Source organism: Tenrec ecaudatus, chromosome 4 (genome assembly GCF_050624435.1).
Source record: "Tenrec ecaudatus isolate mTenEca1 chromosome 4, mTenEca1.hap1, whole genome shotgun sequence".
NCBI classification, from domain to species: Eukaryota; Metazoa; Chordata; class Mammalia; order Afrosoricida; family Tenrecidae; genus Tenrec; species Tenrec ecaudatus.
This window is the reverse complement of record NC_134533.1, coordinates 8036705-8171240: the sequence shown is the minus strand read 5'-3', so window position 1 is coordinate 8171240 and position 134536 is coordinate 8036705. Positions and strand designations below refer to the sequence as shown.

The 134536-nt window shown below is 54.2% G+C and overlaps 12 protein-coding genes and 1 long non-coding RNA gene across 19 annotated transcripts; 8 read left to right on the top strand and 5 right to left on the bottom strand.

The window, feature by feature from the left end:
- The first annotated feature begins 901 nt into the window (after positions 1–901).
- On the top strand, positions 902–7817 carry ARL2 (ARF like GTPase 2). Its single transcript, XM_075545456.1, has 5 exons — positions 902–1059; positions 3891–4001; positions 4130–4292; positions 6237–6317; positions 7395–7817. The coding sequence occupies exons 1-5, from the start codon at positions 995–997 to the stop codon at positions 7527–7529; spliced, it is 555 nt and encodes a 184-aa protein (XP_075401571.1). The 5' UTR covers positions 902–994; the 3' UTR covers positions 7530–7817.
- Positions 7818–15103: 7286 nt separating this feature from the next.
- On the top strand, positions 15104–25661 carry SNX15 (sorting nexin 15). The gene is made up of 8 exons (XM_075545455.1): positions 15104–15295; positions 20610–20645; positions 20790–20910; positions 22724–22839; positions 22934–23102; positions 23589–23732; positions 24648–24905; positions 25147–25661. The coding sequence occupies exons 1-8, from the start codon at positions 15197–15199 to the stop codon at positions 25257–25259; spliced, it is 1056 nt and encodes a 351-aa protein (XP_075401570.1). The 5' UTR covers positions 15104–15196; the 3' UTR covers positions 25260–25661.
- An 868-nt stretch (positions 25662–26529) lies between these two features.
- SAC3D1 (SAC3 domain containing 1) lies at positions 26530–29255 on the top strand. The gene is made up of 2 exons (XM_075545454.1): positions 26530–27414; positions 28142–29255. Exons 1-2 carry the CDS (start codon positions 26733–26735, stop codon positions 28642–28644), a joined length of 1185 nt encoding a protein of 394 aa, XP_075401569.1. The 5' UTR covers positions 26530–26732; the 3' UTR covers positions 28645–29255.
- A 6553-nt stretch (positions 29256–35808) lies between these two features.
- Positions 35809–42101, bottom strand: CDCA5 (cell division cycle associated 5). Its single transcript, XM_075545452.1, has 6 exons — positions 41927–42101; positions 41599–41693; positions 41452–41517; positions 41332–41367; positions 38104–38532; positions 35809–37985 (listed from the first exon to the last, which is right to left on the bottom strand). The coding sequence occupies exons 1-6, from the start codon at positions 41970–41972 to the stop codon at positions 37905–37907; spliced, it is 753 nt and encodes a 250-aa protein (XP_075401567.1). The 5' UTR covers positions 41973–42101; the 3' UTR covers positions 35809–37904.
- Positions 42102–42179: 78 nt separating this feature from the next.
- ZFPL1 (zinc finger protein like 1) lies at positions 42180–46336 on the top strand. 4 transcript variants are annotated; one of them, XM_075545447.1, is made up of 8 exons: positions 42180–42335; positions 42659–42768; positions 43050–43161; positions 44549–44742; positions 44830–44902; positions 44978–45124; positions 45352–45475; positions 45896–46336. In XM_075545447.1, exons 2-8 carry the CDS (start codon positions 42667–42669, stop codon positions 46080–46082), a joined length of 939 nt encoding a protein of 312 aa, XP_075401562.1. In that variant the 5' UTR covers positions 42180–42335; positions 42659–42666; the 3' UTR covers positions 46083–46336. The 4 variants fall into 4 exon arrangements, with proteins under 4 accessions (XP_075401562.1, XP_075401566.1, XP_075401563.1 ...); XM_075545451.1 differs by having other exon boundaries at positions 42203–42268; XM_075545448.1 differs by having other exon boundaries at positions 42203–42343.
- A 49-nt stretch (positions 46337–46385) lies between these two features.
- Positions 46386–46971, bottom strand: CATSPERH (catsper channel auxiliary subunit eta). Its single transcript, XM_075545453.1, has 3 exons — positions 46798–46971; positions 46570–46669; positions 46386–46462 (listed from the first exon to the last, which is right to left on the bottom strand). The coding sequence occupies exons 1-3, from the start codon at positions 46969–46971 to the stop codon at positions 46386–46388; spliced, it is 351 nt and encodes a 116-aa protein (XP_075401568.1).
- Positions 46972–55652: 8681 nt separating this feature from the next.
- VPS51 (VPS51 subunit of GARP complex) lies at positions 55653–76349 on the top strand. The gene is made up of 10 exons (XM_075545446.1): positions 55653–55913; positions 56461–56590; positions 72527–72673; positions 72776–72995; positions 73093–73810; positions 74130–74345; positions 74442–74660; positions 74980–75101; positions 75195–75282; positions 76040–76349. Exons 1-10 carry the CDS (start codon positions 55692–55694, stop codon positions 76298–76300), a joined length of 2343 nt encoding a protein of 780 aa, XP_075401561.1. The 5' UTR covers positions 55653–55691; the 3' UTR covers positions 76301–76349.
- Positions 76350–76601: 252 nt separating this feature from the next.
- On the top strand, positions 76602–81009 carry TM7SF2 (transmembrane 7 superfamily member 2). The gene is made up of 10 exons (XM_075547537.1): positions 76602–76659; positions 76933–77129; positions 77213–77267; positions 77558–77752; positions 77834–77937; positions 79629–79748; positions 79841–80009; positions 80205–80285; positions 80369–80491; positions 80725–81009. Exons 1-10 carry the CDS (start codon positions 76602–76604, stop codon positions 80883–80885), a joined length of 1263 nt encoding a protein of 420 aa, XP_075403652.1. The 3' UTR covers positions 80886–81009.
- A 169-nt stretch (positions 81010–81178) lies between these two features.
- Positions 81179–82582, bottom strand: ZNHIT2 (zinc finger HIT-type containing 2). The gene has a single exon (XM_075548012.1). The coding sequence runs from the start codon at positions 82436–82438 to the stop codon at positions 81221–81223; it is 1218 nt and encodes a 405-aa protein (XP_075404127.1). The 5' UTR covers positions 82439–82582; the 3' UTR covers positions 81179–81220.
- Positions 82583–86779: 4197 nt separating this feature from the next.
- FAU (FAU ubiquitin like and ribosomal protein S30 fusion) lies at positions 86780–88240 on the bottom strand. The gene is made up of 5 exons (XM_075548011.1): positions 88094–88240; positions 87748–87830; positions 87510–87654; positions 87076–87131; positions 86780–86972 (listed from the first exon to the last, which is right to left on the bottom strand). Exons 2-5 carry the CDS (start codon positions 87820–87822, stop codon positions 86847–86849), a joined length of 402 nt encoding a protein of 133 aa, XP_075404126.1. The 5' UTR covers positions 87823–87830; positions 88094–88240; the 3' UTR covers positions 86780–86846.
- Positions 88241–88314: 74 nt separating this feature from the next.
- On the top strand, positions 88315–91738 carry MRPL49 (mitochondrial ribosomal protein L49). Of its 2 annotated transcripts, XM_075545445.1 has the most exons (5): positions 88315–88435; positions 89940–90090; positions 90517–90641; positions 90774–90954; positions 91366–91738. In XM_075545445.1, exons 1-4 carry the CDS (start codon positions 88358–88360, stop codon positions 90918–90920), a joined length of 501 nt encoding a protein of 166 aa, XP_075401560.1. In that variant the 5' UTR covers positions 88315–88357; the 3' UTR covers positions 90921–90954; positions 91366–91738. The 2 variants fall into 2 exon arrangements, with proteins under 2 accessions (XP_075401560.1, XP_075401559.1); XM_075545444.1 differs by having other exon boundaries at positions 90774–91738.
- Positions 91647–97847, bottom strand: SYVN1 (synoviolin 1). Of its 3 annotated transcripts, none has more exons than XM_075545443.1 (16): positions 97717–97847; positions 96890–97038; positions 96615–96707; positions 96372–96524; positions 96202–96250; positions 95681–95784; positions 95149–95275; positions 94958–95057; positions 94817–94882; positions 94629–94745; positions 94376–94539; positions 94051–94179; positions 93809–93967; positions 93540–93726; positions 92735–92907; positions 91647–92650 (listed from the first exon to the last, which is right to left on the bottom strand). In XM_075545443.1, the coding sequence occupies exons 2-16, from the start codon at positions 97019–97021 to the stop codon at positions 92544–92546; spliced, it is 1860 nt and encodes a 619-aa protein (XP_075401558.1). In that variant the 5' UTR covers positions 97022–97038; positions 97717–97847; the 3' UTR covers positions 91647–92543. The 3 variants fall into 3 exon arrangements, with proteins under 3 accessions (XP_075401558.1, XP_075401557.1, XP_075401556.1); XM_075545442.1 differs by having other exon boundaries at positions 93809–93964; positions 97534–97812; XM_075545441.1 differs by having other exon boundaries at positions 97534–97810.
- Positions 97848–98170: 323 nt separating this feature from the next.
- On the top strand, positions 98171–123767 carry LOC142446239 (uncharacterized). Its single transcript, XR_012784038.1, has 3 exons — positions 98171–98392; positions 117129–117337; positions 123644–123767. It is a non-coding gene; the product is annotated as an uncharacterized LOC142446239 (long non-coding RNA).
- The last annotated feature ends 10769 nt before the right edge of the window (positions 123768–134536 follow it).

Here is a 134536-nt window from a genome sequence, read left to right as displayed (position 1 = left end):
GAAGAAAGGGCTAGGAATTGATTTTGAAAGAAAAAAATCAGCCTTTAAAACCCTGCAAGGAGTACGGTTCTACAGGGACATACCCGGGGCTACCACCAGTCAGCTGGGTTCTCTGGGCTGGGTACTGGCATGAGACAAGGGCTCACCCTCCTGAGCTGACAATCTGCCAGGCTCCTGGCCTCTGTTTGAATACAAAACTTAAGGCAAGAACCAAACGTCTGGACAAAGTCATCTTTTCAACAACAATCGTTTATTGAGCATCTATCTGCCGGTCGCCGGGGGCCTCGATTTTCCCACCAGCCAAGGGAAGGGCGGTTTTTCTCAAAAGGGAAACCAGCTATAGGCATCTCGGGCTGGGCGATGCTTGTGAGGGTGACCCAGCACTACAGAATGCTGACGTCCCTGCTTCCCGCCTTTATATCCACGGGGAGCTCTTCCGAGTCATTTGGTGAACCCCCAAATGCACGTTCCCCCCAGATCCCCCCATTTCGAAACGGCCCTGCCTAGAGGGCAACATTCAAGAGCCTAGCAGATGGGGGGCGCAATCCCGCTCCATCGCTGGTCAGTCGATAACGCGGCCGAAGCCCAAGCCGCGCGGGATCTGGGGCTGGACCCGGTTGACGGGACACAGGCTCTTCCAGCGGCTCCAGGGTCCCCTGTTGGCCACTCCTCTTGGCAGGTTCTCCTTAGCCGGCTAAGATCCAGCCCAGGAACTCCAGCTTCCCGATCCTGGTGCCGTTTGGGGGTCCCGGGAAACTGCCCCGGTCCCCCGACTCCCGGCCCCGGGCCGCGAAGGGTTAAGGCAGGTGGCCGCGCAGAAGCAGCAACCGCAGCCGCCCAGCCGGCGGCCCGGGAGGTCACGTGGGCGAGGGCGGGCCCGAGCGGGGAGCCGGCCAATGGGCTGGGCCGTCGGCGGGCGCGATAGCCAATAGGAGCAGGGAGCGGGGGTCCCGGACTAGAAAAGAAACGGCGGCCGAGAGGGGGCCCTGGGACTATGGGACTTCTGACCATTCTCAAGAAGATGAAGCAGAAGGAGCGGGAGCTGCGGCTGCTCATGCTGTATCCTTCCGGCCGCCGGGCCCGCGCGGGTGCCGGGGTGCCCGCCGGGGGCGGTGCCGGGGTGCCCTCCGGGGGCGGTGCCAGGCGCCCCCTGCCGGGCGGGCGGCCCCGACGGCCCCTCGTGCGTCACGCACGTGGGCGCTACCATCGCTGCGGCCGGGGGCCCGCGGAGGCCGGACCATCGGGCGGCGGGGGGCTCCGTCCACGTGCCGCGGGGGCGGCCTAAGGGCGCAGTCGGGGCGATCGGGGTCACCGGTGCGGAGGGAAGGTAGGGCCCGGGGGTGAGTTACCGAGACGTCAGGGCCGGCATCCTGGCCGGCGCGTGGGGTCCGTGTCTTCCTGGTCTCTGGAGGCGAGCCCGGCCCCTCCCCCGAGCTCCTGGGGGATGCCCTGGGGGACGGGGAGTGGCGAACGAGGCTTGGCGGGGTGCCTGCAGGTCCAGGCTTCCTGTGTCTGCGCAGCCCCTGGGCCCTTGGGCACCCCCACCGCGGAGGACCTGGAGCCTTGGGCCCCTGCATCCGTTGTGAGGCATCTGCGACTCCCCCGCAAGCTGGGCTGGCCACCCAGAGATCTTGGGGGGCAACAAGCCAATGCCCCACACGCTTGTTGCAGAGAGTCTGGGAGAAGGGCGCAGAAAAGTGACTCAGGCCGTATCTATGGAGCACCTTCTATGTGCTAGGCCCCGGCCAGGGGCTGCAGGAGACAGCAGAGCAGGGCCCAGACCGTGAACAGAGAAGCAAATGTGGCAAACGGCTAAACCAGGGAAAGGCCAGAAAGCCAGGGGAGGTGACAGTTGAGTCAAGTGAAGCACCAGCTAGGTAGCTGCCTGGTGCAGCTGGTCCAAGCAAAGGCTTCTTTCCGCAAGTGCCAAGGTCCCAAAGGAGCCCCACAGGGCAGGGCCGCCCAGGAGGGTGATCTAGGAAGAGAGCACTCAGTTAGGGTTTGCAGACAGCCCAGGCCAGAGAGGTAGGGGCTGGTTTTCTCTGTGTTCTAGGCTGCCAGTAGGTGCCACGAGGTTAATTAGGGATCAGTTGCAGTACTGTGGAAGAGATGGGCTAGGACCAGGATGGGCAGTGAGGTGACCGGAAACTGGAGGCCAGCAGTGTGGGCAAGTCTCACTCGGGCGGGGGGGGGGGTACCTTCCCCCGAGCCACCAGAAGAAGGAAGGGTCACTTGCTGAGTTGATGGATAGAGACCTGTGCAGATCAGCTTGGGGCAGGATGGGAAGATGGGCGCCCACTGAGCCTGAGGAGACTTGTGGCCTGGGGAGGGACTGGGTGGAAGGCATCCATTTGGGGTCAGAAGCTTAAAGATGAGCTCGCGGGGCAGGGTGAGGTGGGCTCCGGTCTGTACAAGGAGACCCTGGTGTGGGAGGGCAGGACCAGGTAGAGGGAGATGGGGCACTCTGGTGGGGCCTGCTGGGGAGACCTGGCTCTGAGCAGCTATTGGGGGTCGCCAAGGACTGACCGCGGCAAGAGCTGGGTTAGGGATTCGGAGGAAGCAAGGCTGATGGGAGTACATTCTAGAAAGAACAAGAGGGCAGCATCGGAGGGGCTGTTAAGGGGAGCTTTGTTCAAAGGAAACAGCTGTGGGGCAGGGAAGAGAGAATAAAAGAGGGTTCTATTGACCCTCTCTCGGAGGGGGTGGGCAGCAGCAGCTGGTGGGGATGGTGCTGTGGGGGAGGAGGGCAGGAGAGAGGTCAGCTGCCCATTACCAAGGGCTGTTGTGGCCGGATCTCCACGGGCTGGGGGTGGGGTCTCTTTCCACCCTACTTCATGGTTTAAGTCACCTGCCACAGGTCAGGGGAGCGATAAGCAGTTGAGCACCCAGAACTTGAGCCACCCCACACACACGCATATATACATACCCCACCTACAGCCCCCCACTCCGGCAAATCCCCTGAAGTGTGTGAAGCCAGGGTCCTTGGCTCATCTCTCCTTTGCACACTCGCGCAGCAGACAAGAGTGGGGCATCTTCCAGAAACAAGAAGAAGCAAGAGCAGCTGCCCCTCCATTTCCAGGTGCCGTTTCTCGACCCCCCTCCCCCCACTCAAGGCCCTTCAGAAAATCGGTTCCTTGCCGTTTGGGCCTCAGCTCAAGACGACCCCTCCCAGGAAGGCACTCTGTGTGAAGTCTGCTAAGGAAATAAAGCCAGGCACAGTCATAGACCGGTCAGAAGGAACTTTAGTCAAGAAATCGTGTGTCCAGGAGGTGGCCCGTCCCAGTCCAGCTCAAAGGTGAGCGTCCCGTGCTGGCTGAGCCCCTGCAGACTCACGCAGTTGCCCACTGATGCAGCAGGGAGATCACAGGCTGCTGGGTGCAGAGTCGTGTGGGGCCAAGGTCTACAGGCACCTGGCAGGGTGCAGACAGCCCCCAGGCTCCACAGGCTGTGTGGACCTCCAGCCCCAGTCAGGCAGGAAGACAAAGAGAGGAGTTCTCAGTGTTGCTCATGAAACCTTACCCTCCAGGAGGCTCATCAGGCTATGACCTGATTGGCAGGTTAGACTCCACCCGTACCTCCACACAGGTACCATGGAGTTGACATAAAACCGAACTGTCCCACGCTCCTTGGAGCCCGTAAAATGAAACCACACACACACACAAAAGCGAGGGCCTGGACATGTAGAAGGGGTTCAGGGAAGGCATGTGGAGTGAATTGGGGGATCAGGAGGCCACCTCGTGGGTCAGGTAGAGCCCATGTTCACATCTTGACCCTTCATGCCAGTGCGGGAGCCTGGCAGGAGCTCCGCTGCCTTTGACTCAGGTGTGTGGCAATGCCACCCAGCAGCAGGGGGCACCCTGGGCTTTGCTCCTTAACCCTGCATGCCCCAGCGGCCTGGATAACGCTGGCAAAACAACGATCCTCAAGAAGTTCAACGGGGAGGACATCGACACCATCTCCCCGACTCTGGGCTTCAACATCAAGACTCTGGAGCACCGAGGGTGAGTCGGAGGTAGGGGGAGCGTGTTCCTCCACCGCTGGGAGGACCGGCCCAAGCGGAGCAGGGAGCGAAGAGGGGGACAGGCTGGCCCAACAGATTCTGACCAGCAGCTGCCCCTCCCCTGCCCAGATTCAAGTTGAACATCTGGGATGTGGGCGGCCAGAAGTCGCTGCGGTCCTACTGGCGGAACTACTTTGAGAGCACCGACGGGCTGATCTGGGTGGTGGACAGCGCCGACCGGCAGCGCCTAGAGGACTGCCAGCAGGAGCTCCAGAGCCTGCTGGTGGAAGAGGTGAGCCGGCCTGCTGTCAGCGCCCCACAGGGCACCGGGACCCCAGGGAGAAACTGGGCTCCCAGCCCCGTGGTCTCGGGTCAGCCAGGAGCCTCTCAGAGCCTCCAGTTCTTGCTCTCTGTCTGTGGGGATTGGAACTGGGGCGATCGAATAACGTGCTGTCCAAAGCTGATGATCTTTGTTAAAATCCTAAAAAGAAACACGTAAGACCTGCAGAAATGGCCAAGAGCGTGCAGAGGGTCCCCAGGTGAGTACCCTTGGTCCCCGCCTGCCAGAGCTTGTCTAAACTAGGAAAGCCCCCGGGGGCCCTGACAGCCACACAGACAACCACCACCATGCTGTCGGCTCAGCCGCAGGCTTTGTCTGCGCTCCTCCGCTTTCCCCACCACGACCCTGGGGACAAAACCTGCAGCAGCCCACCCTATCCCGACTCAGGACCACGACGAAAACCAAAGGGTCGCCACCGGGCCGATGCCGACTCAGGCAGCCCGCAGCTCGCAGCACAGGCAGGAACCATGGACGTGTCCAGGCCGTGGCCTTTGACCTTTTGCCAGCAGCATGTCAGGCCTTGCCCCCAAAGTGCCCGGGCATGCGTTTGCACCGCCAGCCGGCGCGGAGCTAGTGGTGCCGCTCAGGAACTCCCCAGCCGGGCATTCCCGGGAGGGAGAGGGCAAGGGTGGCGGCACGGGGGGCCCCTTCTTACTGGGAGCCGAGGGAGTGACGGGGAGGGAAGGAGGGTGTCATTAAGGAACTGCCTCGGGCTCAGGAGGCCTGGTGGCGCAGCGATTATGCTCACTGATTGGGGGGTGGGGTGGCTGGTGGGAACTTCCAGCTAGCTCCTCTAGGAGAGCGACGGCTTTCTCCTCCCAGGATGACCATTTATCAGTTATCACAGGGGCCGGGGAGGGAGGGGAGGAAATGAGGAGCTGATCCCAAGGGCTCAAATAGAGAGCAAATGCGTTGAGGATGAGGAGGGAAACAAATGTACAAATGGAAGGACACGGCGGCGGATGGATGGATTGTGAGAGGAGCTGTACGAGCCCTGAACAAAATGAGTTGTTGTTTTTTTGTTAAGAAAAAAGTGACAAAAAAAAAAGAGGACCTGATGCAGAGGGCTTAAGTGCAGAGCAAATGCTTTGCGAGTGATTAGGGCAAAGAATGTACAGATGTGCTTTATACAATTGATGTATGTATATGTGTGGATTGTGATAAGAGTTGTATGAGCCCCTAATAAAGTGTAAAAAAAGAAGAAAAAAAGAAAAGAGTGACAGGCTCGGGAAGCCCTGCTCTGTAGGGTCGCTGGGTGGCAGGAGCCCCTCCTGGGGCCTGAGAGTGGCTGTGAGGGCCTGGGCCCAGGCCGGGCTTCGATTGCTGCCCGGACCCTGGTGCAAACTCAGGGGGAAAGGCCTGGAGCCCGAAGCAGAGCAGCCTGGAGCCGGGAGTGAAGCAACTGAAGGGTGCGGACGCTTGCAAGCCAGCACAGTCACGGACCCTGCCCTGTCCACTCATCAGGACCCAGCAGGCTAGAACCTCAGCGGGGCCGACTTGCCCCTCTCCCCAGCCCCCCTCCAGCTTAGGCCTCCCTCTGCCCCACACAGGGCCAGCCCCGATGGTCAGCTCTGCCTTTCCCACTACTCGGGACCTCACCTGAGCTCTGGCCCCAGACACTCTCCTAGGCTGCCCAACACACACACACACACATCTCTGTCTTCTCTCCATAGCACTTGGCCAGGACAGACAGACACACACACACCTCTCTTTCCATAGTGTTTGGCTGGCAACATACACACACACACACACACACACATACACATCTCTGTCTTCTCTCCATAGCACTTGGCCAGAGACAGACAGGCAGACACACACCTCTCTTTCCATAGTGCTTGGCTGGTGACACACATAACACACATAACACACACACACATCTCTGTCTTCTCTCCATAGCGCCTGGCCGGAGCCACCCTCCTCATCTTCGCCAATAAGCAGGACCTGCCCGGGGCCTTGTCGTCAAACGCCATTCGCGAGGTGAGTCCAGGGACCCTGGTCCCCACTGCGGCGGGATCTGTGAGGGCACTGGGAGTCCTCATCCTGAAGCCAGTGAGGCCCCCACCATGCTCAGCCGCTAACCACAGGGGCGGAGGCCAGCACTTGCTGGTGACTCCTGCCGGAGCGAAGGCCTCCCCCAGGGTGGCGGCCAGGAGAGCACAGTCCTGCAGGCTGGCGGGTCAGGACTCACTGGCAGCAACAGCCCTGCGCGCACACGGCTCCAGATCCCAAACAGGGCAAGAGCCCATGTGCACCCAGTGTTCTCAACGCACTGGGTTCTCGGCAGGGGTCTGGGGGAGGCTGGGGATCAGGTGCTGGACTGCCAACCATAAGGTCAGTGGTTCTAACCTTCTAGTCGCAACTTAGGAGGAAGAGGAGGCTGCCTGCTCCTCCTGGAAAGGCTTGACAGGCTTAGAACCGTCTGCAGGGTGAGCCGCTCGCTGGCGGTGGGGCTGTCTTTGGCTTTGCAGGTTGGAAATCATTTAAGCCTCTCCACCTCATGTGGTGGAAGGAGAATCACTTTCCAGCTGGGCTAGCGGGTTAAGTGAGGGATCCCAAATCTCTCAGCTGGCAGGGAGACAAGCCAGGCTTGGAACCCAGGTTGAACAGGGCCCGAGCCGGTCCCTTAACTACAGTTGTAGCTGGAGCCCCAGGATACCGGGATAGGGTTCGAGTCCTGGTGCTGCCACTGACTGGCTGTGTGACGTTAGGCAGGTGCCTCACCTCTGAGCCTTAGTTGCCTCCCCAACAAGACAGCTGACTGGCACACTGCGTGTCCCGTGGGGCCTTGGAGCCACGGCTGAGAGGGCATCTGTAGGGCTGCAGTGCCGGGACCCTAGCGGACGACCGGGACTCGGGAGCCCCGGTCACTGTTACATTCTGAAGGGGCGGTGCGGGCCGTGGTGGCGTACAGAGAGCCCCGGTGCCCCAGGGCGGCTGGCAAACCCTCCCTCCGGGCCAGGCCTTGAGGGAGACTCAGGTGTCTCCTGCCCTGGGCAGGGCGGGGAGGGGGCAGGTGGGTGGGGCCCCGAGGTCACGGCCCCCTCTCCCACGCAGGCGCTGGAGCTGGACTCCATCCGCAGCCACCACTGGTGCATCCAGAGCTGCAGCGCTGTCACCGGGGAGAACCTGCTTCTGGGCGTCGACTGGCTGCTCGATGACATCTCCAGCCGCATCTTCACCGCCGACTGAGCCGCTGCGGTGCCCGCCCACCCCCGCCCGGCCCTTCGCCAAGCACCACCCTGGGGGGCATGGGAGCCAGGCAGCCGGACTAACAGTTCGCACCCCCTCCATAACCTGCTGCTGCTACTGCCCCTGCTGCTGCCCCGCCAGCTCCCGGCCCAGTCCTCCCCCACCCCCCGCTGTGGCTGACACACTGAGGAGGAGGCTGGAGTGGGGAGGGGTCTGCCTCTGCTGCTACTGAGGCCCAGGGCCGGGGCCCTTGCCCAGCCATGAGAATAAACCATCCTGCTCCCCGCTCCAGGCTGTCGTTTGTTGGTCCCACAGCTTCCGGGAGAGCTGGTATGGGGGGTGGGGGTGGCAACCATCCCAAGTGGGCAGGAGGAGCAGAGGGCCTGGTGCTCCCTGGACATGCAAGTGCGATGGGAGAACAGGCTCCCGGGAAACCACTACACGCTGGCTGTGTCTGGAGGAGGCTGGCTGGCCCCTCCTGGCCGGGCCTGGAGTGGCTCACTGAGCCCGGTGGGCAGGGCTGCATGTTTATTATAGTGCGTTTGCTGCAAGTCACAGCTGACTGGGTGCAGATGCTTCAACCTGTAGGAGCTTCGGACTGAAAGGGCCCTAAGGGAGGCAGCTCCAGGTGGGTGGACAGCCGCTCGCCGGCCTCATCAAGGGCCCAGTTCTTTCTGTGCTCCCTCAGACTCGGCCCTCCTCCGTGTGGCTGGCGTATCCTCCCTAGTCTCTTCAGCCTCCAACCCTACATCCTGGGGCAGCAGGCAGGACAGCCGTGATGTCCCCATCTGCCCACCTTGTCAGGCACCCTGAGCCAGTGGCTGACCTTGAGTACCACAGTGGGGGTAGAAAATTCGAGCTTTACTCCCAGACGGGCCCTCGGACTCTGCCCCCACATCTCCTTGGGGTCGTGTGAGGTGGGAGTTGGGGGAGCTGGAAATGGATGTCGAGGGTCCAAGAGTGACGTCACCTTGGAATAGGTCCAGCCCATCCTCCGATGTACTGAGCTAGAGGCCCTGCCCCAGGGCTGAGGCGGGCAGTGTGGTCTAAGCTGCCACACCTGGGGTTAGCGACGCGCCAAGCCCCAACTCTCCTCTTTATTAACTAAAATATGACTTGATTAATAATTGCCACACCAGCAGGGCAGAAACACGGTCTCGATGGTCAAGGAGCAGAAGTAACTTTGGATTGTAAGCGTTTCAGTGTTTCCTTCTGGAGACCCATGATGATATCTGGGTTTGTGGGGTTTTTGTAGTTTTATTTGAGTGTGGTTTCGATGTGAAGCAGTTGAACTCCGTCCCTTGGGCCCTCTATCAACCCCTGCAGCTTGGCTTTTGGCTCCTGCTTTCAGCGCAGCTTGACCCGAGATGCCAACGAACGGCTGCAACAAGCCGAGGAAGCACTGGCGTGCTGTCCGTGCCGGGGAGCCTGGAACACTGCCACTTGACCAACCGACGGGAAGACACCCGTATTTGTGCTCATTCCAAGGAAAGGAGACCCAACAGAAGGTTCATCCAATGGGGTAGGCTCCCTGGTGACACATGCAAGCCACCTTCTGCTGAAGATCACCCAGCCACGGTTGCGCAGGGCACCAACAGGGCACTGCCCCCAATTCAGGCCAGATTCAGAAGGCATGGAACGGGGATGCCGTGGCTGACGTCAGACGAACCTTGGCTGAAAGCAAAGGCCACCAGGAAAATGCCTGTGTTTGGTTGCCTAGGCCAAGACCTTGTGTGGGTCCCAACAAACGACGGGTGTCTTTGAGGGGAATGGGAATTCCGTGACACTTCATTAGACATGGAGCAAGAGGCACTGCATGGGTTAAAGTCAGGGAAAGGTGTGTGTCAGGGCTGTATCCTCTCACCCTGCTTCCTCAGGCTACGTGCTGAGCACATCCTCAGAGAAGATGGGCGGGAGGGGGGGGTGTGTGGCATCAGGATTGGAGGATGGCTTATCACCTGCGGGCCACAGGTGACAGTCCTCGCTTTCAGGACCTGCTGACGGACATCAAGGACCGCAGCCTTCCATACGGATTGCCATGCAACGTAAAGAAATCCTCACAGCGAGACCACCAGGGCACACGATTCATTGGAAGCATGATTGAACTGGTCACGGATGTTGTCGTGCACGGAGACACAACCACTGCTCCTGGAAGCAGCAGTCAAGAAAGCAAGGGGTGTGTTGCTCTGGGTCAATCTGCCGCCCGAGACCTGGAGAGTGTTGAAGAGCAGGGATGTGACTCGGAGGGCTCGGGTGCACTTGACCCGAGCCCCCCGTGCCTGGGAAAGTAGACATGGAAGAATCGGTGCATCTGCATGACGGTGCTGGTGAAGAATCTTGACCGCGCGTGTGCCACGGCCTGCAAAAAGGACAGCCTGATCTGTGTCGGAAGAAAGAGGCCAGAGTGACCCTTAGAGGCCAGGCTGGCAAGGCTCCGTCCCAAATTGTGTGGACGTGTTGTTGGGAGAGACTCCTCCCTGGAGGAGGGCATCATGCTTGGTAAGGTGGAGAGGCAGTGAACAAGACAAGGCCCTGAAGGAGAGGCCCCGTGGCTCTCGGGCACGTGGCTGCAACCGTGGGCTCAAGCAGGACCGGGCAGCATTTCATTGTTAGGCGTAGGGCCACTATGGGTCGAAATCATCTCGATGGCATTTAATAACTATTTGATAGTTCAATCGGATGAAGACAAATGCCATCATCACGACTTCAGAGCACCGGCTTCTTTCTTGACTCGTCGTGAGCTCCCCCCACCCCCCGTGTCCCCCAGTCATTAAAAAATAATGATTTTATTGGCATATAGTTCCCATCCGACCATCTAACCATTCGATCACATTGAGCAGTGCTGGGCAATCACCACCACAATCAGGGCCAGAAGGGTTTCTTCCTGTGCCCCTGCCTGGCACCCACTCGCCCTCCTCCTCCCCGGCCCCGGGCTCTCACCAATCCAGTTACCGTCTCTGGAGATCTACCTCTCCTGGGCCGCACATCCCGAAAATCACACCAAACACAAGACAGGAAGCCAAGAAACCAACAACGATGCCTTAGAAAAACTCACGTCAGAAAGAAAGAGGACGTTTACAATGGAAGGGACTTTGGAATCAGTCAAAAGGGAGATCAAAGACGTGACGTTTTAGCCTACCTACATCTGCCATCACCGACGGGACAGTGCCCTCTGACAGCAAAGCTAATCATGTGCTCTCTCTCTCTCTCTCTCTCTCTCGGACGGCCGGGACTGAGCCCCAGCGGGCGAGCTCCCTGGTTGATGCCCAGCCCCCCTGCTGTCCAACTGCCTGGGCCTGTCTTCTACAGGTGGCAGGAGGGCCCAGCGGGCTGCTGGGTGGCACCCAGCGGGGAGTGTCATTGCATAGCCAGCTTCAACAGCAGGAGCCCTGGAAAGTTGTCCTGGTGACCTTCTGCCACTGGCCCACGAAGACCACAAGTGGATGCTTTTAAGATACAGGATTTTAATTTTCTCCCAGTTCCCGCAGGCTGGAAGTCCAAACTAGGATCTCAGCCCTGTGGGTGCCTTGTTAGCAGCCCTGGGTGTGGCTGGGATGGTGGAGGACCCCCACGTGGCCTCTGCCCTCCACACGTGGCCTCTGCCTTCCTCTTGGAACTCAGAAGAGGAGGCGGTGTCAGGCTGGCTCTCTCCTGGCACCTGCCCTCTGCCGCCCTGTCCTCATTCGCATAAGGAGAGCCCACAGGTACAGGGACCAGGAATTGGACACATATTTGGAGGGGACACAGTTCGGTCCACGACATGCATTCAAGGTGACCCCGGCCATCTGCTCACTCCTCCACAGGAAGCCTGGTGGCGTGGTGGTTACTCACTGGACCACGAGCTATAGGGTCAGCAGTTGAAAACCACCATCCGCTCCACCGGAGAAAGACGGGACTTTCTACGCCTGTCAAGCCCACAGGGGCAGTTTCCCCTGTCCTGTTGGGTGGCCACAGGTCGGCATGGACCGGCTGGCGGTGAGTCTGCTGGCCATGTGCTGATCCCAGGAGTCACACCACCACTCAGCCTCCCTGAGACCCCTTAGGCAACAGCACCCTGCTTCCAGAGAGCGTCCACCTGGCTGCAGACAGAAGAAAACAATGGTCTCAAAACTCAGGCTCACGGCCATTGAGTCCACGCTGACTCACAGCCACCTTCCAGGACAGGGCAGAGCTGCCCCGGTGGGTTTCCGAGGCTGTAGCTCTTCTCTCAAGTAGAAAGCTTCGTCTTGCTCCTCTAAGAAGGGTACACTCATCCCCAAAAGACAGCCACCTCGTGGGAGCGTGGGAGTGTGGAAGCAGGCCCCTGCCCTGTGAGCCTTCAGCTCCCCGTCCCTCCCCTCCCCCATCTTCTAAAGAGGCTCTCCTTGTGACCAGGGCTCCTGGTGTGATGGACCAGGCCTCCTTGAGACCTGGAGAAGGCCAGGAGCCAAGTGGGTCTTGGAGGAAAGGGCTTGGAGAAGATGGAGCGAAGCAAAGGGAAAGGGCGGGGAGTGGGCACTCTGGGCTGGGGAGCAGAACAGGAGGAGATGGAAGGCAGGACCTCCCAAGGACTGGAGAGCGGGAACCAGTTCTAAAGGGTCTTCTGAGAAGTCCTGGGCGGGGGGGGGGGGGGGGGGGGAACGACACACGGTCTCTTCTTGACCCCCTCCCAGGTGGCCAGTCAGGTCAGAGCTCCGGAGTCTGATTTCAGGATCGGCTTCGTGTCCTCCTGGAGATGGCCCTCCAGTTTCCTGCGCAGGAGCACGTCCCCCACACTGAGGCATCAGGCCTCCCAAGACTGGGTGGGTGGTCTACCTGCAGACACACACACACACACACACACACACACGAAGCCATGTTGGCAGAAAGGACATTTCTTAGGCTACTGGCCCTTTGCAGCATCCTCCAGCAGGTCAGCCCGATCCAGAGAAAATCAGTGCTAGAAAAAGAACACAATTTAAGATCCAGTTTGTCAACAAAACCCAAGAATAACAGTAAGAATGCTTTCATGCCTAATCAGCAGGGATATTCCACATTGGCCAAGAGGCTAACCAGGTCGACACGAAACTGCACCCCAATCTGGATAACCCAGGGGGCACGTGAAGCTTCTGGGGACGCTGGTCCAAAGGCCCCGGGAGAAACGGGGAGCGTTTCCTGATGGCCCTTGTAGACCCTGCCTTCTGAAGCGGATCAGTGGCATCTCGTGATGTTGTAAACACTTGCCCATCTCCTTCTAGAATTGTTGTAAAAAATATGTTCCTTGTATATTAAATGGCGGGGTGAGGGCAGAACTCTGGAACAGCCCAGAGGGGCAACCTGGCCGTTCTCCTTCAGCACGCGCCTGCAGGAACCAACTCAATGTCTCGGATCAGCCTGCTCTGGTTTTGGCTACTGAGGCGGGGTCTCCCAGACCCCTTGCCGTCTGACCACCCAGTCAGACCCAGAAACAAGTGTGGGGCAGCTGACCCATGGTCACAACTGCTCCCCAGGCATGAGTGAGTCCCCTCACCAGGGCTCTCTGCCCTCTGTGACTGAGATTTAGGGCTCTGAAACTCTCTGCCCATAGTGTGGCCTTTGGGGCTCTGGGGTGAAGGGTTGGAGAGGTCACCCGGCCAGCTGTCTGGGTGCTATTGTACTTTCAGGACTGATCTTAGCGGCCAGTCTAGGACTGTAGGCTCCATCGTGAGCATCCTCCTAATCAGAGACACACGGAGGCTCAAATGCTGGCGCCAGACCACTGCACAGAGCTAGGACAGAGTGTGCCTTCAGAGCCCAGGACTGCATCTGGCTCCTCCCAGGCTCTGCATTTGGCTTCCCCCATCCTTCCAGAAAAGGTGAAGTAGCCCATCTGGTGGAGGAAGACGGAGGGCGGTGCACCTGGTCCCAGCTCTGCTGCTCACCCAAAGGGGCCCGCAGAACAGGCCTGGTGGTCTGCACCCCAAGGCGAGCCACGGCACCACAACTGTTAGGTGTCTGGGATGGATTTCCTCGGCTCTTGCTTCTCAACGCTGAAAGAATAATCCAAGGAACTTTTATGAGGGGAAGGGAAGCTTGGGGTGGTGCAGTCTGAGGAGGTACATGCCATCTCTGGAAGGTGTGCAAGGCCGATGGCGGGGGCCACAGTAAAGTGTCTTACTGAAAATGGCCACTTCAGGGGCGCTAAACACCCCTGGAAAGGAGAGCGACTGCCCTTGATCCCTGCTTTTTATCCCCTCCTACCCTACTTGAGGGGACATGGTTGAGGGTGTTGGCTTTCATGGTGGCTAAGTTCAGGTGCATTTGTGACGTCATGTGTCCAGGTTGACCTTCAGCTGCCCCCAGGGGACCTTAGTCTGTGCATACCCAGGTTTGGATTTTCCCCATAGGTGTCCAATGTGCGCCTGATGTCTTTGAAACCTCCTTTATTGTGGCAAGGCCAGCTCATTTTTGTTTAGCCAGGGCATGGTGAGGGGGCATCCCCTGCCTGCATCCCTAATTTTAGCTTCCTCCCTGTCAGGAACACGGAAGCACGCGGCTACTCTGACATGAGTTGGTGCCTGAGAACGAAGGCACCCTGACAGAGCCCACGCTCTGACCTCACTGTCAAGGTGAAGTCCAAGGAGACGGGAAAGGGAGGCAGAGAGGAGCAGGCCACTTAGTGGAAAGGTAGGGGGAGGAACACTCGTTGAATAGACAGGGGGACATACGTAGTCAAAGAACAGGAGGTGAAGGAGGAACGTAGACCAAGGGTAAGGGCAGACCTCGGGAAGTTCCCGTCAAGACCAAGCTGCACAAATAGGAGAGCCGCCTCCTTGTCCTTCCCAATTCTGAGGGAGCCACCAAAGACCCCTCCTGCCTGCCTGTACCGTGAAGTCTCGGACCAAGGTTTTGCAGAAGTTCCTGGCGATGTTTATGTACAAAGAGCAAACCGGGGAGTGGGGAGAGGGGAGGGAGGGAGCGGGGGAAAAAAAAGAGGACCTGATGCAGAGGGCTTAAGTGGAGAGCAAATGCTTTGAGAGTGATTGGGGCAAAGAATGTGCGGATGTGCTTTATACAACTGATGTATGTATATGTATGGATTGTGATAAGAGTTGTCTGAGCCCCTAATAAAATGTTAAAAAAGGGAAAAAAAGAGCAAACCGTTTCGGATTCGAACAGACACAGCCTGGCTGGTGCGTCCGTCCGTCCGTCCCCATCTCTCCTTTCTCTTGGATAAAGTTGGTTTTCGCCCACTGCTGTAATCTTGCGATGATCTGCCCCTAGCGCGCGCGCGCAAGGAGTCTTTGGGTTTTGCAGGCTGCTTGCCTTTTGGTTTTGGGCGGGGAGACCGGGAAGTAACTTGAATGTCTCTGACGCCATCGGGGGCTTGGACGGATGCAGGCGAACTGGGAGCCGGGCGAGCAAGCCGGTGGGGGGGGGAGGGGGAGGTGAAGGCGTGCGCTCTGATTGGATGGCCGGTCACTGGGCAGAGAAGTTCCGCCCGCGCTTCCGAATCCCGGCTCCGCTTTACCGCCGAGAGGGAACTTTTCAGACGCTCCCTGGCTGCGCACCGGGAAAGGGCGGGGCTGTCACTTGCGACCGCTCCCTAGGTCTGAGCATGAAGGGCGCAGGCCCGGGCCGGGCGGCGACTGGAGGAGGCCCGCCTGGAGGGGAGGGGGCGGCGGGGAGCGGGCGGAGGCCGGCCGTCAGCTCGGCTCCGGGCCGCTGCCATGTCCCGCCAGGCCAAGGACGAGTTCGTGCGGCGCTACACGGTCTCGGACCCGCGGACGCACGCCAAGGGCTACACCGAGTACAAAGTGACTGCGCAGGTGAGGTGGGGCCCAGCCGGAACCTTTACCCTTTTAACAAGCGTCGGGGGCCGGGTGGTGCCTTAAGGCACAACGCGGAAGGAAGCTTCCATTTGGGACGACTGAAATGGATTTCCCCTTTAAGGGGAGTCTGCGGAAGAACCTCCTCTTAGGCTTTCGACCACGAGGGGGCGGGGCCTTACTGCGACGCTGCCCCTTTTAAAAGGGCGTGGGTTGCAGCTCGGCGCCCGTGCGGTGGGGCTGCCCACGCCTAGGTGATGTGTGGCTGCCAGGTTGTACGCTTGTCAAAATCAGCGTGAAAGCTCAGGCTTCGCCCAGAGACTAGCTAGCTCTCCAGTCTCTTGGTGGGTTTTTGGTGTGTTTTTTTTGGTAACGGTGTATTACTTACGTTAAAAAACAAAACCAAAAAAATCTTTGTAGAATTTTTTTTTTTAATAAGAGATTTTTGGTGGTTTTTTCTGGTTAAGAAAACTGTACAGCCCCAAAGTATTGAACTCTCTTCAGCCATCACCAGAAGTTGATCAGGGCAACCTCAAGTCGGGATTGCAAGCAGTGACAACATAAGGCGTTGTGGAGAGGCACGGAAGAGATCATGGAGTTTAGAATCGAAACAGGATCACAAAATGATACTGTTTACAAAATGTTGAACCATATGAGGGAAACTAGTAGCAATTCAGCCGCCTGAGAGGGGCCTAGTGGGTAGGAGCAGGGGGCAAGGAAAGATTTGGGGGGGCTTTCTGAGCTTTGAACTAGGTGACTCTTAAACCAGCCCTTGCCCATTCCCCATACTTAACCTGCATGCCAAAGGAGCCCTGGTAACGTAGTGAGTATGCATTGGGCTGCTGACCACAAGGTCAGCAGTTTGAAACCACCAACGGCTCCCTGGGAGAGAGACCTTAAAGTTACAGCCGTGGAAACCCATGGGGCAGTTCTCGTCAGCCCAGTACGGTTGCTATGAGTCCGCACCAAGTCGATGCAGAGTTTGTTTTTTTCATATGCCAAGCGAACAGTCCCCAGAATCTACATAAAGAGGAACAAAGCTTCCGATGAGAGGGAGGCTTACTAGCAACTGCGCTGGCCCAAAACAAAGCGCTTGCCTGCTCTTGCACCGCACATGGATGCTGATGAAAATCCGATCGCCTCCTTCAAGGCCAGACTGCAGTTCAGCATCAGGAAAGCCACAGAATCTTCACAACTGGACAGACAGACAACATCATGGCACCCAGGGAGAGCTTGAACTTGTCGACGATGTTTGTTTTACTCGGGTTCACGGTCAAGAAGTGAAACGTGAACATCGGGCAGTTCTGCGGCACAAGGCCTCTTGAAAGCGTTGGCGATCAGAAGTGTCCCCTGCAGACTCAGGTGCGTCTGAACCAAGCCATGTCATCTTTCCGCTGTCTCGTGTGTACGGGAACGCTGGGCCATCGATAAGGAATACAGAAGAACTGATACCAAGGGCTCAATAGAAAGTAAATGTCTAGAAAATAATGAAGGCAACATCTGTGCAAATTCGCCTGCTGCAGGCGATGTATGGATTGTGACAAGAGTTGTAAGAGTCCCCAACAAAATAATCTTTTCATTAAAAAAAAGAAGAATTGATGCATTCCGATGATGGTATTGGTGAAGAATCTCGGCAGTCCCATGGACTGCCTGCCAGAGGAACAATTCATCTTAGAGGAAGGATGGCCAGTGTGCTTCTCAGAAGCAAGGACGACGAGCCCTCCCCCCTTGGGCTTTGGACTTCTTCTCAGGAGATACCAGTCCCTGCAAAAGGACAGGGAGCTTGGTCAAGTGGGGGTCAGTGGAGAAGAGGCCGGCCCTCAGGGTTGACCCTGTGGCCGAGACAACATGAAGCTGGAGCTTCACGATGGTGAGGATGGTACAGAGGCGGCCGCGGTTCCCTCTTTGGCACGCAGCGTTGCCACGAGCTGGAACCGACCCGATTGGGCCGTAACCACAGCATGAGGCACTGTGAGAGTGGAGCCAAACGTCAAGACCCATCAAAAGCAGTTCAAGCCCAGAGCCCTACAGTATTTAAAAGGTGCTGCCCCCCCCCGACACACACACACACACACACACACCGCTAGTTTGCTTTGTTGGCTTTTCCCCAGATCACTTACCGTGCTTTTCCCATGCTTAAGACATGGGAAATGTAAATACGACACGGAGAGCGCGAGACAGCTGGAGTAGGGACACATTGACTCCTGTGAGCATTTCTATTGTTTTTACCCGAGTAGCATTCCCTATATGCTAGAGTATACTAAAAGCCGACTCGCGTATCAGCCGAGGCACCGAATTTTACCGCAAAAGCTGCATTAAAAATGTGCTGAAAACTAAGCTTCCACATGAGTGTATAAGGTACATGAGTTTGATAGAATGTTATCATCTTTAAAGGTAAATAATTCACCCTTCCTTCGTGTCTCTGTACTTCCTCTTCCCAGGAGCCAGTGTTGGAGGCTGCTTGCTTATTCTTGCAGATAAACTCCATCGACAGGCAAATGCAGGTCCCCTGTGCTCTCCACAAGTAGAGCTTGCCTAAGAAACCTTTCGGGGGGGGGGGGGGGAGGCAGAAAGTGAAGGAGTGGTTACCATTCAGCATTCAGTTCAAGGGGAAAATTTTATGAGTGCTCCCAGAACCTACAAATTAGAACGAAAACACCCAAAACCTAAAATAACATTGAGGTGAAATACACACCAGACTGCCATCGGGTCGATTCCAGCCCTTAGAGACCTTGTGAGGCTGCACTGCCCCGTGGGCTTCCCAGACTGCAGGTCATGACAGGAGTGGAAAGCAAAAACAAACCAACAGAAAGAGTAGAAAGCCTCTTCTTTCTCCCGCAGAGTGTCTGTTGTCTTCACACTGCTGATATTCTGGCTGGCAGCAGCCTACAGCAACCAGGGAGACCCAGGGAAGGAGCTGCTTGCACTGCGCTGGGCGTAAGCTGCCTCCCCACCCTGCTCGCTGCAAAACCAAGGCTGACCTCTAGTTTGGCTTTTCACACCCAAGCAAGAATCGGGTCCCAGTGTGGGTCTCAGCAGAGCACAGTGGTGAACAGAGAGCGTTGGTCAAGCGGGGGTGCCTGTGTCTATCTGCGCTTCCCTCCCGCTTTCACTAGTCAACACCATTGTTATGTGCACCCAAGTGTCCTCTGTAGCTTGCACACTCCCACTGCTGGAATTCCGCAAGGCTGTTTTTGTTTTGTTCCTACATTTAGTTGTGTTGCTTGCCTGCTACGTTTGCCTGGAAGCGCACCTTCGTTTCCAGGCAGGAATGGGCACAGCTCTCAACTGGGCAGCGTGATGGAGGTGCACACGTGGGTCTGCGTCCGTGCAGTAACGAGATGAAGCAACACAGTGCACGGAGTAAACCCGCTGCTCACGGCCGCTTCAAATTGTGGGAAAGCAAGGAGGTTTAATTGAAGACCAAGGTGCCTGAGCCAAGTCAAGGCATTTTCAAGGGCCTCATAGGCGCATGAGAGGTGGAAGACCAAAAAAAAATCGATGCATTTGAATTCTGGTGCTGGCAAAGACTATTGAAAGTACCACGGACTGCCAGAAGGACAAACAGATCTGTCTGGAAGAAATAAGCCAGGGTGCTCCTTAGAGTCAAGGATGCCAAGATTCCATCTCATGCACTTTGGACATGTTATCAGGAGACACCAGTCCTCAGCGCAGGCCAGCATGCTCGATAAGGTAGAGAGGCAGGGAAAAAGAGGAAGACCTTCAGCAAGATGGACGGACACGGCGGTTGCAGCATGGCCTCCGACATACGAACAGTTGTGAAACTGGCGTGGGACCGGGCAGTGCTAGGGCGCTGTGAGTCAGGCCCGACTCGGCACCTGGCAACAGCACCCGTCTGTCTGTGCAAACCCCACTCGGGTCAGACACCGATCCACTTCACACGAGAAAGGCCATTTGTCAGTGTGGCCAGTCACCCCTTCCCACGGAAGTAACCGACCCCCTTCCTGAGGACGGTCACCGTGGGTTAGTTTGGCCTCTTCTTGAGTCTCCTGTGAAGGGAATTCATGTGACACATGCCATCCTGTGCCTGCCCCCCTCCCCTTTTTTTTTAACCCAGTACAAGGTTTGGGGAGTTTTTTCAAAATGTTCTTGTGTGAATAAATAGTCTTACTCTTTTTCTATTGCTATTTCTATTGCTTTCTATTAAAGTCTGTTTCTTTAATCCTTCTGTTGTGGGACGTTGGGACTGCTCCCAGAACGTAGGTAGTCCTCCTGAATAAAGCTGAACAAGTCCTTTCTTGGATATGTGCATTGCCCCTTGGTCTATACCTGGGAGTTAAATTGCCAGCCCATGGGACGGGTAATGTGTAACTTTATTAGAAACTGTCAAGCAGTCTTTTCCTGGGAAGTTGTGCCTTTGCATGCACCTGTTCCCGTCAACACTTAGTAATATCGGTCTCTAATTTTAGCCATTACTGGTGGGTCTGTAGCATCACATGGGGATGTTAATTTGCATTTTCTCAGTGGCAAATAACAGGGACGGCACTTTCCTGATCCAATTGACCTCTGACCTTCAAACATCTTCTGTGGGAGATGCCTATTCAATAGTTGGCCCGTTTTTAGAGGTTGGATGGTTTGTCGTCTTAATGCTGTTTTGGAGATGCTCTTGCTATATTATGGATCTGAGTTCTTTAGGAAGGGTGGATCCTTCGATGATCTTCCAACGCAGTTTGTTGTAACTGCCGTGCTTCAGACCAGTCTCTGTGGTAAAAAGCAAAAGCCCAGGGTTTCATTCTAGCAAGGAGGCGTGTGATCTTGTGCGTTTCAGTTCCCTCTCTGCTCCTCCACTTCCTCTTTTCTCTGGCTGCCTGCTGAGTGTTCTGGAAACTGACAGGTGCTCCCAGCTGCAGGCTGTTATTTTTCAGTGATTATGAACATAGCGTAATGAAAAAGAAGCCTTTTCCCACCCCAGACCCAAGCCCGCCCTCCGGGGTCGCCAGCCCCGGTGACAGTGCCACTTGTGTCCCCACTGATCACACAGAGGGGAGTCCTTTGGTCTTCCAAGAACTTGGGGCACTTTGGTTGCAGGAGACGCAGGGGCTGGGCCCTTGGAAGGAACTGGGACAGGAGTTCCCAGGCACTGGCCTGTGGAGAGACACACACAAGCCTCCCCATTTGACAGATGAGGATACTGAGGTGGGAATGGAATCATTGCTCAAAGTTGCATTCAGAGTCTTGAAGGCAGGACATGGATCCCAGTGGGCAAAGGACACTGCCCTTCAGGAGGGGCTAGACCCCGGGCTTTCACAACAGGACCGGGTCTGCGCTCATGGTTCTTGCCTTTCTTCCCCAGTTCATCTCAAAGAAGGACCCAGAAGACGTCAAAGAGGTGAGGTTTCTGGGAGCACATGCTCTTTCCCAGCCCCCACTCCAAACAGCCCCTCTTCCTCCCGCCCTGGCCAGGGGGCTTGTCCTCTGGCTTCAGGGGGCAGGCTGGGGCAGGGTCCAGGTCATTGCCTCCCGCCCCTCGCAGGTGGTGGTCTGGAAGCGGTACAGTGACTTCCGCAAGCTCCATGGAGACCTGGCCTACACCCACCGGAACCTCTTCCGCCGCCTGGAGGAGTTCCCCTCCTTCCCCCGGGCCCAGGTGTTTGGTGAGTGTTCAGACCAGAGATGGAGTAGCCGGGTTGGGGGATCGCTGGTGATGGGGGCTGGTGAGACGGGAGTGGAGACATCGGATGGATGGATGGATGGATGGATGGATGGATAGATGGATGGATGGATGATAGATGGGTGATGGATGGATAGATAATGGATAGATGAATGGTGGATGGATGGTAGATAGATGAATGATGGATGGATGGATGATGACAGATGAATGATGGATAGATGATGGATGATTGATGGATGGATGGATAGATGATGATGGATAGATGGATAATGGATGGATGATGATGGATGGATAGATGATGATGGATAATGAATGGATGATGATAGATGAATGATGATGGATGGATAATGGATGGATGGATGGTGGATAGATGGATGATGATGATGGATACATAATGATAGATGGATGATGGATGGATGATGGATGAATGATGATGATGGATGGAGGATGGATGGATGGATGGAGCTTTGGAGTTGGGCACATTTCACAGACATGACAAGCAAGGCTCAGAGCTTCAGAGCCCTCGCTGTGTCTCAGCCACTCACGCCCTCGGTCGCCCCAAGATGAGGTCACTGCGGCTCACAGGCTGAGCCTGGAAGGGGCAGAACGAGGGTTGTTCGTTGGCCAGGCACAGGGCATCTTACCTGCACTGCTGTGCACGGCAGCCACGCCACACGTGACCGGGACACACTGCAGTGTGGCGAGTCCAGGGCTTACGAAGCACTGTGGGTGCAGAGGGAAGTGGAAACAACAGCAAATGCCCCCTCAATAGCTCCCTACCACGCGTTGATGGTGTTAGGTGCCTCAAGTCGGTTCCCATCCACAGTGACCTTGTGCAAGACAGGTCACTGCCAGTCCCACGCCTTCCTCAGTCGTTGCTCTGCATGAGCCTGTGGCTGCGGCCCCTGTGTCCATCTTCTTGTCGAGGGCCTTCCTCGTATTCACTGCCCCTTGACTGTACCAAGCAGGACGTCCTCCTCCAGGCACTGGCCTCTCCTGACAACTCGTCCTAGTCCACGAGACAAAGCCTCGCCATCCTTGCCTCTACGGAGCGCTCTGCTCTACTTCTTCCAAGACGGACTTGTTTGCTCTCTGGGCAAGCGCTGGCAGTTTCCATATTCTTCTGCGGTACCGTGAACGCATTGATTCCTCGTTAGCTTTCTTTACTCAGTGTCCAACGTTAACATGTGTAGGAGACGATGGGAAATGCCGCGGCTTGAGTCAGAGGCGTCTCACGGGGGAGTAGACAGCCTCATCTTTCTTCCTCGGAGCGGCGGGTGGTTTCGAACTGCTGACCTTGACTGTTTGAAGCCCAGCGCATAAGCACTATGTCACCAGGGCTCCCTGAGACACAATAGAAAGCCCAAACAGACAGACTCACTGCTGTGAGTCAACTCTGACTCTCAGTGGCCCTATAGGACAGTAGAGACTGGCCCCTGAGTTTCTGACGAGCAGCTACTGGTTTCAAACTGATGACAGGTCAATAACCATCAGTCACCTGATGACCCACAGAAGCAGCTCAACGCATGACAATACACCCCAGCGCTCACTTAAATTGGAAGTCTAGAGTCCCGAGGCCCAGGACCGGCAGGGTCTGGTCCTGTGGTGCACTGGGTGCTGGGTGTCGGAGCCGACTTGACTGCCCCTGACAACACAAGGCTTCCATGTGGAGGGGGGTTGGGGTGGGGGCTGTAGGAGACCACTGAGGAGGCTGTGCTGAGGCTCCAGGCAGTGAGGTGGAGTCAAGAAGCCCCCTGAGGCTCACGGTGCCCCCTCTTCTCCCTCTGGGGCTGCAGGCCGCTTTGAAGCGTCTGTGATCGAGGAGCGACGGAAGGGGGCGGAGGACCTGCTGCGGTTCACTGTGCACATCCCCGCTCTCAGCAACAGCCCCCAGCTCAAGGAGTTCTTCCGGGTACGCCTGCTGCCACCTCCCAGGGCCCGGGACGCTCCGCCTCGCCACCAGGCAGACCTGGGCCTTACCCACCGCTGGACATTCCCCCCTGTAGGGCGGGGAGGTGACTCGGCTCTCTGAAGTATCCAGGGACCAACACATCCTGCCACCCCCCTTGATCCCCACACCGCCCCCCGAGGAGGCCAGGCTGCCCCCCGAGGAGTCCCGACTACTCAGACCGCTCCCTGCAGAGAGGAGGGGCCTCGAGGAGTTGGAGGTACCAGGTGCGTTGGGTGGGGATAGGGAGCCAGGGCTGGGGCCTTGAGGGCTGGGCTGCCCCCCTATCCGTGAGCTGTTTCCTTCTCTGGACTCCAGGTTCCTAATCTGTAAAACGGGTGCCAATGTTGCTGCAAGGAATTCATGACAGGGTCACACCTGTCTTTCCTTTTGCTCCCTGTCTTGTGCACTGGGGGACAATGTAGTGAGCAAACCAGCTCTCTGTTCAACACGTCCTGCTCATTGATTGGCACCCTTCCCCCACAGTGCACCACCCAGGATCCCACCTTCCCTGGTGTTTCCTGTCTCCATTCCTCCTCCTTGGCCGGTCCTCTTGACCTCAGATGCTTGGTCAATTTGAGGAGTGCGCGGGGACCTCCCTCGTAGGCCCGAACGTGGCACCGAGGGGGCGATGTCCGGTAGTTCCTTTCTGGACCAACGTTGGCAAGAAGAGGAAGGGCCCGTATTAATGGCCTGACCACTCTGATCCGCAGCGGACCTCCCACCATCCAGCCCTGCCCAGGATGCCCTGGACCTACTCTTTCCCTGTGGGAGCATGGAGGAGGCCCCTGGCTCCCCGGGCCGTGGGCCGCTCACCGAGGCTGAGCTGGCCCTCTTTGACCCCTTCTCCAAGGAAGGTGAGGGGGACAGACTGGGTGGTTAGGGTAGCCTGGGAGTCTACCCTGTTTCAATGGGCAGCCATGAGTCAGAATCGACTCAATTGCAGTGCGTTTGGTTTTGGTTTGGGGTCCCTCAGGGCCCTGCAGGGAGATGTCAGCCTCTGTGATAAGGTGAACTGGGTGTCCCTCCCCTAAGGGCCTCCCCAGAGAGAACAGAGTCCTCGAGGGACTGGAGGCGCCAGGTATGGGGCTGGGTTAAGGAGCTCAAGCCAGCTCCCTGTGGAGGTGGCACGTCTTACATTCGGAGTTTCAGCGGACCTTCAGCTACCTCTCCCCAAAAGTCCCTAAGCTTCTCAGAATCTCTGACGTTTCTCTAAGACTTCAAAGTTTGGGGCATGTCTGCCCTTGGGCTGGTGCCGTCCATCCAGCCTCCCTAGGTTCCAGTTTATGGAGGAAAGGGTTTGGTTTGTGGATCGGCAGGAAAATGGGCACAGACACAGAGAGCCTGCTACAGTCCCCTGGGCGTCGTCCAGAGTGAGAATTAGGAAGGTACAGCAGCTTTTTCAAAAGTGTGGACCCCGCCCACTGGCTAGCTGGTGGCTGGCTAGCTCTACAAGGCACCTGGGTGGCACACGGTTGGGGATCAGCTGCTGGACAAAAGGTGGGAGGGCTGAGGCCCCAGCGGCCCGGCCGGCGGAAGAAAAGTCCTGGTGCTCTGCAGCCGAGGAAACTCATGGGCTGCAATGTGAAGCCGACTCACCCCAGTGTGCTGTGTACAGGGGGCTTTTGGACTCCCCAGCTGCTGCACCCTCTACTGGGGCAGCTAACACCATGGTCGTCACCCGCTGGGCACGAGGGGTCTGGGGGTGGACAGCAGGCCCTTGTCGGGGAGGGAGGGCCAGCCTGTCCGGAGCCCTCCATATCTGGTTACAGAAGACGCAGGCCCCAGCCCCACACACGTGAGTGAGCTGGCAGAGATGGAGGCAGAGCTGGAGAGGCCGGACCCGAATGCCTGGGAGCCAGGAGTGCCGCAGGAGGAAGAGGATGAGGAAGGAGGGCCCACCCCTGCCTATCTCAGCCAGGCCACCGTGCTCATCACCCAGGCTTTGCGGGACGAGAAGGCGGGCGCCTATCCTGAGGCGCTGCAGGGCTACCGTGACGGCGTGCATGTTTTGCTGCAGGGGGTCGCAGGTGAGTGGGTGCTGGGGGTGGGGCCAGACTGGGAGCTTAGGGGTGGAGACTCTTGGGTGGCTGTTTTCATCCGGTGGTCTCGGTACCCTCATCTATGGAATGGTAAGAGTAGACACAGACCCTCCTCTGGGGGTGGGGGAAGGAGAGGCACACGGAGGTGTCTGCGAGCTGTGAGGGGCCAGGCCAGGGGTCCCAAAGGGGACCAAGCCCAGGTACCACTGCAGAGCCACACTCTCCACAGGTGACCCGTCCCCTGCCCGCCGGGAAGGTGTGAAGAAGAAGGCAGCTGTGTACCTGAAGCGGGCAGAAGAGATCTTGAGCCAGCACCTGACCCTTTCCCAACTCTCGCCCTGAGGGGGTGGACCTTTCCCACAACTCTAGCTCCAGCACTGCCAGCCCCTCTTCGCCCCTTCTGCTCCGGGGCCAAACCCTGCCCCTGGTCTTGTTAACTCCCAGGGCCATTTCTCCAGGTAATGGACCAAAAATGAGAAAAAGAATGGACTCAGCTTCCCGGCTGTGTCTGCCATGGGGAAAGCAGGGTGTATCCATCCATGTGACACCGCCTGTCTGTCTCCCGTGGGAGAGCTACTTGGTCATTAAATGGTCAGTGTATACACCTGGAAGCTGGGTCTGCAAACCACCGTCTGAGGCCAAATCTGACCATTCCCTGGGTTTCTCAGATGGCCCGGGAGTGAAGAATGCTTTGTCGCATCTGTTAATGGTTCAGAACACTCGAGGAAGACGATTTCATGACAGGTGAACATGACCCGGGATTCACATGTACAACACACTTGTTTCATGTGCTGTTAGCTGCCAGGGCGTCCCAAGGGCAGAGTAGGAGGACTTAGTTGGGCAGATGCCACAGGCTGCAGAAGGCACAAACCTAGAATACTTATTATCTGGTCTTTTCCAGAGGAAGTTTGCTGACAGCTGTGCCCATGCCATCGGGTCGATGCCGACTCCTAAGCTCACTGGCATGGAGTCAGTTTTGATGGTAGAAGTGTCCCCGGGGAGCCGGCATCTCTTTAGGGGACTAGAAAGCCGCCTCTTCTCTCCAAGGTTTGGCCCTTAGGGTTAACAGTCAACCTGGGAACCCACCACACCAGGAGGCCCCCCTTTCCAACTCATGACGTCAGAGGGTTGGTTTCCAATCTTTAGAGGGGCAGAGAGCCCCATCTTTCTCCCTCTGCCTGGCTGGTGGGCTTGAAGCCCTAACCCTACAGTAATGAGTAGTCCAGCGCCTGCCCGGCTGCGCCACCAGGAAGCGTGGGACCTGGCAGAGACTGGCACCGGCGGAGCCGGCCCGCTCCTGTGTCAGAACTGCCCCGCGGCACCCCGGGCTGTCCCCACACCGGGAGCCCCGGCCTCCTCTCATGGCGCTGCTCGGTGGGTGGGTGCAAACTGCCAGCCTTCGGGTTAGTGGTCTGGAGCAATCCATCTGCATCACCGGGGACTAAGGGGGAGCAACTCGGAGAGGGGGCTACCACTTGAGATGAAATTGGACAGTTCAAAGGGTAGGGACCCAAGAAAGCCTTGGGGGCGTGGTCCCACCCTTGGCCCGCCCACGCCCCACCCCCAGCCTGCAAAGCGATTGGCTTAGCGGGAGAAACTACAAGCCGATGCATCATGGGCGTGCCGCCCGCCCGTTAACGGAAACGGGGTAATCGCGAGGCCGCGCGCGGTGCATCCTGGGGAGCGTTTCCAGGGCCGCGCGCGCAGAACCACTCAGGACTACAACGCGGTGCATTTCGGGAGGCCGCTCGCGCGCGCAGAACCACTCAGGACTACAACGCGGTGCATTTCGGGAGGCCGGCCGCTGGCGTGCGCATGCGCAGACCCGGTGAGTCTCAAGGAGGCGGGTGGCCAGCGTGGGAGGCGGGCCGCCGGCCTCCGCGGGTCGCTGATCACCGCCTCTCGCCCCGCAGCCCACCCATGACAGACAGCGAGCTGCCCGTGGGCACGTGTCCGGACATGTGTCCGGCCGCCGAGCGCGCCCGGCGAGAGAAGGAGCGCCGCCTGCACCGCTTCGAGGTGGCTCCCGAGCACTTGGGGGGGGGCCCGCCCCGCGCCGACCCGCGGCGCACCGTGAAGGAGTACTGCCGGCCGGCCGCCGGCAAGCCCCGGCCCCCGCCCAGCCACCTGCGGCCGCCGCGCGTGCTGCTGACCGCCGTGCGCTACCTGGCCGGCGACGTGGCCGAGCGCGCCGACGCGTCCCGCGCCGAGGTGGCCAGCTTCGTGGCGGACCGGCTGCGCGCCGTGCGCCTGGACCTGGCCTTGCAGAGCGCGGGCGACGCCGAGGCGGCCGTGGTGCTGGAGGCGGCGCTGGCCACGCTGCTGGCCGTGGTGGCGCGGCTCCGGACCGACCCGGCGCACGGGCGGGTAGACGGGGGCCTGCTGCAAACCCAGGTGCAAGAGGGCTTCGGCTCGCTGCGCCGCTGCTACGCGCGGGGCGCCGGGCCGCACCCCCGCCAGGCCGCCTTCCATGGCCTCTTTCTGCTCTATAACCTGGGTGAGTCGGGGGCCGCCGTTGGAGCAGCGTGAGGCCCGCGATGCCAAGGCAGGTTGGAGGAGCCTTTAGCTCTCCCCCAGGGGACATCAGATCCCTAGAAACGGAGGAGGAGAAAGTGGAACTGGAATGGGCGGGGCAGGTGGCCTGTTTTTTAAACGTATCCCCCCCCCAATAACTTTTCCGCGGCCGACATTGCATAGCGGCCGTGAGCATGCATACGTGGGATAGGAGCTTCTAGACCCTCAGAGCCGTATTGTGGGTGGTGCGTTTTGGTTGTGATAAAACGCTGCTGGCTTCAAAGTTCTCGTTACGTGATTGATCCTAAATCCCAGTGATTCAACCTCTGGGCGGCAGAGCCAGTGTGAGGAAGGGGCTTCCCAGGTGGTCAGGGCAGTGGGTTAGGGTCTCCATCAGAAACCTGGATGTGGGGGATCAGCCACCCCACGCCCCTTCATCAACAGTCAAGAGCAAGGCTTTTCGATGATCTGGGCCTTAGCATCCCCGCCTGTAAACACTACTGGCTGCTTCCAGACTGTGTGGACCGAGTTTGTCTGAGGAGCTCAGCTATCCCATAAGGATCTATGTGGGCAAGGGGCTGTTGGCTGAATTGGTCAGGGTAAAATGTGAGCAGGATCAGGCTAGAAAACACCCAGGGCTGGGAGGGCAAGGAGATGGGCTTGGCTCAGGAAAGCCCCCAGCACCCTCATGCTGGCTCCCACCTCCCCAGGCTCCCTGGAGGCCCTGCACGAGGTTCTACAGCTGCCTGCCGCCCTGCGTGCCTGCCCGCCCCTGCATACAGCCTTGGCCGTGGACGCCGCCTTTCGAGAGGGCAATGCTGCCCGTCTATTCCGCCTGCTCCGGACCCTGACCTATCTGCCTAGCTGTGCTGTGCAGGGGCACGTGGCCCATGCTCGCCGTGGAGCCCTGGCCCGCCTTGCCCGTGCCCTCAGCACCCCCAAGGGCCAGGCCTTGCCCCTGGACTTCCTGGTGCACCTGCTGGCCTTGGACGGACCCGAGGAGGCCCGCGACCTGTGCCAGGCACATGGGCTACCCCTGGCTGGGGAGGAGCAAGTGGTGTTCCTTAGGGGTCACTACCGGGAGGAGGGGCAGCCAAGTGCAGGGGCCTGCAACCTGTTGGTGGACAGCAAGCTGCGAGGGCGGACCCTGGAGGAGGTGGTCATGGCCGAGGAGGAAGAGGAGAGCTCCATCAGAGCCCAGTCCCCAGCCTGAGGACTGGCCACGCTGGCCCCAGAGACCTGTATGGGAAACCAAGCTCCAGGAAGGGCGTGCACACAGATTCTTTGCGCTCATATTTTAAGGAGTCTGAGGGGCCGAGACGCTCATGGAGTGGAGATGCCGTTCAGTCACATCCTCCTATCGAAAACCGTTCCCTGAGTAAAGCCAGTTTGAAAGTGCTACTTGCAAGCACGTGGTTACTACTGCACTTATGAAGGTTGACTGCCATCAAAAGGGATCAGACACACCCCCCCTAGGTAGGTCCCACTCCCTTTTGATATGGATCGATTGTTCCCCTGGTGAGGAGCTCAGGGACACTTAAGGTCAAGCCAGCTTCCAACACGTCCCCCCTCCTGCTCCACGTTTGCCTCTAATGCCACCACTTGCATGGTACACCGAGGGACTGGATGAGAATACAGCACAGCTAAGTCCTCCGTGCTCATCAGGACGGGCCTGGAAAGCCGACGGGTGGGAGAAGACTCTCACGGTTACAAGATATAAAGAAGTCTTAATATACATTCTCATGACTGGGCACTGTCCAATTACCCCCCATAAAGGGACTGTCTTAAAGGAGCCACCATATAAATCATTTCTGTGTCTGGCTACGTCACTGTGCCGAAAAGTTCTCTCTAGATAAAAGCAATCCGGTTCTGAAGCCTACCCACCGAGGCCAACTAGCACTAGGTCAAGATGGTGACCTATTTCATTGCTTGTCTAATGTGTTACTCGTTTATAACACCGCCCATTAACTTTGTAACACATTAGCTGTATAACATGCATGCCTTATGTAAGTCCCATTGCGTTGGACAGGGTTCTCTAGAGAGACAAACCAGATTGCTAGTAATTATATATCAATATAAAGATAGATATGTAATTCAAGAAATAAACTGTTAAATTATATACAGATAGATAATACAAGAAATTAACAGTTAAATTATAAAGCAGTGAGATACTAGCAGTCCTTCAAGTTTTGAGAGCTGCCAGGTGCCAGTCCCCTTCTATAGAGAGAGCTGGGCTATATATCCCCAGGCAGCAAACAGCAAGGCAGGTCCCCAACTGTCATCAACTGTCAGTCCCCAGCTCCAGAGATGAACATTCCAATCGTGTGGGATTAAAGGGACCTCAACTTACAGAGACACAGTCCACAGGCTAGGCATCCCACAGGTAGTGTACCCCTTTAAACGGAGGCACAGAACCACCAAGGCGAGGCTCACCGAGCCATTTATCCCTTTGCCCTTCAGTTAATCCTACTTGTGTTTATCAGCCAGGCTGGCACAATCAACTATAGCACCCATTAAGTATACCCATTAGAGAAATACGTTCTGTCAGTCCTGATGCGGGAAGAAGAGCCCATGTGCCCCACTGTCTGTCTGTCTTTAATATTTTCCACAATCACGAAGTTGCTCCTGAGGACCATTCAAGTGTTGGGGACCCCACACCCCTCCTAGCTCGCCGGAGATTGAGACTGTTAAGGGAATACATTGTTCACTCTCTGGCTCACGGAAGAGATGAGCCCTGCAGGCCTTGTCTGATGTTTCCTTAATTTACCCCTCAAGTACACAGCCCCTAGGGCCCATGTGGTTGTCAGGGCTGGGCCCCCACACTTCTTGCCCTTTGGTGTGGGACCGGAGGCTTTGACCCCTGGGGAGCCAGTGCCTCCCTCAGCCCTACTCAGCACCTAGCTTATCAGGAGACGATGCCTGGGAATCTCATCTGGTGGTGGTGGAGGAGGGGGGCTAACAGGGGTGGCAATGCCGAGCACATGGGGCTCGCAGGATGAACTGGGGGGAGGAGTGGGAGAAGACTTCCCCGCTGACCTTGGGGCTCACAGACGCATGGTGAAGTGGCTCAGCAGCGGAATTTATTGGGGGAATCTGGAGAGCAGGTGGGGTGCCAGATTGCCAAAGAGGTGCCCTCAGCCGGGCTCAGACTCTGTAGCTTCTGTGGTCTCGGTGGGGGTTGGGCAGCAGGACCCACAGTGTTCCTTCTGTCTCCTGGGAACGGGTTCTTTTGAGGGAAGCCATCCTTGGTGACACCCCACCCCACCCCACCCTGTGCTGCCCTGGCACCTGCAGAAACACCGCCTCCTGGTCGTCCTGGGTCCCCTCCTGACCCATTTGGGCCTCCTCTCAGTTGGCTGACTCTTCCTCCAGCTTCAGGATCATGTGGAGTGCGTCGGGCTGGCACCAAACATTGCAGCAGTCAGGTGGGGAGGGACCCTGGGCAGTCCCGAGGCCCCGCTAGTGCTTAACTGGGCTGGGAGGTCACGAAGGAAGGACCCCCAGGGCAGGGGGCTCACCAGCTTCTGCAGCTTCTCCCCCAGGGCCAGGTTGTCCACTTGGATCTTGCTCAGGGACTGCCAAACACTAGGGTAGAAAGGGAGCCCCCTCAGCCCCGGTCTGGACCCAGGAGCCCCAACACACAACTCGTGCATGTGTGTAACCTTCCACGGCCACTGGGTCTAAGAACCCTGGCTGTGGCAGTTACATAATCAACCGTCAACTTGTAGAAGGGGTGGAGTCGAGCCTGTCTTATCAGATCGTAGCTTGACCTCATTTGGAGGTACACCGGAGATAAATAAGGCTTGCTGTAGGCCAGACATACTCCCTGTAAGACATTCCTGTTGACAAGCCACACGGGGCTGTGCTGATAGAGCCAGCTGGAGACCCCTGTCAGCGCTAAGATGCTTACAATGCTACTGGATCCACAAGACTTTCCACCCACTGGCCTGTGATCTTCCTATGTTTGCTGTCATTGCATGTGTTGTGTGAGTCTGAAGAGACCGGTAGGGGCCATATGGGCTAATATTGGACTTAAGGACTTGATCTGGGCAGGGCTGGGGTGTTTTCTCAATATACAATTATTCTTTTCTATAAAGCTCTTTCTTACACGAATCTCCCTGGATCTGTTTCTCTAGTCAACCCAGACAAATATACCGTTATGAGGTGGCCATCAGACCAGGACGGGATGGCCACAGAGGCCCCCAGGCAGAGAAGAAAGGCGCCTTTCCCTTCTTCAGTAAGAGGGAGTGGGCAGTTCCTCAGGAGGCTGGGATTCGCCTGGAGACCCAGTGGGCTGGGAGTGTACTGTGAGAATTCCGCGTGGCCCCCAGTTGGGGACAGTGTGGAAGTACCCACTACTTGGGCCCAGGGCTGTGGGAGCCCCGGGAGCAACTTCCTCCGGACACAGGACCCAGGATATGGTCACAGGTGCCCACAGCCCTGAGAGGGTGCTGACGTCAGCTCCAGAGCCTGGCATCTGAGGACGGGCCCCTCAAAAGTGCTTGAACAAGGAAAGGGGGGGAAGGGTCCCCAGTGGCCATCACTAGGCTAATGTGCTAAAGTAGGTGCTGATGGGGAGCTGGGGCTGGGCACGGCGGGCAGTTGATGGGTGAGAGGAGCCAGGTCCTGAGGGAGCTGCTGGCCTCTTGGCACCCCCTCCAGCCCAGCTCACCTCCTGCAGTCCGTCTGCAAAAGTCTCATCTCCATCGAGGTCCTCTGGGGGTCCCAGTCCTCCTTATCCAAGAACGGGCACTCCTGGATCTTGTCGTTCCTGATGGGGGGTGGAGGGGGGATGGACCAGAGTGTCGGAAGCTAGGGTTGGGGACCAGCCTGAGGCCCAGCTTCTTGACAGCCTGGAGCCGAGTCCTGGTCCAGGACTGAATGATGGTGGAGGAAGCAGCCCCATCCCATCCTCCCCTCGCAATACACACACACACTGACAAGGGGAACCACTCCCCCTGCCCCCCCCCCAAGAAGCAGTGCCTCCAAACACACACATACTCGCCCAGGTATACTCTTCAAAGGGAAGCAGCCCCCCTATACACACACATACAAACTGACAGGTGTACTCTTCGGGGGACTCAGCACCCCCCCAACACACACACGTCCCACGTGCACAGGCCTACTCGTGGGGGTCTTCGGCCTTAGTGGGCTCCATGGTGCTCAGGAGTGTGGACAGGAACTTGCCCATGGGCTCCTGCTGAAGGTTCTGCTCTGGCCCTGAAAAGCCCGCCTTAGGCAGAGGAATGGGGGTGGGGTGGTTGAGGGGCCCAAAGCAGCTGGCTGGAAGCCTGCCCTCCCCTCGCCCAGTGTCCCTGCCCACATCTCTGCTTTTAGGGTCCCACCTTCAGGCCCCCCACCCCGATGGAGAAAAGCCACAGTTGAGCAGGAGTTAGCCTGGAGCCCCTCCAGGGAGGGCGGGGGGGACTGGCTGGACCTCAGGGTCTGAGAATTCCTCCAGGTCCTGCCTCCTTGCCTCTGCCCTTGCCCGTGGGAGGTCTTGGCGCTTGCTGTCACCTCCTGCACTTCCGACTCCTTGGAGACCCGCGGGTCTCGGGGCTTCTGCTCGGTCTCAGAACATGCCACTGAGTCCACTGTCAGCCTGGGCAGGGCTCTGTGTCTGTGCCTGGACTGAAGGGAACAGAAGGACAGATAGTTGAACCGCTGGGCCACACTCTCAGCCTCGGTGGGTTTTCTGGGGCAGCTTCCAGCCCACAGCTCCTTGCTGTGACCAGCCGTCCTTTAGTAAACCTGCGTCTCCCTGGCTATCGTACGTATCGCTCACTGAATGCGGACAATGCCCTGAGCTCGCCACTACCCTTCAGGGCACTGAGAGGCAAGGACCGGAGTGCCCGCTCCACGCCATGGAGTTTCTCATCTGCCTGTGAGAGCTGTATGTTGTGCAAGGAAGACCCAGGAGAACTGGTGCACTGAATGGCCGGAAGTGCACGGCCTGCCAAAGGGACGTCTTGGAAGAGGCGCCAGCAGAGTGCTCCTTCCTTCGAGGCAAGGGTGGCGAGACGTCGTGTCCCGTACTTTGGGCATGTTGTCCAGAGAGCGGGCCCCGGGAAGGACATCGTGTTTGGAGCAGTGGAGGGGCAGTGAGGGAGAGGAGGGCCTCGAGGAGATGGGCTGACCCCATGGCTGCAGGCATGGGAACAAACGGGAGGCTGGCGCAGGCCCGGGCAGGGTTTCCTCATGTGGGTCAGAGCCGACTCTGGCAACCCAGCAACAAGCACTTGTAACATTTCCTTGCACTGTCACCGAAATGACAAGGCAGGTCCAGCAGTGAAAGATGGGAGAGCCAGGGCTCAACTACGCTGCCTGGTGCCCTGTGTCCCCCAGCGCCCCACCTTGAACTGCGTGCAGTCCCGCCCATCTTGGCTCTATGGCCACTATTTTGCCCGGTTTCCACCTTGCCTAGGTGCCCGCTCTCCCAGACTTGACTGGACTGCTGTTCCCCTTTAACAGAAGAGGAACCTGAGGCCCCAGGGTGAACTAACCTGCCCAGGGCCACACAGCTAGGAACTGGCAGGGCCAGGAGTCAGACCACGGTGCACGTGGGCCCTGTGCTGTCACGCGGAGGGGACTGGCAGGACCTGGGCAGACGTGGTGCCGAGTCAGATTTTTCTGAACAGGACTCACCGGGCAAGGTGAGCACTGGAGGCAGAGAGCAGGGTCCAGGAGGCCTGGCAGGTGTGGGCTTGGCTGTAGCCTGAGGCCTGTGGTGCTGGGTCGGTGGGCCAGCAGGCCGGAGGGGCTGCTCCCAGTCTTGGTCTGCAGTCCATGGGGGCCCTGCCGAGGGAGTCACGGTTCTTGGTCTACACCAGCGACCAGAAGTCAGCAAACTGCGGCTTGCAGGCCATCTGAGGCCCTTCTGGTACGCATGTGTGGCTCTGAAGTCAAATGCAAACATTTTCAAAGGTATTCAGATGACAGTGATTTTATAGTACCGTGGCAGAGGGGCTGGACGCTGAAGGGGCAGCCCTGAGAGGCCTCAGGCTGATGGAGCCTGGGAACCAGGTTCTTGGATTATGATGCTGTGCAGAAGGCAAACCGTTGAGTGATCAGTTTGAGACAGCTTGAGACCTGGAAGACGGCTGGCGGTGTGGGTTGACGCTCAAGAGTGGAAGGCTGACCCGTCTGCAACCCAGCCCTTGTCCAGGGAGAGCAAGCAGGTTGGAAGGAAGGTCTAGGTAGGAGTTAACCTGGGAGCCCTGCTTAAGGGTAAGCCTTGGAAGGGAGAAGGTCATGCCTGGAGGGATACCCCAGAAAGGTGGTCCCCACCCAGCTAGAGGCCATGCATCTGTAGCACAGGACGGGGTCTCCCGTCACTTCCACCCAGCTAGTTCGAGAGGAGCTCACCAGGAACAGGAAAGGCAGAACTGCCCTAAAACACTGTCCCAGAGCAGCAGCTGATGCCCCTGCTGGCCAAGGCTTGTTGGGGGTCATTTATTGACCATAAATGCAAATTAGAGCTTGAAGGAAAGAGACAAGCAGGGTGTCCGAGAAAGTTTGGACAGGAAACAGGGCCATCACAGGCCGGTGGGTGCAGTCATGTGGGTCCAAGACAGTCAGACACGGAGACCCAGTGAGAAGTTCCCAATGTCTTCTAAAAAGGCCACACCCCCAAGCAGACCTCCTCCATCAGTGACCTGATAGGCTGGACTCCAAGGGAGCCACCTGCTGCTGTGCAGAGGGCTAGACAGTGGGGGGGTCGGCCTGGAGCAGCTGCAGGAGACCACCCGCCTGTTGACCCCGAGTCAAGTTCAGGACCACTGAAAGGAGGGGGCGCTGCCTGGCCTTAGAGGGAATTGGGTAAACCCTGGGGCAAGGCTTTTTAAAAAAAGTTTTTATCTTTTTATTAGGGACTCAAACGACTCTTATCACAATCCATATATACATCAATTGTAATAAAGCAGTTGTAACCCTCATCATTCTCAAAATATTTGCTCTCCACGTAAACCCCTGGCATCAGCTCATGTCCTCCCCTCCTTCATGAACCCTTGACAATTTGTAAGTTTTGTCATCTTACACTGTCCGTCATCTTACTTCACCCACTTTTCTGTTGTCCGTCCCCCAGGGAGGTTATATGTAGATCCTTATAATAGATTCCCCCTCTATCCTCCCCTCCCAGTATTGCCACTCTCAGCACTGGTCCTGAAGGGATCATCTGTCCTGGATTCTGTTTCCAGTTCCTATCTGTACCAGTGTACATCCTCTGGTCTAGCCAGATTTGCAAGGTAGAATTGGGATCATGATAGTGGGTGGAAAGGAAGCATTTAGGAACTAGAGGAAAGTGGTGTTTCATAGTTGCCACATCCCTGCCTGGCTTGTCCCCCCCCCCCACCCCCCTTCTGTAAGATGTCCAGTAGCTTAGATGGGCGTTGGGTCCCCTATCTGCATTCCCCCTCATTCACAATGTGATTTGTTCTTTAATGCCTGATCCCTTGACACCTCGTGACCGCACAGGCTGGTGTGCTTCTTCCATGCGGGCTTTGTTGCTTCTCAGCTAGATGGCCGATTGTTTACCCTCAAGCCTTTAAGCCCCCAGACACTGTATCTTTTGATAGCCGGGCACCATCAGCTTTCTTCACATTTGCTTATGCACCCATTTGTCTTCAGCAATTGTCAGGAAGGTGAGCATCATGGAATGTGTTTAGAACAGTGTTCTTGCATTGAGGGAGTACTTGAGTGGGGACCCAATGCCCATCTGCTACCTTAATACTAAACCTATAAATATATGCACATAAATCTATTTTCCCATCCTCATATATATTTGCATATGTACATGTCTTTATCTAGACCTCTATAAATGCCCTTTGCCTCCTAGCTCTCTCCTCTATTTCCTTTGACTTGTCTTTTGTTGCACTACCATGCTCAGCCTTCATTTGGGTTTCAGTAATTCCTGTTACATTACCCTTGATCACACCCTACCAGGCCTCCTACACCCTCCTCACCACCGATTTGGATCCCTCCTTGTTCCTGAGTTTGTTAACACCACTTCCTTTCCCCTCTCCTGGGCACATCTGATGCTAATAAGGAAGGACAGCCCTCCACTCCCAGCTGTCCTGACTTGGGGTCAGATGAGTGATGGCAGGGACACAGACATGGGGGTGTGGGGTTCAGTGACCTTTCACAGGCTGTAGAAAGCTGACAACCCTGGTGACCGCTTACTCTAGGCTCGCTGCCTGGGCCTCACCTCCACCTTTGACCTGGCGAAACCAAGTCTACGACAGCCAGATACTTTCCAGTCAGGTTTGTGTGCGCGGCATTTATTATTTTTTAAGTCCCAGCTCTACCGTACGCCCCATATTCTCAGTTCCTCAGCCACAGAGAAAGGTCTGCAGTGCTGCCCCCGCAGGACAAGGTGGCCCCGAAGCACGTGTGTTCCCAAGAACTCGATCAGCCAGGACAAGGAGGTCCCGGAAGTTTGACTCAGAGGGCGCCTGGCAGGCCGATGTCCCCTGGTGATCCCCAGGTCTTATGATGAATTTCACAGGTGCCCACCAAGCTTTTTGCCGAATCTCAGCACCCCACCCAGATGCACCCACCTTCCCTCCACACGCCCCCTCACTTCTAAGAGAACACGGTGAGCTCAGAATGGCGGGGCTGGGGCACCTGGGCGGTCAGCCTTTGAAGCCACACCTTTGGCCAGCACTGATTAAAGGGGTGGGAGTCGGGGGAACCCCCACAGGAAGAAGACAGGCACCCTTACATAGAGCTCTCATCCGAGAGGGATGTTTGCCAGGTGCTGCCTCTGGTTCCGTGAGACAAACTGCCCACAGCGTCCTGGGGGGCGGGGACCTCTGACCCATTCTTCCTATCGCCTAGAACTGAGGTGGCGGTATAAAGAAGCTGGGGCAGCGGATGAACAAGTGGGAGGACCTCCTGGCCAGGTGAGTTCCAAGCAGACCTGGAGCGCCAAGCCGGCGCTCCTGGCGTCTATACTACATCGTGGGGCAGAAAACACAACTACAAAACACAGCTTCCAGACGAAATGGCTTACAGGCCAAAGAGCTGAGCAAGGCCTCTTCCGTCCCTCATTCAAAAAAGACTCCTCAAAGACAACCCGGAAACCTGCAGACCCGGAGAGGGCTTCCCAGGGGCCCAAAGTCTCTTCACATCACCCTGCTTTCCAGGGGAACAAGCCCTGACGGAAGACCACAGGAGAGTCCACGCCAGGGAAGCCACGTTCCCATGGCGTCTCAGAGCAGCTGGCAGCCAGCCCTTCCTCACCCTCCTCCTGCTGGAGCCTCCAGGGCAGAGGGGAGAACCAGCGCTCCTGTTAGACAGACGACCACCTCCATGAGTAGCTAGGCCAGACAGGCCCCACTCCCCTATCCAGATGGCTGCTGTCACCCAAGCCCCCTGGCTGGACCCCAAGTATCTTTTCTAGGCTCTGGCAGGGGGAGGGGGAGGAGCTATGTACAGGGAGGAGGGAGCGTCTGGTCTGGTGCCCCCCATGTCATCTCATTCAACCAGGAGATCAAACTGCTCAGCAGCTTCGAACTCTGCATTCATGGTCGCGGCCCACTCATCCAGCTCCGATTTCTGGGGGAAGAAAAAGGGAGGTCGGGGGTGGCGGTGAGCAAGGGCCTAGTGCGTCTCCACCCAGGCCTTGTGGCTCCGGCGCCTCCAGCCCCCCACCCCCCCCATCCCGGCTGCTCACCAGGATCTCCGGCATTTTCTTCTTCTTTCTCTTCTCTTTCGCGGCCGGAGGCGAGATGCCTGGGAGGGTAGTGTCAGGAGCCCAGGGCTTCATGGAGATGCCGGTGACCTCGAAGGGCTTGGAGGCCACCACCGGAGAGACTGTGGCCAGACTGTCTTCCGCCAGCAGCCTCTCAAAGCCGAAGCAGGAGCGGCGGCCGGGGGTGGAGGTGGTAGCGGCGGCGGCCTCCAGGCGGCTGTAGGAGCGCCGGACTTTCTTGGACATCTCCAAGTCCCTGGTGTCCAGCTCCGCCCTTCTGGGGCTGGATTGGCCGTTCAGCGAGAGCAGCACAGGCGTGCAGGTCGGGGTGAGGGGCACCTGGTCCGCCTGGAGGTCTTCCTCCGTGGGCTTCCTCGGGGGGTTGTTCTCCTTCTCCAGGTAAATGGCGATCTGCAGCAGGGGAGGGAGAGGGCCTCTGTGACCTGGCGGGGACAAGGGCAGGACAAGGGCGCAAGGGCTCTCCGATGGGAAGGGGAAAGGGTCCACTCCTGCCTGCAATGACTCACGAATGGCACCATCAACTGGTACCAGCTAGCTCACTGGGCCTCGAGTTGTTCCTCCTGCCCTCTGCTCTACCCACCTCACCCCACTTGCTGCCAGAAAGCTTTCCCTGAAGTGGCCATCCAGCCAAGTCAGTGGTCATCCACTGGCTCGGGCTGTGTGAGGCCCTGGGAGGACCAGTAAGAATGATAAGCGATAAGCAAATCCTGCCTTACCCCAAGAGGAGACTGGATGGGGAGGGGGCGGAACAGAGAATGACAGGGAGACCCAGAAGTGGAGGGGGAGCGCAAGGGTTGGGTCCAGTGTAGGCAACATGGAGGCGACAGTTAAGATGGGACTTCAAGGTCAGTAGGTGAGTTGTGTGGGCATATGAGATGAAGCATCCCAGGCAGGGGAGGAGACCAGAGGAGCAGCATTGAATAACCCATAGGGCTGACAAGGTGGAGTGGGAGAGGCAAGTGGGGCCCGTAGGCCCCCTGAGAGCCCAGGGGCAGCTAGTAGGCCTAACTACCAAGCATACTGAGATCCACTGGCTGGTCCCCCATGGTTGCCAGCTCAGCTCAGAGGCCATGTCCTCTGGGAAGCCCTTCTGACCACCGAGCCTAGGCCAGCTCCCCTCCAGCACAATGACCACCTCCGCTCCTGTACAGTAACTCCAGCTCTGGTGAGCTCAGTCCCCCCACCCCCCCTCGCCACTAGAATGGGGGCAGAGCCTTTGTCAGACAGGCCCGGCCCCTCAGTGGGTGCTCAGTGAGCACCCACAGAATTAACAACATACATAGATCACACGGTGGGGGGGGGGGAGGGAAGATGGTCAGGATAAATCCCATTGTCTTAAAGCAAGCATACTGATCAAGAGAATTCCTGGCTGTAACCTGGTGGGGGACGTGGAGACACGGGGATGGACACTGGCAGCTCTATCTGTCCAATGTCTCCTGACTATGGGGCAACCAGGGACACTGCGTGGCTGGGGGAGTGGTGGGTACAGGCAGTCCAGCATCAAGGAACTCCTGTTCTTAATGGGGGAGAAGCCAGGCCAGCAAACAGCTTGTTGCTGCTGAGGGGCGAGCTGCAGCCTCAAAGGTCAGCGGCTGAACCCATCAGGACCAATAGGAGGCTGCCTGCTCCCGGGGAAACCCTATGCAGGGACCCAGCTCGGAGGGCGGTACTTTTTGTAAGACTTGCAGAAAAAAGTGGGGCGGGGCCAGGGAAGGGGTTGGAAAACACTGCATTTAAGCTGCGTTCCTGAGGGGGGGCAGTCACCTGGGAGGGCGGGGCCAATACGCCACCTTCCTAATGCCTCAATCCTTTCATACAGTTTCCTAAAGTTGTGGTGACACCACCCCCTACCCCACTGCCATCCATAAAATTATTTTCTTGGCTACTTCATCGCTGTAATTTTGCTACTGTTATGAATCGGGTGACCCCTGTGAATGGGTTGTTCGATGACCACCTCTCCTCCTTCCCCCCCCCCAAAGTGTGGCAACTGAGGTTGTGAACCACTGGTTTAGGCTTCTGTCTCTGATTCTTGAAAACCATCTTCTATTCAAATGCAGCGGGCGCACTAAGACCCTACAGACCGAAGGAAACACTGCCAAAGGCCCTACCAGGAAGGGAAGGAATGGGGTACAGCTGGAACCTGTCCCGGATGTCCAACTAGCCAACCATGATCTCTACTGGTTGAGGCTCCCTTCTCTTTGGATAAGGATGACCTGCATAGACAAGTCTCCCTGGACGATGGTAGTCCCCAAGCAGGGGCACTGAGCTTCCGCCTCAGCTTGGGGATGGGGCAGATTCAGACAGGCTCATGGGGATGTTGACGAAGGGAGAGCCTGGGGGTAACTAGAGTCACACTGACCCTTGCCCCTCTCACAATGTTATTACCTGGCCACTGCCCCAGGGCAGACTCCACTAGCTCACTGTCCGACCCCATAACCGGTCTTGGGGACCCAATGCAGCTATTCTTCCACCCACTCACCACACTGCCCCCCCCCCACAGGATTTCTACAACACCCAAGGATGAAGTCCAAGAGTCCGCTTTGGTCTCTCAGCCTGCTGGAGACCCCCAAACAAGTTGCTATTCTCCCAACCTTGTGAGTGGCTTTGGACCTGGTCTTTGCAGACATAGCTTCCTTAGACCAGGGCACCCTACTTGTTGCTTTAGCTGTTTCTTCTGCTGCAGAACGTCTGCTGAATGACCTGGTCTGAGTTCGATGATGGGACCACACGTAGCTCCTAGTCCTTTATCCCCCTGCATGCTGTGGTCATCCTGCATTCATCTGTCTTTCTCTCCGAGTGACTACAAGAAGCTTCATAAGCTCCTCAGAGGCAGTCAGCCCTCTCACCCATCTCACCTGCAGGCATCTGCTTTTCAAAGGACCATATGGCTTCCATTTAACTTATAGTACTTGAAGCCATCTAACCACACAGTTCATAGTAAACAGAAGCCAAGAGAGTAGGGGCTGGGAAGCAAGAGTAGCTTCGGCATAGCTTAGATTCAAAAGCAGGTCTACAAAACCACCACAATCAAAGGTAGAAGTGCGGAAGCCACCAGGAGCTAAATGTGCCAGGTCCACAGGGAGTATGCATGCAAACCCAAGTGTCAAAACAGCCAAACAGCCTGCCCCGCCTCCAGAATGTCTTCCATCCCACTCAACCCCGAAGATGCAAACAAACACACCCACTCACCCGAGGGCTCCTGCGAGGTGAGCTGATGGCCGGGATCTGTGGAGACAACACCATTTGGTCGCACCAGCGGTCTCCGACTTGGGTTCCCCATCCCACAAGTCCCCTCGCTGCCCTCCTCACCTCCACAGTATGAGCCACGATCTTCTTCAAGACGATGGGCTTTCGGACTGGGGCCGCATGGGGTGTCTGGACAGAAGGAAGAAGGGAGAGTGAGCCCTACATCCGTCCCGGTGCCTCGAGGCAAGAACGGAGAAAGCCCGGACTCACCTTCGGCCAGATTTCGGGGACGGTGTTCTGGAGATCGGAGCCAGATTTCCGCTGGGATCTCCGCAGAGATTTGTCAGGAGATGACGGCTGGGACCCTGGAAAGGAGGGGAAAGAAAGGAGGTGGGGCGGAAGAGCTCGAGGCGCTAGTCTAAAGATTAAGTTGGAGAGAGCGCGAGAACAGCTTCCCAAGTAGACTCTTTGGAGCCCCTTCGCAGGGCTGACCAGCCTGCTCCGCCCGCGGGGTTTCTCCGGGAGGAGGGGCCCCTCTAGCCGAAGACGAAGAGCCCCAAACGGCCCGGCCCCGCCGCCCCCGCGCGCCTCCACTCACCAGAACGTTGGGCGGCCCCTCCAGACCGCGTCTGCCTCCGAGACATAGCTGCTTTGGGGCTCGATGTCCTCCGCCACCGTGCCAGCCCCGGCTCGCGCCAAGCAGAGAGGCCGCCCGCTACAGGAAATGTTCGAATTACCCGCCCTCCCGGGCGGAAGCGGAAGTGATGTCAGGCGAACGCGCCGCCTCTCCCTGCGCCACCCACTTCCCCCACGAGCGTCGGCCGCGGTGTGGCGCACGGGCGCCATGACGTCATCGGCGCGCGCCGCACCCGGAAGAGACGTGGCAGCGGAGGGTTTACTCCGAGGGGCCGGAGCTGTAGGGCGCGGAGCGGGGTCTCTGGTGAGCACAGTTCCCGCCGTTCCGCACCTCGAGCCACCCAACGCGCCCGTCGGGACCGGGCCGATCGGTAACTAGGTCCGGAGAGGGGTCTGGGGAGACGGCGGGGGCGGGGCACAAAGGGGGTGGTGCTTGGGAGGGGCTCCTGGGGGCGGGACCTGTGGTGTGGAAGAGCCTGTGGTGGGTAGGGGGGCCAGAATTCTGGAGCAGTGAGGGGTCGCTAGAGGCGGAGCTTATGCAAGGGGCGTGGCCCGCCGGGATAACAAGTGGGGGTGGGCCGGAATGTGGGAGGTGTCTGGGGGCGTTGGGAATGGAAAGGTACTGACCTGGTGAGAGAGCCCAGCGGCGGTCCCCAGAGCCTGGCTCCCTTCCAACCCCGGGCCCCTTCCCCAGGGTCGACCATGGGACTTTGCAAGTGTCCCAAGAGGAAGGTGACCAACCTGTTCTGCTTCGAACACCGGGTCAACGTCTGCGAGCACTGCCTGGTGGCCAACCACTCCAAGGTGGGACCTTCAGGGGAGCGGCCTCTTAGGACGGGCTTGTGTGCGCGCTTCCTCCCGACCTGTGTCTGAGAGGCCTCCAACTAGACTGGAAGCGCCGCGCCAGGAGAGCCAAGCCTGGGGTCCTTTTGTTCACTAAAGTAGGATCGGGCACAGGCGGGCGCGCCCTAGTTAACTGGTTGTGGATCAAACACATGGAAGGCTGTCTATCCTGTGTGAGGAGAGGAGCAGTGATCTGGGCTGTGGGGAGAGGGCTCCATCAGGGCTTCTCTCTCCTGTTACAGTGCATCATCCAGTCGTACCTGCAGTGGCTCCAAGACAGTGACTACAACCCCAATTGCCGCCTGTGCAGCTTGCCCCTGACCAGCCGGGAGACAGTCCGCCTCATTTGCTACGGTGAGGTCTGGGCACCTTGGGAGGACCGGAGCAGCTGCAGGGTCCCCTGGGGGACTGGTTTTCAGGCCCTCCCTGAATAGCAGCTCCACGAGACTCCCCAGCCCTCCAGGTCGAAGCCCCAGATTCAAGTCCTCCAGCTAGGAACTCAGGCAAGTCGGCTGCCCAATGTAGACCAGTGTGCCGAAATGGAAGTGCCTAGTTCCTGCTCGCCACCCTTAGAGGGTGAAGGGAGAGCCCCAGTTTAGCTTACAGGTATGGCTGTGAGCACTAGCTGGCCAGACCAGTATGGGGCTTTCAGACACTCAGGCTCCCTGATTGTTTCCTACATTGAAAAAGAGGAGTTAATGTTGCCCAAGTTCATGTGAGATCCTAAAGAGTCAGCAGACACCTGGGTCATGACCTTGATCAGATTGACTCCTAAGAGCCTTCCGTGAAGGGTTGAAAAATTGCCAGCTCAGCACAGGTGTGTTTCTGAACTGTGTGTAGACGCAGGGATGCAGCGAATGTTGCGCGGTTGATACTGCACTCATTCTCAGTTGCGGGTGGTGAATGAGTACGCGCCTGATTTGTAACAGAGGAGCCAGTTAAGCTGGGGGGTGGGGAGAGACAGTGTGGTGGTGAGCAAGCTTGTGTGTTTCCAGACGTTTGGGTCCACGTGAGGGGCCTTCTCAAAGATAAGTACATGTACAGGGAAGTGTGCTGCTCAGCACAGCTGGAAGAAGTGGCATGTACGTATGTGTTGGCATGTATGTATTTGAGCACATGGATATGCGTCTGTTTTCTTGTGCTTGTATGTCAAGGGGTCTTGGTCATGTAGAGGTTACGTGTTGGGCTGCCATCCTCTAGGTCATCCGTTCAAAGCTACTCCTCAGGAGAAAGATGAGACTTTCCTCTCTCCAGAGAGAGTGACAGTCTTGGAAATCCGCAAGGGCCCTTCTCAGCTGGGCAGAGCCCCCCAGAATGGTGGGAAGGGATCTCCAGTGTGCTGGAGCAGGGCCCTGCCCTGGAGGGTGGCTATGAGTCAGCATCGACTTCATGGAGCGAGTCTGGTAGTTTGGTGTTTGTGTCTAGGAACCTGTCCCGGAACTGTTCTTGATGAGCTGTTAGCCTGAGCAATGATGAGCGCAGGCCCAGAGGGGACTCTCTATAAGGCTAGCTGGCACCATCTTCCGTCCACCACCACCCCTGGGGAGCTTGGTTGCATCTGCCTTGTCTCAGTCAGAGGGTGGAAGGCACAAAGCCTTGGGGGACACTGGTGAGATGAAGCTGGGGGCAGGCTGGGGCAGAAAGGTTTAGGGAGGCATATTTGTGCATCCAGTGTTCGTGCACTAGGTAAACAGCCACGGCGCTCTCTGAATGCCTTCCTCCTCATTTTGTGGGTCCTAAGACCTCTTCCACTGGGCCTGCCTCAATGAGTGTGCCTCCCAGCTACCCCAAAACACAGCCCCCGCCGGCTACCAGTGCCCCAACTGCAATGGGCCCATCTTCCCTCCCTCCAACCTGGCTGGCCCCGTTGCCTCTGCCCTGAGAGAGAAGCTGACCATGGTCAACTGGGCCCGCGCCGGACTGGGCCTTCCTCTGGTAAGAGGGACTCTGCCTGCTCTGGGGCAGGGTGGGGGATGGCAGTGCATCCCTGGCCCAGCTGCTGACCCAGCTTCCTTCCTCCAGATTGACGAAGTATCGAGCCCAGAGCCTGAGCCCCTCAATGCCTCTGACTACTCCGACTGGTCCAGCTTCAGCGGTAAGTGGGGGTCCAGGCCATGTACTGTTGAGGCTCTGGTTGCCCTGCCATGCTGACACTTCTCCTGCCCCCCAGCCAGCGGGACCCCTGCACAAGAGGACACAGCCAGTGCCTCCGCCACCCCAGCCTTCTACAGCCAGGCCCCCAGGCGCCCGGCCACCCCCGGCCAGTCAGAGCAGCACACGGTGATCCACGTGGGCGGGCCTGAGCCCATGACCCACGGTAAGCCAGGGGCCTGCGCACTGGAGGAGGATAAGAGGGCAGGCCGTGGATCCAGAAGCCCCCGAGGAGGGACCCCCCCCCTTCCCACCATTCCAGTGGGGCTCTGCCCAGCTGAGAAGGGCCAAGATCACCTGCCTCTCCTCTCCCTGACCCCTGCCCTGCTGCCCGGAGCCAGTTGTCTCCTTCATGTTGCTGCTTCCACTCACCCCTTTCCCCATCCCCACCAGCCTCCGCCCCGAGAAAGGTGTATGACACAAGGGAGGACAGCCTGGGCCCCAGCCTCCACGGGGACTGTGACAGTGACAAGTACCGCCGGCGGCCTGCTCTGGGCTGGCTGGCGCAGCTGCTCAGGTACACCAGTGATCGGGAGGGGGGCGGGGTGGGAGAAGAGCCAGTGGGGCCACAGGCTTTGTCCGGCCAACGCCCACGTCAGGGTGTTGGGCGTTGCTTTGCATTGAGACCTGGCTGGGCAGCAGGAACCTGGGGCGGCCGGCTCTCCAGGGTGCGGTCTCCTTCCGCATCTGCGGCATGTCACCTCACTTGTCCCCAGACTCCCCAAGGGCCCCCCCCCAGGTGGCGGACCCGGGCAGGCTGGGCTGACCCAGCAGTTGGCTTTCTCAGCAGAGCCCACACAGCTAGCGGGTGTCCCCCAGGTCATTCCCAAGGCATAGATGAGGAAACCGAGGCTGGGGCTAACAGACCGAGTGTTGAGAGTGTTGGGGCTCACCTCCAGGAGGGGAAGGCCCTGACGGGACTCTTCCCACCCCCCAGGAGCCGGGCTGGGCCTCGCAAGCGGCCGCTAACCCTACTACAGCGGGCGGGGCTGCTGCTCCTGTTGGGGCTGCTGGGCTTCCTGGCCCTCCTGGCCCTCCTGTCGCGCCTGGGCCGGGCTGCAGCTGACAGCGACCCAAACCTGGACCCACTCATGAACCCCCACATCCGGGTGGGGCCCTCCTGAGCTCGCAGTGGCAGCCTGAGACCTCGGGGCCTCAGATGGGGAGGCCTGGGGCCCACTCTGCCCTCCCACAGCCCAAGACACTAAGAACCCAGGCCCCAAACCGAGTCCACAGCCACAGAGGGGCTGCAGGCGGCGCCTGGGGACCTCGCAGCTGAAGGCCTTGTCGTGACCCGCTTCCCCTGGGCCCCCTCCAGCTTCCCGTCCGCCTATGAAGGAGCTGACAGGTGGAAATAAATGACAGACTTTATTATTAAGATACTCGAGCTGCATCTTCCTTCCCCGCCAGCCCCGGGCCTCCAGGCCTCAGTGGTACTCCCTTCGGTACTTGAGGGCCAGGAAGTCCAGGGCCAGGCGGCTGAAGAACATGATTCCATTGAGTGCTGAGTGTGGGCGAGAGCTCCTTCAGGCTGGTGCCCAGTGCCCTGTCCCTGCCCTGCCCCGCCCTGCCCCCCATCCATCCCAAGGCCCCGGCCTGGCCCCCGCTCACCCAGGATGATGAGGCCAAAGATGCGAAGGCCCTTGTCATCTGCCATCTCGGCTTGGAGTGTCCCCACAGCAGCCCAGGAGATGCCGATGACCTGGGAAAACTGCAGGTCCGCCCAGGGCGTGGGGGTGGTTGGGAGGCCGGGGGAGCCCTCCTGCCAACAGGGCTCTGCCAGCCCCTCCTGCCTTCTCCCTCCCCCCACTGCCAACCAGCCCTGGCCCTCAGACCTACTACGAGGAAGGTTGTGTATTTGAAGCTCATGAGGTCATAGCGGTAGGAGACATAGAAGTTGTGCAAGTCATTAGCAAAGATGCCAAGGTGGATGAGGAAGAGCAACATGGCCGCCAAGGTGGGTATCAGGCCTTGTGGGAAGAAGAGGATGGCCAGGCGTTCCCGCCACTGCATCCTGGCATGCGCAGACGTGAGAGCCGGGCACTAGAGGCTGTGTGGGCTTGGCTCCCTGGCAGAGATTCCCCTCCCCCCCTCCGCCCACCTCCAGCGCAGAGCCCACGTTTTCCCGAGCCCACGAGTTGGGAGAACTGCTGCGTTCTAGAACCAGGAGGATGTCAGGAGGTGAGATTCCAGAACACGGGCCGAGTGCCTGCTCATACAGGGATCCAGGATGCCATGAAAGGTAACTCCACCAGTGGGGGCCTGACCCTTGGTGAAGGGCCAGCATCTCTGGGTCCATCCTCCCACCTCCCACTTGTCCAGCATTCCTCCCGTGCCTGGCCACGCAAGAGTGGTGGGCACCTTGTGCCAGCGACGAAGGGCTCCGAAGAGCCAAGGGTTGGCTCGCGGGCCCACAGCAAGTCTAAGGGATCACTGGGAACCAGGAGTCCAGCAGGTGGCGCCCCAGGTGTGCAGCAGAGCCCCAGGTTCCAGGTGTTTGCTCCAGCTCCTGAGGAGGAGGACCCAGGGAAGAGACCATAGTGTCTGTCCCTTGGCAGTTAGTCCCAGTAGCTTCTCCAGGCCATCCCCAGGGAACAACTGGCTCGATCGTCCCAGAGACTTCTTGAAGACCCCATGCTGGCCCTGTTCTCTTGGCCACCCTCAGGTGCTCCAAGCATTTTCACACCTGTCGCCTCCAACCCAGCAGCTGGGGCTGGCGGCATCAACATCGTTGTGCACCGCAGTGGGGCCGCAGAAGGGGATTCTTTGGCTTATCCTTCCGCATCCAGTGCGTGAGGGAGCCCGCCCGCCCTGAGAGAGAGACGGAGTCGAGCCTAGACTGGTGTACAGGCAGGGGAACAATGTTTCCTGCCCTGGTGGAGAGGCGAACATTCCAAACTATCAACCAAGTAAGCGCCAAATTACAGCCTGTGGCGGTGTGGCGGCACATAATAGGAAGGACAGGTTCCCAGGAATGGAAGTAGCGAAAGTAAGAAGAAGGGGGCTTGGCACGAAACTCAGCTACCTTTATCGCCTGGTTACCTGGCCTGCCGACTGCTTCCGAGGTCAGGCCAATCCCAGAAGCCGGTGAGTGGTCTTGCGTCCACCATCTGTGCTTGCTGTCCAGTCTTCATATGAGTCACAGCAGTCCCTGAGGACCCCCTTCACTACATGAAGTGATGCCCTCAACGGACACCCTCACTCTCGTTGAAACCGTGGCCCCTCATCTACACCAAGCCGCTTGGAAGCCAGCTACCCGGTCAACCGACTGGAAAAGATCTGTTTGGGCCCGTTTCAGAGCAAGGTGACCCGGTGAAATACAGAAATGATCGAGCCATCTTTTTTTTTCACACCTAATAAAACTTTGCACCGACAGTGGGCTAGCTGTCAGATTGTCAGGGGACCAGGAAGGAGGGGTATCTGAGGACGCCCGACTGACTTAGCCCAAAGCTGGGGCTGTCAGACAGTTACTCACTTGGGTTTTATTGACTCTGAAAAGGCTTTCAGCTGTGGGTCTTAAAGCATGCATAACACTGCAAGGAACGGTGTTCTAGAAGACTTGCCTGTGCTTGCGAAGAGCCTGTGCATAGACCAAGGCAATCTTTGGACAGAATAAGGAGATGCATTACGCTCAGGCAAACTGCGAGTCAGATTGGTGCCTTTGTACCGTACTTACTTAATCTGTATGCAGAGCCAATGACCTGAGAAACGGGTTTGCAAAGAGGAGTCCAGAACGGAGGAAGCATGATGGCCATGCGCGTACAAATGTGCCGGACACACGGGGGTGGGGCTTGTTGAAGACGCCCCCATAAAAGGATTTATGAGAAAAGGAAAATAAAATCCTAATGTACACATGTTCAAAGACAAAAAGGTACAACTTGTGAGTGACCATGTAAGACAGAGTTACAAAACAACCAAAAAGATTGGAGTCTGGTTGATGATATGCAGACGACACCCTTGCTGGAGGACTTGACAGGCGTGTGGGGATGCACCAAGATCCAAGACCACAGCGTTCAGTGTGGCTGATCCCTCAACCTGAAAATACAGCGAGACGGCTAAGCAACACTGCCGCCACGTGCCGGAAGAGCGGACTTGCCAGCGATGGCACTATCCCTGGATCCAGTCAGGGCTCAGACAGCCGTCAAGGAATCAAACACCTGATTGCACTGGGCAAATCTGCAAAAACAAAACCAGAACCTCTTGAAAGAGCTCAGGAGCAAAGATGCCACTTTGGGGACTCCTGTGTTTCCGGACCGATGGTATTTTCAGTTGCCTCCTGTAGGTCAGAACAGAACAAGGAATAAGGTGGAACAGAGGAGACTTGATGTCTGCATGTGCCCCAGGCTGCCAGATGAACAGACAAATTGAGACGGGGGTGGGGGGTGGGGGGTGGGGGAGGGGAAGGGGGTGGCAGGGAGACTTGAGACTGCTTCTGTGCTGTGCCACAGCACGGGGTAGGAGGGAACCAGCCCGAGGGCATCAATCTTGGTAACATGAAGGACGGTGAAAGGAGGAAGGTCCTCAAGGAGCCAGCTTCACACAGTAAGGCTGCAACTCATGACAGTGGTAGGGAACCAGGCGGCGGCTCATAACTTTGCCCACAAGGTGGCCGGAGCAGGGGGGACCACAACCACACGTACATCCGCGGGCATCATTTTAAGAACCCTTTAAACCACTCCACTTGGTTAAGTATTTTCAAAACCGTAAACCAGAACTTAAGACAGACAGAAACGCACATGTAGGGGCTCGACGTCGACCAGGGAGGGGACTCCCTTGCAGGGCACAGAGATAGGCAGGTTCATCGAAGTCAGGAAAAGGTCACAAGGGGAGCTTGGAAATTGCTTGGTGCCCCCAGTAAAATGATGACTGTTGAGTTTCTCTTTACTGGGTGTAATTTTTTTTCATCTCATGAACAGTATCAAGATGTTACCATGTTCCATAGTCCTTTAGTAATAACACAACGATAGTGAATGAACCCCTGAATGAGCGTGTGAAAGTAGTGCCTTGTTTAATGGTATTGAAAAGGTGTACTACACACACTACACACACACACTCTTAAATTTGGGATCATTTTTCTTAATGGCATCAAGTTGATAGAATTCTTTGAGTAGCCCCAAGCCTTAAAGTCTTCATTTTCTTGAGATGATAGAAGGTAAGTGTATTGTCTTGATTAATGTGCACTATTTCACCTTTCTAGTGCTTTTTTACATTTTTATTGGCACCTAATCCACATAGCATACAATTCAATACTTCAATCATTCAGTCATATCGAGAAGAATTGTATAATCATCGTCACAATCAATTTTAGAACATTCCCCCCTCCCCCACGGTTAAATTGCCTTTAAAATGAGCTGTGTAATCACAGTCACTTCTCGTGCTCCCTCCGCCCTCCCGCCTTCATTGTTTACTCTGGAGTCTCCCCCCACCACTAAATCCCTATAAACCATTGCATCAGTTCTTTTCTCTATGCATCTACTCCTGCGGGGAGACCCAATAAAAACAAAAGCACAGTGATAAGGATAAAATGATAGATAAAAATGTAAGTAATGAATGAAAAAAGACCGAGGGGCTGGCGGGGGCGGGCGGGGGTGGGAGAAGAAAAAGAAAAAGAAAAGACCACCCTTGATATTTAGAAAGCCAGGGCAGGAAGTTTGTCATGGAATGCACAGGAAATACTTGAGCCCAGAACAGATTCATCCCCCTGGGGTTTGAGGTGACTGCTCTGAGACCATCAGTGTTCCCCCATGCCACAGCCCTCTGAAAACTTGGTATGAGGGAGTCTGTGCGAGCCCATTTCCACCTTGAGCCACGCCCACGAGTTGTTGCCCTACATGGTTCGGTCTCCGGTTTGTTCTCTGTTTACTCTTAAGTATGGGGATTAGGGCGGGGGGCAGAGGGACACCTTCCTTGATCAGTTCTTCCAAGTGCAGATCCCTACCTAGCAGATAAAACGTCATGTCACTGTGAGGTGGGCATTGAGGTACTAAATATGTGGTGACTGGGCCCCTTTGCATTGGACCTCCACCAAGCCAGGGGTTCCCCCAAAACATCTTGCTAGTTTCTGCTTTCCATTGCAATGGCTACACAGAAACTCAATTCATGATTAAAGGGTTTATTAAGGAACCTAACGAGTGGTGATGGCAGTGAGAAATCTTCAGGACAGTTTACCAGAACATGTTAAGGTTTCATGTCTGCTAATAAATGCCCAAAGAGGCCCACCACTGCTGGAAACCTCAACCTGAAAGCATTTAGTTCAAGTTGTGAGCATCAGATAACCCAGCTCCCTGAATTAAAAAGCTCCCAGAGCCATCCCACTCCAGCAAGCCTCAGCCCAAAGACACTCAGTTCCACTTCTGTGGGTCAGCAAGCCCAGCTTCCCCAATTAAGTGCCCATAGGCAGCCTACTCTGCAAGCCAGCCTCTTGCTCCAAAGCACTTGCTCTGTGGGTTGGGAAGTCCCACTGTTCCAAGCTTTGGCTCTGGTTCTCCTGCAACTCCTCTGACGGTCTAGCTGTCATCCAGATCCAGGGAGTTCCACTCCTGGCCTTTGCTTCAGAGGGCTCACTTTATACACAGCAGACTGCACTCCGGGAAGCCTGTTCTCAATCACAGGTGAGTCCTATCGGTATCTTTCCCCACCTGCCTAGACCAGCGGTTCTCAACCGGTGGGTCTCGATCCTTCTGGGGGTCGCCAGATTCATAACAGTTGCAAAATTACAATTTTGAAGTAGCAACGAAGATAATATTATGGGTGGGTGGCGGGGAGTCACAACACGAGGAACTGTCTGTTAAAGGGTCGCGACATGAGGAAGGTTGAGAACCACCGTTCTAGACCCATGCAGGGAAAGGTCGTTGGGTGGAAGTTACCCTGCAGTAGGGACAACAAAAACAAACGAGGGTTCCAGGTGCGAGTGGCACACAGTGCAAACAGCCTGTTTACACACCGGTCAGTGCAGACCCCAAACGCCTCTCTGAATGACAGACTGGTCTGTGTCAGGAGGGTGCTTTTCCAGGAACGTCCCATCTAAACGCGCCCGAGGTGGTCTGCCCGGGCAGGAGACAGATGGCCTCAGTTCCTCATTGTGGAGGCAGACACAGCTTAAGGTGGTGGAGGTGGGGTGGGTAGCGGTGGCAGGAGCGTTATAAAAATGCCACTCTTCAGACCTCCCTAGTAGATGCAATGTTTAAAAGTAGGGAGCAGGGGAAATTTGAGAAATCACTCACTAGGGGTAGACCCAGCCCTGCAAATGATGTATGACCATGTTGATGTGCAACACGGCTGGTTACGTTTTAGGCAGGGCCAGCTGCAGGGCGTGTCAATACCTGGAGCAACAAGCCTTTATTTCTGGACTTCCCTCACCTTCAGCCCGCTGGAAACAAGGGAGTAGCATAACATTGCTCACCAAGGAATTTCTGTTTGTTTTTTGCCAAAACCGTTTTTATATGGAGCTAATCCAGACATCATACTGTTCCATAGCTCAATCATTAAGCAATTCTTTTAGTAGCTTTCTCTCCAAAGTGTTAGCCGATACAGAAGAGGATTATTTAAGCCCGTATTTTTAACAACTTAAGACCAATACATTCTATACTCATAACTGATAAAATTATAGTTGGTTAAAAATAAAAGATGAAATTGTATAAATTTGTTTACCTATTTATTTATTTTAAATTGATTTTACTGAGTCCTCGTGGCATAGAGCATATGACTTGGGCTGCAAGCCACAAGGTCTGCAGTTCAAAACCATCAGCAGCTCAGGAGAAAGCCAGGCCTCTTTTTACAGACAGGACTTTCTACTCCCATAAACCACCTGGGAAACACAGGGGGCAGTTCTACCCTGTCCTATGAAGTCTCTGCATTGACATAGACTGGACAGCAGGGAGAGTGAAAGATCCGTTTTCTTTACTAACATGGAAGTTCCTGATATTTTGCTATTTAGTGTCTGGTTGTATCTAAATTGTTAAAAAAAATTAAGTGACAACCATGTACACGTCTCATTTACAATATCGTGGTTAAAAGTCCGGGAAGATCGCTGATTCATTATTTCCTATTGGACTAGTAATTATCATAAATAAATGGAACATCTTTACCCTTAATAAAGTATCCGCACAGTGTAAAGAGGTCAGCTCAGAAAGTTATGGCAATTTTTTGTCGTTATAATTTTAAAGGGATAATCTTGATGGATTTTCTTGAAAGATGGGGTGGTCACAGGGATTTATTGGGAAGAAAATAATGACAATTAGAAAATGAAAACTGCAGGCCAGGAAAGTTGCCCCCGAGTTCCTATCAGGACAATGCACTTACTCCTCCTCTGAGGGTGCCAGGTGCTGTTCTACACGGATATTGTTGAGAAAACACCCATCCTCCCTCCATCCTTGACCTGGCTTATGTGTCTCTCCATAGGCCAAACTCATTGGATTTAAAAATCATTTTATAGGGGACTCATACAGCTCATCACGATCCAGCCATTGACACATTTGTACATATGTTGCCATCATAATTTTCAGAACATTTTCTTTCTACTTGAGCTCTGGGTATCAGCTCATTTTTCCCCCTCATCCCCTCCCTCCCTCATGAACCCTTGATAATTTATAAATTATCATTTTTCCATGTCTTACACTAACTGATACCTCCCTTCACCCACTCTACTCTTGTCCATCCCCCTGGGAGGGGGTTATATGTAGATCATTGTGATTGGTTCCCCTGTTCTCCCCCCACCTTCCCCTCCTGGTACTGCTACTATCATTATTGGTCCTGAGGAGTTTATCTGTCCTGGATTCCTTGTGTTGTGAGTTCTTATCTGTACCTGTACCGGTGTACATGCTCTGGTCTAGCTGGATTTGTAAGGTCAAACTGGGGTTATGATAATGGGCAGTGGGGGTGGGGAGGAGGAAGCATTAAAGAACCAGAGGAAAGTTGTATGTTTCATCATACAACTTTCTGCACCCTGTGATCCTTCTGTAAGGGGACGTCCAATTGGCTACAGATGGGCTTTGGGTGTCTCCACTCCACACTCCCCCTCATTCACAGTGATAGGATTTTTTGTGTGTCTTTGATGCCTAATCCCTGATCCCATCAACACCTCATGATCACACAGGCTGGTGTGCTTCTTGCATATGGGCTTTATTGCTTCTCAGCCAGGTGGCTGCTTGTTTCTCTTCAAGCCTTAGAAGACCCCAGTATTTCTATTTTTAAACAGCCTCGTAACATTCCATGGATTTAGGGGTGGTTATCCCTGGGTGGTGCCAAGGATGAAAGCTCTAGTCTACTAACCAAAAAGCTAGCTGCTGGACTCTGCCCAGGAGCATCCTGGGAGATCCACTCTTTAAAATACTATGCAGCACAGGTGTACTCTCACACAAAGGGAGGCACCATGAATCAGTGAAGACTCGATGCCGGTGGATGGTGGTGCCGGTCAAGAATACTGAAGAGTTCGGTGAATTGCCAAAATAACAAACCAATCTGTCTTGGAAGGACAGTCAGAAGGCTCCTTAGAAATAAGGCTGGAGAGACTTGGTCTCATGTACTTTGGGCATGCTATCAGAAGAGATCCGTCCTGGAAAAGGACATCCTGCTTGATGATGCGGAGGGGCCACGAAAAAGGAATACTTGCACAAGTCGGATGGACCTACTGCCTGCGGCGATGGGCTCAAACTTTAGAGCGATTGTGAGGCTGGCGCAGGACTGAGCGGTGTTTCCTTCTGTGGCTGTGAGTCCCTTCTCCACGGGACCGATCAACACGCATTGGAGCCGATGACAACTGGTTCTGGGATTGCCAGACGTTGTTCATTCAAAAGGCAAAGATCGTAAATGTTTTGTGGGCCACATGTCTCTGTTGCCACTGCTCAATATTTCAAAAGCAGTCACCCCAAAATATTCACCTGTTTCTTCACAAATGGATGATACATCCGTGTTCCAATAAAACTTAGGGCACATAGGAATTCCTTATAATTTTTTGTCCACCCCCCTCCACACAGTTTAGCCTCCCTTCCTCCAGCATATCATAATTCTTCAAATACACTTAGATGAACAGTGTTTTTCTCTTTTCCATCGGTTCAAGCGCAGCGTGTCTGAATCTAAACTCCAAGCCAATGTGCAAGTTCACCTAAAGTCAGAAACCTACGAATTCGTCCCCGTTTCCAGACACTCGCGGCACATCCCCATCAGTCACTTGGATTTGCTGAGTCGGCCTTCTAGGTAGGCACTTTCAAAAGTAACGGTGCCCGTGAAAGAAACCAGGTCTGTGTTTGTAACGCGGCAGCGGCAATTCCAGAGCCACTGTGATGCCCGTCAGAGCACCCTGCCTGGAGAAACACTGCTCGGGCCGGAACGCCGAGGTCCCCGCTTTGAATCCTCTCACGGCCCCTGTGACGTGTAGTCCCATTTCAGAGACGGGGGAAGCGGAGGCAGGGGCAGAACCCCGTTCTCTCCGGCCGCACGGTGGGCTGCCTGCGACTGCCGGGCCGGGCGCCATGACGCGTCGTCGTCCTCGGGGAGAAACGCCGGGAGGCGGCCGCTGCGCGCGCTCCTCATCCCGGGCAGCCCGGCCGGGCACTGAGCTACCGGAACCGCGTCGCTCCAGGAGGCAGGCGCGGGGGACGGAAGGCTGAGGGCGCAGGGCGCTGGGAGCGTTTCCGGTGCAGGGCTACTTCGCCTCGACGCCGGCTTCGGGCTCCCGGAAGTGGCCCCTCCCGCTCCCTCCCCCCACTTCCGGCCCGGGGGCTGCAGGTGACGCGATGGCGGCGATGGCGGCGGTGGCGGCCGGGCCGGGGCCGGGGGACGCCCCGGAAAGCCCCGAGCCCGAGGCTTCCGAGAGACGGCGGAAAGCGCACGGGATGCTGAAGCTTTACTACGGCCTTTCCGAGGGGGAGGCGGCGGGACGACCCTCAGGGCCTGACCCCCTGGACCCGACCGACCTCAACGGAGCGCACTTCGACCCGGAAGTATATCTGGACAAGGTGTGAGGAGACCCAGGGCCCCGATATCTTGCACCCCTACATCACGATGTCCCCCTTTGTTGCGGGGTGGGGAGGACGACCCTCGCCCGGGCAGAGTCGTGAGGGGAGCTGGAGCCTAAGGGGGCGTGGTCGGGTCTGGACCAGCCTCCCGTGTTTGGGGCCCATGTGTTGACCGGAAGGCGCCCTGGTAGAGCGGTTGGGTAAACGTTGGGCTGCTGATTGCCAGGTCGCTGGTTCAAACCTCCCAGTCGCTCTGCGGTAGAAAGCTGACTTTGTCTGCTCCTTTAAGGATTTATGGGCGCGGTGACAGTGGATTGGGTTCGCTGGGTGCTGATGGGCCCGGCGGGGGGTGGGCCTAGAGGGGGCGTGTCAGCCCTGGGATGGGCTTGGGTGCACCTGAGGATTTGAAATGTTGTCCCGCACCCAGTGTTTCTGGTTGCCTTGGAGTCATGCCTCCTGTGCCCAGGGGAGAGCTTCTTAGTGGAGGCCAGGCTTGGGGTCATGAATGCCCCCAGACTGGAAACACTAACCATCCCACTTCCTCCAGCTGCGCAGAGAATGTCCCCTGGCCCAGCTGATGGACAGTGAGACAGACATGGTGCGGCAGATCCGGGCTCTAGACAGCGACATGCAAACCTTGGTCTATGAGAACTACAACAAGTTCATCTCAGCCACAGGTGACCCCCCCAGACACCCCCATTCAGCACCACAGGGCCCTTGTTTGCTCCGCCTGCGTGGGTGTGGCAAGGGGCAACCCGGGCTTGAGAGGGTGGGTGGCCAGATGATAGTCTTGCGTTGGTGTGAATCCACATCACTTGCCTGTCTTGTGTCTGTCTCTGAGCTTTTGTGGTCCGAGTGACCGGGCAGTGCTAAGGAGGGCTAAGGACTGCCTTCGGATGGCTGCTTTGAGGACCAGAGGGTGGGGGGGGTTGGTAGGATAGCATGTATTTTGTAAAGGAAACAACTTTCTTGAAAGCAGCGAAAAAGGTTGATTATGCCAAGGAAGCCTCAGTAAAGAAGAGTTTTTCTTACTGGTGAGAGCTTTCTTCTCTGGCCCAGGGTGGTCTTGGCTTGCCTCTGCTGCTCTTTAAAATTAACTGGAGACAGTGTTTATAAAGGAGCCCCAAACCATGGGGAGATTTGTTGTTTGTTTTCCTCTCCTTTATTCTCTTTTCAAGATGGTACTAGACAGACTCAGCTACCGCTGCCCACACCAGCTTCTTTTCTCTGCTGGAGAGGACCTAGCCCTTGGGCACACTGACCTTGAGCTAGCAGGACGAAGCCCAAGGCTTGTTCAGGGGGTATCCCAGCCTTCAAAAGTCACGAAGCAGAGGGAGCTCTGACAAAGCGAACAAGCAGCCAGGCAACCAGGAGTGTAGATGTGTAGCGGGCGGTGACAATGTGGGGCAGAAATGAAGACAGGGACACGGGAAATGTGGTTTAACACCAGTAAAGGGGTGACACCTCTGTGCTGGGTGTAGCCCAGATGGCTGCCCTGCAAGGTCCTTTATTTTCTCAGCTAGCTAAGGCATGGGTTAGTAAGCACGTGTGCACTTTCTCAAAGTAACCGAGGAACGAGGGAACAGACTAAGCACTGTGTTCTCATAACAAACTGCCTTATCAGGGGACTCAAGGTTTTTGTCCTTGGGAAGGAGCACAATGCCCTTGGACAGGTCCTGCTCCCAGAACTGCCTCCAAGCCCTTTGCAGCCCAGGTGGTCAGACCCCCTAGTTTTCGAGGGGCATCTGGTGTCCATGGAAACAATCCACTGCTCCCAGTCTCTGTTAGCTCCTTCGGGGCCAGCATAGATGTCTTAGAAATAAATGACAGTAAAATTGATCAGCCTCTGAGTGACATGCTGATGAGAATAATGTAGCATGGAATGCTTATCGGTGATGCAAAAGAGAAAGAAGTCTATAGGGTCAAGGGCCTCAGGGAGGAGAGCCTGGGAGGATGGGTTGGCCTTGCCAAGGGGTTGAGTGTCTGTCCGCTGTAGCAGGAGAAACAAAGTGGGGAGACTCAGGCAGGTCAGTAAGTGGGGAGTTTCAACTGCGGGCCTTCCAGAACACATGACAGAATTTCATTATTGTCCACAGTGCTAAGACACCTAAGTATTTAGGCAGGTAAGTGGTGTGGTTGGATTGTTGTTGTCAGGTGTTGTCCAGTTGGTTCCGACCCAGAGCGGCCCCTCCATACACCAGAATGCACACCGCCCAGTCCTGCACAATCGCTCTGATGTCGGAGCCCATTGCTGCAGCCACTGTGTAACACATTTCGTCACGGGTCTTCCTCTGGCTCACCGCCTCTCCACTTCACCAAGCACGGTGTCCTTCTCCAGGGACTGGTCTCTCCTGATACTATAAGGGTTATTTGGACGCAAAAACAGAATCAAAGACCCGATTAACGAAGTTTTTGAAGCAGGCTTTACTGAGAAGCTTGCGGGTGGTTCATCAACTCAGGGTATTGAGCTATTGAAGCCGTACGGGGAAAAAAATCCTAGCAGCGTTTTTATGCCCACTGCTGGCAGGCACAGCTGGGGAGGATCAAAGCTGGGGAGGATCTGCACATACAGGTGCTTCAGAAGGGAGAAGGTCGTGAATCTTATCTATATGTCAGGGACGGGAGCAGTGACCATATCTTCAAAAAACATTCTGGATTTGGGACTAGCTAGTCCCCGGAATTTGGGGTTGAGCAGGGAAGGGGAAGTCAGTTAGGGGTCAGTCTTGAGAGCTAAGATGGAGGTGCAGGACTCAAAATGGAGTCTGTTGTGCCAAGACAGACATTTCAGACTCTGCCCTATAGGGAAATGGGACGAAGTTAGTCTATTTCTGTAGCTGCTTCTTGCGGGTAGTGGACAAAGACCAATGGGAGGGGCTTTTTCAGGCAGAGTACTGGGAGTTCCGGCTTGGCCCAGGGTGGAGAGGTTGGTATTGCTGCAGCATCATCTGGTGAACTGCTATACGGGTGATTTCGCGGAGTCGACTTTGCAGGAGCAGAAGATGGGGTGGTAGGCTGCGTGGAGTTTCCAGCAGATGCCCAGTGAGGCGCTAACTTCCTGCTGCACCTTAGATATGAAGGCTGGGCCGTTGTCCGACTGGCCAAAACGAGGAATGATGTCTTGAAGAAGGTGAGCAGCGACTATGTTTGCACTCTCAGAGGGGGTGAGAAAGGCTTCGATCCATCCTGGAGCGTGACCCTGGGCTTGGCGAGGGTTACTGGAGTCAAGGAGCCAGGGCCTCTTCAGTCCATGAACCCCAGCAGCTCCATACCTTGCAACTCATTTTCTGGAGCTTCCTGGATCTCGGCGCCTCAGCTTTGCGGGGCCGGGGGCAGAGCCAGGGTTGGGCAGTCCGACTTCCAGTGGCCCAACTGTTTGTACTGCGGGCAGGCCTTGGTAGGAGGCTTGGGATTGGGGCAAACATTTGCCCAGTGGCCGTCGCGGCCACATTTGAAGCAGGCTCCTGGCAGTAGGCGCTGGCTCCCCTGGGGAGTGCGGCCATGAACGGGATTACTTGCCAGCCTTGGGGCTGCTACCAGGGCTTGGGAATGGAGGCTAACTATCTGTTGGACCTTCGCCTGGTGAGTGGCCTCAGCCGTCTCCTCTTGAGCGTTGAAAACTTTAAATGCCATTTTTACCAGATCGTGTATAGGGGTCTTAGGGCCCTCCTCAGCCTTTTTCTGCTTCTTTCTGATAATCAGGGGCTGACAGAGATGAAGTGAGAGGCTAAGATAGAGGCCCCGCTTTTAGACCCTGGGTCTAGACGAGTGTACTCTGTGAGTGCCTCCTGGAGGCAGTTAAGAAAAAGAGCAGGGTTCTCACCTGCCTTTTGAGTAACTTCTCTCAGTTTGTCATAGTTGACAACCTTGTTGGAGACTGTTTCCAGACCTCTAATGAGGTACCTGAGCATGAGGTTTCTATGAGGAAGGTCAGACCCCCGGCTGGGCTGGTAATTCCAACCAGGGTCCTCTACTGGGATGGCATGCACCCCCAAGGGGATATTGGGTCAATAGCATGGTCTTTGACTGCTAGGTGGCGGCTGGCATCGGATACCCGCGCACGTTCCTCGGAGGTGAGGGTGGAAGCAAGGATCACTTGGATGTCATGCCAGGTTAATCACACGTTTGGGAAATATAGGTAAATTCTTTAATAAACTTAGAGGGGTCTGCCAAGAAAGAGCCCAGGTGGGTCTCTTATCTGTGACAGGTCTTGTAAGGAAAAAGGGACGTGGACTCAAACGAGTTCCTCTACGCCTGCAACCTCTCTTAACGGACAAAGGGCAGCGGGAGGGTTGTGGGAGGCAACCGGTGAGGACAGGGGAGAGCTATCGGGACCGGGTGGTCTGACAGCGGCGCAGTGGGCAGGGGAGACTGATAGGGCGGCGGGAGCGGCACGCTGAGGAGCTAGGCTGGCTCTTCAGGGGTTTGAATGGCAGGTTCCTTCCGCTGAGGGGATTGCGCTAACAGTATTTGGCAGGTGGAACAATGGCTACAGAGGTCAGGGCAGGAATGCAAGTCCCCAAAAGCCTGCACATAGGGGACTTCACAATCCTTACCAGTCCTCCTGCAGAAATTGTCCAGGTCCTGTAGAATGTTGAAATCAAAAGTGCCAGTTGGAGGCCAATGTGACTGGTTGTTAAGCTGGTACTGGGGCCAGGCAACTGGGGAATGAAAAACAAGTTTTTTCTTTCGCAAGGCCTGAGTATACCCCAGGCTAGAGAAGTTTTTTAAGAGACATCCCAGTGGAGGCAATGGGTCAATTTTGGACTGCCCGGCACCCATGGTGAGAGTAAGAGTGAGGAGAAGACAGAGATTCAGCTTACAGACACTGCAGAAGTGTGACTAGGAAACACACAGCCAGGCAAAGCAGCCCTAGGCTAACCCTCTGAGAGTTAGTCCAGTCTGAGGGGCAGCTGCCGCGAGGCCTATTGCCAATGAGGCCTATTGCCAACAGTACTGTCAGAAAGTGAATGCCAGGGCATTAGGCAAAAGGCCACACGGAAAGAGGGAGAGGGAGTGAGCAGAGAAAGGTTTCGGCTTTTTTGGTGAGCGGGACCAGGCAGGAGGCACCCAGGCGTCTGCAAGGCAGTGAAGGACTGGGAGGGATTGGCAAGACATCTCAAGAACAATCACTCCCCAAGGCCCCTGGGGCCCGTGGAAGGAGAATTCCCAGCGCAGTCTTGGGCGGGAAGACTCCTATGGAGGTCAAAAGCTGAAACCAAGCCCAGAGTGGGTAAGAGGGAGATAGAGAGAGGGAATGTGGGAGGAGAGGGAGTGCGGGAGAGAGAGAGACTCACTAGGGCAGCCGTAGACTGGTTTTGAACGCGTCCAAGCACGGAAGGCAAGGAGATAGGGGGTCTCTCAGGAGACCCCCGAAGAGGGGGGAGCCACACACCTATTCCAGGTGCCACGCCTAAAGGTCCTGGAGATTTAGGGGAGATAGGGGGGCTCTCGGGACCCCCAAAGGAGGGGGGAGCCGCACGCCTATCCTGGGTTTTCAGCGCCAAAATATAAGGTTTATTTGGACGCGAAAACAGAATCAAAGACCCAATTAACGAAGTTTTTGAAGCAGGCTTTATTGAGAAGCTTGCGGGCGGGTTCAGCAACTCGGGGTATTGAGCTATTGAAGCTGCACCTGGAAAATATCCTGGCGGCGTTTTTATGCCCACTGCTGGCAGGCACAGCTGGGGAGAATCATTGGCTGGGGAGGATCTGCACACACAGGTGCTTCAGAAGGGAGAAGGTCGTGAATCTTATCTATATGTCAGGGACGGGGGGGGGGGGGGGGGGGGGGGGGGGGTGTGACCATATCTTCAGAAAACATTCTGGCTTTGGGACTAGCCGGTCCCCGGAATTTGGGGTTGAGCAGGGGAGGGGTGGTTGGTTAGGGGTCAGTCTTGAGAGCTAAGATGGAGGTGCAGGACTCAAAATGGAGTCTTTTGTGCCAAGACCGGACAGAAACCATGTCCAGAGTCCATGAGACGAAGTCACCCAGCCTTAGCTCTCAGGAGCTTCCCAACTACCCTTCATCCAAGCAGATCTGTGTGTTCTTTTGGCGGTTCATGGCACTTTCGCTCTACTTTACCAATCCTAGTTCAAATGCATCGATTTTTCTTCAGTCTTCCTCATTCAGTTTCCAACCTTTAGATGCAGAGGAGGCAACTGCAGTCTCGCCGTGTTTTGAGAAGCTCCTCTGGCTACAATGAGAAGAATGGATTGGAGAGTTAGCAGGAGGGAGGCCATTTCAGTGGTCCAAGCCAGAGATCCGGGAGAACATTGGTAGAGATGGACAGACTGCAAGGTATTTGAGGACGTTGATGTTGGGGGCCTTTGGTTGTAGCCACCCGGTGTATGGAGATCAAAAGCTGAACGGAGATCAGGTGTGGGAGGGAGTGGGATACAATGAGCTGGTTTTCCTGGTGGTTTTTTCCTTGAAGGGGACACATGAGGCTAGAGGCGCCTAACTGAGCTTAGAGAAGACTGTGGGGCCTGGTTGTGAGGGCCTAGGTAGACCAGGAGAAGGAGTAGGTCTTCTGTCCTAAGAGCTCTAGAAACGGATTACCAACCTCAAGTAGGAAGGCGCCTAGCCAGCCCATACTCTGCAGAGAGTGGCCTACCGGCTCCTGGGGGAATGTTTCTCTATGGCCAAGAAGTCACAGCTTGAAGTTAAGGAAGTTGTATTGGAACCGTGCCAAAGAAGCTGACGAGAAAACAGATGCATGTGTGGGCTCTGGAACTGGGGGGAGTGGGTAATAAGCCTGGGAGTCAGCTGCCAGCAGATGCCCAGTGAGGCGCTAACTTCCTGCTGCACCTTAGATATGAAGGCTGGGCCGTTGTCCGACTGGCCAAAACGAGGAATGATGTCTTGAAGAAGGTGAGCAGCGACTATGTTTGCACTCTCAGAGGGGGTGAGAAAGGCTTCGATCCATCCTGGAGCGTGACCCTGGGCTTGGCGAGGGTTACTGGAGTCAAGGAGCCAGGGCCTCTTCAGTCCATGAACCCCAGCAGCTCCATACCTGTCCATCTCTACCAATGTTCTCCCGGATCTCTGGCTTGGACCACTGAAATGGCCTCCCTCCTGCTAACTCTCTAATCCATTCTTCTCATTGTAGCCAGAGGAGCTTCTCAAAACACGGCGAGACTGCAGTTGCCTCCTCTGCATCTAAAGGTTGGAAACTGAATGAGGAAGACTGAAGAAAAATCGATGCATTTGAACTAGCGATTTTCAGAACGTGTGGGCGGGATTGGCAGAGCAGGGACCCAGGCAGGGCAGAGGTGAAAGCATGGTACTGAGCCTTGAGAAGGGCTCCCTGCTGGCTGTGAGAGGCGGGTGAGGCCTCAGGATGACTGTCCATTCATTCAGTTGTTGCATTCATTCAGTAACTCCACAGACATTTGATGGACTGCGGTGGGTGGGGGGAGCACTGTTTTAAGCATCAAGATAATCGTGGTGACCACAAAAACTTAGTTGTCACGGAATGCACCTTCTAGAGAAGGAGACGGAAAACAAGTAAGATCGGAGAAGATCACGTCACTTTTGACAAAATAAATGAATATCTATTTCAGAAGGATCAACATAAAGCTGGTGCCTATGAAGGGAAAGTTAAAAATGTCTGAAGTTACCAGTCCTTGCTGACTGCCGTATCAATTCCATCAGCTCTGGCAAGAATTGTTTCTCCTTTCCTCAGTACTCTTCCTGCCTTTTGGCTCTGTAAATTGCTGCCGCGTTTCACAAGATTCACGAACCATCAAGGAAATGGCTTCCAGGTTGTGGAGCCTGGCAAGTCCCAAATCCATGAGGAGTCTCCTGACTCACATGGTTGTAGGGCAGCGGTTCTCAACCTGTGGGTCAAGACCCCTTTGGGGGTCAACTGACCCTTTCTCGGGTCAACTGATTCATAACAGTAGCAAAATTACAGTCATGAAGTAGCAACAAAAATAATTTCATGTTGGGGGTCACCACAACATGAGGAACTATGAAAGGGTCGCGTCATCAGGAAGGTTGAGAACTGCTGTTCAAGGAGTTGATGAACCTGGATTGGCAGTTTAGGTGAAAGGCTGCTGGCTCACAGAGCTGTGAAAATCAGGGAATTAGGTCCGAGGGTAGGCATCTGAGAGGTGACACTTGAGCAGGTACCAGTTGAGGTCAATGACAAAGAGTTGGCCATTGCAGAATCAGAGGGCACAGCAGCCCAGTCTGAGCAAACAGCCCATGTAAAGGTCATGGAAAGCTACATGGCCAGAGGTACGGGCATGAGGGCAGCAGTGCTTGACCACGAAGAACTCGGGCCTGTACTCGCAAGCTTTCCACAGAAATTAGATTGTACACCTCAGGTTTTGTGGGCCATCCGGTCTCTGTTGCGGTTCCTTTAACTTTCCTATACGATCTAAAGGCCTCACAGATAATATGTACGTGAATGAACATGACTGCTCTTTCAGTGCGACCAAGCAAGATGCCAGTAAAGATGGCAGAGTAAATCCTTCTGCGGTTTCTCCTCTGTACAGCGTTGGAACAAAGGAGGGGCAGCTGTCAGAATGAACTTTTCCAGAACTCTGGAAATTTGTCACACATAGGAACCAGGGGAGCATTTGTTTGAAAACAAAATAAGCAGAAGACTGGTGGAGAATGACACTGAGCTGAGTGGCATCGTCCAGTCTCTGGTCCCCAGCCCAGTGGGCACCTTGGAAAATCATAGCCTGTATGTCTGGTACTGGGTGGAGCTCTTTCCAAACCCTCCTGCTGAAATAACTGCCATTGTTGATTCATCTCTTGACTCCTTGGAAAATTCCACTTGTAAAGCTTGTCTTTTTCTGACCTACTTGGAGCATGACCAGTGCTCTAGAAGAGGAAATAGGTCATAAAGAAATAATGACAAAGTTTTCTGAATTTAACCAGAGGTCATCTAGATACCTGATATGGATTGATTATGCCCCTTCTCCAGCCTCCAGAAATAGGTGACAACTTGACAGCCATAATTCGTGGTATTTGTAATTATTCTCCATCTTAGGATTGAATGTAATTATTCTATATGTTAAATGCTGACCTCTGCTGTTAATAAGTCAAGAGTAGTAGCAGTTATACTGAGACAGGTCGAAGTCCACAGGATTAGGTTATGATTTGAGTGGATTCTTTTTTGAGTGGATTCTTTTATATCTTTTTAAAAGAGTTCATTGACCAAATAAACAAAGAACAGAAGGACCTTCTGCTGCCATGAAAGAAAAACGAATGGAGTTTGTCTTCTGGACCCAGATAGCTAGCCTGCGCTGGGAATCTCCTAGAGCCCTGGGGAAAATCGATGCCAGGATACATGGAGATTATCCAGAGAACATGAAACCTGCAGATGTGAACAAGAGACAAGAACTTTCTCCCAGAATCAACAGTGTTAGGAAACCTTCCCCACGATGACAGCAATTCTAGCCTCCTCCCCCGTGAGAGAGTCCGTTTCTGTGTGCTAAGACCATCCACTTGTATATGTGTTAGAGCAAGCACAACCTGCTCTACAGCATTCAAGAGGCTTACCAAACTCCAAGCAGAGTAAACTCAAAAAATTTTATACCCAAGCACACTGTCTCCAAAGCGTAGGAAGACAGAGGAAAGCCTTGAAGGCATTGAGGGTAAACTCTTATGTACAAAGGATCCCGAGTCAAGCCTGGCCGTGGGTATCTCGTCAGAAACCATGAAGTCCAGAAGGCAAGGGGGTGGTGTATTAGCTCAGCTGACTAGAGAAACAAATCCAGTGACACGTGTGTAAGAAAGAGCTTTCTATCAAGGAGTAATTGCATATCAAGAAGACTTCCCTGCCCAGTCCAACTCAAATCGGATACTAGTCCCTAAGTCCCTCTTCTACTCTGGCAGCTACATGCAAGGAAGATCACAGGACTGTGGGTACAAAGTCATGTGGATCCAACCGTAGTGGCTCTGGCAGCTCTCCGAGTGACTTGACAGCAGGAAGGTGAAGGCAGAGAGAGAAGGGGAGGTTCCCAGGGCCTCTCATGAGAAGGCCACGCCCACAAGGAGGCATCATCAGCCTGTGACCTGATTGACAGACTGACTCCCACCCCTACACTTTTGTGTATCTTCAAGCTGACATGAAACTATGTATCCAACACAGATGGCATATACAAAGTGCTCTTAGAAAACTGTCTGTCTCTGGGAGGAGACAGCCAGTCGGTGCAGGGGAGCAACGATGAAACATACAACGTTCCTCTAGTTCCTAAATGCTGCTTCTCCCCCTACCCCCAATATCATGATCCCAAGTCCACCTTACAAATCCGGCTGGACCAGAGGATGTGCACTGGTACAGATAGGAACTGGAAACACAGGGAATCCAGGACAGATGATCCCTTCAGGACCAGTGGTGAGAGTGGTGATACTGAGAGGGTGGAGGGAGGGTGGGGTGGAAAGGGGGAAGCGATTACAAGGATCTACATATAACCTTTCTGGGGGACGGACAACAGAAAAGTGGGTGAAGGGAGATGTCGGATAGTGTAAGATGTGACAAAATAATAATTTATAAATTATCTAGGGCTCATGAGGGAAGGGGAGGGAGGGGACAAATGAGGAGCTGATGCCAGGGGCTTAAGTGGAGAGCAAATGCTTTGAGAATGAGGAGGGCAATGAATGTACAAATATGCTTTACACAATTGATGTGTGTATGGATTGTGATAAGAATTGTTTGTGCCCCTAATAAAATGATTGAAAAAGAAAACTGACATGAAGGAGCTGGCAGATGTTTTAAGGTCGATGTTCACCACAATTTTTTAGAAAGCAAAATTAGTAAAAAAAAATTTTAAACGAAATTAGGCCATAAGTCTCTATACATTCAAAATACTAATTGAAATCACATAAATTATGTTCTCCCAGCACAATGGAATAAAATTAGAAAACATCCCCCCATCTACCCAACTATCATGATCCCAATTCTACCTTGCAAACCTGGTTAGACCAGAGGATGCACAGTGGTACAGATGGGATCTGGAAACAGGGAATCCAGGACAGATGAACCCCTCAGGACCAAGTGTGAGAGTGGTGATACCGGGAGGGAAGCGGGGGTACAGAAAGGGGGAACCAATCTTGGGGATCTATATATAACCTCCTCTCTGGGGGATGGTCAACAGGAAAGTGGGTGAAGGGAGATGCTGGGCAGTGTAAGATAAGATAAAGTAATAATTTATAAATTATTAAGGGTGCATGAGGGAGGGGGGAACGGGGAGGGAGGGGGAGGGAAAAAAGGAAAATGAGCTGATTCCAGGAACCCAAGCGGAAGCGAATTTTGAGAATGACGAGGGCAACGAATAAGTGTGCTTTACACAATTGATGTATGTATGGGTTGTGATAAGAGTTGTATGAGCCCCAATAAAATAAATTAAAAAATTAGAAAGCCTTAACCACTTTAAGAAAATCACAAGTACGTGGTGATTAAGCAACACACTCCCACATAACCAGTGGGTCTAAGAGGGAATCATGAGGGCAGGATTGACAATGAAAACAGCCAGCCAGAAATTAGAGATGCAACCAAATCCGTGCTCACAAGGAAACGTACCGACCTTAGGAAAGTTGATCCATACAGAAGCTCGTTCGTGAATAAATTCCAATAACCAATCAAGTCCTTGTAATGATTTCCCAAGGGTTTCAGACATCCCATTTTTAAATCTACATGTTCTAAGGATTTAGGAAAATAATTTTAAGTGAACATATTTTTGCCTATAATGTACCTACCTGTACAAGTAATATACCTGCCTGTGATGTGCACAGCTTTTAAACGTACAAGGAGATTGAGGTTCATTAAATACATATAAATATAACCTGTGTGTTATTTGTGTAAATGTGCTAATGTGTTTTTCAAAATAATACTCTTTCTTTTAGAAGTATTTTCCATCCTTCTTTTCTTTTTCTCAATCTAACAGTAAAGGAATAAATAACAGACTTTAAAAAGAAGAAAGATTCCCCAGAGCCCTGGTGGAGCGCTGGGTTATGCATCATGCATTCGGTTGTTAACCATACAGTCAGCAGTTCGAAACTGCCAGGTGCTCTGCAGGAGGAAGGCGAGGTTTTCTACTTTCTGCATCAAGATCAATTTGATAGCAGTGAGTAATTGTTTTTTCTTTAAGAAAGAGATCTATAGTCAATAAGTTAGTCTGCCATCTTAAAAGACTGGGAAAGAGCAGACTGAACCCAGAGCAGAGAAGGAAACGAAGGCTCCAGCAAAACAACATTAGACAAGAAGAGACACAGCAAGTCAGCAAAGCCAAGTGGGTGCTTGGTAAAGATCGAACCTTCCATCAGACTCAGTACGCAACAGAAGACGTGAATCTACGTTATTATCTACCTTATAGAAATAAGGATTATAGGAGAATATGATGCATGTCAGCTTGAGAAAGAAGTAAGCTGTATTTATAAATAATAAGATCTTTCATGAGATCCTTTTTCTCATACGAAGAGAACTGTAAAGAATTCACACCCCCCCAAAAAAAAGCTATTAGAACCAATAAACAAGTTCAGCAGCTAACTAAATAATAAATTGAACTGTTTGCCACTTAAGAAATCCCCCCAAAAAACAAAACCTCACTGCCATTGAGTTGATGCTGACGCATAGCAACCCTACGGGACAGGGTAGAACTGCCCTGTGAGCTTCAGAGACGGTGACTGCTTCTGGGACTAGGAAGACCCCTCTTTCTCCGAGGAGTGGCTGGTGGTTTTGAACTGCTGACCTTGCAGATTGCAGCCCCATTGGTAACCACTACGCCGCCACCAGTGCTCCGAGGGGTATGTAAAGTGAGGCAATAACATAGCGCTAGGGTGACGCCTTAGCTACCTAGTGTTGCTATAAGAATTACCACACGTTAACTTTGCCAAATTTGTTTTCTCACGGGTGAGAGGGCTAGCAGCCTCAGTGCAGGGTGGCAGTCCTAGCGAGGGTGTTCTCTGTCAGCGCCTGAGGAGCATCCCCGTGTCTGTGACCTGCTCCTGGTGGTCTTCCCACATGGCTTGGAATCTCTTCTCCCAGGTCTAGGACATTCTGAGCACAAGGAACCCCAGTCAAAGGGAGACACTCTGCTCCCAGCTCGTCTTTCTTGGTGGTCGTGAGCCTCTCTGTGCTTGCCCCTCTGCTCTCCTTTTATGTCCTGTAAGAGAGAAAGTGAGCCTCCAACACTGTGACTTGACTGGGGTAGGACTGGAGCCACGCTCTCTTGTCAACCTGTGACCCAAATTCCAGCCCGCCCTAAGCCTGCCTCACAACATACAGGATAATTACATCATAATACAAAGTGGAAGCCAACCACACCATACTGGGAATCATTGCCTATTCAAATTGGCACCGTTTGGGGGACAACTCATGACTGATGGCAATAGAAAAAAAATATTTAAAGAAAATAATTGCGTGCTGGCGTGGATGTGAATTCCAAATGCTCTTGCACTGCTGGGGGGAATAGAGTGTGCACCCCGTGAAAAACAGCTGGCAGTTCCGGGAAAACAAGCATAGAGTTACTATTTGAGCCAGCAATTTCATGTGCAAAAAACCCTGTAAGTTTCATCTTGTTGTCGTCAGGTGCCAGTAAGTGATATTGACTCCTCGGGGCGCCCTGTGAGAGCACACCTGCCCGAGGTGTAGTCGTCAGGGATGCCAATCGCCAGGTCTCTTCTCCTGTGGAGCTTCTGGGCGGGCTTGAACCACAAGCCTTTGGGTTAGGCAAACGCTTAACCTTCGCACCACCCAGACTCCATTAGGTTTCCTTAGCAGCAGTAGTCCTAATGGCCCCAACTGGCCAGGAACTGTCTGCTGTTGTATGTTCATACAAGAGTAGGCTCTACAGTCCAAAGGAATGTGAAGGACGGGTAAATGCCCAACCACCGGTAAGCCTTGCAGACGGGATGCTCAGTGCAAGAAGCCGGACAGACACCGATGACGCATTCTGTGAACATCGCGTATACAGTGTGTACAGAGCCGGCTGCTCCACAGCGAGAGAGGGAGAGCATGGTTGCCAGAGGGCTCGAGGAAGGGAGCAGCGTTGAGAGTCGTGACAGGCGAGACAGGGCAGGATGGGTCATGAACCGCCGTGGAAGGAAGGAGTGGTGTTGGTTGTGCAGCTTTGGGGATTTTCCCAAGCCCACCAAAGTGCACCCTTGACGAAGGCGGGGTTTGGTTTGGGGTTGGAAATGCGGAGGTGGGTGTTCTATCTCAGCTGTAAAAATCGGCCTGGAGCCAGAATCGCCCACCCTTAACTCTAAGGAACATTCTGGCCCTGCTTCTTCCGAGACAGATCAGTTTGTGGGTTTCCCCTAGCCTCCAAGTCTACCTTCCTGTACACACCTGCTATGAGTAATCACTTAGCACTCACAGGAGTTGCTCTGAAATCCGCTCATTTCTTAGTGTTGTTTTTTTTCCCTTCAAATCATTATGCTTCAGAGACCAAGCCGTCTCTAACAGTGAGCCTGCTTGTGATTTCCCAAAGGGACGATCAGCACCCAGATCAAGCAGCAGCACAACCAGCAAGCCGCCCTCCAGCCTCCTCCCAGAGAGCCCCTGTAGCGGCCGTGACGGTGCGGGGCAGAAAGGAAAACACGGACACGGGAAATGTGGTTTTAACACCAGGGAAGGGCTGACACCTTGGACAGGGTGTACACTGATGGCTGCCCTGCGTGGTCCTTTATTTTCTCTGCTAACTAGGCCATGGGTCAGTAAGCATGGAGGCACTTTCTCAAAGTGACCAAGGGACGAGGGAGCAGACTAAGCACCGCGTTCTCATAACAAGCTGCCTGACTTAGCCAGAGGCTCAAGGGAAGTGGCACTGCCCTTGGACAGGTCCTGCGCCCAGAGCTGCCTCCAAGCCGTTTGCAGCCAAGTGCCCCACCTTCCCTCACGTGCCAGGGATATCTGGTCTTCATGGAAACAGGTCACTGCCTTCAGCCTCTGTTAACTCCTTCGGGGCCAACAGCCACCCACCCTCCGCCTAAGCGTGCCAGCGGCTGACTTCTAAGGCCAGGACAGACTCCACCCCTCAAGTCTCAAAGGATGTCTATCCACCTTTTTCCCATGATGCAGCTTCAGTTTCTCATGTCATGGTGCTGGAAAGTTCAGGTCGTCAGGGCTCTCGGACTCAGATTGAGTATCTTCATTCAGCCTTGACCCCTTGGAAAGCAGAGGCAGTCTGTCTTCTGAAGCAAGCCTTGTAAGTGTCACGCACTCACACGTCTTCCAAAAAGAGCCTGCGCTCCCTGCAAGGAGCTGGTGTCGCAGAGAGAAAGGCTTGCCGGCAAGCAAGCCTTCCTGGGGGACCCCGGTGCCCTGAGTGGCCAGGCCTGCTCAGATCCTCTAGCGAGATGATCCCTTGGCCCTTCCAGGCTGGGCCTGTTTGTCTTTGCTTGGTTTTTATTCCCGTCGTCACTGCTTAGCACTGTCCTTGCATGACAGCCCTCATTCTCCAGGGAAATTCCAGTGGCTCCAACCTAATGTACGTGTTCCATCCTACGTAACTGCTTTATGAGTAGTCACCCTCCCTGGCCAATGAATGGGCTGTCGCACACCCTGTGTTGTTGACCTGTCCTAGGTCCTAGTCTGCTTTAAGAAAACATTTTTGTAATTAAAAGATCATTTTATTGGGTGCTCTAAAAACTCTTAACATTCCATACATCAATTGTATCAAGCATATTTGTACATAGGTTGCCATCATTATTTTCTAGACATTTACTTTCTACTGAGCCCTTGTTATCAGTTCTCCTGCAGCCCCCCCCCCCTTATTTTTGAGAAGGCCATCTTGCTTGGTAAAGAGCCAGCCAAAAAGAGGAATCGACGAGATGGATGGACACTGGCTGCACCAGTGGCCTCCAGCATGGGGACAGCTGTGAGGGAGGCGCAGGACCAGGCAGTGTGTCATGCTGTTGTGCCAAGGTCGCTCTGGGTCAGAACTGACTCCATGGCCCCTGATAACAGAGAGCGCCGCCGTGTGTGTGCTGCGTCTGAGCTTGTGTTTGGATGTCGCTTATTGTGGGTTTTACTGAGCACCCACTTGTATTCATTTCTCTGATGGCTTCTGAGTGTGGGGTCTTTTAAGCATGAACTTTCAACCCCTAATATCATGTAAACATTTCCTTTTCTTCTGTGGTTGTATATGTACACCACATCTAGCCCTCTGGCCCGTCTGCCGTGTGTGTGTGTGTGTGTGTGTGTGTGTGTGTGTGTGTGTGAAGGCTGAGAGCACTGCCAGCTCATTTTCTCTGATGGTTTCCTACTTGTCTCAAGAGTGTTTATTATGCCACCTGCCCTCCCACCGTGTTTGAATGCCACTTGTCCCGGTGTGAAAGGTCTCCTTTCTGGAGAACCGACGTAGCTGTGAGGGGAGGCCTTCCATCCAGGAGCAGGCGTGCCTTCCTGCTTCCTCAGGCCTTCGAGCATCTTCCTTAGTAAGCTAGGTGAAAGGTCTGCAGGGAAATACTCAACTTGCTCTAATTGTGTCCCTAGGCAGAATGCAACCCCCAGAAGCAAGTTTGTGCCCGTTGGTGGAGGCGGCTGGGTGAGTGGGCGGGGATAGACATAATCACATCTCAAGCTGAGTGCTGGGCCTGCACCCTGCCCCTCCCATCTCCGGACCTCATCTCCTGGCCCTTGCCCACCCAGACACCATCCGGAAGATGAAAAACGATTTCCGGAAGATGGAGGATGAGATGGACCGGCTGGCGAATAACATGGCAGTGATCACGGACTTCAGCGCGCGCATCAGTGCCACCTTACAGGACCGCCACGAGCGCATCACCAAGCTGGCAGGTGGGCCCTGGCCCTCAGTCCCACTCAACCCTGGCCTTGTTCTTAAGTGGCCTTGTTCTTTAGCTAACGCCAGCCCCCCCTCTCCCTCCCACGCGTGCCCAGGGGTCCACGCGCTGCTCCGGAAGCTGCAGTTCCTCTTCGAGCTGCCCTCGCGCCTCACCAAGTGCGTGGAGCTGGGCGCCTACGGGCAGGCGGTGCGCTACCAGGGCCGCGCGCGGGCCGTGCTGCAGCAGTACCAGCACCTGCCCTCCTTCCGCGCCATCCAGGACGACTGCCAGGTCATCACGGCGCGCCTGGCGCAGCAGCTCCGACAGCGTTTCAGGTGGGCGTCCGCGCCCCCCTCCACTCCAGCATGCTTGCCCCCTGCCGCCAGCCCCCTGGCGCCCGGCCTCGGACCCTCACTGCCGTCTCGGCCGCAGGGAGGGGGGCTCGGGCGCCCCGGAGCAGGCGGAGAGCGTGGAGCTGCTGCTGGCGCTGGGCGAGCCGGCCGAGGAGCTGTGTGAGGAGTTCCTGGCGCACGCGCGCGGAAGGCTGGAGGCCGAGCTGCGGGACCTGGAGGCCGACCTGGGGCCCTCCCCACCCGCACCCGACATCCTCGAATTCACCGACCGCGGAGGCAGCGGCTTCGTGGGCGGCCTCTGCCACGTGGCCGCGACCTACCAGGAGCTGTTCAAGGCGCAGGGCCCGGCGGGGGCTGAGAAGCTGGCCGCCTTTGCCCGCGAGCTGGGCGGCCGCTATTTTACGCTGGTGGAGCGGCGCCTGGCGCAGGAGCAGGGCGGCAGTGACAATTCCCTGCTGGTGCGGGCGCTGGACCGCTTCCACCGGCGCCTGCGGGCTCCCGGGGCCTTGCTGGCTGCCGCCGGGCTGGCAGAGGCAGCCACGGAAATCGTGGAGCGGGTGGCCCGCGAGCGCCTGGGCCACCACCTGCAGGGCCTGCGGTCCGCCTTCCTGGGCTGCCTGACCGATGTGCGCCAGGTGCTGGCTGCGCCACGCCTGGCTGGGAAGGAAGGGCCTGGCTTGGCTGAGCTGCTGGCCAACGTGGCCAGCGCCATCTTGAGCCACATCAAGGCCTCGCTGGCCGCTGTGCACCTCTTCACCGCAAAGGAGGTGTCCTTCTCCAACAAGCCCTACTTCCGGGTACGCCACCTCCTGGGCCCCCAACACACGCAACCCTGGCCCTGCGGCTGTGGTTTCTGGCTGCCTTGGGGGAAGCCGATCCAGGTAGCGGTTGGCCCAGAGGGGGTCTGGTCTGCACCCCTGTGAAGCAGTAGCAGACTCCTGGGTGCCGCTCTGCCCTTTCTCTGCCCTCGCCCACGACAGGGGCACTGTCCAGGTCCTGGAGTTCAGGGTGAAGCTCAGGTGTTGAGGGGCCGGCTTGCTTAGGGCTGAGCCCTGGGGTCGGCAGCAGCCCCTTCCTGGAAGAAGGGAACGTCAGTAGGGACCCCTTCCTCCGCAGGGCGAATTCTGCAGCCAGGGCGTCCGGGAGGGCCTCATCGTGGGCTTCATCCGCTCCATGTGCCACACGGCCCAGAGCTTCTGTGACAGCCCCGGGGAGAAGGGCAGCGCCACACCTCCGGCGCTGCTGCTCCTGCTGTCCCGCCTCTGCCTGGACTACGAGACGGCCACTATCTCCTATATCCTCACCCTGGCCGATGAACAGTTTCTGGTGCAGGTATCTGCCAGCTCCAAGAGCCCCGCCTGTGCCCATTTCCCGTTTCCAGCATGAGGCTCTTGCCCCATAGCCTCTGCTCTTCCCCTCCCTGCTCAGGACCAGTCTCCGGTGACAGCTGTGAGCACGCTGTGTGCCGAGGCCCGGGAGACGGCACGGCGGCTGCTGACCCACTATGTGAAGGTGCAGGGCCTGGTTATATCGCAGATGCTGCGCAAGAGTGTGGAGACACGCGACTGGCTCAGCACCTTGGAGCCGCGCAACGTGCGTGCTGTCATGAAGCGGGTGGTAGAAGACACCACAGCCATCGACGTGCAGGTGCGGTTTTGGCAGCCGCCGCCTGGCATGAACATTGCCAGCATCTGTAGCTTTGTCCTCACACCCTGCCCAAGCGAAACGGAGGCCCAGAAGCCGCGGTGTCCCACCTTGCTTTAGCTCTGCATTGTTTCTGGGATGGCAGGATGCTAAGTAGGTACAAGGCCCACTGCCAACCATGTGAATCCTATTCTAAAGACAAAGATGACTTAGGGCCTGCTGGACCTGCTTTCCAAAGCCCAGGGCTCCTGGGAGGCACTTCCCTTCGCCCCTCCCCCCCTCTCAGCTCTGGCATCCCTGAAGTAATGACTGTCACCAACAGGTGGGGCTTCTGTACGAGGAGGGTGTTCGGAAGGCCCAGAGCAGTGATTCCAGCAAGAGGACTTTCTCCGTCTACAGCAGCTCTCGGCAGCAGGGCCGCTACGCACCCAGCTATACGCCCAGGTCTGGCCTTGTGTGGAGGCGCCCTTGAGGCCAGATGGAGAGGCGGGGGATGAGGGGGCCGGGCAGGCGGTAATCCAGGCATCTCCCCTCTAGCGCCCCGATGGACACCAATCTCCTGAGCAACATCCAGAAGCTGTTTTCAGAACGCATCGATGTGTTCAGCCCAGTGGAGTTCAACAAGGTCCGGCCGAGACCCTGCCCCCTGGGCATGGGGAAGTCCTGGGGCCCCCTGGCCTTGTAGTGGAGCTTCCTCAGAGACCCGCCCCCTCCCCTACTTGGCCCCTCCCACCTCATGCTCCTTTTCCGACCTTGGCTTTCTCCCAGCCTGGGGCAGGGAGGTCCTGACCTAGTGTGCCTCTTTAGCCCTGCCCATGGCCCTTGGACTGGTCGGGACTGTCATGAGGACAGTGGTTTTGGATGGACCCCTGATGGCACTCCTGCTGATAACCTCAGCAGGCAGGACATGCTGCTGCTCTGAACCCCTGCGCCAGCCCCACGGAATGGGAGCAGGATAGATTGCAGCCTTGGCGATCCTTTGGGGCAGGTCTGTGTGTCAGAACCGACCGACCCAATGGGACGTGGAATAACCAACCCTGTATCTGAGGGTCCTTATGAGCTGGCAGTGACTCAGCAGTAGTGGGGGGGGGGTGTCCCACAGTAATCCAGGGGCCTCCTTGGCAATGCCTAGTCATGCCCTTTAAGGGACCTGCCACAACCCTAACTTCAGGGACCTGGTGTTCCTCTACCTCTGAACCAGCACTGTCCCCCAGTCGGGACTGCAGTCTAACTCTCCCTGCGGTGCTGGGATCCACCTTACTCACTCCCTTTAAAGTGACGGTGCTTCCCCACTGTTCCCTGGCCCCTGCCCAGCACCTGGCTGTCCCTCCCCCTGCAGAGGCTGAGCAGTAGCCCGTGTTCCCACCCCGCCCCCGCTGCAGGTCTCCGTGCTCACTGGCATCATCAAGATCAGCCTGAAGACGCTGCTGGAGTGCGTGCGGCTGCGCACCTTTGGGCGCTTCGGGTTGCAGCAGGTGCAGGTGGACTGCCACTTCCTGCAGCTCTACCTGTGGCGCTTCGTGGCCGACGAAGAGCTCGTGCACCTGCTGCTGGACGAAGTGGTGGCCTCGGCTGCCCTGCGCTGCCCGGACCCAGTGCCCATGGAGCCCAGCGTCGTCGAGGTCATCTGCGAGCGTGGCTAAGCCGCCCCTCCTCCTGACCCCCACTAATAAAGACTACCTTGTTCCCTTGGTCTGCTTTTCTTCTGCTGGCATGGCGCCCCGGGCAACGGAGTGTGCGTCTGGCACGCCCCCGAGAGCTGATTGGATGATCGGCTGGGCCCAGGATGGGCCGGGGGCGGGTCCACTTAAAGGCTTGGTCGCTAGCTGCCAGTCGGCCGACAGGTGCAGGTTTAGCGGACCAGGCGCTCCACGCCGACGCCCATCTCGGGGGGGTGAGGGGGGCCGTGCTGCCTTGACAAGGCTGGTGAGCCTCCCAGGCAGAATGGAGGCCATCGCTCACCAGGGCTCCCGGACTCCGCGGGAATTCGGGGGACCTCTGGGTAATCAGGCAGAGGAGGGGGAACTGGAGGCAGGGGTTTAACCAGCGGGTGAAGTTCGGACGGGTAGGACCCAGAGGTTTGGGGGTGGTGTGTGTGTGAAGGCTTGCGAGGCACCGGAGGTTCTGTGTGGGGCCAGGCTTGGGAGATGCGGGGTGGAGGTGGGAGGGGGGTAGGGGACCACAATGTTAGTCGGGAGCGAGAGAGGACGTGGGGTGGGGGGCGTCAAGGGGAGCCGGAGCCGAATTGGTCCTGGCCTTTGCCCCTTTCCCCCAGGCGCTGCGGCACTGATGCTGCTGCTCCCGGCCACCGTGTTCCACCTGCTCCTGGTGGCCCGCTCCGGGCCGGCGCGCCTCCTGGGCCCGCCCCCTTACCTGCCGGGGCTCGGGGCGCTGTGGAGCCCGCCGGCGCTGCTGCTGTGGCTCGCCTGGCTCGGCCTGCAGCTGGCGCTCTACTTCCTGCCGGCGCGCAAGGTGCGGGCTCTGCGGGCGCGGGGCGGGGCCCTCAGCTTGGAGAAGGCACCCCAACACCTATCGGAGGCCCTTTCTGCCCGCAGGTGGCCGAGGGGCTGGAGTTGAAGGACAAGAGTCGCCTGCAGTACCCCATTAACGGTGCTTAGAGGCCTGGCCGGCGCTGCCGGAGTGGGTGGGGGTGGGTATGCTGTGGGGAGGAGATCCGTGGGAATCGGTGCCCTCCCCCTAGTCCCACCAAAGACATACTGGGGATGCTCACTCCCCCTCCTTTCCCCTGCTTCCTCCACAAAACCCCATCCGCCGCCGGGACCGGTTGGGGGACCAAGGTGGCCTTCCAATGGCTTAGGGTGCAGATTGTGTGTGGGGGGGAGGCAGGTGAGGTGCACAGGCTCCAGTCAACCCCTTAGACTTACTGTGTGCTGTCTCAGGCTTCCGGGCCCTGGTGCTGACCGCCTTGTTGCTGGGGCTGGGGGTGTCAGCCGGCCTGCCCCTGGGGGTCCTCCCTGAAATGCTCCTGCCTATGGCATTTGCCGTCACCCTCACTGCCTTCCTCTTCAGCCTCCTCCTCTACCTGAAGGCCCTGGTAGCTCCTGCCTCAGCCCTGGCACCTGGGGGGAACTCAGGTGAGAGAGATCCCGTGGGATCAAGGATGGGGGCGCATTGGGGCGCTTGCCCAGCACTTTCACCCTCTTGTTATTCTTCAGGTAATCCCATTTACGACTTTTTCATGGGAAAGGAGCTCAACCCGCGCATCTGCTTCTTGGACCTCAAATATTTCTGCGAACTTCGGCCTGGCCTCATAGGCTGGGTATGTTGGGCGGGGCTGAGCAGCCGGGTGGCAGGTGGGATGGCACAGGGCTTGAGCAGGTCGCAGACCAAACTGCTCTGCTGTAATCATTCATTCATTCATTCATCCATAAATAGTTGGTGAGCCCACCATTTGCCCTGGGTGACATAGAAAGAACGGTACCAAAAAAAGGTACAGTTTAATATAGATACATTCCAGAGAGAAAAAATAACATTGTAGCACGTCAGGACATGCTAGATGCTATAAAAATATAGAGCAGATGGAGGGCTAGAACAAATGGGAAATTAAATAAATCAGTCACGTGTGGAATGTGTCCAGGGCGGAGGGAGTGGCCAAGTGCCGTTTGGTGGGGCCCAGCCCTGCCGGAGACAGAATCCAGCACTCAAGGACCGCGATGACATTTCGGCTGTGTTCACTGGCTCCTGCCCTCAGGCTGGGTTTGGGCCAGGGTTTCCCAAAAGCCTCTTTGGCAAGGTCTTTCATACCGCTCTGAACTCTGGAAATAACCTCATGGTGGGGGTGGAGGCAGGGGGTAGGAGGGACCAGGCATCCCCTGGGGACCTGGCCCTGCAAAGCTGAAGTTGTTTTCTCACCTCTGAGGGCCTCCGGGGGGCGCAATGGTTACACGACACCTTGGCCTGCTCCCCGCAAGGTCAGTAGCTTGGACCCACCAGCCACTCGGAAGGAAAGAGATGAGGCTTTCTATTTCTGTAGTTACAGTCTCAGACATCCACAGGGGTAGTTCTACTCTGCCATGGCTCGCTGAGTCAGAATGAAGTTGACGGCAGTGAGTTCAGTGTTTTACTTTGAATAGGAAAGGACAGGCACTTTCTCCTAAGATGGCCATGAGCATTGGGAGAGGCGACCTTTGACAGTGTCAAGCCCCCCGGCCCCCAAATCAAACCCCCCGGCAGGCATCACTGACTCAGTACCATCAAATTGATTCTCCCTCATGGGAAACTACAGAGCAGCAGTCCTCAACCTGTGGGTCACGACCCCTTTGGGGGTCAAACAATACTTTCACAGGGGTCGCCCAATTCATCACAGTAGCAAAATGACAGTGATGACGTAGCAATGAAAATCATTTTATGGTTGGGGGTCCCCACAGCATGAGGAGCTGTATTAGGGTCTTGGCATTAGGAAGGTGGAGCACCGCTGCTGAGGTTTGGAGGTTAGACAGGAGGTTAGACAGGTTTGGAGGCTGACAGGAGCAGCCACCTCATCTTTCCCCGGCATTGCTTGCTGCTGGCGGCCTTGGGGCCCAATGCTTACTGATAGCACCGCCAGTGGGCCTTGTCCACCGCCACTAAAAGGAGGTGCCCAGAGCAGGCGGGCTCCCCATGCACATCCCACGGCCCACATTTAGTGCTTTATTATGTCGTTTGCCCTTCAGCTCTTTGGGGGGGGGGGGGTTGGGACACACGCAATGATCCCCCTTTCCCATGTGTGGATTCATTAGGCACTGGAAGGGTGTGGACCCGCCCATGTGGTAAGATTCAAAGCCAGGTCTGCCCTAGCTCTGGTGTCTGAGGGTCGAGCTGCTCTCTGGACCTACTTACCCCACAGGACAGGTCAAGAGCACCTGAGCTGGGAGCACGTGTAGAGGTCCCACCCCACCCTGTACCCGTCAGAGACAGGCTAATGGCTCTGAGAAGGGGTGAGGCTGACAGCCTCTTGTCCCCGCCCCTCAGGTTCTCATCAACTTGGCGCTGCTGGTGCAGGAGGCAGAGCTGCGGGGCAGCCCCTCCCTGGCCATGTGCTTGATCAATGGCTTCCAGCTGCTTTACGTCGGTGATGCTCTCTGGCACGAGGTGAGGCTGGATTGGGCGCAGATGGGGTATCAGGGGAAGGTGCTGGAGGACCTTGTGGGGACTGAGGTGGTGCAACTGGGTCCTGTCTGCAGGAAGCCGTCCTCACCACCATGGACATCACACACGACGGGTTTGGCTTCATGCTGGTCTTTGGAGACTTAGCGTGGGTCCCCTTCACCTACAGCCTGCAAGCCCAGTTCCTACTGCATCACCCGCAAACCCTGGGACTGCCCATGGCCTCCTTCATTTGCCTCATCAAGGGTCAGTGGGAGACATTCCTGGCCTCTTCGGCACCTACTAGGAAGGCCTTGAGCCTCAAGTGCTTCTGTATCACCCTGGGCTGGGCACTGGGGCACCAGGTGTACTATATCTGGGCTGGGACCAAAGGTGGTTGGGTGGCCAAGGTCAAGTTGAGGGTGGACCCTGGCCTTAACCCTTCTCTCACTTTTTCCCCAGCCATTGGTTACTACATTTTCCGTAGTGCCAATTCCCAGAAAAACACATTCCGGAAGAATCCTTCTGACCCTAGCGTAGCTGGTGAGCTGGGACTCTGTGGCGCCATGGGTAAAGCAGGGTACCTAGGGTGCTGGGGCCACTCCTTGACCCGTGTGTCTCTCTAGGACTGGAGACCATCGCCACAGCCACAGGGCGGCAGCTGCTGGTGTCTGGGTGGTGGGGTTGGGTCCGCCACCCCAACTACCTCGGAGACATCATCATGGCTCTGGCATGGTCCCTGACCTGTGGTGAGCTCGGTGGGCACCGGGCAGGCGTGGAAAGGGCAGAGGAGCCTCGGGGACCCCACAGGGCCTCATTGGGGGTGGAAAAGATGAGGAAGGGCACAGTTTGGGAGCTGGGGGGGACTTAGCATGTCAGCCTGGCTGCCGACCCCAGTAGAGCCTTCTGTCCTTAGCCTTGGGTACGTGTCCTTTGGCCCAGGGAGATGGCTGGCCGATGACAGAGGCCACCCTCCTCACAGGAACCTCCCACCTGCTGCCCTACTTCTATGTCCTGTACTTCACGGCGTTGCTGGTGCACCGGGAGGCCCGTGACGAGCAGCATTGCCTGCAGAAGTACGGCTTGGCGTGGGCTAAGTACTGCCGGCAGGTGCCTTACAGAATCCTGCCCTACATCTACTGAGGCTTGGGGATGTGCTTACTAGGCCACCAGCAGGCAGCTGGACACGCCCAGACTCAAGGGCCTACCCCCACCAGCCTCGAGCGCCACCCAAGGCCAGAGGATTCGAGATAGACTGCCTTGGAGAACGGTGGGTTAGAGTACGGGAATATAAAGTACCCCCAAACCGATGGGTGGGGGCAGGGCTGACCTCTCTTTATGGATAAACATCTGAACACTCGGTGCCATTTTTCTCTCATTGAGGGGCTGGGCCTTTACAACCACCTGGCTGCCACAAGTTAATAGGGGCAACGAGAAAGATCTGTCATAACTTTATTAAGGACCCAGAGACCCTCCCGTCAGCCAGGAAGCTCTTCGATTAGAGTCCGCCGGGCAGGTGGCACAGGGCCGCCCCAGAGCCGCTCCATCTCTCCAGAGAGGGCGGCCATCTCCGTGGCTGCGACGGTGCGGGCTCGGTGGGCCCTGGCACAGTCCAGGGCCAGGGGCGTGAGGGCCGCCTCATTTTCGTTGGTCCAGGCCAGCAGGTACTGGCATTTCTTCCGGGCCCTGTAGAGGCGATCCCGCTCTCCAGCCGCCCCTGCCCGCTTCCGGGCGCCACCCAGGATCTGCGCCAGATGTCCGAGCGCTGCCAATGTGTAGTCCTTCTGCTTGGCCGGGCCCTCGCCAAGCAGGATACGGGCAGCCTCGCGCATGGCACCGCATGTGCCCAGTGGCCCAGGCGGGTGCTCACCGGCCTCCAGCACGTGGACGGCGGCCTGCAGGGCTTGCTCGGCGGAGGTGAAGACTTGCTGGGCACCCAGGGCCCCAGACACGCCGAGCAGCGTGGCACAGAAGTCGGAGAGCAGCGCCTGGTCCCCGCCGTGATAGAGGGCGAGCGTGTGCGCGTAGGCGAACAGCACGTTGGGCAGCTGGAAGCGCACGAGCGGCGAGGCCGGGCCGCGGCTCAGGCTGGCCAGCGCCGGGATGCGGGTGGGCACTGCGGGCGCGTCGGTGCCCGGGGCGTCGTCTCCAAGAACCGGCTCAGAGGCCTCGGGCTCCGCATCGGCGGCGGCATCCTTCTCGCGGTCCGGTGGGATCCTGGCGGAGGCAGGGTCTGGCTCCGCGATGTCACGGTCCGACGCGTCGTCCAGCTCCTGCAGAAGCCGCGGCTCGGGCCCGCGGGCCCACCACCACGGCCGCCACGGGGGCAGCAGCCGCCCGGCCTCGCCGCGGCTAAGCAGTCGCTCGAAGGCCGCTTTCTCGGCTGGCGTCAGCCGCTCCCAGAGGCCTGACAGGCCGCCGGGCGCCGGGCCGGGGCTCAGGCCGCCTTCCTCGGGCTCATCTTCGGTCTCACGTTGTTGCCGCAGCCGGCGGAGGGCGCTTGCCAGGCGGCTGGGCGAGGCGGAGCGGCCCCGGAGCTCGCCCAGCACCTGGTCGCGGTAGAAGTCCTCGGCGCAGGTGCCGTGCGCCCGGTAGCAGCTCAGCGAGCAGTAGGGCACATTACAGCGCGGGCAGGTGTAGCGCGCCGGCTGGGCGGCTCCGGCCGGGCAGAGACCACAGGGCCCGGCCGGCTCCATGGCAACTGGCGCCCGGAGCCGGCCGCAGACGCACACGGGCGCGGTGGCTCGGGAACTTCCGGCGCTTCTTCGGGCACTTCCGCTCTTTGCGGAAGCGAGGGCGCGCTGAGCCGAAGCGCTCACGCGGACTCTCGGCAATTCCCGTCCACACTCGGAGCCAAGCTCCACCCTGCGCCCCAGCCGCGTTTGGGCCCGGCACGGGCGCGGGACAGGCGCAGGCGCAGGAGGCCGGCCCGATCCCGTGGGGCCCCGCCCCCTGAGATGACGTCAGAGACGCTTCCGGCGGGCGCTCGGCGCGTGCCAGCGCTCCCCCTAGTGGCTGCGCCGTAACCTGCCCCATAGGTGGCCTGAAAACGCACAGCTACCTTGGAGGTCTAAGGTGCGTCAGACCCACAATCAAAGCCAAACTCACCGCCATCAAGCGGATAGCGACTCACGGCGACCCCGTAGGGCAGGTAGAGTTGCGCCTGGGGTTTCGAGACCCGGTGGTGCGTGTGGGTACTCCTTGCGATCTGCAAGGTCGGAGTTTGAAACCGCGGGGTGCTCCGAGGGAGACGGCTGGTTTTCTGCCCCCATACAGGGCAGTCTCTGAAACGCAGAGGCAGTTCCAGCCTGCCTTGGCATCGCCTCAATGACAGCGAGTTTGGTTTGGTTTTAATGGGAGCATCAACTGGAGTGCCATTAGTGATGGAAAGTTTAGAAGGAGTGACTGGGAAGAGGCCTAGGGAGTCTGCTGGGCCTGATTTTGCATCTGGCCGACACGCAAACTCACGCTGCCTTTGCAAACACTACATTCAAGCCGGCATTTAACTTTTTCCTTTCTGGCATACCACGTTTTACAAATTCGGGTCTCTCTGGTTTCCCTTCATTGGCCATGATGGAACCGGTGAGAGCCCGCGCTAAGGGGCAATTAAGAGGAAGAACGGACCAGGGGAGAGCACCTGAGCGAGAGAGAAGGGATGTCGCGGACATTCCCACTGCTTTCAGCAAAATGTAACATTTAGCAAGTATCTGAGCTCCTTTCTCTCCCCTAAGCCCACCTCCTTTCTGTCTCCTCAGTTAAACACCATTGTTCACCCAGCTGCGCTTATCAAGTGCACTCCATCCCAGCACCAAGAATACAATCATTTTCTCTACATGGCATCCGGATAGGTTTCTCTGGAGACAGGGGTTACAGTAATGGTTCCTTAGGGTCGTGGCAGGGGAGGCTGAGGGGAAATGGGGAGCTAATAAAGAGTACAAAACTGGATGTTCTGAAATTGTGAGGATTGTACACTCAATTATGCCAATAACACCGTTCAAGATAGGTTTATATATATATGAATTTTATCTATATATTTACATTTTACTACTGTAGTAAAATTCTGTGGGGCCCAGTCCTAAGGGAACTTCCAGGGAGAGTCAAGTACTGAACTCCCAAGATCTCTGTATCTCTTCACACGCCTGCTTTCTGTGAGGTTATGGACATGTGTAACTATCATAGTTTTGTGGCCACTTCTCAGCAAGGATTGGGGCTTCTAGAGGCCTGAGGGTGGGTGAGTGGTATCTTTGTCATCAGTAGACAAAAATAGCCAGCATTTGAACTTCTCATATGCTAGGTGCTGATCTGAGTACCTAATTTGATTTCCATAGCAACTCTGAAGAGATTAAACAATTGGATCAAGGTCAGCCAGGTTCAAACTCATGCATTCCAGAGGTCCAACTCTAAGATCCAAGTTCATTTCCATTCTATCCTAGTAGGCTGTATTCCAAAAACCAAACCAAAGCAAACCAACTCCCTGCCATCCAGTCAATTCTGATACATAATGACCCTATAGATCCCTGTGAGTCTCTGAGAGTGCAATTCTTTTTTTTAATACATTTTATTGTTTTGGTGAGAGTCTACATAGCAAATTAGGAACCCTTTAAACAATTTCTATACATATTGTTCCATGACTGGCTACCGTTTTCACATTCTATCAACATTCTTTTTTTAGTGGTTTTCTTGCTATCGTCACAAATCATATACCTCCACGGTTAAATTGCTTTTAAAATGAGTTGCAGAGACATTACAATCAGTACCAGTGCTAGCTCTCCTCTGATCCTTGTTTGCTCCTCAAATCCTCTCACCCTCCCTACTTCACATCCCTGACAAATGCCATCCAATGAATTATTATCTCTCTGCATCTACTCCTGTGTGCTTCACAAACTGGGAAACACAGCAGTAACAATAAAAAATAAGACAAAATAACAATAATAAAATAAGAATATAAAAATAACGAGTTAAGAAAGAAAAGACCACCATCAGTATTTTAAAAGCCAGGGAAGAAATTTTTGTCCTGCAGCAAGCAAGAAATACTTGCACCTAGAGCAAATTCAGGTTGGTCAGCTGACCAAGAGTCAAATGATCACATGTTGGGGTGAAGGAAGGGGAATGGGGAGCCACTAGCATTGATGACTGTAACCCCAAGCAATGGGATTGAACAATGGAGTTGTATGTGGATTTATTGGATTGTATAAGATATGGCCAAAAATCCACCCCCAAACAACTATTAAGAAGAAAAAAAAGGAATAAAGATTCCTGGAGGGGAGGGAGGGGGAGGGCAGCTGAATTCCAGGAGCACAAGAAGAAAATGTTTGGAAACTGACTGTGGTAGCAATTGTACAACACTGCCCGATGTTACTGAACTATGGACTGTTCTATCTGTAGGAGCTCCCAATAAAATGATAAAATATAAATTATACCATGCTGGATCCACTAATTCTACAAGAATCTGATGTCAAGGAGTCCCCAGTCCCTTGCCCGTGGCCACAAAGGATCTGCCAGAGGCTTAATCTGATCAGTCTGCCGATGGATGTACTTTGGGACCCCACCTTTCAATTGGGTGTTCTCTGAAGCGCGGACTTTCCCCTTTGTCATATTTGGATTGTGTTACTGGTCATCTTTGGATCACACAGGCTGGTGTGATCCCAATCCACGTGAATGTCGTGGACTCTTCTCTTAGATGGCTGCTTGCTGGAAACAGGCCTCCGAGACCCCAGACACTATTCTGACAGCCTCAACCATCTGCTTTCTTCACCACACTGCTGTAACACCCAGTGGACAGTACACAATATGAAACAATGTAATTGATCAAGGACTCATGCGAGTGGGTAACAAGGGCTTAAGTAGAAATGCTCTGGAAATGATGGCAACATGTGTACAAATATGCTTGAGACAATTGATGGAATGTTTTAAGAGCTGAAGGAGCCCCCAGTAAAATGACTTAAGAGTTGTAACCAAAAAAACCCCAACCCTTATCTACAGTGATCTCTCCTTGAAGACCAGTATCAAGCAGGGCCATGCTACCAGAACTGCTCTGGGACTGGGGCTAGAGGTCAGCAGGAGCCCAGAGCCCATCTGCTTTGCTTTATGTGTTATGCAAGACTCTGGTTTACTTTGTCCATCAGGAGATAAAAAACAAAACCCACAAGGCCAACAGCAACAAAGGAGGAAAGGACAGACCAGAAACATAAAAGGCAGAGGTATGAAAAGCCCATCACATTGATACCATCAAGTGTTTCTCCACACAGAACTACGCGCTGTGGATGAGTGGTTCCCAGAGCCACACGCCACTGAGTTGTCCTGCTGTTCTCGGAAGGATTGAGCTGTTTGCACTGAGCATGGGGACTGGTGCCACGGGGAATGTTCTGGTGTTGTAATCTTCACGGGATTAGAAATGTCCCATTTTAATCCTGAGGAGTGGCTGGTGGTTTCATATTGCCAACCTGCCCAATGCTTAACCACCTTCAAACCCTTTAGCTGAGTGGGTTTTAGTGCTGCACCACCAATGGTTTCATCCTCAGACCTGGACTCATCGCCTGGCTTCCAGGAGTGCTACAGCAATGCACGGCTGGAGACGAGTGATGAGGCCACCAAGGAAGCGCTGACTAGGTCACGTCATCAGCGTGCTGGTGTGGGCAGCAAGAGTACTTTCCAATGCCAATGCCACAGCCAGATGCATTTCTATGGTTGGGCCAGATTGGGCTCTATCTTCGCCTAACGAACATCCCATCCACTAGATCCAGCTCCTGACCACCCTCCAGGCCAGAGCAGAACTACCCCCATGGTTTCCCAAGACTAACTCTTTCCATGAGGAGGCCAGGTTTCCTCCCACGGAACTGTGGACCAGTGTGTAACCACTTGCCACCAGGGTTCCTTTGTTAAAGATGAGACCGACGTAAGGCGGCATGTGGAGTCCCCCCCAACTCCGCCCGGGGAGGATGGCAGCGCCAACTTTTTTGCTATTGACCCCACCCAGAACCAGGGCCTTTTCCTAACTCAACACCTCTGAGACACAAAATGAAGCCTTGCCCAAGAAGTGAAGACCACAGTGGAGTGCCTGGGGCGACATGGCTTTATTATTAGCAAGCCAGGGTTTCAAAGGCTTTAGGAGTTGGCATTCGGCCCCTTCTTCTTGCCAAAGGTGGGCACAACATTGACAAAACGCCGGTTGTACTGCATCCGCCGCTTGGCCCGGCCAGTCTTTTTCTTCTTCTTCTCCTGTTTAGCCACCTAAAAACAGAGAAAGCGGATCAGATCCCTTCCCTTGGCCTCACCTATTGAGAAGGCAGATGGAGTTACCTGTCAGAGAAAACTCATCTGTTCTCATACTCACCTTGGGAGTCTGGCCTCTCACTTTCCCAGCACGAGCCAGGGAACCATGGACTTTGCCTGTGGAGACAAACAAGGGCAGGGCAGTTAACAGAGGCAGGATCCTTCCTCCCTCAACACCAGCTTTTACAGGGCAACCAGACCCTCATGGTAACAGAAGGAAGCTAGAGTGCTGACTTGGACCAAGAACGTGTGGATGGGGCTCGTTCTGGGGTTTCCTGCCCGAACTCCCAGTTCCAAACCAGAAAGTTGCCTTCAGAGTTTGGTTTGACCTCCCGGATTGTAGTGGGGACATTAGAAGCCACACAAGGTTCTGACAAGTGGCTGACCGAGAACTACACTCCCATGAACCTCTTGGGAACTCCAGATGGCATTACATTGCCAGAGCTGACTCGACAACCGCCTCAAGAGTTCACGAGGAACACCGCTCCAACTCACCTCCAAGCACGCGGCCAGTTACTTCTAGAGTAGCCAGGGCCTCAAGCCCACACTGGTTCAGGATAGCCCCATCCTCCAGAGGCGAGCCTCCCAGAAGCACCACCTGGTCTTCGGGGGCGATGCCCTCCAGCGACGCAACATGGGCCTAGGGTGAATGCAGCTGGTTAGCGTCCCCGCGGGGGTGCCGGTGGGGGAGAAGCACAAGGGTCTAGGGCCCAGGGGCCACCGACAAGCTTACCTTGATCTGCGCGACCGTCTCCTGGCCGGTCACCTCGAGTGTGTGTAGCCCCTGGGCTCGGACGAAGAGCTGCATAATGGCGGCTACAGAAAGAAAGGGAGCTTTCAGGCGAAGGGAAAAGTTGCTCCTAGGGAGAGCGGGTCGCAGAGGAGCGCGCCGGGGCGGAGGTAGCCGGGGCTTTCACGTGGGTAAGGCCGGGTTCGCCTGGGAGGTCGGGTGGGGCTCGGAGCAGGCCCGCAAGGGAGCCCCGGTCCCGCTGTAGCACCCCGCACCCGCACCCCGGCCACTGAGCTGCCGGCCGACCCGCCACGACGCCTTCCGGACCCCGCTGCAGCCCAAGTCTGACCTGAAAGGTAGCGCCTGCTCCGGCTGCGGCGAAGATGGAGGCGAGAAAGAGGAAGGAGCGGGGGCGCGCACGTCCACACCTCTGCTGCGTTCTGCGTCACTACTGAGCGACCGCGCGCTCCCCTCGCCTTTTATGCCGCCGCCGGCCGTCCAGACTCCGCCCCTCTAAGGCGTTCTTCCGGTCCCCGGCGGCGGCCGCCGGAAGGGGCGGGGCCGGGAGGGTTGCGCGCGCAGGCGGCGGGCGCTGGGGCTGGGGCAGGCCAGGATGGCGGCGGCCGTGTTCGCGCTTGCGCTGCGGATCTCGAGAACCGGCGTCCAGCGGGCCTGCGGGCTACGGCACCTGGTGAGAGAGCCTGGGCCTCACTATCATTAACTGAAACCCGCGTCCCTCTGTCGGCGTGATCGGGCGGGGGGGGGGGACACTGGGTTGGCTGGAGCTTGTCGTGAGGAGCGTGCAGGTTGGAACCAGGCAGCAGGGCAACTGGGGTTAGTCAGAGAAACCACAGGGTAGCACACGATTCAGACCGTTGGCGACCTGTCTGGAGTCCCAGAGCGGTAGACATGCAGGCCACTCCCTCCTCCTCGCTCCTGTTGGAACCCCCTGGCCTCCCCGGACGCCGAGGTGTCGCCTGGGGGAAGTGTTGTTCCAAAGTGTCTTTGCGCTGAACATGGGAATCGACCACCGAGTTGACTCTGACCTATGGCGACCTCACAGGACAGAGTGGCAATGTCGTCTAGCGTTTCCCAAGCTGTGAATCTACGGAAGCCTACGTGCTCACCTTGCCCCTGAGCAGCAGCAGCTGTTTCACCTGCGGCACCACCCAAAGGTTAAAGTGCTGTGCCTCCAAGTCCCTTCCCACGCATCGCAACCCCAGAGGACGGAGTAGACCGTTTCCCAGGGCTTCTGAGGCCGTACGTCTTTGCGGGGCAGAGGGCATCTCTTCCTCACGGAAGGGCTGATGGGTTGAAGCAGTGACCAGCCTAATTCATAACCCATTATGCCTCCAAGGTTCCTAGGAAGTGTTAAAAAAAAAAAGCAAACAAAACTTCAATGCCTTAGTATTTCATTGTAAAAACAACAAAATCCAAAAATGCATTGCCATTGAGTCAATTCTGACTCCTGGCAAGAGTAGAAGTGCCCCTCTGAAGCTGCCACTCTGCCACCAAGGCTGTAGATAAGGCTACTAAAATACCTCACTTGTAAGAACAAGGTGAACGCGTTGCCCATACAGGGCTTCGGACAGTGCCCAAATGTGGCAGAAAGAGGGTCTCATTGCCTAAGTGTGGGCAGGATGGGAACTCAGATTGCTAAGTGTCCAGAACCAGAATGTGTTTGCAGAATGTTTAGGGGGAGAGTTAACACACTTAGAAACACCTTATCAGGAGGGGGAGGGGGGGAAAGGGAAACCGAGCTGATTCCAGGAACCCAAGTGGAAGGTGAATTATGAGAATGACGAGTGCAACGAATGTATAAGGGTGCTTTGATCAATGGATGTATGTACAGACTGTGATAAGAGCTGTATGAGCCCCAATAAAAAGATTTATTAATTAAAATAAATAAATGTTTTGAAAATGAAAAAAAAAACAACACCTTATCAGGCAGGCCTGAAGTTCACTGGTTTTTCTGAAGTGAATACATGTTGTCTTGTGAGACGGACCATCAGAGTGTGTGATCTCTGCTGCCCGCCTGTGCTAAGCATTCTGGCCATAGTCTGGGGCCTTCCCTCTGCCTGCCTTTTGTGGATGCTAATTTCTCTGCTTCTTCATATAGTACTGTTCTACCTGTGGGTAGGTGACACTGCCTGATAAAGGGATGGTGATTATTTTTTCTTTTCCTTTTGCCTCAGAGCCAAATCCAGGGGCCTCCTGACTACCCCAATTTCGTGGAATCTGTGGACGAATACCGCTTTGTGGAACGCCTGTTACCACCTACCCGCATCCCAGACCCTCCAAAGCACGAACACTATCCCACTCCCAGTGGCTGGCAGCCCCCCCAAGGTGAGCCAGCAGATAATTGCTTGGAGACTTCCCAGGGGCCTGCCTGCTCTACCTGCTGCCGAGGCTTTGGATGCTGGAGGGGAGCTTCCTGGCTCTCCTGCACCCATTCACACTATTAGGTCGGGAGACTTCCCAGACAGGGGATCCACCTTTTGAGAAGACTCAAGCGCTTAGGTCCCTTCCCCCAAGAAGGTCACTTGTTCTACTTGAGGACACAAGCTCGGGAGTCACACAGTTCTACTTCTGGGTTCTACTTTAGACTGGTGCTCACTCTAAGCTCAGGGGAAGAGGAGGCCTGGCCTGGATTCTGGAGACAGGGACTCAATGGGATGCACTGGTCCTTTGCAGACTCAGGAGGGCCCTTGGCTACGGTGGGGTGGGGAAGCTTGACAAGCATTGACTAATTGTAGCACCTCCCTGGCACAGACCCGCCACCGAACCTTCCTTATTTTGTGCGGCGCTCTCGGATGCACAACATCCCGGTGTACACAGACATCACCCATGGGAACCGCCAGATGACTGTGATCCGGAAGGTGGAAGGGGACATATGGGTAAGTTGGGTGTGTGCTTCAAGGTTTGGCCCTTACTCTGGCAGGGTAGAGGTGGTGGGAACCCGAGAAGCTGGACCTCTGTCCTCCAAGGAGGTGGGATGTGGGCCACCCTGATGGCTGGTGTCCCTCCAGGCCCTGCAGAAGGACGTGGAGGAGTTTTTGAAGCCACTGCTGGGGAAGGTGCCCATCACTCAGGTCAATGAGGTGACGGGTACCCTGCGGATCAAGGGTTACTTCGACCAGCAGCTCAAAGCCTGGCTCCTTGAGAAGGGCTTCTGAACAGTCTGCGCAGTGGCGTCTTCTACACAACGGAGTGGGTGCTGGGGCCCGGGGAGACCAGGGTCAAGGGCATGGGCAGACTTGGGGAGTCAAGGAGCTCGGGATCAGGCCTTGCAAAAGGGAGAACGGGAGCCTCTGCTCAGGCAGCAGGACTGGGAGGGCCTAGTGACACTGGAGACAGCTAGCTACGTAAGGGGCGGAGTTCCTGCCCCTCACCAGGTCTGTTTGTGCTTTTACTTCATTGGCTTGGCTGAGGTTGCTCCAGACAGGCCAACTGGGTGCACCCTATCAGAAAACATAGGTAACTCAGACATGCGCCCAGAGGGTTGAGTCCAAGGGTCCCCCAGGTATGGAGGTGGGAGGCCCAGACTAGGAGTAGGGGTGCAGGGTTGTAGCAGGCAGAAGATGGTTCTCTGCCTGTGCTCTTCCACCCCATCCCTTGAAGGTATCCAAGGCTTGAGTTCCATCCCCGCCTCCCACTGGCTAAGCCAGGACCCAGCTCCTGTCTCTCCTGCTGGATCGCTGACCAATGGCAAGACACTTCGCCTCCCTGGGTGGGTCTGGCTTCTGCTTGCGGATAATGGAACCATCTCCCAAGGCGTTTAATGGTGGACCAGTCCAAGGACAGTGCCATGCCCACGCTTCCCTCCCAAGCACTTCAAGCCGACCTCCAGCCTCCGCACGGCATCAGCCCACCACTGTGATCCCAGGACGCCTGGCCTACCAGTCGTTAATGCAAGTTTTTATTTGGCTGTATATACAATTTAAGCTATTAAAATTTGTACAGTATTTACAAATTAAATAATCATTTGAAACTCTCCAGCAACTCCTGTAACACGAAACTGAGGGGGAAGAGTTTGGGGGTGTGAGGTGGCAAGCAGGGTTGGGCTCCTGGGGGTCCCTCCCTGGTCTGGACCCTGACACGCCTGTTCCTCTTTCCTGGGGTCAAACATTCAAATTCAAAAGACAGTCTAAGCCCAAAGACACCAGAAAGGCAGACATTCTGATTCCTCCCAAGTCCAGAGCAGTCCTGCAGGCTGGCGAGAGGCCTGCTGGGAGGCTGGCTGGACCATGGCTGCGGGGCCTGACATCAGGGGTCTCCTTCAGAGAAGCTACATGGGAAGAGGGGCCTGGGGGGAGGGGTGGGGCAGGGTCCCTCAGAGCTGCCCGCCTGCCCCCCACCCCCAGGCACTTCTTTCCCTGAGTTGTGGTTGCCAGAAAGACATGGAAATGCCACCGGGCATAGGGGGCACAGCCACCACGGCAAGGGTTCTCTGGGGAGACGGGCAAAGGCGCGGGGACTGGTACCAGTCTGCCCGGAGCAGCAGGAGCAAATACTGTCGGCAGTGCCGTGCCACCTAATGCCTTGGCAGGCGGCGGGCTCTGAGGGGCTGCCTTTGCCCTCCTGGCTGGGCCCCATCAATCTGGAGGAGAGCGAGCTGGAATGACCCCTCCATGGTCGGTCCCCATGGCTGCCTGGGACCATCTGCCCGAATCAGCTGGGGACTCCACTTGGCTGGGGAGGCTTCTCCCTGGTGCAGAGAGGGAGCTGGCACTTGGTGGCAGGACGAGGCCCAGCGAGGGCTGCTCAGGAAAGCAGGGAAGGGCCGGACTGGGGCAGTGTCAGTGGGCAACAGGGGACTCCAGCTTCTGTAGGCGGCGGCGGCGGAGCTCTGCTGCATCGGGCTCCCCGTCCTCGGGCAGTTCCTCGGCACCCACTGATTCGGGAGCTGGGTACAGGGAGGTGGGAGGTCTCACCTTAGGTCTGAGGGTTCCCCTGCCCCCTCCCCCTCCCCGAAGTTGGCCCCAGATACCTGGAGACTTCTCGGGCCCTGGGGATGAAGGAGAAGCTCCCGAAGATGGGCTGGTGGCCTCCGAGCTGGGGGTGCTTGTGGAGGTGGTAGTGGTGGCGGCAGCAGCAGCAGCAGCCATTGCAGAGGCCGCAGCCTCCTCAGAGGGGTTGACTGAAGTGGCAGGCCGGGGGGGCCTAAGGAGGATGGGAGGGACTGTTTGGGCATCGAGACCAGGCAGATTCTCCTGGCCTTTGGGGAAACTGGCAGGGCAGAGTCCAGTGGCCAGTAGATAGTAGGGATGTATATGGACTGGACTCTTGAGTGAGTGGCTCAAGGCCACTGGCTGCGGACAGGTGTGAGCCCGTGCAGTCAGGGCCCTCGTCCACGGTGAGGTGGCCATACAGGCACCTGTGAGGCTGGCTGCACAGAGCTCCAAAGCAAGTCGGAGCTTGGGCCTCGGGCTCCAGCTCCATCAGCCCGTGCTGTCCCTGCCGTTCCCCAGAGATGACAGCCTTTTCAAATGGTGTCAGTCAGGGAGTGAGGGGGCCGCACACCAGACTGCCGCCCTCCAGGGGCAGTGATCCCCTCAGGATCACCAGGAGTCACAGAGGGTGACCAAAGGAACCATGCAGCACCCCAGGCCCGTGAGGAAGGATGTGACTTCAGCAACACGGAAAGCAGCCGGATTCCAGGCCAGGGTCCTAATGCACATCACCCCCCTCCCGAGCACTCAGACATGTTTTTGGGACCCTGAATGCAGACAGGTCTCAACAGCTGGCAGCCCCCACCCCACACATACACCAGCAGCACCCCCGCCGCAACGCACCCCAGGGAGGCGAGCACTGTGAGGTACTGGTTGATCTGCAGCATGGCAGCGTCGAGCAGTGTGTGGATGTTGCGCAGGCTCTGCAGCCGGGCCTCCAGGTGCTGCCGCTCATGGCCTTCCAGGGCCCGCAGCTCCTCGGGGGTCAACCCGGCAAAGCCCGCGGGGGGCACTGGCATTGGGGGGAAGGCTGGGGGACAGTGAGGGACTCAGCTGGCTGCCAGGACTGGGGCGCCCTCCCCATCCTGAACAGCAAGGGCAGCCCAACTTACCGAAGGGTGGAGGCAGAGGCATGCCCATCCAGGGGGGAGGGAAGGGGAAGGCAGGGGCTGGCCCAGCCTCAGAGGCCGGGGCAGGTGCCTGGGCAGAGGACCCAGCAACCGTGGAAGTCGTGGCTGTGGTGGCTGCTCCATTGGGCCGAGAGAGGGCTGCTGCAGAGCAGGAAGAAGTAGGGATATTGTGGGGGCCTGCACTTCTGCCCCTCCCCCAGCCGGCCCATCTCCCAAAGGCCTACCTGCACTTGTGGATGGAGGCACCACTGCCTCTCCTGAGCTGGGAGGTGGTGGAACAGGTGGGAAGGGGCCCATGGGGGGCCACAGTGGGAACATGCCTGGAGGGAAGGGTGGCAGGAGACCCTGGGGGACTGCAAGGAAGGCAGTGGGGAAAGGAAGGCAGATGTAAGGAGACCCCCAGGCAGTCCTGCATTCCCCCCACCCCCAACTCCCCCTACATAGAGCTGTGGGGAGGCAGGGCAGTATCCCTCCAATCACCTCAGGGACCCTTGCCCAGGAAAAACACCAGTAGGTGGTGCTGGGTGGGCCATTCAAGAGGGCACTCACAGTTAGGGGGCTGGGGCAGCAGTGGTGGAGGGTGAGGCGCAGGCGGTGGACCCTGGTCTGCAGGCTCCGGGGGAGGTGGTGACTGGGCCGGCAGCGATGCCCGAAGGACATCCATGCGGCAGGTAGGGCAGGTCTGTTGCCGCTGGAACCAGGAGCGCAGGCAGCTGAGGGCCGAGAGCAGATGGGGTCAGCAGGGCTGCCCGCAGCCCCCAGCCTATCCTTGAGGTGCAGGATCAGGCCCCTGGGCTCCCACCTGGTGTGGAAAATGTGGTTACAGGGCAGCCGCTTGGCGCCGGTGACCATCTCCTCCCGGCAGATGATGCAGACGTTGTCCATGGCCTCAAGCTCCTCAGGGGTAGCGTCTGGATACCTAGTGGGGGGGGTGCATTAGGACCAGAACTGCAGGGAGCGGGGCAGGGGCTGGCAGGGTGTCCCACTTACAGTGTGTTCATGTTGCGGATAGCTCGGCGAGACATGATGGCGTCTGTCACCGCTTTCTTGAACTGTCTGAAAGGACAGTTTGCGTCAAGGGGGTAGGGGGTGGTGGAGATGCCAGAGGGTAAAGGACAGGGCTGGGCTCACCTCATGGCCAGGTACATAGGTCGGATGGCGAAGAGGGGGAAGGTGTGCACCTTGATCATGATGGTCATGAAGGCCATGTACAGCAGAACCTTGATGAAGCCTGGCGGGGTGGGGGGCGGGGGCAGAAGGTCACGCGCAGGCTGGGAGGCAGAGCCGGGGTGGGTGGGTGCGGGAGTCCAGGCGCCCCTCACCCGTGAACAGCTCGGTGTAGAGCATGTAGACGGCCTTGTTGTCCCAGGGATTCTCGCTCTGCAGGTCCACGGAGTGCAGCACGTACTTGATGAAGACGGTGAGCACCATGGTGAGCAAGACAGCGTACTGGTGGGGGGGGGGGGCCCAGAGCGTGAGCTCACACAGTAGGAGCAGCACCGCCACCTACTGGCTGCCAGCACTTTGGGTGCCTCACTGACCCTCCCAATGTGCTCAGCACAGGGCCTGGCACATGGCAAGGCCACAACGATTGCCCACAGACTGAGCTCACTGGCTTGCTCTGTCAGTGGTGCCTCCTGGGCTTCCTCAGTCAGCTCTGGCACCACCCGCAGGATGCCCGCCAGGACTGCTCGGCCAAATCACCTGCCTCTTTGGTTTGCCAATCACCCAGCGGCAACCAGGGGCAGGGCTGGCCAGATCAGGTGCTCAGAAAGGGTGGGTTGGGTTATTTGGGGGCTGACCCACACAGTGCTGCCTCAGACTTGTCTCTCTGATCTCCCAGGGCAGTTTTACCTCAAAGCCAAACACCAGCTGCACTGAGGCCCCACGGGTCAGGATGCTGTGATAGGCATGGCTGACGAAGAGGAAGTCCAGGATACCCAGAAGGAACATGAGGGCTGTGGGGACCACCCCCAAGTGGGGGTGGGGTGACATCAATTCCGGGATAGTCATTTCCTGCTCTAGGCCAGCCTCCACCCCAAGCCCACCATCCACTATAGCCCTAGCCACGGCGCTCACACTCCATCAAACCCAGCCCCACCAGGGTTTTGCTGGGGGGGAGGGAGGGGACCAGGGGAGCCCAAGCTCCAAGTGAGCAGAGATGAGGGCCCAGGCAGTTGAGAGGCACTGGAGGGGAACAGGGCGGAGAGACATGCAAATTAATGTCCCAAATTATCTTTATCTTTCCTGTACAGCTGTGGGGTGAGGAGGCAGCCTGCACTCTGGGGACAGGCCCACAGTGACTGACGGGTCCGTTCTGGTCCTCCATGGATGTATCGCCCCTTCCCCACTCCCTGCCCAAGAATCCAACTCACAGACAATTCGGCAGTGAAAGAGCCAGGAGATGTTGGGGCTGCGTTCCATCTGAGGCAGATCAGAGATGGGGCACCCGTCAGCGAGGCCAGGGTCATCCTGCTTCCCTAAGCCAGCCCAGCAGCCCCTCCGGCGTTCCGGCCGTTCCCCAGCAGCCCCTGACTAAACTCACAAAGTCCACGCGGTCCTCGGCCAGCCAGTGGAAACACTTGAGGAAGAGCAGGAGGGTGAAGAGGGCAACAAAGCGGGGGCTGAAGTCATCCCGGAAGACCGTGAAGGCCAGGCAGGTCTCTGTGACAGCGTACCAGGATCGTTCCAGGAGGTGCTGAGGGGTGGGGGACACAGGACGTTGACGAGCTGACATGTGGCTTCCCCAACTGCCCGTCCCTTGCCTTTGGGACTGCCCCCAGCTTACCTCCATCTCTGCTGCCCTCAGCTGCCCAAAGAACACCTTGCCCATCACCTTGCCCAAGAGGAAGACAAGGACGAAGGCCTGGATGTACAGGACCTGGGGAGGGGAGAGGCTTGAGTCTGAAGTCACTCGCTACTTACCTGCCTGCAGCGCCTCGCTCAGGAGCACCCCCAGCACCCCCCCCAATTGGAGTCACAAACAGCTGGTGCCCACTTCCTCGCCCATCCTTACCTACCCTCCAGCCCCGCCCCCTTCCCTAGCGGGCGGGGCTCACTTACCGCCATGCTGGGGCTGGACTTGGTCAGGTAGACCACAGTGGGGTAGAACTGGTGCTTGAGGTAGTAGGCATGAGCCACCACGGCCCCCGTCAGCGCTAGGCTGGCGGCCATCATCACGGCGGTCCGGAACATGGCCCTGGCCCGGAGACCTGGGGGAGGGCGGGGAGGGCACAGGGCGCTAAGGTGACAGCTGGATGCCCACGCGGCAACAAGTGGGAGAAAACACTTCGCGGAACCCTCTCAGATCTGGACCCGTGTCCAGAGAAGGCACCTGCGTCCGGTGACCGCACTGACGCAAGCCTGCAACGTGGGCCAGGCTCGGTTCAGATCTAGGGCTCCTTCGGCGCGCGCGGCCTGCCACGCCATCTCCTTTGGGGAGGCCCTCAGGAGGCCGCCTGGCGGGCGGCACTGCCCTCGGGGACGGGTCCGGGAGGAGCGCGGGAACGCGGGCCGCGCCGGTGGCGGCAGAGGCCAGCGGTGGGCAGCTCGGACGCGCGGCCCGCGAGTGGGCGGGGTACGTCAGCCTGGAACGCTGGCGCGCCCCCAGCCCAGGAGGCAGTGACAACGGGGGGCCCCGAGAAACGGCCGCCGGAAAGGGCGCAGGGCCCGCACTGTGGGGCCGGGTCGCGCTCGGGGCCGCGCACCTGGGAGCATCGGGAAGAGTCGCGGGAGTCGCCAGCAGGGCCCGAACCTTCGGAGAGCGGCCGCGCTGGCGCCGCAGGTCCACGGCCAGCTGACAGGTCGAAAGCGGGCCGACCCCAGAGGGATCTGGCGGGAAGGTCCGGTGCCACCCCGGTCCGGCCCCAGGCCCGACCCGGCGCACTCACCAGCAGCTGCGCGCCGCCAGGCCCCTCAACCCCGGGACTGCGGCGGCCGCTCCGGTTAACAACACTCCCACCCCCTGCGAGCCGGAACTTCGCGGGTGAGACACCTCACTTCCGGCGGCGCGGGGCGCGGCGCGGGCCGTACCAAGGGCGCCCGCTCCGTGCCGCCCCGCGCGCCCCCCGTGGTGCCGGGAACCCCCGTCGCCTGCGCGCAGCGGGGGGCCTCGTGCGTGCGGAGCGCTAAGCGGGAGCAGCGAGAGGCGGGCCGGGCGGGGCGGGGCAAGCCGGGCCGTCGAGCTCCCCCTGCTTCTCCCGCGCAGATGGTCTCGCCTGCGGCGCCCGGGCGGCCCGCGGCAGCGGGGACTGGCTGCGCGAGGCTGCGCGGTGGCGCGCCGAGGGGCCGTACCACCCGCGGGGGGGGTGGCACAGACGGGCCCCCGTGCCCAGGGACAGAGGGTCTCATGGAGCCCCCTCCTCGTGAAAGGCACTCCTGACAGCTCGATAAACAAGGTCCTCGCTAAGTGGATTGGGTGCAGCGAGCAAGAAATGTGGCTCCCCCTCCAAATTGTATGGGAATGCGTTGGGTCCCCGTGGCTGCTGCTGATTGGTCGCAGTAGAGTTACGCGGACCAATCAGGAGGCGGAAGGAAATTTGCGGGCCAATAGGAAGAGAAGAGCAGGTGAGTGGTTGCTCGAAGAGGCAGCCCGCGTCGCCTAGGACGAGGTGCGCCCGTAGCTGCGTGGGAACGCGGAGAGCACCTGTCCTGGGCGGGTGGTGCTGGTTCAGCCTCAGGCAATGGGAATGTTTGCTGTGTCTGGAGAGGGAGCACAGCCAGGTGTGGCAGGGGCAGCGGGAGGAGACCGACCTTTAATTCCGGGTAACTGTGAAAGGATTGACTTTCCTCCCCGAGTCTACAGCTTTGCTTTGTTCCCTGAGCTCCCGTGGCACCGACGGTCGAGTGCAAAAGTCGGTGGTTTGAACTCACCGCCAGCCGCTCAGCCCAGAATGATGGTCTGGCTGCGCCTGTAAAGGTTATAGCCTTGGCGACCCAGGGAGGCACTTCTGCTGTGTTCTGTAGGGTCGCCGTGTGTGGGGTCAACTCTGTGATAGCGGGGGTGGCACCACCGCTGCCAGTCGTTTGGGATGCGGGCTCTTTCAGCGTGTGTCTGGGTCACAGCCAACTCAGGCAGCCCTTCCTTCGACAGTGCGGCGCGTATACACTCGCTTCATGCTGTGGGTTTTCCCCTCATTTCCTATAACCGACCAATCAGCAAAGTCCAAGTTAGCTAGATGGTGCCAATCCCTTACGCCTTATACGTGGAGCCACTGCGGTTTGGATACTACACACGACCTGCCCAAGGTTCTTTTGACTGGACGTAGCCTGCTGTTGGGCTCAGCCACCTTCGCCTGGCATGACCTGACAGCCACTGTATTGGTCCCCTTCCCCTCAATAAGGCCACTGATGATTTCCTGGTTAGTCAATCTGTTGGTCAGCTGCGGGTCCTTGCCTGCCCTGACTTTTCATCCTGGAAAGCCTCCTCCTCGAGCACCTGTAACCCCATGTGCCCTTGCCTTTTCTCTTTACCCTCTGCCTGCTCATCCTCCCCTTTCTTCTGTCTATCCTTTTATGTAACCACTGGTGTCCACTTAGGCCCTCTGGCTTCAGTCTCCTCTGACGGCCTCCTCTGTTCCTGTTGGTTGAATGCCTGCTCCCTTTCAGTTCCCCCACACTGTTGGCTCCCATGTCTGGTCTCCACTGGCTTCCCTCTTGCTTCTAAACAATCCAGTGCCCTGAGTTGCCTGCCTCCACCCGAGCTCCAGAAACTTGTGGACGTCATGTCCACTGTCTCCCTCTCTATCCACCCCACATCCCAACTGGTCATTAAACCGCATGTTCAGCTCTTCTATAAATATTTATAAGGTGGCTCCTGCTCGAGGAACTTAGGATGGGTCCACGATCAAAAGAACGATCTCTATTCTTGTAGAACATTGATCCTAGTAGGTGTTAGGGACCATAAAAATGTATACAATATCAGTGGACTGTCAAGTCAAGTATGTTGTATGATGATAAGAGGGGAAAGTCACACAGAATCAAGGGACTGAGGAGTGTGGGGTGGGCGCAGGAGACAGGTCACAGTAGCAGTGAGGGTACTCTGGGGACCTCTAATTGAGAAGCAACTCTCCAAGGGAAAACAATACTTTTCATGGACTGTGGTTGATGAGCTTTGCAGGAAACGTTCCCTGAGATGGGTTTGGGTAGTATTCAATGTAAGCCTACCTCATTCAGATGGATGTGACGATATTACAAATAAAGAACTCCTTTTAAAATTATTTGACTTTTATTAGAGGAAAATGTCATTGGAAAAGTATTTGATCTCTTTTCCTGAATCTATAGTTGTGTGTGTGTGTGTGTGTGTTTTAAACAAATAAAACAACTGAAAAAACCAACTGAGGAATTATTGAAACCCAAATGACGGCTGAACGTGGTAGTAGGTCAAGAGGAAAGTAAAAAGAAATGAAAGAACTAGGAGGCAAAGGACATTTATAGAGGTCTAAATACAGGCAGGAACATATGTAAATACGTTTATAACATTAGGCAACTAGATCTAGGTACATATATTTATTTGTTAAGTATCAAGGTAGCAGGCAGACATTGGCCTCTACTCAAGTTCTTCCTCAACACAACAACACTTTATTCTAATAACCTGACATTCTGTGATGCTCACCTTCCTGACATGATCACTGAAGACAAAATGGGTGCACAAGCAAATGTGAGGAAAGCTGATGGTGCCCAACTATCAAAAGATAAAGTGTGTAGGGTCTAAAATGATTGGAAAGTAAACAAGCAGCCATCTAGCTGAGAAGCAACAAAGTCCACGTGAAAGAAGCACACCAGCCTGTGTGACCAGGAGGTGTCCACGGGACCAGAACAAAAAATCATATTGATGTGAATGAGGGGGCGTTCAGAGTGGAGACCCAAGCGCATCTGTAGACAATCAGACATCCCCTTACAGAAGGGTCACAAGGAAGAGCACCGATGAAACATACAACTTTCCCCTAGTTTTTTAATGCTACCCCCATCACCACCACCAATATCATGATCCCAAATCTGCCTTACAAATCTGGATAAACCAGAGCATATACACAGGTACAGATAAGAACTGAAAACACAAGAGAATCCAGGACAGATAAATTCCTCAAGACCAAAATTGAGAGTAGCCATACCAGAAGGGGAAAGGGAAGGTGGGGAAGAAAGGGGGATCACAATGATCTGCATATAAACTCCTCCCTGGGGGATGGACAACAGAAAAGTGATGAAGGGAGATGTAGGTCAGTGTAAGACATGAAAAAATAATAATTTATAAATTATCAAGGGTTCATGAGGAAAGGAGGATGGGGGCGTGCGATAGTTACATAATCTAGTGTCAATTTGAGAGGATTAGGAGTGAAGGGGTGAAGTCTGGCTTGTCAATCAAGATATAACTAATTAGGCCTCTGTGTGGGCATGGCCTTCTCTGGAGAGTTCTGGGAATTCCTGTTTTTCCTCCTTGGAGGCAGGAGACACTTCTCTCTCTCTGCTCACTCCCTGGGAGACAACCTTGAGGAGAAACCACATGGATCTACCCTGATGCAGCCAGAACCTTGGACCTGGAGAAGCCACATGGAGACCTCTGTCAGTGCTGAGATGCTTGCAATGCCACTGGATCAACAAGACTTCCCACCCACTGGCCTGGATTGTCTGCATTTGGTGTCATTGCATGTGTTTCGTGAGTCTGAATAGGACTTTATAGATTGGTATTGGACATATGGGCTAATACTGGGCTTATAGGCTTGGACTGGGTTGGGATGCTTTCTTAATGTACCCTTTATATAAAAGTCTTTCTTATACACATATGAGTTTCTATGGATTTATTTGTTTATACTGATTTCTTCTGCTTCTTATTGTAGATATAAGAATGTGTAGAAATTATTTAGGGAAGTATGACATTAGAGGGCCTGTAAGCCCACTTGCCTCGAGCCATTAATTTGATCCTTGGATGGGTTTAGGCCATGCCTGGAGAGAAGGCTCTGAGAAGATAAGCCCCAGCCAGTACTTTGGAGTTCTCAGGATACTTGCATTCCAAGAGACTTTCCTAGGGGCAAGATTGACAGATTGAAGGGGAAAAGGAATTCTTTGAAGTTTGAACTCTAGTGGCTTTTATCAGAAGGGGGAGGTGGGAGAGGTAGTGGTGGAATCTGAAACCATGGAGAAGACTCTTCTCTGGGACTGAATGTTAAAGGGAGCCTGAGCAGGCTGAAATGCTTACTAGGTGACTACCTGGATTCCCTTGATGAGCAGAAGTGGGAGAAGTGCAGCAATAAAGAGAGGGGTTGTGTCTGACCACTGACACCCGTGGACCTGGTTTAGAGGAACTAGAGGAGAAGATGAGAGCAGGTTGACTAGTCTGAAGTTCATGACCTAGCACAAGGGGCTAGGGTTGTTGGGCCATGGTCTAAAGGCAAGGCAACCAATGGACACCCTGAAGAGGCTGAGTGAGGCAGCCCACATTGAGGTGACCAGAACCCAACCAGATGGAGATTTTTGAGCCAGTGAACTAGTGCATACTGCTGCTAACTTTATGAATGACCTGACCTGATATGACTTTGCTTATGGATGCAGACTCACAAGGTTCCAAGTGGGATGAAGATTCTTCACGTCAAACATTATGATTGTCTCCAGAGAGCACTGGGTTGATGTCAGTGGGCAGTGTAGAAATTGGATACCCAAAATGGGGGGATAAAAGCATGAAGTGGTTGGCGTACAAACTTTCATAGGTGGGGGGAAATTTATTCGTAGGATTATAGGATGAAGGTGTAGGTGTTACTTAACTGTAATTTTTAGGCATAGATTTTTTGTTCACTTATAGAATGTTATGTTTAAATGAGGGTGACGTATATTGAATTGTATACATTTTAGTTTTATCCTGTTAGTTACAGATTTGATTTTATTATTGTTTGAAAATTATACATGGCTAAAGAGTTATGTGAAAGTGTCGAATTGACAAGGGGTGGTCTGTGGTAGTTACATAATCTGGTGTCAATTTGAGGGGATTAACACAGGAGGGAGGGGGGGAAATGAGCTGATACCAAAGGTCCAAGTAGAAAGAAAATGTTTTGAGAATGATGATGTAAACAAATGTTCAAATGTGCTTGACGCAATGGATGGATGGATGGATTGTGATAAGAGCTGTGTGAGCCCCCCAAACAATGATTGGAAAACAAAAACAACTGAGAGTATATGGACGTTCATCTGGCTACATCATGGGTGGAACTTGAATGGATTTCTGACCTGCTGCTGTAACAGAAATAAGGAAGACAAAGATTTGGTTTTACCTTTCTCTGGGTTTCTGAGACTAACCCTTCAGGGAGTAGAAAGCCCCGTCTTTCTCCTGAGGAGCAGCTGGTGGTTTCGAATTGCTGGCCATGCAGTTAGCAGCCCAATGCACACCCACTACGCCAGGCAGCAGTAATGTCAGGTTTCCATGTGCATTCAGCAAGGTGAACCTAAAGCATCAGTGAGTTGAGCCTCCAGTTCAGGTCAGATCAGAGGACATGGTTTGCATGCCCAAGGTAACAGCTGGCTCATGGTGGATTCTGTTTGACCTCCCTGTTATAAGAAAGATTTCTGGCTTCTGGGCCCGTGATTTCCGGTCTGCCAGCCAGTGTATCTAGCACGTTGTCTGTCCAGGCTCTGTGGGCTTTTCAACTGCTTATTCAATGTTGTTTCTCTTCTCATCTGAGGCCGTGCTGGCCACCCTGGAAACACAGAGATGAGAATACACAGCCCTTGACTTTCAGAAGTTCACCGTCTAGCCGGGGAGATAGCTGGCTTCAAAAGTCTACATACGCTCCAGTGTGATCAATGTGAAAACAGAATTCTGTAGAAGGCCTACTGTGGCTGGGTGAGAGCAGGTCTCTAAAGAAGTGTCTGTGTGTCCCCACATGGGTGTAATTGGGAGGGCGGGGACAGTCTGGGTGGAGACAATCCCTGGACACCTGGATATGATTGCCCTTAATCACTTCATTCTTCCTTCAGGAGACAGAACCTACCTTTCATCGTGTTGGAAAAATACTTCCAGATCCTCCCTTGACCCATCTCTGTTTTCCCCAGGAGCTGCCACCCACCACGCCAACAAAAACGACCTGTGTGGCATTGACCGATCTGCCTGTCTGTCTAGATAGACTGCTTTGGGACTTCCTTTTAGCCCCGGAGCTCGTTCCTTCCAACAGTAACTATGTACTGAGCACTGTGTGCAGGTTCATGGCAGGGCCTGGGGACACTGGAGAACAGGGCACAGCACACGCCTCATGGAGCTTCAGTCTCAGGGTGGAGAGATGCACCCAGCAAAGAATCGCAGGGTAGTGATCTGGCCAGCGGAAACAGTTCTCCACTCCTGCTGAGTGATGGGGCCGTGGCTACAACATGGTCCAAAGGCCTATCTTGTCCGAATTCATGTCAGCATTCAGTGCATTTGTATTGAATGTCAACTATGTGATAGGCTTGGAGCTGGGGTTTGGGGCGGGCTCAAAGTTAACGCTCAGCCCTCCGTGCTCACGGTCGGACCGGTCTGGAAAGTAAACACTAAGGCTAGGGGAGCCAGTGTTTCTTTTGTTACCAACCACGTTGTTGGGATCTGTCTTGGATCCCTCCAGAGCTGGACAGATGAAACCACCGTGATCCACAAGTTTCTCCTCCTCTGGCCCTTTGGTCCATGCAGAAAGCAGAGAAGAATGCATGTGGGGTGGGCAGGCAGATCTGGAGAGGGCAAGGCTGCACAGAACATGCTCAGTTGCCTCTAGTAACCCTGAAGAGTAACCCTACCCTTGGAGGAGAGAGGGAGGGTCAGTGGAAAGAGACCAGAAGTATTTGGTACTCCATGGGAGCTTAAGGGATGGAAAAAAATTCCTAAATATCCTATTCAAACCAAGGCAAGTATCCTGCCAATTGGTCAACTGATGCATCGGTTGTTTGATGTTGTCTACGCAGTGTAGGTCTGTGCACTTCTTTGGTTCATTTGTAATAGAAGTAGTAGAAGGCCACAAGTTCATGATCACACCCCTGACAGAGAGATGGGGTCTATTTCTCCCTCTTTGATTTGGAGCTTGACTTAGGAGCCTCTTTGAATCGACAGGACACGGAGCAAGCAAGGCTCTGCCAGTTCTCTTTGCTCTGTCTGGGCACCCAGCCACCATGCTGTGAGGAGGCCCACAGAGCGCGAGATCAAGGCTCCAGTCAGCAATGGCCAGCACCCATTTGCTAACCTTACAGGTGAGTCACCTTGGGAGTGGATACTCAGCCCCCGTTGAACTGCCAGGCTGACGCCACGTGGGTTAGAGAAAACCTGTCCCCACAAAGCCACACCGAGGTTGAAACCCGGTAGGAAATACATCTGTGCTGTTGTAAGTGTCATAGGAGTAGATAGTTTATATCTCCCTGTGCTCAGCCAGGGTTGTGGGTTTGAACCAACAGCCTTTCAGTTCGCAGCTGAGCACGTAACCACTGTGCCGCCAAGGAGCACAGTCCTGGAGGCCTCGTCTGTCTGCGCCAGGAGCCCCTGGAAGGTGTTGACAGTTAGGGATTCCACTAACTGTCAGGGGGGCCAGCCCCTAACAATTCATCATAGACCCGGTAGGCACAATGGTGCAGAGATAATAGGTAAAGATTACAGTAAAGTCATCGAGAGCATGAGAGAGAGAAAAGAGATTGAGATAAAGGAGTCAGACACATTACATAGTAACATGCTCACCTCAGCTCCTCTTGGTGGTCCAGGGCAGGAGAGATGGGCTAGAGCTGGGTGGGGGCGGGCAGGGTGAGGAGGACAAGAGGAGAGGGGACAGGGGAGCGAGGGCGGGTGGGGGAGCCCTCGTTATTACTCACCAAGGCTTATGTACCTTTGGGGACGTGCCAGCCCCTGATTACAGGTAAAGACATACGTCACAGGAAGGGGTTGTACTATAGGTAATACAGTAATGGGGGGGGGTGGCGATCTAGGGGTGCATATGAATTAGGAAGGGCAGGGATTGGGGGCACACATGTGACAAGATGGGAAGATCCTAGATTCAGGATGGCAGCCCAACTGTGGATGTCACTGAGCAGGTTTGACCTCTTCTCTGGCTCTCCATGGAAACCATTGCTATCCTTACCAGTAGGGTGTGAGCCCCACCCACAGTGGACCAGATGCCTTCAGGGAGAACATCTCTTAAGCATCTGACCTCCCACCATGTGCTGGCAAACAGCCTCTCATGTTTGGCATATCTTTGGGGAGACAGAGCTGGGGCAAAGTCTTTTATAACCCACAGCCAACCAAGACGGTAGTGGTTCACCCCACCCAGAGGTGCTTTAAGGCAGGTCTGATGATCTGCTTCCATAAAGATTACAACTAACTCCCTCCCCCCCCCCCAAAAAAATTCTGTGGAGCTCAGTTCTATTCTAAAACACACAGGTCACCATGACTCAGAGTTGGCTTGATGGCAAAGCTGGTGTTTGTTTGATTATGGGCGGGGCTGGGTGCCAGGAACTCAGTGGTGAGCCAAGGGACAGTGTGCCCGCGTGAACCTTCTTGCTGGGTGCCAGGGATTCAATGCACTACCCCCCCTTCCCTCCTCTCGGACTTGCCCCTGCCTCCCCTTCTTCCTTCCTTCCTTCCTTCCTTCCTTCCTTCCTTCCTTCCTTCCTTCCTTCCTCCCTCTCTTCCTTCCTCCCTCCCTCCCTCCCTTCCTTCCTTCCTCCCTCCCTCCCTCCCTTCCTTCCTTCTTTTCTTCCTTCCTTCCTCCCTCCCTCTCTTCCTCCCTCCCTCCCTCCCTCTCTTCCTTCCTTCCTCCCTCCCTCCCTCTCTTCCTTCCTTCCTCCCTCCCTCCCTCCCTTCCTTCCTCCCTCCCTCCCTCCCTCCCTCTCTTCCTTCCTTCCTTCCTCCCTCCCTCCCTCCCTCCCTCCCTTCCTCCCTCCCTCCCTCTCTTCCTTCCTTCCTTCCTTCCTCCCTCCCTCCCTCCCTCCCTCCCTCCCTTCCTTCCTTCCTCCCTCCCTCCCTCCCTCCCTCTCTTCCTTCCTTCCTCCCTCCCTCCCTCCCTCCCTTCCTCCCTCCCTTCCTTCCTCCCTCCCTCCCTCCCTTCGTTCCTCCCTCCCTCCCTCCCTCCCTTCCTCCCTCCCTCCCTCCCTCCCTTCCTCCCTCCCTCCCTTCCTTCTTTCCTTCCTCCCTCCCTTCCTTCCTCCCTCCCTCCCTCCGTTCCTCCCTCCCTCCCTCCCTTCCTTCTTTCCTTCCTCCCTCCCTTCCTTCCTTTCTTCCTTCCTTCTTTCCTTCCTCCCTCCCTCCCTCCCTCCCTCCCTTCCTTCCTCCCTCCCTCCCTTCCTTCCTCCCTCCCTCCCTCCCTTCGTTCCTCCCTTCCTCCCTCCCTCCCTCCCTTCCTTCCTCCCTCCCTCCCTCCCTTCGTTCCTCCCTCCCTCCCTCCCTCCCTTCCTTCTTTCCTCCCTCCCTCCCTCCCTTCGTTCCTCCCTCCCTCCCTCCCTCCCTTCCTTCCTTCTTTCCTCCCTCCCTCCCTCCCTTCCTTCCTCCCTCCCTCCCTCCCTCCCTTCCTTCCTCCCTCCCTCCCTCCCTCCCTCCCTTCCTTCCTTCTTTCCTCCCTCCCTCCCTCCCTTCGTTCCTCCCTCCCTCCCTCCCTCCCTCCCTTCCTTCTTTCTTTCCTCCCTCCCTCCCTCCCTCCCTTCCTCCCTTCCTTCCTGTGAGATCCATGAGTTTTCCTCCTTCCAGTCACTCGATCATTTATTCATCCAAGAGGAAGTACCCACCACCAGTCAGAACGCATCAGAGAATGCAATGGACAGATACCCCTGTCCTCAGGGAGCTTAGTCTCTGAAAGACGTAAGCCGGGGGAAAGAGGAGCTGATACCAAGAGCTCAAGTAGAAAGTAAATGTTGTAGAATAATGATGGCAATATATGTACAGATGTGCTCGATACAGTTGATGTGTGGACTGTTATAGGAGCTGTAAGAGCCCCCAGTGAAATGCTCTTAGAACAAAAGAGGAAAGACAAGAAAGGTAAAAGCAGACAAGGAGTATCAGTTAATGGGGTCAAACTCTAGGGACAGAGGTCGTGAGTGGTGATGCGATGCCCATTGTTTACGAGCTATGCATGTGAAAAGTGTGTGTTTTGTTGTGTCTCAGGAGGTACCTAAAAACCCCCAGAATTGCGCTGCGTGAAGTGGAGCTTTCTTAGTACACATTTCCTCCCTAGGCAAGCATTGAGCAACTCACTCTGAGCCAGTGCACCCACTGGCATTGCCTGGAAGCTTCTCTCTGATCACAGTGAATTTTTTCATAAAAGCAGTTTCGTTCAGACCGCGTTCTTGGTGATTTAAGAGCACAGTCTTTGGCTATGAAATTTTATTTCCTGCTCAGGAGAAAAATGCCACAGAAACTGTTGTGATGTTGAACACAGCTCCCAAGGACAGCACTATGGGAAAAATTCAAGTGTACAAGTGTTTTCTCATTTCAAAAAAGGTGAAATGTCGATTGATGACAAACCTCGTTCTGGACATCCATCGACTTCCTGAATGGATGAAAATGTCGACTCTTAGTGCATTTGGAGTTTGTTCCACCAGGTCAGACTGTTAATCAAGCTTTCTATTTAGAGGTTCTGAAAAGATTGCATAACAGCGAGCAACAAAAAAAAAGCCTGATTTGTGGCTGAGGGGGGACTGGTTTTGCCACCACGGCAACGCACCTGCTCACGCAGCCATCTCAGTGTGCCAGGTTTGGGCAATAAACAGTATGCCTCTCTTGCCCCATGCACCTGACTCACCTGACCTTGCTCTGTGCGATGTCTATTTGTTTCCTCAAATTCAGAGGGACATGAGTGGACAGCGATTTGATGACTTAGAAGAAGTGAAGGGAAAAACAAGGGAGGTGCTGTCAGCCTTCCAAAGAGATGGGTTTGAACAATGTTTCCAAGAAATGGAATCACAGATTCGACAACTGTATTGAGTGTAATGGAGAGTATGTTGAAGGTGACAAGGTTGTTCTGTAAAAAAAAACTTAAACCCATAGTTTGGGGTGGCATCTGTTTTGGGGGGTATCCCCTTGTTTATTTTGACCAAACAAATAGAAAAAGTCCACACAACTAAGCAAGAACCCCACAGAGAGATGAAGCCTTTGGGAAACCAAGAGGGGGGGCACTAGGAGAACTCGGGGTCTCTTGGTAGAAGAGACACTTCTTCAATCCCAGCAGGAGGGGAGGCAGAGAAAGTGTGTACAGGTGCAGATTCGGGTAAATACAAGCCGGCAGAGAGGGTGTTGGCGGTGTGAGGATCACGAAGTTGTGACTATGATCTCAGAAATGGGAATTCCCTCGGGAAAATGCAGTTGGATTGCCCGGGGGTTGAAGTGCCCCAGGAGGTTTGTGGCCTTGAGCTCAAAGTGAAACAACCGTCTGCTTGTCTGGTCTCCTTTCTCTTCACGGAGTCAGAGGGGACTGGGCTTCCAGCTAGACGTGGACCAGGTAGACCAGCCACCGGATCCTCAACCACAGTGACTCTCAGCCTTCCTCACGCCGCGACCCTTTCGTATGGCTCCTCATGCGGTGGTGACCCCCCAACCATAACATAATTTCATTGCTACTTCATCACTGTCACTCTGCCACTGTGATGAATCGTCATGTAAACATCTGATATGCAGGATGTATTTTCATTGTTACAAATTGAACCTAAATAAGCATAGTGATTAATCACAAAACAGTATGTAATTATGTATTGTGAAATGTTTACATGTTTTCCGATGGTCTTGGGCGACCCCTGTGAAAGGGTCGTTTGACCCCCCCAAAGGGGTCACGGCCCACAGGCTGAGAACCGCTGCTCTGAAACAAAGCCACCAGAGACCTGATGGAACCGATACAGATGATCATCCTGGAGCCCTGAGCTTCATAGGAAAAGACAGAGAAGTGGATTGAATACAGAACATAAGCAGCAAGAAAGGAGACAGGTGGAATGGGTGGGCCACCAGCCGGTCTGCCACAGAGAGGCCATTTTGGGCTTTCGAAAGCAAACTAATACTGGCCTTCGCTTGCCCAGAGCATGTCTCCCAACACCAGGGGCTGATCACCAGAAAGCGTTGGTTCTCCCTTGGTCCCCCAGACCTTCCTAGTGACCAGAAACATAGTGTTATCCTCCCTACACAACGCCTTGCTACACCTGAGGCCCAAGGTAGGCTCTTGTGGATCAAGTGCTGGGAGTGCACCACCCCACCTCTGGAGGCTCCTGAGCTCTGGCTCATTAGTCCAGTAGACGGGCAGTGTCAGACAAGCACCCTGACCCCGGCATTCCGGGGGGACGGACAGGAATGCCTTCTGGGCCCCAAAGAGCTCCTTCTGGATCAGGACCCAGACACCTTGTAGACCTGAAGGGATTTTGTCTAGATACCTGCCCTGTCCCCACCCTGTGGCTCCTTGAGGCACTCAAAGCTCACTGCCATGGATTCAATTCCACTCAGAGCAACCCCACAGGACAGAGTGGGCTGTCCCTGTGGGTTTCCGAGACTTGAGACCTCCCAGAGTAGACGGTGCCGCCACTCTGCATGGGGCAGCTCATGGGTGCAGAGGGCACCAACCTGCAGCGGACGCCCTGCCTCACACTTTCCTCCTCTGCCGCCTACCCTTAGTTCTTGTCTTCCCTTGTCCCCGCCCACTTCCTTCCCTCAGCTTCTCTTCTCGTTAAATTCCCTCCTTTTCCCTTAGTTTTTCTTTCTACTCCGTTCTTTTCCTCCCTCTTTAGACTTGTTCATGGTGTTCCTTCATTTTTCTCCTTATTTCTTGTCCCCTCTGCTAGTTATTGAATTACTTTTTCTGGTTTGTTTCCCTCCCTCTACGTTCTTCTTTATTGTTCTGTGCTGTTGCTAGCCTTTGTTTAATCTTGGTTTTTCTTTCTTTGTCCCCCCCCCCCCGCCCCAGCAGGACACAACAACTGTGCCCACACAGTTCTTCCTGCGGCCCCACCCACTGGGCAAGGGCCACTAGCCACTCCTGTACCAGCTGATCAATGACAGACCGCAGCCGGCACCAGTCAAACCCACCCGCAATTGCATGACATGAACAGCAAACAGAATTACGCACACACTCACATCCTCTATCTCAACCACCAGGAGGCTGGTGGTGAGTGCCTAAGAACACAACCATTGACAACCACCAATTAAAAACAAATATAGCTATCATCGTTTTCTTCTTCTAAATCATTTTATTAGGGGTTCATACAACTCATCACAATCCATACAAACATCAATTGTGTAAAGCACATGTGTACATTCATTGCCCTCATCATTCTCAAACATTTGCTCTCCACTTAAGCCCCTGGCATCAGCTCCTCATTTCCCCCCTCCCTCCCCAGTCCTCCCTCCCTCATGAGCCCTTGATAATTTATAAATTATTTTTTGCCATATCTTGCCCTGCCCGACATCTCCCTTCACCCACTCTTCTGTTGTCCATCCCCCAGGGAGGAGATCATATGTAGATCCTTGTAATCAGTTCCCTCTTTCCAACCCACTTTCCCTCTACCCTCCCAGTATCGCCCCTCATACCCCTGGTCCTGAAAGGATCATCCACCCTGGATTCCCTGTGTTTCCAGTTCCTATCTGTACCAGTGTATATCCTCTGGTCGAGCCAGACTTGCAAGGTAGAATTCAGATCATGATAGTGGTGGGAGGGGGGAGGGGGGAGGAAGCATTTAGGAACTAGAGGAAAGTTGTATTTTTCATTGTTGCTACATCGCACCTTAACTGGCTCATCTCCTCCCCTAGACCCCTCTGCAAGGGATGTCCAGTGGCCTACAAATGGGCTTTGGGTCTCATTCCTCACCTCCCCCCCCCATTCACTATGGTAAGTTTTTTTGTTCTGATAATGCCTTATAGCTGATCCCTTCAACACCTCATGATCGCACAGGCCAGTGTGCTTCTTCCATGTGGGCTTTGTTGCTTCTGAGCTAGATGACCGCTTGTTTACCTTCAAGCCTTTAAGACCCCAGACGCTATACCTTTTGATAGCTGGGCACCATCAGCTTTCTTCACCACATTTGCTTAAGCACCCATTTGTCTTCAGTGATCATATCATGGAGGTGTGCACCCAATGATATGATATTTTGTTCTTTTATGCCTGATAACTGATCCCTTCGGCACCTCGTGATCACACAGGCTGGTGTGTTCTTCCATGTGGGCTTTGTTGCTTCTGAGCGAGATGGCCACTTGTTGACCCTCAAGCTTTTAAGACCCCAAATGCGATATCTTTTGATAGGCAGACACCATTAGTTTTCTTCACACCAACATCGTTTTCAAAGCATTTTCTCTCCACTTGGGCCCTTGGTATCAGCTCCTCATTTTTCCCCTCCCTCTGTCCGTCATGAACCCTTGATAATTTGCAAATAATTTCTTTTTCATGTCTTGCGCTGTCCAATGTCTCCCTCCACCCCCTTGTCTGTTGTCCATATGTACCAGTGTACTTGACACAATGGATGGATAGATTGTGGTAAGAGTTATATGAGCCCCCAATAAAATGTAAAAAACGAAAGAAAATGATGATGGCAACATATGTACAAATGTGCTTGACACAATGGATGGATGTGTGGATTGTGATAAGAGCTGTACCAGCCCCCAGTAAACTGATTTAATAAATAAAAATAAACAAACAAAAAACCAAACCAAATATAGCACCACCATGTTGACTGGGAGACAACATAAGATTTCAGTTCACATGAAGAAACAAGGTAGGGTGGTGTAAGAAGTGTTCAAAGGGAAGAATCAGAAGGCTCTTCTGAGAAAGAAACAAGAGTGGAATTCAAGAAGAAAGGACATGTTTGAAAGGACATGAGGGGGCAGCAAGTGTGCCACTGTGCTTGATCTAATTGAACCATGGATTGTTATACTATCTGTAGGAGCTCCCAATAGAATTTTAAAAAATTCTAGAGAATGATATTTAGGTACTTTCAATGGATTGAGAGAAAGCTGCATAGGAAATCAAGAAAACACTGTAAGAAGAAACTGACGATGTAAATGAAAAATTAGAGCCCTTACAAAAATAACAAATAGAAAAGTCCACAAAAACAAATAGAAACCCAGAAGATTCGTGCTAAAATTTCATGATTGCATCTAGTATGCCAATGTAGGCTGCAAGCATGAATGTATTGAAAGAGCAAAGAAGTAGGAATGAACCATTGGAAGACCGAGTGAGTGAGGCTGAAAACTAATCTGTCAGTGCTAATCTGATTGAGGAAAATCAGGAGCAGACAGAGCCAACAACAACTAGGCTAAGAATTATGTGGAATATCAAGAAGAATAATTTACATGTAATTGAGACAAAAAATAAGCACGGAAAAAATTATCCAAGAGTGATTAGAAGAAAAGATCACTAGTAACATGAAAAATGAGAGGATATTTATTCAAGAGTCTGAACGAACTCTAAACAAGAGAGACCCCAAAAGAGAGCCACCCAAACATCATCTTCACACTTTCCAAAACCAAGGACAGGGAAGCAATCCTGAAAGCAGCGTGGGAAAAAAGCCAGAAAGTTACCTACAATGAAAATCAATGCAACTGAGCTCTGGTTTCCCAGCAGAAACCAAGCATGTCATGGAATGACATACATAAAACCCTGAAAGAAAGAAAAAAGCCGAGCAAGAAATTTAAATATATACCTAGCAAAGTCATCCCTCAAATATGATGGCAAAATTAAGACATGTCCAGATAAGCAGAAATTAAAGGAATGTGTACAACCCAGACTAACCCTACAAGAAACACTACAGAGAGTTCTTCAGAGAACCCACATCAGCAGACAACCACCTCAGATTAGCATGCATGACCCCAGCACCCAGAAGTCAGCCCAGATACAGAAGTATATTAGAGTTAAACAAATCTACAGGACGAAAATAGGGAACCAGAAATAAGTCAGTGACAAAGTGAAAACAGGAAACGATCAGGGTAGTTACAAACCTTCCGAATGGGGAGGAAGCGAAGTCAATTTCAGACAGGGTAACCTCAAAGCAAAGTAACAAACTTCAAAAGGAGGAAAACCTTAAATATTTAGTCAGGACTGAAACAACAGCGATGAAAGTGAAGAAATGACAAGGACACTGTGGCAGTCACCTCATCTGGTGTCAATTGAAGGATTAAGAGTGTAGGGGTGGAGTCTAGGCTGTCAATCTGGAGACAGCCAATGAGACTTCTGTGGGCGTGGCCTTCTCATGAGAATTCTGGCAAATCTGGTACTTCCTTCTTGGAGGCGGAAGACACCTCTCTCTCTGCTACTCTCTGGGAGACATTGCAGAAGACAAGCCACGTGGACACAACCGGACCTTGGAAGCTGGAGAAGCCACAGAGAGATTCCTGCCAGCACTGAGATGCTTACAACACCACTGGACCCAAATACTTTCTACCCACTGGCTAGTAATCATCCTGCATTTGGCTTCATTGCATGTGCTTTGTGAGTCTGAAGAGGGCTTTATAGATTGATATCGGACATATAGGCTAATATCAGACTTAGGGCCTTGGACTGGACTGAGTTGGGGTGTTTTCTTAATGTAAAATTGCTCTTGTATAAAGCTCTTTCTTATACATATATGCGTGTTTATGAATTTGTTTCTTTAGTCTACCCAGACTAACACAAACACCCATGAACACATAAAAAAATCAACACAGAAAGTTATGTGGAACAAAAAAATCCAGCAGCAGCAACACACACACACACACACACAAACACACACAAAACAAACAAAAACCACAGCAAAAACACAAAAAATTTACCTATCAATAATTACACTGAATATAAATGGATTGAATAAACCAATCGAGAGACAGAGTGGCTGCTAAAATAGACTGTGCTGTTGATTGCACAACTTTTCTTAATATGATTGAACTAATGAATTATAAAATATGAATTATATGCCAATAAGACTATTAAAAAAAAGACAGTAGCAGAATGAATAAGCAAACAGTTCACATCTATATGCTGTCTACAAGACGCAAACCTTAGACGCAAAGACAAATAGACTCAGATAGTTAATGATAAACTACGTACAACAACGCAGCATTAAAGAATAATGAATCTGCAGACTACCTCACAACACAGACGAACCTGGAGGACTTTGCACTGGATGCAACAAATCATAAATGGAAGACGATTGCACGAGACCACTTGTAAAGACTCCAGAGAGAGTGTCCACACGCAAAGATGTATTCTTTGATGCTACTTGGGGTGGAGAAACAAGGGAGGGGAACCTACTACCTGGATGATAGGCAACTGCTGTGTCAGACCACGTTGGCCAGAGAAACAAACCCAGTGACACGCCTATGTTTCTGAGAGCAATTGTACATTAAGAATGCATTCCAGCCAGTCCAGATCAAGTCCATAGTCCGATAGTACCCCGTATGTCGATACGAGTCCACAAATTCCTCTTCAGACTCACTACCAGCAGGTCTAATAGAGATCGCATTAGAAGGTCCTGGCTAGAGTGGGAAATCAATGTGGTCCAAGATTCCAAAGCATAAAAGAGACCAGGCTTACTGGTCCGATAGAGACTCTCTTGATCCTCCAAGATGACAACCCTTAGTCACCTAATGATGCTGCTTTCAACCCAACAACAGAGTGGTCCATACAGGGGAGCAGTAACACTAGGGAGACGGGTACACCACAGAATAAATCGACCATATATTTAAACAAGCAGCCATCTAAATGGGGGGTCAACTAAGTCCACGTGGAAGAAGCACACCAGCTTGTGTGATCTAAAGATGGCAATAAAAAAGCCAAATATGGAGAGGGACGGCAGAGAAGTGGGGGAAGGGAGACTCCGGATAGGGCAAGATATGACAAAATAACAATGTATAAATTACCAAGGGCCCATGAGGGAGGTGGGAGCGGGGAGGGAGGGAAAAAAAAAAGAGGACCTGATGCAAGGGGCTTAAGTGGAGAGCAAATGCCTTGAGAATGATTGGGGCAGGGAATGTATGGATGTGCTTTATACAATTGATGTATGTATATGTATGGATTGTGGTAAGAGTTGTATGGGTCCCTAATAAAATGTAAAAAAAGAAAAGAGAAAAAAATGATTAGGGCAAAGACTGTACAGATGTGCTTTATACAATTGATGTATGTATATGTATGAACTGTGATAAGAATTGTATGAGCCCCTAATAAATTGTTTTTAAAAAAGCCAAATATGACGAAGGGAAAAGTATGAGAAGCCCCAAACCCACCTGCAGAGCATCTGGTCAGATTAAGTCTCAGCCAGATCTCCTCTGGCCGCAGGAGAGGGACTCCAGACAGAGAGCGCTGTGCACTTGATGATGCTGGATCGACTTGACACGTGGTCAGCTGACCTCCCTCTTGACCCCACCTGAATTTGTTCCAGGCTCAGGAATTCCTTGTTTGTTCCATGAGAAACATTTCTTCTCTGGCTTTTAAGATATTGATGGTGGTCTTTTCTTTCTTCCTCATTATTTGTACTTTTTAAAATGAATTATTTTATTGCCAGCTCTTATCACTCTTATAACAATGCATACATCAATTGTATCGAGCACATTTGTACATATGTTGCCGTCATCATTTCTGAAACATTTTGTTTGTGTTTGAACCCTTGACATTAGCTCCTCTTTTTCACCCTCCCAACCCCCATTATTTGTATTCTTAATCTTAATCTTATCATTGTTATTTTATCCTTGCCACTTTATTTTGGTTTTGCTTTTTATTGTTTCTATTGGGTTCCTCAGTTTGTGGAGCACAGAAGTAGAGGCATAGAGATAATGACTGACGAATGGCTTATAGGGGGGGTTGGGGGGAGCACTAGAACTGATTGTGATTATACAACTCATTTTAAAAGCTATTTAACCATGGAATTATGTGATATGGGAATCCTCTAGCAAGAAAACCACGGGCCAAAAAAAGATACCAAACTCGACCCATGGTTACCAAAAGGGAAGGGGAAAGAGCTGTGTCAGGGGCATTGACTTCATGTCAATGGTGTAATTTGGAAAAGGATGTCAATCACGGTTGCACAGTACAAAGGGTATAATCAATGACACTGAATTATACAAGCAGAAGTTGTGGAACTGGAGAAAGTTCTGTTGTGTATATTTTTGCCACAATTAGAAAAAAATGTCATGAATAACAATGACTACAAGGAAGAAGAAAATGTTGTAGAATAGAATATGATGACAATTGTACAACTCTTCCTGATATGATTGAATTATTGAATTGTATGGCATGTGGATGAAGTGTTAATAAAACTGTTAAAAAAAAAAAAGAAGGAGTTGGGTTGCTGACTTCAAGGTCAGCAGTTTGAAGCCACCAATCGTTTTTACTCCTGTAAAGAGTTTCAGTCTTGGAAACTCACAGAGTTCCACCCTGTCTTAAAGGGTTGTTACGAATTGGCATCGTCTTGATGGTGGTGCGTGAGATCAGAAGAGAGGATTGTAACATTGATCATGGCAGACATTGAGCGGCCAACCACAAGGTCAGAAGTTCGAAGCCACCCGCCGCTCTGCCGGAGAAAGATGGGGCTTTCAACTCCAGGAAGGAGGTACCGTCCGGATGACCTTGGAGGCTCCTCTTCCCTGTCCTACAGGTCCGTATGAGTCGGGACCTACTTGATGGCTGTGAGTTTTTGAGTTTTGAGTCATGTTTAAATGTAAGACATACCTTACCATTAGATCTCCCGTTTGAACCAAATTTAAATTTATTTGTTTTTACTATTTTCTGTTTTCCCTTTGATTGTGATTTTTCTGTGTTCTGTCCAACCATTGTTGCTGCTTTTTTGTTTGTTTGCTTCCTGTTTTGGTGTTTTATGTGATTTTCTGTATCTGAACTCCAGGATAGGGAGATCGAGGACAGGTGGAAGCAGTAAGCAGATAGGGGCAGGGCAGGGGAGCATGGGGGGAAGTGGGGCGCTAACAACAAGTGTGAGAAGAAAACGTTCTCAAAATGATCGTCCTGACGACCGCACAACTTCTCTTGATATGATCGGACACTTAACTTGTATGGCATGCAAGTATGGACCGACACACGAGTAAAAAGAGGGACCACCTCAGAGACTCACGGGCAATTCTACCCTGCCCTGGAGGGCCGGTACGAGTCTGCCCGGACTTGATAGCGGTGACTTGGTTTGGTTACAGGATCAGGGCTCTGTACACAGGAACAAGTGCATACTCAAAGACTCTGGGCTTCCTCCCAGAGGCCCTGAGGGTGGAAGCAGCGGACTGATGGACTGACGTGAAGCGGATTTGTGCTGGATGAGATTATCTTGGTTGCAGGTAAGAAGTGGATGGGAGGCGGGAAAGGAGTCGGAGGACAGGAGGAAGTGGCCAGACAGCGGACTGCCTTTGCACAATCAGACTCGAGTAAACAGCTTTCTGGTCTTCTCTGCACTGAAAGCTGGACCAAGATCCGCCAGGCACCAGCCATGAGAGCCCTCGTTCCACGTCTTCTTCTGAATCTGGCCTGACTTTGGGGACAGCTCCCTGTCAATGTACCGCTGCGACCATTGTTTAGTGATTTGTCTTCAGCAAAATGTGACTGGCATGTGTTAGGAATGATCTTGCTCAGTAATTTCTGCCTTCTGGTGGGTCAGCCTTCTTTGGAATGCGCACAGGTACCATTCTCCCCCCGTTGGTTGTCCAGGAGCGAGCTTCCAGAGCTCTTGGCATAGACCAGGGAGCGCCTCCAAAGATGCATCTGGTTGCTGAACCGTCTCAATCGGCACCCCGCCAATTCCTGGGGTCTTTCCCTTCTGTGCTCCTCCCTCCCCTCCAGTATGTTCAGTGCCCCTTCAGCTTCTTCCTGCAATACTATCAGTTCTTCTTTTTTTTAAATCATTTTATTGGGGACTCTGACAGCTCTTAAAACAATTCATCCATCCATTGTGTCAAGCACATTTGTACATGTGTTGCCATCATCCTTTTCAAAACATTTCCTTTCTACTGGAGCCCTTGGTATCAGCTCCTCATTTTTTCCCCTCCCTCTTCCACCCTCCCGCCCTCATGAACCCTTGATAAATTATAAATTAATCTTATTTTCATATCTTCCACTGTCCTCTGTCTCCCTTTACCCATGTTTCTGCTGTTCGTTGTCCTGGGGTGGGGTGGGGGATGGGGTTATACGTCCATCATGGTATCAGTTCTTAATCATATGCTACTTCTTGAACTACTTGAATGCCTACCAGTTCTTTGCGATAGAGTGAGTCTGGGTATCCCTTCCTCTTCTTTTGATGCTGCATCACTGGGTACTTTGCTCAGGGGATCTTTAGTACAGCAACTCGAGGCTTGAGGTTTTCCCTTCCGGTCTCTCAGCTGAGAAATGGCGAGTGTGCTCCTTCCCCCTGGTTCCTTACGTCGCTGAGCATTTCATGGTAACACTTTGCCGTCTTCTTGAACTTTCTTTGAATCCTCTGCTCAGCTCCTTTCCTTCGCCAGTTCGTTTTCTCTTGTTCCTTCATCGTTTCTATGTTTGCTCGAGCTTCTTGACATTTAAGAACAAGCTTCACACACCAGCCCGTGTGAGCTTGACGTGTTGGTGGGATCAGGCATCAAGGAGCCAACAGCATATCATGTGAATGAGGGGGAGTGTAGAGTGGGAACCCAAAACCCATCTGTAGACAACTGGACATCCCCTTACAGAAGGGTCACAGGGAGGAGATGAGCCAGTCAGAGTGCAGTGTAGCAAGGATGAAACATACAACTTTCCTCTAGTTCTTTAATGATCCCTCCCCCCCACTATCATGACCTCAATTCTACCTTACAAATCTGGCTAGATCAGAAGATGTACACTGGTACAGATAGAAACTGGAAACACAGGGAATCCAGGACAGATAAATCCCTCAGGACCAATAATGAAAGTAGTGATACCAGGAGGGTGGAGGGAGGGTGGGGTGGAAAGGGGGAACTAATCATAAGGATCTACATATAACCCACTCCCTGGGAGACAGACAACAGAAAAGTGGGTGAAGGGAGACATTGGACAGTGTAAGACATGACAAAATAATAATACTTTATAATTTATAAATCATCAAGGGTTCGTTGAGGGGTGGGGAGTGAGGGGGAAAATGTGGAGCTGATACCAAAGGCTCCAGTAGAAAGCAAATGTTTTGAGAATGATGATGGCAACAAATGTACAAATGTGCTTGACACAATGGCTGGGTGGATGGATTGTGATAAGAGTTGTACGAGCCCCCAATAAAATGATTTTAAAGGAGAGAAAAAAAGAACAAGCTTCATAGTCTCTTTTGATGTCCATTTTGGTCTTTTCTTTCTTGCTTGTCTTTTTCGTCTCTTCCTGTGTGAAGTCCTTGACACCATTCCACAGTTCTGATCTTTGGGCATTAGTGGTCAGTGTGTTAAGTCTAGTCTTATTTGTTCGTGCGATGGTCTCCAAATTCACCTGGGACATACTCAAGGTCGTATTTTGGTTCTGGTAGAACTTGCTTCAATTTTACTCTTCAGTGGAACTTGCACATGAGCAGTTGATGAACTGATCCCCGTCCGTGCATCACCTTGTTCTGACAGGATCCTTACCTTTCCCCACGGATGTTGTCTGTTTCTGCCAGCAGAGGTAGTCTGTTAGTATAGTGAAGACTATTGAGATGGCTGTGTTCCTTTTCTATCCTGACAACTTAATGAAATCCTGACCGTTTAAGTTCATTTTATCATTGATTTCCTTGAGGTGTATCGTTGTGCGATATTGCAGGTATACTACATTCAGACCTGGTGATGCAGTCCTGAAGCGTCTGGCTGATAACCGAGAGGTTGGTGGTTCAGGCCCACCAGTCACTCAGGGGAGAGATGTGGCAGTCTGCTCTACAAAGACAGCCACCTTGGAATCTCCACGGGGCAGCGCTACTCTGTCTGAGAGGGTTCTAGAGTCAGAACTGACTCCGGGGAAACGGCTGCTCTCTTATCTGAAGGTCGAGATCATTTTACTTTTTCTTACCAAGTTTCATGCTTCTAACTTCTTTCTCTTACCTAATTGCTTTGGCCGATGCCTCTATTCCCGCTGGATACCTGCAGAGACAGCAGACACCCTTGCCTTGTTAAGTCCGTGGCATCCCTATAGGGTTTCCACTCTGAGTGAGGAAGGCACCAGTGTTAACACCAAGTTACATGGCATACATGGGCTCTACACCCCCCATATCAAAGACAAGTCAACCTCACTGCCAGTGAGCCAATTCTGAATCACAGCAACCCGTGGACCAAGGCGAGCTGCCCCTGTAGCTTTCCGAGACTGTAAGTTTTTATGAGAGTTGAAAAAAATTAAAAATAAATATGAAAGCTTTGCTTCCCTTTCGGTAGCCTGGAAAAACGGATAAAGCAGTGGCGTATTAGCTCTTTGAAGGTCTAGGAGACAGCCCTGGGAATCGCCCGGGCACAGTGCCTTCGAGTTAGGTAGTTCTTTAATAATTGCCTCTTCCTCCCACCTCCATTAATATTGCTAACTTTAAGCAGGTAAATTTTGCCAATCTCTGTTTATCTGGGAAATTACCCATTTCTTTTACTTTTCTAAAGAATGAACAAAGCCTGCAAAGTGCTTTCATAATCAGATACAAGCATTTTTATGGAGATATCATTTGAACATGCTGTAAGTTTCCTACTTAAAGCATACAATTCATTTTTAAAAATTAAATTCACTGAGTTGGGAAATCAAGTGGTACTTAAATAATTTCATGTCAACTTGAAGATATGTAAAAATAGATCTATGAACATATATTCATAGGTTAAGCATCAAGGTAGCAGACAGACATTGGGTCTCCACTCAAGTCCTCCCTCAATGCAAGAACACTTTGTTCAAATAGACTGGCATTCAGTGATGCTCACCTTCCTGACAGGATCGCTGAAGACAAAGCAGGTGCATAAGCAAATATGGTGAAGAAAGCTGATGGTGCCTGGCTATCAAAAGATGTAGCATGTGGGGCCTTAAAGGCTTGAAGATAAACAAGTGGCCATCTAGCTGAGAAGCAACAAAGCCCACATGGAAGAAGCACACCACCCTGTGTGATCACGATGTGTTGATGGGATTAGGTATCAGGTGGTGTCAGTGGGATCAGGTATCGCGCATCAAAGACCCAGAATAAAAAAATCATAGCAATGTGAATGAGGGGGAGGGAGGAGTGGAGACCCAAAGTGTGGGATATGAAAAGACTTTCCCCCAGGTTTGTCTCCCCCAAAGATATGCCAAACATTAGAGGCTGTTTGCCAGCACAGGGTGGGAAGTCAGATGCTTAAGAGATGTTCTCCCTGAAGGCATCTGGTCCACTGTAGGTGGGGCTCACACCCTACTGGTAAGGATAATGATGGTTTCCATGGAGAGCCAGAGAAGAGGTCAAACCTGCTCAGTGACATCCACAGTTGGGCTGACTTCCTGAATCTAGGATCTTCCCATCTTGTCACGTGTGTCCCCAATCCCTGCCCTTCCTAATACGTATGCACCCCTAGATCGCCCCCCCCTCCCATTATGTATTACCTATAGTACAACCCCTTCCTGTGACGTATGTCTTTACCTGTAATCAGGGGGCTTGCACACCCCCAAAGGTATACAAGCCTTGGTTATAAATAAAGAGCTCTCTCCCCCATCCTCGCTCCCCTGTCTCCTCTCCCCTTGTCCTCCTCCTCCTCTCCCTCTCTCCTGCCCTGGTCCACCAAGAGGAGCTGAGGTGAGCATGCTACCATGAAATGTGTCTGACTCCATTATTTCAATCTATCTTCTATTTTTCTTATTCTCTATGACTTCACTATGATCTTTACTTATTATCGCCATACAATTGTGCCTACCGAACCTGTGATGATGTGTTAGAGGCTGGCTCCCCTGACATCAAAGCTCATCTGTAGGCAAGTGGACATCCTCTCACAGAAGGCTCACAAGGAAGAGAAGAGCCAGTCAGGGTACAGTGTAGCACTGATGAAACATACAACTTTCCTCTAGTTCTTTAATGCTTCCCCAATATCATGATCCCAATTCTACCGTACAAATCTGGCTAGGCCAGAGCATGTACACTGGTAGAGATAAAAACTCAAAACACAGGAATCTAGGACAGATAAACTCTTCTGGACCAATAATGAGAGTAGCCACACCAGGAGGGTAGATGGAAGGTGTGGGGAGAAAGGGGGAACCGATCACAATGATCAACATATAACCCCTTCCCCCAGGAGGATGAACAACAAAAAAGTGAGTGGAGACAGTGGTCGGTGTAAGACATGAAAAATAATAATAATTTATAAATTATTGAGGGTTCATGAGGGTGGGAGGGTGGGGGAGAGAAGAAAAAAAAGAGGAGCTGATACCAAGGGCTGAAGTAGAAAGGAAATGTTTTGAAAATGATGGTGATAACATACGTACAAATGTGCTTGACACAATGTATGGATTGCGATAAGAGCCCCCAATAAAATGATTTGGAATAAAAAAGTAAGGGTGTTATTCAACCTGTCCATCGGATCACAGTCTGATGGTGCCTCCTTGTGGACGTGGCCTTCGCAAAGGAGGGCCCTGGGAGCCTCCCCTTCTCTGCCTTCACCTTCCTGCTGGCTGACCTGGTTGCTGCCACTGCCATTGGATCCACACGGCTTTGCACCCGCCGGCCTGTGATATTCCTGCATTCTGCATCGTTGCATGTGGCTGTGTGAGTCTGAAGAGCAACTTATTGGACTAGAACCGGATTTATGGACCTGAGTTGGATTGGACTGGGATGTTTACTATATGTATCTAACTTCTTGATTTGTTTCTCTAGTCAACCCAGCCTAACACAAATCATCAAATCATCACCACCATTTAATTCCAGAGCATTGCCATCACCCCCCAAAGAGACCCCACGCCCATTAGCAGTGAACCTCCCATGTCTCCTCCCCACAGTCCCTGGCATTCACACATCCACCACTTTCTTTTTCAACAGGTTTGCCCATTTTGGACAAGTCTCCCCAATGGCATCATGCACTGTGGGGTCTTCTGTGACTGTCTTCTTGCATGTAGAGCCATGTTTTCAGGTTCATCTGTGTTGTAGCATGTACCAGTACTCCATCTTCATGCTAGCACCTAGTCTTGATTATTGCAGCTTCCAGGTAAGTTTTGAAATCAGGAAGTGGAAGTCGTTCCACTTTGCTCTTTCTAACAACAAAACTTAACATTGTTTAGACTGTGCTGGGTCTCTGGCATTTCCTCATGGAGCTGATGATTGGCTTATTAATTTTTGGGTGGGGGGGTGGTGCTGGCAAGTAGTAGGAGCATGCTACATGTGCCTGTCAGAGTAACAGCATGACGTCTCCTGATCCAGGAACGTGGGGTCTCTCTATATTTCTTGGGCTCCTTTGTATTTCAACAGCGTTTCGCCCTTTTCAGTGGACAAGCTCTGTATCTTTTTGTTGCTGTTAGATCAGTTTCTAATGATTTTATTATTTCTCGCTCACGCAAGTGGAATGGTTGCCTTCCTTTCATTTTTGCCGTGCCAGTGTTGGTGTACAGCTTCCCAGTGTGTTTGCTCTGAGTGCCCTGGTAGAGCTCAGACACGGCTTCTAACAGCTTCGTAGTGGACTCTCAGGGACAGCGGTGCTCCGCCTTCCTAAAGCTGCGACCCTTTCATACAGTTCCTCATGTGGTGGTGACCCCGGTACGTGGGCGTGCGGCGTCTGCAAGTGGTGGACCCGCCTGCAGACGGATAGAGGACCTGGTGTCTCAGTTCGTAAGACCATTGGAAATAAGGTCTTAGGCGACCCCTGTGAAAGGGTCATTCGACCTCCAAAGGGGTCGCGACCCACAGGTTGAGAACCGATGCTTTAGGCTATGGCAAGATCATATGATTTATAAGCAGTATGCTTCTTGCTTTCCAGTCTGCATCTTTTTCCTTCGATGGATGACCCTCTCGCACCCTGCGGAGCAGAAGCAGTTAAGTGTGGACACGCTCGCGTGGGTCCGGATCTCACGCAAGGGAAGCACGCAGGTCTTCACCGTTTAACATGATGTGGTTCCTGGTTGGGACTATCGGGTCCCTTCCAACTCACGGCGACAACAGAATGGAGCACCACCCCGTCCTGAGCCAGGCTCGTGATTGCTAAGCTTGAGCCTATGGTTGCAGCCACCGTGTCAGTCCATCTCCTTAAGGGTCTCGCTTCCCCCCGGTGTCCTTCTACTGTTCCAAGCATGGTGTCCTTCTCCAGGGATTGGGGTCTCCTGATAACGAGTCCCAAGTGGCGTGAGCCCAAGTCTGGCCACCCTCACGTCTGAAGAGCACTGGCTAGCTGTCCTTCTCCCAAGACAGGTCTGTGTGCCGTCTCTTGGCAGTGCGTGGCACTTTCCATAATCTCCTCCAGTCTCTGTCTGATTGGGAGGTGATTGAAAATCTCGTGACTGGGGTGCGACGCACCTCAGTGCGTCCTCAGTGGGACGCTTTCAAGAGTGCCAGGGGGCACAGTGACCGTGCATGCATCGTTTGAACTCTCGCCGCTGCTTTCAGGAGCAGCCATTGTGGATCCAGCGGGATGCTCGCTGGGATTTTCATGGATTCCCTTTAACTTGTGGAGGAAGTGCCTTATCCCTAGTTTGTGGGGTGCTTGCTTTTATCATAACAGGGCGCCGGATATCGTCACGTGTGTGTGTGTGTGTGTGTGTGTGTGTCTCGAGATCACAGGAGAAAGACGAGGCTCTCCACGCCTGTGAAGAGCGACAGTCTGGGAAACCCACGGGAGCAGTTCTAACCTGCCCTCCAGGGGCGCTGTGGAATCACAAATCAGTTTGATGGCGGGTGTTTGCTTTGGTTATTGAGAAGATCATGTGGTTCTTTCCCTTTGTTTTATTAATATGGTGCCTGAAGTTGGTGTTTTTGGTTTTGTTGTTGGGTTTTTTTGTGTGTGTGAGTGACTGAGTGAGTTACTGAGTGAGTGAGTGAGTCAGTGAGTCAGTGAGTCAGTGAGTTACTGAGTGAGTGAGTCAGTGAGACAGTGAGTGAGTGAGTGAGTGAGACAGTGAGTGAGACAATGAGTGAGTCAGTGAGTGAGTGAGTCAGTGAGTGAGTGAGACAGTGAGTGAGACAGTGAGTGAGTCAGTGAGTGAGTGAGTGAGACAGTGAGTGAGACAGTGAGTGAGTGAGTGATGAGACAGTGAGTGAGTGAGTGAGACAGTGAGTGAGACAGTGAGTGAGACAGTGAGTGAGTGAGTGAGTGAGACAGTGAGTGAGACAGTGAGTGAGTGAGACAGTGAGTGAGACAGTGAGTGAGACAGTGAGTGAGACAGTGAGTGAGTGAGACAGTGAGTGAGACAGTGAGTGAGACAATGAGTGAGACAGTGAGTGAGTTACTGAGTGAGTGAGTTAGTGTGTGAGTGACTGAGAGTCCATTTTTTTTTTTACATGTTAAATCAACAAGTCAACCTTTCGTTTTTTAGGCTAAATCCCTGTTGTGTGTCAGTGTTAGGGGTATTTTGTCCCGAATTATTGCATCTGTCTTCACAAGGGACGTCGGTCTGCAATCGTCTCTTCTGGAGAGGCATTTATCTTTGGTAGGAGGGTAATATTGACCTCACAGGATGAACCGGTGAATGTACTCCCCCAACACACACACACCTGAGTTTTTGAAAGGTTAGTGTTCTTATGAACATAATAATCTATAACTTGTCAAGGGTTCATAAGGGAAGGCAGATGGGAGAAGGAGGGGGAGAATGAGGAGCTGATATCAAGGGCTCAAGTAGAAAGAAAATGCTTCAAAAATGATGATGGCAACATCTGTACACATGAGCTTGACACAATGAATGAATGCCTGGATTGTGATAAGAGATGTAAGAGTCCCCAATAAAAGTATTTAATAAAAAAATCTGCATCAACTAACACAGTGTCTAGCACAGTATATTTTAAATAAATATGTAATCAATGAATTAAGGAAAAGAGAGGTTAGTATTCTTCTGTAAATGGTTGGTAGAATTTACCACTGAAGTCAAGTGCATCTAGGGTTTCTTTGTAGAAATTAAAAACAAAAAAGTATTGACATTTTAGGGGGGAGGGGCATATGATTTTTGATTTCCTGAATAAGGGAGCAGATGGTGGCATCTCCTATCCAACCCCCTAACTCAATGGCAGCTCCCTCTTCAAATAGACCCCTCACTATTGAATGATATGTCACATGTATTAAATCTCAACTAATTAAAAGAAAACACAAACGAGTTGTTGACTAGCAGCTGGTTCCAGTTTCCAGGGAGAAGGGTCTCTCAACTTTGGGGCCACATCCGCCCTTTCTCTGGGCTGTGCTCAGGGACTAGTCTTTGTCATCTTCCTCCACTCTCCAGCTCGCCAGGGATAACTCCGAGGAGACAGGAGACGTTGTCTTCTTGCTGCCATCTGTGCGTGTCTCTGTGGTGGGAAAGGGAAGTTTTCCTCAGTGTGTCCTGGAGTTTGGTTCCTCGTTTTTCTGGGATGGCCCCACGTTGATCACCCACCTCTTTCCCTGCTCATTCTTGTATTGTTTGGGGTGAGTTGGGTAGCACACCCCCGTGTCAGGGTCAGGAAGCCCAGATATTCCAAGGGACTTTGTTTGTTTGTTTGGGGGGGGGGGCTTGCTTGTGTTTTCTTCTCTCTCTCGGCTTGCAGCCCCTGCACTTGCCTTTCATTTAGTTTCCCCTTCTGCACTCAGCAGCCCCCCTGGAAACACTCCTCCCACTGAGCATTTCCAAGCCAGCCCCTCTCCTGGGCCTGGTGGTCCCAGGGCAGTCCTCCAGCAGCCCTGCCCCAGTGGTCCTGGGGGCGTGGGGTGGGGTGGTGGCAGCGGCAGACTGTGCGCTAGCCTTTGGTGTTCTCCTCCTTGCAGCTGTTCGGAAGTTCGGTGGAGGGTGTGGCTTTCGGCTGCTTTCCTTTCCCCTTCCTTTCTTGTGGTTCTGCTCTGCTCTCAAACTGGGGGTGGGTGGGGGGCTGAGGCCCCAGACGGCTGCTTTCTGCCTTAGCCACCGGAAGTCCTTTTGGTCTCCCCCTGAAACTGCCTTTCCAGGCCTGGGGCCCCAGATAGGGAGGGTGTTTGATGCTGAGGGTTATTAGCCTAACGTTGGTGGTTTCAGGCCACCCAGTGGTCTCCCTTATACTGAAGGGGGCTCTCTGGCACCTTAAAATCATTTTTAAAAAAATGAGATTCAACCTTATTTTATTCAAAGCGTCTATCTTAACAATTCCAAAAATGTACGTAGACGATAAATTGTCATTATCTTTCTTGATCTGAAGCCCAGAAGTAATTCAAAATTTAAATAACTTGGACAAAAATAGAGTTAATTTGGAGAAACTGTATCAAGAAACTGTATCACCTTTGTGTCACGGCCAAACGTGTTCACTTCATCTCCTGCTACTGTCAAGGAGCTCCATCATCACTGTTACAGAATCACAGGCACTCTTGTAGCCGCCCCTCACGATTTTCTACCGTGACTCTGCATTTCAAGTCATAAATTCCTCTTGGAATTCTTAGCTGTGCCCCACCTTTGACACGGAATCCCATGAGAGCTGCCACTCCACTGACTAGCTTCTGTTATGATTTTTCCCCTGTTCCCGAAATTCTGGAAAACACTTAATTTCAACATACAGAAGGGTTTTTTTCCTGTCCCCACTCCTATTTATTTATTTGTTGAGATGTTTAACTTTAAACAGAAGAAGAATGATGTTTAAATTGGTTGAGTTGCTTAATGGCCAAGAATTTGGTGGTCAGTTTTTTGGAAAATGCTCTGGGATTTTTGTTTGTTGTTAGTGATGGCTGAAGACCACATCTCGTTGCGCGCGCCTGTTGGGTCCGGTACTCCATGGTTGTCACCACAAGATCAACATCGCTAATCATATTCTTTGTATCTAGAATATTCCTGCTGATTGATTTTTCTGTAGGTACCATTAAAGCTACCAATCGGAGTGTCCGTTATCCATTTTGCATTTTGTGGTAGTTACATAATCTGGTGTCAATTTGAGAGGATTACGAGTGAAGGGGTGGAGTCTAGTCTGTCAATTGGGTCATAGCCAATGAGGCCTCTGTGTGGGCGTGGCCTTCTTCCAAGAATTCTGGGAACTCCTATTTTTCCACTTTGCTCTGTTGGCTTACTCCCTGAGAGACTCTTTACTGACAAGACGCATGGCACTACGCCCTGGGAGCTGGAGAAGCCACATGGACCTACCCTGATGCAACCAGACCCCTGCCAGCACTGAGATGCTTCCACCGCCACTGGATCCACAAGACTTCCAACCCACTGGCCTGTGATCCTTCTGCATTCAGCATCATTGCATGTGTTGCGTGAGTCTGAATGCTCTTGTATATAAACGTCTTTCTTATCCACATACGCATGTCTATGAATTTTTTTCTCTGGTCCACCTGGACTGACATTTCTTGTTATATGTATATGTCTGTACTTAAGTGTCATTAGTGCTTTTCCACTTTAATATTAACAGTAGTTGCTGTTGGTAGGTGTCATCTGGTGCCTCACCAGGGCTCCTGTGCCCGAGCCCATGGCTGCAGCTGCGGTGTCGATCCCTCTCCACCAAGGCCTTCCCCTCCTCCGCTGCCCCGCTACCCTCCCTAGCCTGGTGGCTTAGAAAAAGGATGTTTGGAAACAGATTGTGGTAGCAATTGTATAATTCTACGCAACATGCTTTGAACTAGGAAAAGGTATGATATATATTAATTCTCAACAATAATTTTTAAAAAGAAACAAAAACATGATGTCTTTCTCCAGGGACTAGAGTAAAAATTTTAATTTACACACACACACACACACACACACACTCACACACACACACTCACACACACACTCACACCCACACTCACACACGCACGCACACACATACTCACACACACACATTCACACACTCACACACACACACTCACACACACACGCACACACACACACTCACACACATACACCTCACACACACGCACACACACACTCACACACACTCACGCACACACGCACACTCACACACACACCACACACACGCACACACTCACACTCACACACGCACACACTCACACTCACACACACACTCACACACCCCCACACACACGCACACACTCACACTCACACACTCTCACACACACTCACACACCCACACTCACACACACGCACATGCACACACTCACACACACCACACACACACTCACACACTCACACACACTCACACTCACACACCCACACTCACACACACCCACACTCACACACACACTCACACACACGCACACACACACACACTCACACAATCATCATTCCTTTTCTCTCTCATCACCGCTCATCTGTCAGCTTGTCCCACGACGGTGGCGTCTGCCTGTCTATGATGCTGATTCAAAGACCTCCTGCTCCCACTCCCAGCAGGATCGGCCTTGGTGGGCAGGTTTCAGCGGTGCTTCCGGCGCAGAGAGACCAGGAGGAAAGGACGGGAGCAGGAGGACTTGGAACTCTGCTTCTCCACCCGGGTGCTGGTGTGTTCTGGAGATTCACGCAGCTGCACCTTTCTGATTGGTACACATTTCAGAATGGCTGCCAGGGGCCAATGACATTCGCTCGCTCGCTCCTGCTCTCTCTCAGTGGCATCGAGTCGATTCGGACTCAGCGACCCTCCAGGACAGGGGAGAACTGCCTGTGGGCTCCGAGGCTGGGGCTGTGTGCGGGAGTCGAAAGCGGCAGTGCGCGGTTTCCTTCCAGGATGGCTCCTGGGGGGCTGGGTGGTCAGAGAATCGGGAAGTGGGTGGCGAGAGCGGGGTTGACATCACCCAATGGTGCATGTGTGCTGTGTGGCGACACCGATTCTTGCCATCGGTAAACAAAAGGCCCTGGACGTGAAAAGTCGATGGAAAAGCTGCAGGTTCTCGAGACAGGTAAGGGATTAGAGGTGCCCGGGAATCTCAGGGGGTGGGGGAAGTTCTACTCTCGCAGCGTGGCAGTGTTGCAATCCCACAGGGGCAGTGCCACCCTGTGCTGGGGCCGCCAGGAGTCAGAGGGAGTCGATGGCAGGAGTTGATTTTCAGGGTCTGAGGGCCCGAGTGGCCCAGTGGCTTACATGGCGGGCTGTGCCACCGCATCCACATCGGCAGCTCAACCCAGACCCGCTGCTCCGCGGGAGAGAGGAGGCTTTCTGCCCCCCAGAGAGTACAGAAAGCAACACCTTCTGGAGAGGTGGAACGGCGTGTGTACTGTTGGTGGACTTGTGGTACATACAGCCACAGTAGGGCGACCCTTCAAGCAACTGGGAATTGAAGGCCCACAAGATCCAGCACCACCGCTATCGGGCCATACCCACAGAAACAAGAGGCACACGACCAGTGGAGGTGTGCTCTCCCTGCCCATCGCGGCACGGTTCACAAGAGCAAGAAACGGGGAGCAGCCCACAGGCCCAACGGTGGAAGAGTGGCTAAAGAAACTAGGCCCCCCCCCACACGATGGGACGTGAAGAAACAGCGATGAGGGCACGAGGCACCGAGGACAGGGAAGGACGTGGACACCATTCTGCCGAGTGAAGCACAGCAATCACAGAGGGACAAGGGCTGCGTGAGTCCGCTACTCGAAGAAGAAACAGCAACTTAGCAAATCTCAGGAACCGATTCCTGAACACAATGGGGGGCGGCCACCTACCGACCAGGCACTGTCCGTCACCTCCCTTTATCCCACGACACGAGAGCCAGCTTGAAGAGGAGCCCCCGCCCCCCCCCCCCATTGCTAGAGTCACTCCTGGAAGAAGCGGGAAAGGGGAGAGGACCATGCACTTGAGGCGACACAGCACCAGGACGAGGCTGGGCAAATCAATGCCCCTCCCACAGGAATGGAAGGAGAATCTTATGGAGAAATCAAGCTCAGACCAGGGGAGGGGACCATCTACATTGTGGAGGAGACGCTGAAAGTTCTGTTGGCAAATATGGTGGGTGATTGGGGAGAAGCAACGGCATATCGCACATTGGGAAGGGATGCTGAACAATGACTGTAGGGAACCTAGGGGTAAAATGTACCCCATTTTATGACACTGGGTAGACATGTTGCATGTCTCTGCCCAGCCTTCCATGAACCACACCATGGACCAAACAGCACGATGATGGTGCAAGCAGACCTGGCAGGCAGCATGGCATGACGCAGGGGCCACACCAGGACTTACCACAGAGGCCCGGCTGTCTGGACTGAGCCTGCACCCTTGGACTAAGGACTGGACTACCTGGACGGGGAGGAGGCAGAGCGGGGCTGCCTTGGGCTGTGGGGGTGATGGTCATGGAACCTTTTGGAGGACCCCTGGCTTGGTGGAAAGGAACCCAGCCTCACCATACATCTTCAGTACGCCGATGCCCCGCACAGTGACATGGCCGGTTTGATCTTTGGGGCAGAGATCTGCACGTAGAGGAATGGACCCAGGAAGGTCCCCCTGGATCAGAGCTCAATCCAGAGAGAGAAGGGCAACAGCTCCAGGGCTGCGGCTCAAGAAGGAATGTACTTGCACAGACTGGTCACACCGACAGTGTCCGGAATGTTACATCATTGGGAAAAATCGATGACGTCATCAGTGCAATCGCCTTAGAGCCCGGGGGTGGGGGTGGGGTGGGGGTGGGAGTGGAGGGTGGGCAATGCTGGACTGTTTTGGTTTCTGTGGGTTTGTTTTCCTGCTTTCAGCTCTTCTCTTCGTGATGCTGTTTGTTGGCTGGGGGGTTGTTATTCTTGCTGGTAGAATGGGTCCTACCATTGGGGTTGTGATTTTGCCGTCAGATGACTGCCAAAGTAAGTCTGAGTTGCGCACATCTGGGCGCCTACTTAACTCTAGCCGCCATCCAAGAAGAGTGCGTTCTGATAACGTGGCCAGGCTCGATACTCACCTTGAAGAGGTCATTGAAGATGAGGCACTACAGCAAAGTGTGGTGAAGAAAGCAGGTGGCGCCGGCTGTCCATCGGAAGAGTGTCTGGGTTTTTCAAGGTTTGTATGTGAATAAGCAGCCATCTAAGCGAGGAGTCAACTAAGTACACACGAAGAAGCACACCAGCTTGTGTGATCCAAAGAAGACAATAAAATGTGTGATCCAAATAAGACAAATACGATGAAGGGAGTTAAAATTATGAACACTGAATTTGTAGAAGGCTGTGGAGGACAACGAGAGCCCAAAACCCATCATGGAGTATCTGTTCAGATTAAGCCACTGGATAATCCCCTCTAGCCACAGGCAAGGATCAGTAGAGTTCATTGTCATCTTAATTATGCTGCATTGAACTTGATACTTGGTCAGTTGACCTCCCTATTGACCCAACCTGAATTAGTTCAATGTGCAAGTATCTCTTGCTTGTTGCATCACAAAAATGTCTCTCTGGATCCAGGGCGGATGATCCCTTCAGGACCAGTGGTGAGAGTGGTGATACCGGGAGGGTGGAGAGAGGGTGGGGTGGAAAGGATGAACTGATTACAAGGAGCTACATACAACCTCCAGCAAGTCACCAACCTTTGTGCCCAATGAACGGTGGGCGCTGGGAGTCTGAGGAGAGCGATGAAATCCCGGTGGCTGGGTTTGGTCCCCAAGGTCATGCCATTGGTGACAGACATTCCTGGAGTCCCAGTTGAGGTTGTCAGAGTCGCCAGGGTGTCACTTTGGGCCTTCTCCAAAAGCAAGAAGGAAAGGCCAAGACCCCACGTTGTGAGGATGAACGATACATTTTCTTTGCCAGCAGCAACCTTGGAAACCCACAGAGCAGCTCTGCTATATGTTGGAATCAACTCAATGGCACTGAGCGAGTGAGTGAGAATCGAAGGGACTCTGATGGGGAAACTGGTTAACATGCTTGGCTGCTAACAGAATGGTTGAGAGTTCAAGTCTCCCCAGAGACATCACAGATGAAAGGCTGTTGGAGCCTGCCAATGAGTTGAACAGTCCTGAAAGGGGGAGTGAGGATTAAGGGAAAAAGAAAGTACTGGGAGGGCAACAGCGAATACTGAAGCCCCGAGTTTATTCCACATTCTCCTTTTATCCATGCACAAACAACCCGGGGTTATAATTATCTCATTGTTAAGCAAGCACATTTGATACACTTAGCAACTCTATCTTCTGCCAAGCCAGACATCCTTGAGAAAATTAAACAACCTATTTTCCCAGACCTTGCATACGTTCTTGTTCCTGTTCTTAACAGTCTGTTCAAAACGTTAAGCCGCAGAAGAAATCAGCAAACACTGACCCATAGGTTATGAGACTTCTCAGCCGTTTCAAGGCTGAGTCTTAATGGCCTTCAGCAAAAGGCCTGGTGATTGATTTCCAAAAATCCATCCCTGAAGCCTGGCAGGAAGCACAGTTTTATCCTGACACACCAGGGTCTGCATCACGAGTCAGCACCAACTCGACAAGGACAGGGGGGTTGGGAATGAGCGCTCAGGCCCAAGGGGCAGCTGGAGATACAAGCCTGGACTGTGAGGCGCACTCAGGCCCGGGGGGGTGGGGGTGGATCTTTGAAGTGCCTGGAGGGGTTTGAAGCCCAAGGAGTGGATGAGAGAAGTTAGGGAGCCAGTTCTCTCAAGCAAATCTGTCTCGGAAGATGTACAGGCGGAATAGGATGTTCCTAAGGGGCAAGGATGACGATCCCATTAGGAGCTCCTAATGCCACAGGCCTCTGCCTGGCGCAGTCGCCCACAGGTGCAGCTAGGGCGCTTGGAAGCCATGCCTCCGGCCCCTTGCGCTACAGTGGCCTGCTCTTGGCTGCCTCTCTGCGCCCCCAGGTGTTTGTCCTCTCTGGGCCCAGAGCACTTCGGGAAGGGCAGGATGCACAATCCATGCCAAACTCATCCACACGAGGCATGTCCTGCACCTTAAGCCCCGTAGCTCGGGATCGACCCTGTGACGAG

What these genes read in the sequence shown, in the direction of transcription:
- ZNHIT2 (XM_075548012.1), bottom strand. Translation starts at nt 82,438, where the DNA reads ATGGAGCCGGCCGGGCCCTGTGGTCTCTGCCCGGCCGGAGCCGCCCAG.
- TM7SF2 (XM_075547537.1), top strand. Translation starts at nt 76,602, where the DNA reads ATGGAGGCCATCGCTCACCAGGGCTCCCGGACTCCGCGGGAATTCGGG. An exon ending in CCTGCAGTACCCCATTAACG is followed by an intron (nt 77,268 to 77,557) that starts GTGCTTAGAGGC and finishes GTGCTGTCTCAG; the next exon opens with GCTTCCGGGCCCTGGTGCTG. An exon ending in CTTCATTTGCCTCATCAAGG is followed by an intron (nt 80,010 to 80,204) that starts GTCAGTGGGAGA and finishes CTTTTTCCCCAG; the next exon opens with CCATTGGTTACTACATTTTC.
- ARL2 (XM_075545456.1), top strand. Translation starts at nt 995, where the DNA reads ATGGGACTTCTGACCATTCTCAAGAAGATGAAGCAGAAGGAGCGGGAG. An exon ending in AGAGCCTGCTGGTGGAAGAG is followed by an intron (nt 4,293 to 6,236) that starts GTGAGCCGGCCT and finishes TTCTCTCCATAG; the next exon opens with CGCCTGGCCGGAGCCACCCT. An exon ending in CGTCAAACGCCATTCGCGAG is followed by an intron (nt 6,318 to 7,394) that starts GTGAGTCCAGGG and finishes TCTCCCACGCAG; the next exon opens with GCGCTGGAGCTGGACTCCAT.
- SAC3D1 (XM_075545454.1), top strand. Translation starts at nt 26,733, where the DNA reads ATGCGCAGACCCGGTGAGTCTCAAGGAGGCGGGTGGCCAGCGTGGGAG. An exon ending in CTTTCTGCTCTATAACCTGG is followed by an intron (nt 27,415 to 28,141) that starts GTGAGTCGGGGG and finishes CCACCTCCCCAG; the next exon opens with GCTCCCTGGAGGCCCTGCAC.
- SYVN1 (XM_075545441.1), bottom strand. An exon ending in AGTCCAGCCCCAGCATGGCG is followed by an intron (nt 96,708 to 96,889) that starts GTAAGTGAGCCC and finishes TCCCCTCCCCAG; the next exon opens with GTCCTGTACATCCAGGCCTT. An exon ending in AGCTGGTGTTTGGCTTTGAG is followed by an intron (nt 95,276 to 95,680) that starts GTAAAACTGCCC and finishes CCCCCCCACCAG; the next exon opens with TACGCTGTCTTGCTCACCAT.
- VPS51 (XM_075545446.1), top strand. Translation starts at nt 55,692, where the DNA reads ATGGCGGCGATGGCGGCGGTGGCGGCCGGGCCGGGGCCGGGGGACGCC. An exon ending in GCGCATCACCAAGCTGGCAG is followed by an intron (nt 72,674 to 72,775) that starts GTGGGCCCTGGC and finishes ACGCGTGCCCAG; the next exon opens with GGGTCCACGCGCTGCTCCGG. An exon ending in CAGCTCCGACAGCGTTTCAG is followed by an intron (nt 72,996 to 73,092) that starts GTGGGCGTCCGC and finishes TCTCGGCCGCAG; the next exon opens with GGAGGGGGGCTCGGGCGCCC.
- SNX15 (XM_075545455.1), top strand. Translation starts at nt 15,197, where the DNA reads ATGTCCCGCCAGGCCAAGGACGAGTTCGTGCGGCGCTACACGGTCTCG. An exon ending in AGTACAAAGTGACTGCGCAG is followed by an intron (nt 15,296 to 20,609) that starts GTGAGGTGGGGC and finishes TTTCTTCCCCAG; the next exon opens with TTCATCTCAAAGAAGGACCC. An exon ending in ACCCAGAAGACGTCAAAGAG is followed by an intron (nt 20,646 to 20,789) that starts GTGAGGTTTCTG and finishes CGCCCCTCGCAG; the next exon opens with GTGGTGGTCTGGAAGCGGTA.
- MRPL49 (XM_075545445.1), top strand. Translation starts at nt 88,358, where the DNA reads ATGGCGGCGGCCGTGTTCGCGCTTGCGCTGCGGATCTCGAGAACCGGC. An exon ending in CCTGCGGGCTACGGCACCTG is followed by an intron (nt 88,436 to 89,939) that starts GTGAGAGAGCCT and finishes CTTTTGCCTCAG; the next exon opens with AGCCAAATCCAGGGGCCTCC. An exon ending in TGGCTGGCAGCCCCCCCAAG is followed by an intron (nt 90,091 to 90,516) that starts GTGAGCCAGCAG and finishes TCCCTGGCACAG; the next exon opens with ACCCGCCACCGAACCTTCCT.
- FAU (XM_075548011.1), bottom strand. Translation starts at nt 87,822, where the DNA reads ATGCAGCTCTTCGTCCGAGCCCAGGGGCTACACACACTCGAGGTGACC. An exon ending in AGACGGTCGCGCAGATCAAG is followed by an intron (nt 87,655 to 87,747) that starts GTAAGCTTGTCG and finishes CATTCACCCTAG; the next exon opens with GCCCATGTTGCGTCGCTGGA. An exon ending in TGAGAGGCCAGACTCCCAAG is followed by an intron (nt 86,973 to 87,075) that starts GTGAGTATGAGA and finishes CTCTGTTTTTAG; the next exon opens with GTGGCTAAACAGGAGAAGAA.
- ZFPL1 (XM_075545447.1), top strand. Translation starts at nt 42,667, where the DNA reads ATGGGACTTTGCAAGTGTCCCAAGAGGAAGGTGACCAACCTGTTCTGC. An exon ending in CCGGACTGGGCCTTCCTCTG is followed by an intron (nt 44,743 to 44,829) that starts GTAAGAGGGACT and finishes TCCTTCCTCCAG; the next exon opens with ATTGACGAAGTATCGAGCCC. An exon ending in CGACTGGTCCAGCTTCAGCG is followed by an intron (nt 44,903 to 44,977) that starts GTAAGTGGGGGT and finishes CCTGCCCCCCAG; the next exon opens with CCAGCGGGACCCCTGCACAA.
- CDCA5 (XM_075545452.1), bottom strand. Translation starts at nt 41,972, where the DNA reads ATGTCTCGGAGGCAGACGCGGTCTGGAGGGGCCGCCCAACGTTCTG. An exon ending in TCCCCGAAATCTGGCCGAAG is followed by an intron (nt 41,518 to 41,598) that starts GTGAGTCCGGGC and finishes CCTTCTGTCCAG; the next exon opens with ACACCCCATGCGGCCCCAGT. An exon ending in AGAAAATGCCGGAGATCCTG is followed by an intron (nt 37,986 to 38,103) that starts GTGAGCAGCCGG and finishes TTCTTCCCCCAG; the next exon opens with AAATCGGAGCTGGATGAGTG.
- CATSPERH (XM_075545453.1), bottom strand. Translation starts at nt 46,971, where the DNA reads ATGCAGTGGCGGGAACGCCTGGCCATCCTCTTCTTCCCACAAGGCCTG. An exon ending in AATACACAACCTTCCTCGTA is followed by an intron (nt 46,670 to 46,797) that starts GTAGGTCTGAGG and finishes GCGGACCTGCAG; the next exon opens with TTTTCCCAGGTCATCGGCAT. An exon ending in CTTTGGCCTCATCATCCTGG is followed by an intron (nt 46,463 to 46,569) that starts GTGAGCGGGGGC and finishes GCCCACACTCAG; the next exon opens with CACTCAATGGAATCATGTTC.